The 144,179-nt window shown below is 42.2% G+C and overlaps 2 protein-coding genes and 2 long non-coding RNA genes across 5 annotated transcripts in view; 3 read left to right on the top strand and 1 right to left on the bottom strand.

Moving 5' to 3' along the window:
- Positions 1-44,566: 44,566 nt before the first annotated feature.
- Positions 44,567-65,288, top strand: tmem170b (transmembrane protein 170B). Its single transcript, XM_034160694.1, has 3 exons — positions 44,567-44,729; positions 62,318-62,488; positions 64,529-65,288. Exons 1-3 carry the CDS (start codon positions 44,567-44,569, stop codon positions 64,657-64,659), a joined length of 465 nt encoding a protein of 154 aa, XP_034016585.1. The 3' UTR covers positions 64,660-65,288.
- Positions 65,289-66,746: 1,458 nt separating this feature from the next.
- On the top strand, positions 66,747-90,068 carry LOC117501738. The gene is made up of 3 exons (XR_004558075.1): positions 66,747-69,921; positions 75,033-75,041; positions 90,055-90,068. It is a non-coding gene; the product is annotated as an uncharacterized LOC117501738 (long non-coding RNA).
- Positions 90,069-119,723: 29,655 nt separating this feature from the next.
- Positions 119,724-144,179, top strand: part of hivep1 (HIVEP zinc finger 1) — a 147,423-nt gene continuing 122,967 nt past the window's right edge. Inside the window, exons 1-2 of one of the 2 annotated variants that reach the window (XM_034161101.1) lie at positions 119,724-119,865; positions 124,158-124,292. In XM_034161101.1, the coding sequence (XP_034016992.1) occupies positions 124,253-124,292 (40 nt within the window). In that variant the 5' untranslated portion in view covers positions 119,724-119,865; positions 124,158-124,252. Of the gene's footprint in view, positions 119,866-120,824; positions 120,950-124,157; positions 124,293-144,179 lie in introns of those variants that run through there. The other variant, XM_034161102.1, reaches the window with a different exon arrangement.
- Positions 143,985-144,179, bottom strand: part of LOC117502092 — a 6,369-nt gene continuing 6,174 nt past the window's right edge. Inside the window, exon 4 of the long non-coding RNA XR_004558175.1 lies at positions 143,985-144,057. This is a non-coding gene — a long non-coding RNA (uncharacterized LOC117502092). The remainder of the gene's footprint in view (positions 144,058-144,179) is intronic.

The raw sequence follows: 144,179 nt of genomic DNA, 5'->3' as shown, positions 1-144,179 counted from the left end.
CACAAAACCCACCCAAACCCTCCCCAGGGGACCGTCCCATCCAACCCCGGGAAGAAAAGAAAAACTCCCAAATGCAATAACCCAACACAGCCCCAACAACACAATACAAACATAAATTCACAAAGAAAAATAACAAACAACCCCCCGCCAGAACGATATGCAGGAGAGAACAACCAAAACCGGAATCTTACAGAGGTCCCCAGGTTTACACGGAGGAACAGCGCCCCCCAGAGGACCGTACCATCAACCCCAGGAGGTACCCTCCCCACAACCCAGGAACCCGAGACCCGGCCACACTTGGTTAATCAGCCCCACAATCAATTCCCCCCCCCAGAGGACCGTTCCATCGACCCTGGAGGTGGAACCTGGAAAGAAACACAGCAACACAAAAATCCAACCCCCGGCAGACTTCATTAAAACACCCCGGGGGCAAATAAAACAACTGTCAAACCCTGTTACCCCCCCCCCCAGCACCCCGAAAGACCCCAGACCACTCCCAGAGCCTATCGTTAGCCCAATTTTGGCGAACGGCACAAAGCTACTAAGCTGGGGAAGGAAACAGGAAAAACTAACCCGGTCCCATCCCCGAAGCGCAGCGGAAAACCGGAAAGACGTCCGGTGCCCCAACCCGACCATACCACCAGCCTATCAGGAGGGGTGGAACTACCGAAATGGCGAACGGCAACAGATCGGCCCACCACTCCGAGTGAGGTATGTTCCCACTGCACCACAGCCCGGTAACACCAATGACAAACGGTCAAAGGCCCACCGGGGCTGGAGAGGAACCGGGCCCTAACCAAACCCAAAAAAACGCCCCTGACAACCCCCCTAGGTGCAGAGGTCTTCTGAGAAACGCTCAGCGTGACCAACCTGCACCACCCCACAACCCAAAAGACAAAACGGCCTCAGAGCAATGTAAGGTTGGGGTTAGGGAAGCAGGGAAATAAAAAACAACAAAACAAAACGACCCAATCCTCAAACAGAAAATACCTAAGTCCAAATAATGAAAACAACGATTACCTGACTCCAGCCGAGCTCCGAACCGCCAGTCGTTCACTCCTCCGGAACCACCTCTAAATCCCCAAACAATTTATAACCCCTTCCAAAAAAAAAAAAAAAAAAATAGCCCAAATAACTAAACAACCAAAGGGTTTTTTTTTGTTTTTTTTGTGTGTCCATTTTTATGCCTGTCCCAGAACACCTGGAGATACGTCATCACTATCTTTCTTGACGCTTATGTGACCGGGGCAATATGGCGGCTTCAGCTCGTCCGAGCTGCATGGGCTCATTCGCAAGAGGAGCCAGTGGTCCCGTCGGAGGAGTCTCAGTGGGGCGAAGAAGAGGCAGCCCAGATCTGTGTCGGGGAAAGCCCCGAGACGAAAAAACCCGCTCTGATGTCCGTCCTCTCTCGCGTCCACGCTCCTTTATCCGATCATCTAGACGAATAACCAAAGATATTAGTTCATCTAAATCTTTTGGTTCGTCACGGACTGCTAGCTTGTCTTTTAATGGATCATTCAAACCATCTACAAACACTCCTCTTAAAGCTGCGGCATTCCAACCGGACTGAGCAGAAAAAATTTGGAAATCCACAGAATAATCTGCCACACTCCGCCTCCCCTGCCTGAGATTCAGCAACCGTTGGGCAACGGTATTTGTTTTCACCGGATGGTCAAAAACCAAGCGGAACTCCCGGGAGAAATCCTTAAAGGATCCTAACAATGGAGAGTTATTACTCCACAACGCAGTGACCCAAGCTAAAGCGTCACCTCGGAGCAAATTTGTCACATCTGAGACACGACTACCATCAGAAGAGAAGGAAGCCGATCGCTGAGCAAAAACCAGAGAACATTGCATCAAAAACGGAGCACAGGCTTCAACGTTTCCCGCATAAGGCTCCGGATGACAAATGATTGGTTCGGAAGCCGAATCTCTGGGTGACGGAGTTATCTGCACCGGTATCGATGGTGCCGCAGCTGGAGCAGCAGGAAGCGGAACGGCTTACGCTGCAAGCTCCGTAACGCGGGCATCTGTTTGTTTAATTTGGTTTGCGAGATGCTGTAATTGCTCCCATATTTTCTCCAAGTGTTCTTGAACTCTTTCGGCAAACGGAACCGCTTCTGCCGCTGGGTCCATTTTGGAATGGCCGGGAACTACTGTTATGTGCAGACGCAGGTTGAGGAGCGGACCAACGTCTGACCGAACCCAGCGCTAAATAACCAGAAAGCGGTTCCACAAACAAAACGATTTTATTTCCCCCTCTAGTGCAATAATTAGTGTACAACATAAATATGTGGTTTGTCTGGTGGAGTGAAGGACGGCGCGCTCTCCAGCGCCCAAAAGGATCGAAGCCTCGGCGCTTCTGGACTCAGATTCACCGCCAAACACCCCCCCAGGTGGACACGACAAACTGACTCTGTGAAGGATGGAAAAGGTGAGGTAAGTCAACAGAGCTACAGCAAATATCCCTCAGAGGCACACACTATCAGCAACACATTCAGGTCTGAATGTAAGCTTTATGTAAATGAGCAGCTTCTCACAACAGGTGGAGGATCATCAGTCCGTACGCCACAGCAGTGAGAAGCAAACTGCACAATTCTCATCAATGTTCAAATATACTGTATAACAAAATACCAAATTACTATTAACGATCATTCAGACAATAATCACCTCTGATGTGTGCTGACAGCATGTGTCCCTCACCCGTCCTCCTTCACAGGCACGATGTGTCAAACCCTGGCGCAGTCCTCAGCATCTCACAAACGAACGTCGCAAGGTTGAGTTCCTGGCAATTCTGCTTGAACCACTCATGGCTTAAATGCAGAACACCATCTCATTATCTGCTTCAGCTAAAAGTCTTTAAGTTTACATGTGAGCATCATCCACAGGTACTGCGAGTCAGTAGGCCTGCACGTGAACATCCTCCACAGGTGCAGCTAATAACACTGATGAGGGTGAAGGACTCTTCTGCCAGCACCGTCTCCACAGACAAAAACCAGTTTGCATACCACCTGGAGAGCAAAGAAAAGAAAAACACAAAAACATCCAGCCAAACCCCCCAACACACAACACCATTGTCCGTTCATTTACGCCCCCTGTTGTGGGTCCGTGTCCCTACACATTCACAACATTTAGAATGATTTAAGAGGTTTTTGTCTTGTGATAGTTAATAATCCCATTAATCCATTTGATCGCTTTGGGTGAAGAGACTCTGTCTTACATGAGCGGCTCATCTCCAAAATAATGCATAATGTGCAAAATAATGCATAATGTGCAGTGGAGGCAGGGCAGACTGTTCGGTCTGCGACACAGTAAATCGCAGTATTAGAAGCTACAGTTTATCTCTATATTATATATTTGTAAACTGTTAACAGAGCTGCATTTACAAACACAAAACAAATGTGCAAAAAATAAATAAATAACAAATAAAATCGGAAGCGTAGTCATTGTCTTTATAAAAAGCTGTAAATTGCAATATTAATAGTTACAGTTTATATCTGTATTACATTTATAAACACAGGAATGGCTCACCCATGTTGCCTTCAACATGACTGGTAAAATCTACACCTCATCCGTCGCATTGAACGCAACACGGTGAGCCGTTCCTGTGTTTCTAAATATAATACAGAGATAAAGTGTGAAATCTAAACCTCGTCCGTCACATTGAGCTTCCCCACCGAAGAACACCCACGTAAGTTTTGTCTTTACATAAAAATACAGCAATAAGTGTCTTTTCACTTCAAAAAAGTAAAGATTTGCATGTACATGCTGTCTTTAAAGCAGTCACACGAACTGTCGATTTACGCTACGGGAGCTCATCTCGACAGAACAGACTGTTGCAGAAACACAACAGACAGGAACTAACTTGTATGATTTTAGGGTTTGCAAATGTTTTTGACTGTTAAACTTTACTCACTTTACCAGAAAAAAAAGTTAGCGGAACTAAATTTAGCTGAAGCTAATTGGTCCATTGATGATTTTCAAAGTTAGATGAAAAGCTAATCTGCTAATTAAAGTTAGCTTCATTAATTAGCAGTTAGCGGATTACCTGAACTGTGCCCACCACTGACTAAGAATAATCCCTTCATACTGTATCTACAAGGTTGTGGGCCCCCTCATGGAGGCGTCATATTGCGCTGCCATGTTGATATCAGCCCAGTCTGACGTTTTTTTTTGTGCTCCCGCCACAAAGTGAGTCAAATTTTCTTCATAGGTTTTTTAAACTCACTATTACTAACCGTAATCCTACCCCCAATCCTAACCATAAGCACCCCGACCCCCCGCTTCACTTTTAATTTTGTGCAGCCGTCATGGAATGAATTAGATGAATTTGTGCTGCCGTGACGAAAATGAGGCGCTTTTCATCACAATATCACAAACCAATAGATTAATGTATATTTCGTGCTGCTGAATCACGACTTGCCGTGAGACCAGGTTGGTAGCAGCCCAAAAGAGACACACTTTCTTACTTCACCTTTCACACTTTGCAGTTTGGCCAGAAGACTGAAGGAAAAAAGAGGAATAGAAACAGGTAATCCTAATTTTTGGGAAATGGAGGATTATACATTTCTTATTACAAAAGAAGGCAAAGCAGCATGAATTTCCATCACCAAACAAGCAAAGAATGTGAATTTCATGACCACTAATGGCATAATGCAATTTACAACCTCACCCCTAGATGACACTAAATCCTACACACTGTAGCTTTAGTGATGTCTGTGGAATCCATTCATCCATTTTCTAAACCCGCTTATTATACTTAAGGGTCACAGGGAAGCTGGAGCCTCTCCCCGCTGTCACCGGGTAAGAGGTGGGGTTCATCCTGGACAGACCGACAAATATAGACAACCACACTCACACCTACGGTCAGTTTTAGAGTTTCTATTTCACCAAATCTGCATGTCGTTGGAAGCTGGAACCTGCCCAAACATGGGGAGAAGATGCAAACTCTGCACACAAAGGACCACGTCTGAATCGAACCCAGGGCCTTCTCGCTGTGAGGCAACAGTGCTAACCACGAAGCCACTGTGCTGCCCGTTTGTGCAACGTACGTCACACAAATTTAAAATGAGGCTGAAATTTCACACCAAAGTGTTGAAATTTAAGTATGTTTAACACAAAACTCTCACAATATGTAAAAAATGATTTTGCATAATATGATCCCTTTAAAAACTGATAGACGCCACAAAATGCTTCACGACGTTTGCCCATCTTTTAGATGAATAAATGCTGAAACTGTAGATGCAGGTCCAAACCCTCCAATGATGTAAAACTTCACTGGGAGAGAAAACTGTCTGGGTTGGAAGCAGGAGAGGCTCTGAGGTCACGTCTCTGTTTGACCTCAGCGACTGTCTGTGGTTCCACCTGAAAAAGCAAAAACCAACCGCTAGTTTTGGACTGTCTGACCAGCCTGTGTAAACATGACCCGTCAGCTCCGGACCCATATCACACAAACTCAACAAAATGTTGTCTCTGCAAAAGCAGACATCGGAGTCAGACAGCAAAGACCTTACTCTTAGCCGAAAAATACAAAGGTGTATGTTTCTTATCATGTTTGTGCTGTCGAAGCATCAAAGTGTGAGCTGCTGAAAGGGTTCTGCCTGAAAAACATCGAGACAGATGCTCAGTGTGTTTGTGAGTGATGTGATCGGGATTCTGATGTTTTGGCTATAAGTCGTTAGGTCTGGGAGCAGAGTTGGTTTGTGGAATTTTAACTCCAATCTACTCTGAGTCACAGTAAGCAGAGGTTTATTTTAACAGGCGCAGGCTGATTACCAGTTAACAAGATTTAATCTGCCAGGGACAGACAAAGGAAAGAAAGTGTGAGATCTTTTGGTGATAAATAAAAATAATACCCCGTCCTATTTAGTCTGAATCACTCCGGGTTGGCAAAGCGAGCTGTATTGTTACGACTGCTAGTTTCTGCCAAGCTGTAATTATTTTGACAATTTGCATTTCAAATGAAATTGCCAATCATGGGAGGCAGATTACTTTTAATTCGGTCTTTCCTGTCACAGTGTAAATAAATCCACATTTTGCTTCACAGACGGCGGGATAATGACATGCAAATGAGTTCATCAGTGAGAGAAGGGGAAAAACATGATGGGGAACAGATAACAGAAATTTTCTTCTTGGCACTGCAGATAATGTGGAAGACTAATGAGTTCTTTTTACTGAGATGGTCTGATACAAAATAATTGTTTGAATACAGACCGTCATATATCCAGTTTGGAAATTAGTACATCATGACATTTGATGATTTCAGGTTTTTTTTTTTAATGAATAGATGAAAACACATACAAAACAATCGGAATCAGAGATTTCTGACATCTGCCAATCCGGATTCGGATCACCTCCAAAATTCAGTGGAGTCTTCTTCCATGCCTTAATATCTATCTGTGGTGAAGCAGCAGGACCTTCGTCCCGAAGTCACAGGTGCATGTTAGCATACTCTGTGATCCACATCCTGTTCGTGACGCCAGATTGAAGCAGCAGGACCTTCGTGGCCGGGACGACGGTGGGGGATCGAACCTACGCGGCTCGCACCAAAAGACCGTTCCTCTACCAGGTCAGCCAAAGGGGAACTCCCCGTTAGCCAAGCTAGCGGGAACGCCTTTTCAATTGGGACCTCAGACTTTCATCCTACAGTGGTGCAAATTTGATGAGAATCCGTGAAGTAGTTTTGACGTAATCCTTCAAAGCTTATATAAAGTGAAACTTGATGTTGGGAGAGTGTAGTGACACGGACCCACAACAGGGGGCGCAAATGAACGGTCAATAGATGAGCCAGAATATAACAATTTAATGTTGTGAATGTGCACAACGAACATACAGACAATCTCAGAATATCACAACAGTCAATACACAAAGGTGATGTGTGGGCAGGCTCGAGGATAGAAGACGTCTGTCCTGAGGAGAGCCGGAACCACACGATTTCCGCCGCCCCAGAACCTGGTGAATACTGGAGCCGCCAAGTCCCGAATTCCCAGGTGATCACCGTCCCCGACTGTCGGATCTGGTACTGCTGGCGAAGAACAAAGACAGTCAAGTGTGGGTGTGTGTACACCCAGTAACAATAACGGTGGGAATGCCACCTCCACCTCACACTCAGTGCGTTGCAGCGGTCTCAGCTTGCACAGCCTCCTCAAAAACGACCGGTTCTCCTGCAAACACTCACAATAAACAGATTTACAAAAGGCTGAGGATATTACCTCCAATGAAGTATGATATCTCGGCAACGAGGTGGAGATGACGTCTGGTCTTTATGGAGTGAGATGATGTTGAGTAGATGGGTGACAGCTGTCAAGAGGTAATGAGCGACAGCTGTCACCCCCGGCTGTGTCCATGGCGGCAGCGCCCTCTCCTGCCTGAAGCCCGCACTTCAGGCAGAGCGCCCACTGGTGGTGGGCCAGCAGTACCTCCTCTTCTGGCGGCCCACACACAACACTTGATCCAGAATCCGAATCGGGATCCAGATCACCTTCAAAATTTAATGGAGTCTTCCATGGCCAAGTATGTATCTGTGCTGAAATTTTCATCAAAATCCGTGCAATAGTTTTGATGTAATCCTGCTAACAGTAATCCTTCAAATCCTATATAAGTGAAGTTTGATCCAGAATCCAGATCCAGATGTGGATCACCTCCAAAATTTAATGGGTTCTTCCATGGCTTAATATCTATCTGGTGCAAATTTGATGAGAATCCGTGAAGTAGTTTTGACGTAATCCTTCAAAGCTTATATTTCAAATTCAATTACAATTTATTTTCCTTTATATAGTGCCTAATCACAACAGAGTTGCCTCAAGGCGCTTCACACAGGTAAGGTCTAACCTTACCAACCCCCAGAGCAACAGTGGTAAGGAAAAACTCCATCTGAGGAAGAAACCTCAAGCAGACCAGACTCAAAGGGGTGACCCTCTGCTTGGGCCATGCTACAAAACATAAATTACAGAACAATTCACAGAACAATTCACGGACAAATATACAAGAATTGCTGTTGGTGCACAGGACAGGAGGGTCTCCAACACAAACACAACTCCCATCTCTGGATGGAGCTGCACCTTAAACAGAGAAAAAACAGAATCAGGCATCAGAAACACAAAAAATACTGTATAATTTGCCAGCATTAAACAACAAGAAAAACAGAAGAAATACTAAGGTGATCGCCGGCCGCTAGCCCTAAGCGTCACTAAAAGACCCAGAATTTAGGTGAAGTTGAGGCTGTGGCCCGCTCCAATTACTAATAACATGAATTAAAAGAGTAAAAAGCATAAAACAAAACTGTACCAGTATGCTAGCCATATGAAAGGGAAAATAAGTGCATTTTAAGTCTGGACTTGAAAGTCTCCACAGAATCTGATTGTTTTATTGACGCAGGGAGATTATTCCACAGAACAGGGGCACAATAAGAGAAAGCTCCCATCATGGGAACCCCTCAGCAGTCTAAGTCTATAGCAGCATAACTAAGGGATGGTTCAGGGTCACCTGATCCAGCCCTAAGTATAAGCTTTATCAAAAAGGAAAGTTTTAAGCCTAATCTTAAAAGTAGAGAGGGTGTCTGTCTCCCTGATCCGAATTGGGAGCTGGTTCCACAGGAGAGGAGCCTGAAAGCTGAAGGCTCTGCCTCCCATTCTACTCTTACAAACCCTAGGAACTACAGGTAAGCCTGCAGTCTGAGAGCGAAGTGCTCCATAGGGGTGATATGGTACTATGAGGTCCCTAAGATAAGATGGGACCTGATTATTCAAAACCTTATAAGTAAGAAGAAGAATTTTAAATTCTATTGTAGAATTAACAGGAAGCCAATGAAGAGAGGCCAATATGGGTGAGATATGCTCTCTCCTTCTAGTCCCCGTCAGTACTCTAGCTGCAGCATTTTGAATTAACTGAAGGCTTTTCAGGGAACTTTTAGGACAACCTGATAATAATGAATTACAGTAGTCCAGCCTAGAGGAAATAAATGCATGAATTAGTTTTTCAGCATCACTCTGAGACAAGATGTCGGGTTTAGAATACTGTACCTTTGATAAGAGGAAGAGACAACCAGGCAATAAAACAAGTGAGAGATAGAATTCAATTTAAGCTCGCGAGGAGTGCAGTCAGGCTGTACACCAAAGCTACACTAAAGTCTGGCCTGCGCTCCCGCTCTTTTTATTTAGGACTTCCCTACATACATGGGCGGTACAGCTCCTGAGGGGAAGAGTGATAGCGCGTGAGCTGTTGCCGCAGAATACATTCAGGATGTTCAGAACCTTTTTAATCTTGGGCTCGGTTAAGATGTGTTTAAGACATCTAACGATTAATCACACTTCTTCTGACAAAAGGACTGATGTATCACAATCACACTGTGGTTGGAACATTCAATTCTCTATTCTTTATCTTACTGCTCAGCTTCGGCTGCGTCCTGCATGAGTCATCTTCACATGTCCTAAAAAGAGCTTAGCGTGCACACAGAGATACCACAACTTGCAGAAACACGTCATGTCACATATCTTAAGTAACCTTCACCCATCACATCAGTACAATACACTTTATCAGAGCAGAGAGAACTACATTCTACCAGAGCAGAGAACACAAAACATGCATGATAAAATAAAACAGTGTATCTACAGAATAACTCCAACACAAGACCTTTCTAATTTTAGAGATACTGCGCAAATGCAAAAAAGCAGTCCTACATATTTGCTTAATATGCGCATTGAAGGACATATCCTGATCAAAAATGACTCCAAGATTTCTCACAGTACTACTAGAGGTCAGGGTAATGCCATCCAGAGTAAGGATCTGGTTAGACACCATGTTTCTAAGATTTGTGGGGCCAAGTACAATAACTTCAGTTTTATCTGAATTTAAAAGCAGGAAATTAGAGGTCATACATGTCTTTATGTCTGTAAGACATTCCTGCAGTTTAACTAATTGGTGTGTGTCCTCTGGCTTCATGGATAGATAAAGCTGGGTATCATCTGCGTAACAATGAAAATTTAAGCAATGCTTTCTAATAATACTGCCTAAGGGAAGCATGTATAAAGTGAATAAAATTGGTCCTAGCACAGAACCTTGTGGAACTCCATAATTAACCTTAGTCTGTGAAGAAGACTCCCCATTTACATGAACAAATTGGAATCTATTAGATAAATATGATTCAAACCACCGCAGCGCAGTGCCTTTAATACCTATGGCATGCTCTAATCTCTGTAATATCATTTTATGGTCAACAGTATCAAAAGCAGCACTGAGGTCTAACAGAACAAGCACAGAGATGAGTCCACTGTCTGAGGCCATAAGAAGATCATTTGTAACCTTCACTATTGCTGTTTCTGTACTATGATGAATTCTAAAACCTGACTGAAACTCTTCAAATAGACCATTCCTCTGCAGATGATCAGTTAGCTGTTTTACAACTACCCTTTCAAGAATTTTTGAGAGAAAAGGAAGGTTGGAGATTGGCCTATAATTAGCTAAGATAGCTGGGTCAAGTGATGGCTTTTTAAGTAATGGTTTAATTACTGCCACCTTAAAAGCCTGTGGTACATGGAGCCCGCACTCCAGGCAGGGTGCCCTCTGGTGGTGGTGGGCCAGCAGTACCTCCTCTTCAGCGGCCCACACAACAGTAAAGGCAGCTTCATGTTTCCATTTTGTTAACGTTCACTCGGGTTAAAATCCTCTCTCTGCTCCGCGCTCGCTGCGCACTGAACGTGTCGCGCCTGCATTCAGGAATCTCCCTCACCCACCCCCCCTCCCTCGCAGTCTGCAGCCTGTTAACTCCGCGCGCGCGCACACAGGCACAGACACACACACCGACAGCTCTGCATTTTAGACGGCTTTTGAAGGAGACGGCACTGTTTTAATCGGCCGTCAGCCTCCTTGTTATTGTCCCGCCTTAAGACGAGAGTGAGGCTGCAGCACGTTTGACATCAGATTCTGAGTCGTTTTATGCTTTATGGATAAAATAAATAATTCACGGTAATCACGAATATGAAAAATAATCGCGAATATGAAAAATAATCGCGAATATGAAAAATACCCACGGCACCCCTGACGATCGATCACGGCACCCTAGGGTGCCGCGGCACCCCGGTTGAGAATCACTGGTCTAACCAAATACCAGCATTACTGAAAGCATCCAAAGATAACGATATGTCTTTGGGATGGTTATGAGTAATTTTTTCTCTAATAGTTAAAATTTTATTAGCAAAGAAAGTCATGAAGTCATTACTAGTTAAAGTTAAAGGCTCAATAGAGTCACAAATTCATCCACAAAAATTATAGTCCACGGAGACTCCTGTTTGATCCAGGCCTGTCTATCATGATGCCATCCCAGCTCCACCTCTAACCTGCATGTCATTCCTACTGTTACATGGGTCCATAAGCAGATGGACAGTGACACAGTTTTGTAATTTTGGTTCTGTACAGCACCACATTTCAGCTGAAATAAAACAATAAAGATGTCACTGCAGTATAGACCTTTAGCTTTGATTCAAAAATAATTTTTTAATACAATTCACCACTTTGACAGCCAATTTTATATATATATATATATATATATATATATATATATATATATATATAGAGAGAGAGAGAGAGAGAGAGAGAGAGAGAGAGAGAGAGAGAGAGAGAGATAAGACTATATCTATCTTACAGTCCAGGAAAACTGCAGTCCACCTTAAAGGGTCTAGCTATGCCTATGATGTGTTCCTCACTGCTCATTGATTATCTGACAAGCACAGTTGGCCACGGGAACTAATAATGCTAACGATTAGCTTTAATTAGAAGTGAGTGCTCAGGTTAGAGGGTGAATCATGTGCAAGCACGAGACCCGCACAGGTCACCTGCTCGTTGGAGACTGAAATAGCTCCGGCAGATGAAGCGGGTCGGATGATTAGACCTGTTTTTAATAAACAGTTCTGACGATGTCACTGCTGCCAGACCTGCTGCACATGGGCAAGTGTGCTTTCCCATTTTCTGTAAGATTTCAAGCTTTGTAGGCCCACCAGCACTTCAGGAACAGTATGTGCCCTGCAAAACCAATCCCCACCCCACCCTCGTCACATAACCACTAGGCATTGACTGAACCCGCTTGCGGATTTCCTGAATGTTTATCCAGTCGTCTTCCGTGGCCACGACCACAGTGCTGGGCTTCCACACAGTGTCCAGTTAGATTTTTCCATTGGGCCTCTCTGGTGAAAGCTCTGTGGCTTGGTGTTCACAAGTGTCATGGAGTTAAGAGCCTCGAGGGCGATTCTTTCTCTGAATGGAAGGGAAGGATTTATGATTGGTGCCCTGTTATTATGAGCATCTGGCTACATAGTTACAGTCCTGATGCTATATTAAACATGTTGCTCTGTAACACCAGGGTTCTGGATTTTGTGGAGGTTATTCCTTGTTGTTTCTAATGGTGCAAAGCTCCAGGTTGTTTTATTGTCTGAAATGAACTTTGTTTCATGACTTTCATATTTGTGTCCAAAGCAATGCTGGTCTCTGTATAGAGCTGTACTTTCACCCAGTCCTGAGCCAGGAAACAACCGGACTTAACTGAACTTAAGACTTAACTGAAGAGAGCAGGAAGAGATGGACTGTGTGGAGTTCTGGGGACCAAGGTGGAGAACAAGGTCAGTTCTCAGGCTAGGTTGACATTTGGTGACTACAAAGGTTGTGAACTGTTCAGTAGCCCCTTGTGTCAGTGGTCATTGGTGGATGGGGGTCATTGTTACCTCCGCCAAGGAGGTTATGTTTTTGGTCGCATCCGTTTGTTTGCTGGTTGGTTGGTTGTTTTTTTAGCAGGATTACTCAAAAAAATCCGCAATGGATTTCAATGAAATTTTTACCAGGGGTGTATCTTGGCCTAACTTAGAAGTCATTAAATTTTGGTAATGATCCGGAACACGATCCGGATTCAGTAATTTTTTTAAAGGATTCTTTATCATTGCAGGATAGGGCCAATTTCAACATTTTTGCCAATTTTCCAGTAGATCAGGGCAGTGCCTAATCAGCAAAAGCCCTCCTGCCATAAAAACAAATGAGAATAAATCCTCAACGTGTTCCACGGAGAGTGGTGCCAAACACGCTACGTGCCATTTCTCCCAGGCGTCGAGAACATAACCCGCAGGATAGGTTCCATCTGGGCATGCAGGGTCCCCCAGCCCTGATTTCCTTGTTGAAAAGATGGTGTCAATAGCGTTGAGAGATCAGCTAATCAATTCCACGGTTATTCCAAATATAGTTCAAAGAATTCACAGTCTGATGAAGTTGGGACTTTTGAAGGTTGGTGCAGAGATAGAAAAACACAGAAAGAGAGGAGAGAGGGAGGAGATGCGACCGCCCTAGTGCAACCAAGTATTCAGGATCATAAGGCACAACATTAGGCTGTGCTAAAGTTATGCTACATTGTCTATGGTAGTTTTTGTACATGTACACATCGCACGGTACATGCCCAATGCTCAATGGGCAATCGTAAGCTACACATCGGATTCTCAAGGCTATCTAAACTGTACGAGGTCTGTCCAAAAAGTATCGTACCTTTTTATTTTTTTCAAAAACTATATGGATTTGAATCACGTGTGATTACATCAGCCAAGCTTGAACCTTCGTGCGCATGCGTGAGTTTTTCCACGCCTGTTGGTTGCATCATTCGCCTGTGGGCAGGCTTTGAGTGAGCACTGGTTCACCCCCCTCGTCGGATTTCTTTTGTCTGAGAACTCGCTGAGAGACTGCCGCTTTGCTCCATGAAATTTTTTTCAGAAACTGTTAGAGACAGGCAGCTGGAAACCATTTGATAGATTCAGTTGGATATCGGTGAAGATTCTGTCGGCGTCACGCGGATTATGGACTGTTAAAACCTTTTTAAAGACGGCCCACAGCGGCGGAGGGCGCGCGGCGCACCGAGCGGCCATCAACAGGCTGGATCGACCAGATCATTTCTAAACTGAATGCTGTGTTGATCCAGGACATCATATGACTACCACAGAAATGGCAACAGAGCTGGACATAGCACTTTTGCGGCACATTCCACTGTTACAGGAGATTTTGTAATGAAAGACGTGCGGAGGATTTCGCGCGTCAGCACGAAGCAGCTCAGGACGCGCAGCAAAAAAACACCTCCGTCTTGGAAGTCTCACAGGACATGTTGGGGCATGTCCAGCTGTTACACAATTTCTCGGATACTCACTCGACTGAAAGCCATCGAAAGCCGTCTGAATCTTCTGAATGGTTTCCAACACGGAGGTGTTTTTTTCTTTGCTGCACGTCCTGAGCTGCTTCGTGCCGACGCGCGAAATCCTCCGCATGTCTTTCATTACAAAATCTCCTGTAACGGTGGAATGTGCTGTAAAAGTGCTATGTCCAGCTCTGTTGCCATTTCTGTGGTAGTCACATGATGTCCCGGATCAACATAGCGTTCAGTTTAGAAATGATCTGGTCGATCCAGCCTGTCGAATGGCCGCTAGGCGCGCCGTGCGCCCTCCGCCGCCGTGGGCCGTCTTTAGAAAGGTTTTAACAGTCCATAATCTGCGTGACACCGACAGAATCTTCACCGATATCCAACTGAATCTATCAAATGGTTTCCAACTGCCTGTCTCTAACAGTTTCTGAAAAAATTTCATGGAGCAAAGCGGCAATCTCTCAGCGAGTTCTCAGACAAAAGAAATCCGATGGGAGGGGTGGACCAGTGCTCACTCAAAGCCTGCCCACAGGTGAATGACGCAACCGACAGCCGTGGAAAAACTCACGCATGCGCACGAAGGTTCAAGCTTGGCTGATGCAATCACACGTGATTCAAATCCATATAGTTTTTGAAAAAAATAAAAAGGTCTGATACTTTTTGGACAGACCATGTATCTGTATATACATTAATGTGAGAACAGTTTTAGTCATTATATGTGATACCCTGGTGGTCCACTCGATTCCTGATAACAACTTCACTCTGCAGCAGAGTTCACTTGTGAGCTCACTGTTCACACCGGCTTCTAAGACTGTTGATCCAGATTGGGGTAACAGTTTGCATTCTGTGGATTATGAGATGGGGCAAATCTGCTACTCCTATAAGATGGTGTACAGGATGTTTCATACCTTGGAATGTCTGGACTCTCTCCCTCAGACACACACACAAAAAATATTTTCCAATCTAGTTCTAACCCCTGGTGTGCTGTCTCTGTCCAAATGGGCCCAGTGTGCCGGATCAGAAGGCTTGTGGTTAGATTTTGAAAGCAAAGCAGTCCTTTGTGCTTGGATTTAATCTCATTATGTTTTGAAGTTCTAGCCGATGGGTCTGTGGGCATTTTAAGGCCAGTTTTCATTGCGGCGCTGCTGCACATCAGTGTCGCTTTTGATTGACACAGAGAAAGAATTACGGGTAATCAAACAGTGCAGAGGTTTGTTTTTTTTTTTTTTTTTGTTTTTTTGATGCATTGGCATGTAGTCCTCCCAACTCAGAATTGTGCATTGGGAGCCAGGATTGAACTGCAACAAAATAACTGAGAAAATAAACAATTTTTATGATTACATCAAATGCAGATGGATCTCAGGTCAGATCAATAAGATGCTATGCTATGCTAATTGACGGAAAATTTTGGACTTCTCCACTGTATGTATTTTCTGGTACGATAACTGTCTGGTGTTAAAGTCCACACATAGAAGATTTTTGCCCACAATAACACCATGACTGTCAAATCATGGGGGGAGTCCTGGTGGTGTCTTGACAACTCTACAACACTCTTGATAAATCCTGATGGTAGAAGATGCGCCACATGTTTTAAACTATTCAAAACTTGTTTGGAACTTTTATAAATTGTCACCCTAGACTTTTGCTTTGTCTCAAAGCCACTTCTCGGCATTTTTGGATGTTTGTGTCAAGTCTTGCAGCAAGACAACACAGGACTGTGTTGGGAGGTGATGGTCTAGTGGTTAAGCATTTGGCTTGAGACCGGAGGATCCTCGGTTCAAATCCCAGTCTGACCAGAAAATCATTAAGGGCCCTTGGGCAAGGTGTGTAGTGGCTACCTTGTATGGCAGCACCCTGACATCGGGGTGAATGTGAGGCATTACTGTAAAGCACTTTGAGCGTCTGATGCAGATGGAAAAGCGCTATAAAAATGCAGTCCATTTACCATTAGTAAAGTCTTGATGGTATCGTGTTCAGTTATGGTGGGTGTTGGTTCAATCATGATGAATCATCTTCTGCATCATAAGGTCATGGTGTTGCCTTGGGTGATGCTGGCAGGACATGGTCAAGATTCACCACAAAGAATTCATGTAGGTGGGAACCAACCTTTGGACAGCAGCCACAATTCCTGGGTCCCGGAGCTGCAGGTAATGTAGATGGAAGAGGCAGCCACGCTTACCACGTCTCCTTTCGTCTTCATTTCAAGCTCTACCACTGAACTGTGACCCATCAAGTTGTCCAGCCACGATGCATAATAACCCAGCCTCGGCTACCGCCACACACATACAAATAGAGGGTAAGTGAGAAGGGGATACCTGCTGTGTATCTGATCCCTCATGAAATATTTAAAACAAAACAAAACAAACAAAAATCCCCTTTTTCTTCTTGTTGAAGTAAGTTTAACTGACAGCAAATATGTGATTGTCTGCCGTTGGTACTTTAAAATGGAGCCTATGAGACAGTGCAACCCAAATAAGTCTGTTTTAAAAGCAAATGATACTTTCATGATACAGTATATGCATGTTGCTTAGATTCTAATGTTCAAACCACCGCAGCGCAGTGCCTTTAATACCTATGGCATGCTCTAATCTCTGTAATAACATTTTATGGTAAACAGTATCAAAACCAGCACTGAGGTCTAACAGAACAAGCACAGAGATGAGTCCACTGTCTGAGGCCATAAGAAGATCATTTGTAACCTTGACTAATGCGTGACCGTTCATGCTGTCATCACGAAAATAGTGAGCAGATGATCACTTTCGAGCTGGCAGTGAAATTTGTCTAAGTGCCCCCACGAGTGTGGCATTACTAAAGTTTAATGTGAGCTGAATTAGCGCTGAAAAATACTAGCTAATTCTATCACATAATCCAGTCCTACACTACCATTAGCGTTCAACAAACAGACTGATATTTGTGGCCACTTGTAACCTAATGCTGGATATAACAAAAACATTTTATACAAAGAAACATGTTCTGGGGAATGATGTAAAAATTAACACGCTACCTAACTAGCTAGTTCATAATGCAATCACAATGGTTCGAGCTAACTAGCTGTGCTAGTTAATTACTATGCCTTGCCGCTGTCTTAAAAATTAGTTTGTTGAGCTAATGTGTAAACCAGTAATGTATTAAGCTAGTAATACATTACTGGCTTAGCTTTGGGTGCTGTGTAATTGCTGAATTTGCGAAAAACAATTAGCTTCATAGTTGTGATGGTGTACATGTTAGCATTGAATGATTAGCAATAAACAAGCTTATAAAAGTTCATTAAAATTGTGTGACACTAATTTTTTTTAAAAAACAGCAATATATCATAATTGGGATAGTTATCACAGAGTGATTTGACTCTATCATAGTAAATACAGTCTCATCCTGTGAAAGAAATTCAGAAAAATTCCAGAGGCAGCACACACTGAACGTTTCTTGTGTTTTGTTGTGTCTCCTTCCAGTGTATCCATGCTAGTAAAATGTACTTTAGGTTGTCCTGTAATTTTCAGCCGTGCTGTTCAGACTGGCACGATGACATCAGCTCTCTGAGCACGAACGCCAAAGAACCATGTTTACCCAGCAGCACCGCAAAGACGGGCTATTAGACATTCAAAATGGTCATCGTCGGCGGGTAAAATACAACATACGCTCATACAGCTGTTTTTTTTCTTGCTTCTGTTTGTGAAGACTCTTGAGTGAGCTCTGTTATATAATGAGGCTTATATATAGAAACCTTATATGGAGTTAAATAAGCACGTTTGTGTAGTAAGTGCCTTAAAAGGTAATAAAGCCAGATTTTAACTTCATATTATCTCAAAATATACACCCCATTCTCATAAAATGTACGGTGTACCTTAAGATCAGAAACATGTATTTGTGTAAATGTTACATTCTCATTCTGTGTTCCAGGAAAAAAAAAAAAAACTTGATCGGAAATACTGAGGGATACTGTATCAGTTGGGAAAGCATATTCTGCCACATTGCACCAACCTGGGTTTGACCATTGATATAGTCAAGGTCACTCAAGGTCACATGTGATGGTATATTTTAAAAGCCTACATATGGCCTCCTAGGCATGTCTAATAGCATTCATGAGTGTATTTGGCACTGTTCAGCCACTATAAATGATCAAAGCTTGAGTGTCCTTGAATATGATCTTCAAGGTCACATGTGATCATATATTTTAAAAGCCCACATATGACTTCCTTGTTTAATAGTAACTATGAGCTTATATAGCACCATTTAGCTGCTATAAACGATCACAGCAAAATCAGCTGTGATCTTCAAGGTCATCCAAAGTCAAATGCAGAAAAGAGAGGTCAAAATCTGACTTTTGACCTCTGATTATTATTTAATAGTCACTATGTGTCTATTACCTCTGATTCATGATTTATAAGCCTCAGCAAATTTCCCCCATCTATTTGCATTTGGAAAAAAAATTAGATCAGGCATTGTGACCTTGACCTATAACCCCGGAATCCGAAACAGTAAAGAGTTCATCCTTGCGTGACACTTAACTAACGTACAAAATTTGGTTAAAATTCCTCTGTTTTTGAGATATTTAATGGGCACACACACACACACACGCACGCACACACAAAGGCCATCCAAATCCGCCTGTCAGTGGACATAATTAAACTATTAAACTTGTATTTCATAAATTGCAGAATTCCTCTCTCTGTCTCAATTTTCTTTTTTCTCCACAACAAAAGTCAGACTCTGGTTGCTTTTTGTCCTTTTTAATGCAATTCTCAGATAAAAGTCGGCGCAGAAACTCCAATAAAGGCAGCACGACTTCATCTTTATTCTTTAATGCTTTGCAGTCGTGTTTTGACATATTTGAATTAATTCCCCACATGCACGCCTCCTGCTCCTACCTGCTATCTTTAATCATTTTTAATAATTAATTCACTTTCTTCTTTCTTTCCTGCTTGAGAAAATTGCAGCCGGAATGAAACCGCGCAGCCGCCTCCAGCTTTCGGTTTGATTAAACCGTCCAAGCATGAAACAAAACCTGATCAGAGATCTGTAATGGGTGCAGGAAATTAAACCATTGAGTGGGATATTTCCATTTTAATGTGACTCTCACAGTAAAGCTGGTGAATTCTGTGGAAAAGCAGTAATGCGGATTGTGTAACAGGGGCGTGCTTGAGCCGGTGTCAGAGGGATGAGATGTTTTGATGACTGTAGCCTGTGGTGAATTTTTAAAGAAGAATAGAATAGAGCGCATTCTGGGAATAAAGACAGAAATAACCCCAGAGGGTTTAGTAATACTGCACCAGTGACATCAGCACTCGGAACAGTGGAATATTTGTTTAGTCTCCCCACTGGTGATGAATCGCCCCCATCTTATGTGCTAATGAATTCAGAGGAAAACGCACCGTGTCGTATAAATATTTGCATGTGGTTATAGACATTAATGGACCTGCTGGCTGGATCTACTCTGCCTCACAGACTTCTTCTCTGAAAATGCAGACCTGGTGATGTCTGATCGAGTTCCTCTGTGTCTGCCTCATCAGTCACATTCCTTCAAATTCTCCCGTTTTCACTTGGGATCACAGCAGATCTGAGATGATCTGCATGTTGATTTGGCACACGTTTTACACCGGATGCTCTTCCTGACACGACTCCACCTTACACGGAGAACAGGCAGGGGTGGCCTTGAACAGGGATCATTCCGCACTTGATAGATGCAAACTAACCGGCTGGCTGTCAGTCAAGAGGTCACACCAAAATTGTGAAAGTCTACACCAAGCTGTTTCTGGTTTCATTTTTTTTTATATTCTGCGTGAACAGACAATATTTTGATTTTGAGGATAATTAAGATGAAATTCCAAATTGTACTAACATTTGAGCAACTGTTTGTCCCCTAGTTCCTCCCAAGTCTTTTGATGCACTTTCACCAAATTTGACATACGGATCATGGTCAACCCCAGAAATGCCCCAAAGGGGTTTGTTTTGGCAAAGATCAAGCTCAAAAATTTTAATTATTTACTCTTTTTTTGCACTAAATGTGGCATATGGAAGTGAGTTGTGGAATTGCCCAGCAGTGTCAAATTTGCCAAAGGTCAATCATTAAGGTCAAGGTCATTTGAGCTAAAGTTCAAAATGTAAGTTCTTCACTCTGATTTGCATCAAACTTGCCATACATATGGAGGTGAGTCTGGAGTTGCCCATTGAGGTCAAATTTACCAAAGGTCAATCACTTGCATCAAAGCCATTTGGGTCAACGGTCAATGTTTAGTTTTTCAATCCAGTTGCATCACACTTGGCACATATATGGCGGGGGGTTCTGGAATTGCCCAGCAATGTCAAATCTTCCAAAGGTAAATCATTGGGCTCAAAGATCAAAACTTGCCCTTGTCACTCCAATTTCCACCAAACTCATATAGTGGTGTGTTTTGGAATTTTTATGCAAGGTTAAACTTGTCAAAAGTCATTGGGGATAAGGTCATCCCTGCCTGTTTGTTAGTCTACTCCTCCCAGGTCCTTTTGCTTTTTTTTTAACCAAACGTGGTATGCAGATTAATGTTGACCCCAAAATTACCCTGAAAGAATTCCTTTGGGCAAAGACCTAGTTCAAGGAATTTGATTTCCATCTCAGTTTTGACCAAACGTGGCACACAGGTGGATTCCAGGCATTCCAAAGTCAACAAGAGGCCAATCATTTGGATGACAGTCAAATGTCCGATTGACATCGTCCTTACTGCCTTCAGACCTATGAGTATGATTACCTAGTATATTTAACTTGTTCACAGAGGCCTGGAGTGCTTTTATAGTGTAGTTATAGGTAACTTCAAAAGTTGTATGTTGAGAGAATGAAGAAGTGCCTGCTTTGGCTACATTGATACTGAATCCTTTCAGCAGGGTTGTGTGGATTTCAGCTGTCTTTAAACAGTCAGCAAATAACTATTATCTGATTTTGTAAATATCTGTGCAGAAATGGTCTCTGTGTTATTCCAACATGAATCCAAGGTTAGTTTATAAATGACTGGTGAAGCATCATTCATATAATTCCTGTTTTTAATCCCTGTGGTCTGATAAGACTCTGACACATTCTCAGAGAGATACAGGTTCAGACATCTTGATCTTCTGTCCTGCTTGTCTGAAGGGCTGTTATCTCAGTGGGTGTTTCCCCCCCCCCAGAAACATTCAATACTTCTTTGTTTTGTACAAAAAGATTATTTGGAATCACTGACCATAACACAGCTGTGTCACTGATGTTAAAGAGAAACAGCACATTTCAAGGTTTACCTGTATTTAGAAAAGAACTGAGGTGCAGATAGCAGGTTCAGGTGGGTCAGTGTGTCCCCAGATCCCAGACACTGATAGATCTTCTGGGAGTGGATGATTTGGGCTATTTGTGAGAATACTGACTCAATAACGTCTGGAAAATTTAAGCTTGTCTGCTCGCTCTACATGCCGCTGGCGTGTATTCACTCCTTTTTTTCCTCACGCTGCAGACAAGTTATAGAGAGCCTGCACGGATACAGTTCTCCAGAGGAAAGTACGGTCACATCTGTGAAGGGTCAGATTTGAACTGCTTTGCTCGAACAAACCAAACATGCTATTTCTAATGTCCAGTTTTAAATAAGAATGCTGCTAATTACATCAATTCTAATTACTGTCCCAATGTTTGTGATGTGCAATAAAAGTTTTATTGTTTTGCACCTGCCATGTCAGCTGTGTTTTTGCTCCGTTTATTAGTGGGATTATTCCAGGATGGATTCATGGGGTGGCACAGTGGTACGCACGCTTGCCTCCCAGGAAGAATAACGAAATCATGATTTTCACTAAACCATGTGACGCCATTGATTTTTAAGAGCATGTAGCTCAGTGAGTAAGGAGTTTATCTACCAATTTGTAGATGTTGGTTTAATTCTCAATCTGTGTCCTTTGACAAGACACTTCATCTGCATTGTCCAAGTCCAACCAGCAAAAAAATGGAAACCAGCCTTGGGTGGGCAAGTAACCTCTGAAGGACTGGCGTCCCACCCAAGGGCAGTCATAGACTCTCATTCGCTTCATGCTACGGAATCTACGATAATGGTCCAGCACCAGTGAGCCTCAGAGTCTATATAGGGTTTACTTCTTCCAGATTAAAAGGATGCATTTTATTACAACCCCAATTCCAATGAAGTTGGGACATTGTGTAAAATGTAAATAAAAACAGAATACAGTGATTTGCAAATCCTCTTCAACCTATATTCAACTGAATACACCACAAAGACAAGATATCTAATGTTCAACCTGATAAACTTTATTGTTTTTGTGCAAATATTTGCTCATTTTGAAATGGATGCCTGCAACACGTTTACCACTGTTACATCACCTTTCATTCTAACACTCAATAAGCGTTTGGGAACTGAGGAAACTAACTGTTGAAGCTTTGTAGATGGAATTCTTTCCCATTCTTGCTTGATGTACGACTTCAGTTGTTCAACAGTCCGGGGTCTCCGTTGTCGTATTTTGCGCTTCATAATGCGCCACACATTTTCAATGGGCGACAGGCAGGTCAGTCTAGTACCTGCACTCTTTTACTACGAAGCCACGCTGTTGTAACACGTGCAGAATGTGGCTTGGCATTGTCTTGCTGAAATAAGCAGGGACGTCCCTGAAAAAGCCGGTGCTTGGATGGCAGCATGTGTTGCTCCAAAACCTGGATGTACCTTTCAGCATTGATGGTGTCATCACAGATGTGTAAGTTGCCCATGCCATGGGCACTAACACACCCCCATACCATCACAGATGCTGGCTTTTGAACTTTACGCTGGTAACAATCTGGATGGTCTTTTCCCTCTTTTGTCCGGAGGACACGACATCCATGATTATAAATAGTCATTATAATTATTCATAGAAAATGTGTGGGGGGTTTTTCAGAATAGAAGCTGCACCAGACTCACAGCCAAAAGTAGTAAAACAACAACAAAAAAAGCATAACATATTACATAAAATACTGTAAGTTGGGAAATTAGTGCATTGTTATAGTGTCATTCTTACTATGGGTTGGTGCAAACTTTACACCGAGCGCCCTCTGGTTGCCATTTTTTGGCCAATGAAAACATCGCCGAGCTCAATACAAATACATTTAATTTGGTCACTTCAAAGGGGTCAGACTCGTCAATAAAGTCAATTTAATGTACAATAGTTCATTTCAGGTCAGCTTGGTGTATAAATCTCATCGTTCCAGGCAGTGTGAGCTGTCAGCTGGCTGTTAGAAGCAAGTTAGAGACAAAACAAAACCAGATGATTTCAGTAGACGATCAATGCAGCCCGAGCTTGTTTTCATCGGACGGCCTGTCAGGGAGGTGAGAATTCTCGCCTTTGATTGGCCACTTCGCCGGAAGTGACATGGCTCCGCGGCAACCCATTATATGGTTGCAATGCTACACTGATTGGCTGATTATACCGGTCGGATATTTTCCCATATCCGGACCAGTTGACAATCGGTCAAAACATGTATTTTCTTTCAGTTCAAATGCTATTTTCTTTACAAACCAAGAAGCTAAAAAAGCGATAAGAAAAACCAATTCGGACATGAACATACTCCATAAATATCTAAACAACATCAGAAAAAACACACAGATTGAAAGCTTTCCAGCTTGACCTTGACCATCTTTTAGGAAGTTCCTGCTCTGCTCTGGTGTTCTGTCGGGATAGCCCGACAACCGGTCCTGAATTGGGCCAGATACTGGCCTATCTTCCCTAGCTTGTGATTAGTTGGCGGCCGAGACGCTGATGTCAGCCTCATATTAATGGGGCGCGAGCACTGCTGTCCTATTGGTCGTTTAGAGGTCAGAAATCTCACTCCAACATGGAGACCAGTATCCAGCTGAATTCATAGCCGGGCGGCTTGTCGGGCTACTGTCGGTACACTGGCCTTCAGCTCAGAGGTGAGTTGAGGTGAGCCGCTGCTCTCAGCTCGTCTTCAGAGCTCTGAAGTGAGCAGAGGATGTGTTCGTTTTTGTTTTTTTTGTGGAGGTGAGCTTAACCTCTGCTGCTCATGGCTCAGAGGTGAAACGAACAGCTTCACTTCAGCTCTGACTATGAGCTCTGTCTACAAGCCATATGAAGCTTTCATATCAGTGATGAAAGTTCTCCAGAAATTCTACCAAAAATCCAGGTTTTTACTTATTGTACATGGTGAACGTTTCTGGGTTATTTTTGACAACATACGCCAGAATCCATCCATTCAGTTCATTTCAGTTCCACGCCCAGACAGTTGGTGGCAGTAATGCACCGTGTTGGTTTGCTAGCCACCAATGATTTCCAAACAAGAAGAAGGGTTATTTTGCTTTGGTTTTGAAAGTATATTAAATCATATTTTGTGCGTGTGGAGTGCGCGTGGTTGTCCTCATGGTTTACTTTGTTGTGGACATTAAAGTTATGAGCTGCCTTTTTCCTCCAGTAATCATACATTAAGTGGACAATAATGACAATGACAATAGTTTATTCTCTGAAAGTCACCCCTGGTGGGGTATGAGAGAACTACAGTAATACACATTATTATCACTTTACCGAGGCATTGCTAGGCCGGTATCGTAGATTTACGTCTACGCTACCTGGCTATACCCGCCCGCTGTGCGTAAACAAATGACGTCATAGCGCGCAGCCCAAGAACTGTCCTCGTCTAACTCGGGCGAATATCTGTCATTTTGGGCGACTGGGCGTGAATGTTGGGCCTCTGAAAATGCATACTGCCTTCCAAAAGCATGTTATTGCATTATTATTATTATTATAACACAAAATATAAAAAGAGATGACAAACAGTTACAGGCAGGTGCAGGCGGTGAAAAAAAAAAAGCTAACGGGTGATGCTTCCAGCTGCTAAAAATGCTAATGCCGTTAGCATACAAACGTGAGTTTAACTCTGTCTGTGAGTCAAAACCACAAAATTAATGAGTTTGAGCAACGGACAAAAATTTGAGGTGAGTGAGTGAAAATAATATGTAATGTTATTAGTGCTGTGCTAAAGTTTATCAGCTGAATTAGCTTTTTAGCTTGCAGCTGATGTTGAATCAACCATTGCTGAGCTGAGTGTTCGAGCTATTTTTATTTTTTACAAAATAAAGCTACACAGTTTAATTGTTACTGCCGTAACTATAAGAAAAGTCTCAAGTTTAAATAACTTAGATTTTTTTTATTTAAAAATTTTTAACTATCAAGTAATCAAAGAAAATACCATAGTGCTGTTTCATATTTCTTTATATTTTAAGAAATATATTTCTGTCCCACATCAAAAATTTAAACATTTGCTGAATGAATGAATGAATGAATCTACCATTAGTACATGTAAGCATTACTTTTCATGCTATTTCATTTGTCTAAAAATGAAGTTTCCTAATGTAAGAAGAGTTTTTTTAACTTCAAAATGTACAGTAATCAGAAATGAATCTTGAAGTAAAAAACACATTTGTAAGGATTTTAAGGTGGCCAAGAATTTGAAAACAGGGATTATCAATAACTCCAAAGCTCCTGCCAAAACTAGGAAAACTCATAAGTGAGTGAAGTTTGAAGAAGTTTGTACCATAAATACCCCTATTGTTCCATTTGAATGGATACTAAGAATCATTATTATTTTTTGAATTCTTTGAATAGTCATTTTTTTTACAGTGTAGTTTTCTGAACCATAATGTGTGTTTTGGATTAAAGCTCAGTAGCACAATACAAGTTGTGTGAAAAGACTGAAAATTGACCTGACCCAACAAAAAAAATTCAATTTTTTTTAGATGTTATTGGTGGGTAAATAGACCAGAAAATGCACCAGAATGCATCTGACATCTCAAATTTTTCTGGGGGAGAACCCCCAGACACCCCCACCAGCCCCCCGCTGGGGCTTTGGGCCTTTTGCCCTTGCCATCTATCTATCTATCTAAAACCTCACTTACTCCGTCTGTACGGGACTATCAGACCTCTGTGTTTTTCACATGGACATTGCTGGCGCTCAGTCCGTACATACACCTCGGCCTGATATTTCCCCGTACAGACCTCGCAGTTAGTTAATAATCCTTTATTATTTTCCATAATATACGTAAGTAAAGATTTTTCAAAGGTTTGATAGATCCTGCGACTTAGACTCTTGTACCAATAAATAAATAAATAAATAAAATAAATAATAAAAAAAAATCATTTTTAGTAACAGTAATTCTCATAATTATTTATATTGAACTTTCCCAGGAATCAATCATTTTAATCTTCAACAATGTAAGAATAAAAAGTACATCACAAGAATGGACAAATACCCCAAATTGAAGAGCTGATAATACAATAAAAGGTAAGACTTTCACTCTGGTACAGTTTATATTGCAAAAAATATGATAAGTGATTAAATTTTAGGGCAAAATGGGGAGGGATCACAAAATACTAGCTTTGAATTTGGGTTGGTTTAGGCATTTTTATTTTGGCAAACGTGTACTTTAAGAAGTACTTTTCTAGTTTCATTGCAGTGTTCTACTTAGAAATTGTACTAAAGAAAACACAAACTATGGTTCTTCCACTATGATGAAGTCACTGTTTTGACAGTGACCAAGAGATAAAATTTGTGCCTTGAAGCAACATTTCCTCACTGACAGAGCAGATCCACCCATGTGCACAAGCATGAAGCAGCCTGCCTTCTTTTTTATGAGCAGCTAATGTTTGCAGCCCTTTCATTGGAATTACGTTTCCCGAAGCAATACGAGTCTTTGGGCCGGGTTTCGGCTGTGTGATCACTCAACACGTTAACCCTTCAAAGAGGAGTGATTCTTCTCATTACAAACCCTGAGTTCTACCAGTGACTAATGACGTTCCATGACCTTATCCAGCATGTAGAGGTTCGACATTTGTGTCATAGTCAAAACAAGGAGCCAAGATCAACCTTCAAACAAGAAAGGGAATATTGGGAGTTCTCACTGAAGGTCTTATGAAAGGTTTGGGGTTTGATAAAAGAAGACAAATTGCAAACATAATGAAAACAGGTGTATTCTGGGAACAGAGGTGCAGCTGGTCAAACACTGCTTTCTCAGGTGCAGCTATTTTCAAGCAAAACCAAAAAAAAAAAAAAAGGATCAAACCCTTGGTCTAACTCGTCCCACTTCAAACAGAGTCTGTGTTTAAACTGTGAGTGTGAACACCTGCCTGAAGAGAGCCATCAAAGGTGAGATACCTAGAAGTGCACTTATGATCCTCTGGGAGTTCTTTGTTCCCACTACAAAAGGAAGCCAAGCGTCTGGCCTGCTAAACTTTGGTTGACTTGTTTAGTGTTCCGGCGTCATACAGAACAATAGAATTTAAGTTTATTTTACCAGTTGTACACTTTTTTTCTTCACCTGAGGCCATCAGGTACTGCAAAGGCTTTATGTTCATCCGTCTGTCTGTCCATCTGTCTGTACTCAGCATAAGTCCAGTCCTAGACTCTTCAAATTCACAGGGAACAATCTTGGGACACTGTCCTTGGACAAGTTCAAAGATGGCTAACCTTGACCTATTTTAAGAGGTATTTTTAAAAGTTAAAATGTTACATTCTGTTTCAATCTGTTCGGATTTGTCTTTGAGTGGCGGGGGTGCCAGCTAATCAGAGTAGAGCTGCACGGTGATGTCAGTGGCTGTTCTCTCTAAAACCGCTTCATTTTGTGTGTTTATATGCATGTTTTCATGTATCATGTAAAAGCTACCATGAAACAAACACTTCTAAAACTGATTCCTCACTTTGTCAGTGTGATGTATGACACATGAACCTTGGCTAAGCATTAACTGGTCAAATTGATACCAATGTCTCACTGGACCAAGAACCATCATTTCAGTCTTAGAGTTCAAAAGTAGGAAGTTGCTACACATCCAGCTTCTCACTGATGCAAGACAGTCTTGTAAGGATTTTATGTGGATGATATTGCCAGCAGTTATAGGCATGTATAACTGAGTATCATCAGCATAGCAGTGAAAGGTAATCCCAAAATGCCGCAATATGTGCCAAAGGGGTGCGACATAAAGGGAGAAAAGCAGGTTAGAGGTAGTGTTATTGTACGAAACGCAGTGAGAACGACTGGTCAAGTATGATGTCAACCATGAAAGGCCATTCCCAGTAATCCCTGAAATGATTCTCCAGCCTATCGAGTAGAATATGATGTTCCACGGTATCAAACACAGCACTGAGATCTAACAGCATCAGAACCGTAGTGGTGTCTGAATCCATTGCAAGTAGAAGATCATTCACCACTTTAGTGAGAGCCGTCTCTGTGGAATGATATTTTCTAAAAGCAGACTGCAGTGGCTCAAAGAGATTATTCTCAGCCAGGTAGTCCATGAGCTGCCGTGAAACCACTTTTTTCAGAATTTTAAAGCAAAATGATAGATTTGATATCGGCCTATAGTTCTTCAATACACGAGCATCAAGATTAGATTTCTTAAGTAATGGTTTAATCACTGCAGATTTGAAACATTTAGGAACAGATCCAGAAATTAATGAGAGATTAATTATTTCCAGCACAGTTGGCTCAAGAGTGGGCCACAGGTCCTTAAACAGTTTTGTGAGTATAGGATCAAATAAGCAGGTTGTGCTGTTTGTAGATGTTACAAGTTTCGTCAGCACGCCTAGTGAGATACTATCAAATTCTGTAAATCTAGGTAATACCTCAGTAATGGCACCCACCTCAATAGCACGGTGCAATGGCTGGGTTAAGGCATGCTGGGATATGTTTGACTTAATGTCTTCTATTTTCTTCTTGAAGTAATCCAGGAAATCTTGTGCTGTAAAAGGAGAGAGAACTACAGGTGTTTGTCTATGTATAAGTGTTGCCACCGTGTCGAAAAAGAACTTTGAGTTATGCTTGTTTTTGTTGATCAAATCAGAGTAATAGGTCCGTTTTGTAGCCAATAATGCATGCTTATAGTCTAAGATAGCATCATGCCACGCAAGATGGAATACTTCTCATTTTGAACTACGCCATTTCCGTTCTAGACCTCTAGCCTTATGCTTGAGGTCACGCAAGTTATCATTGAACTAAGGTGACTGTGTTTTTTGGGGGGCATGGTTTTAACAAAGGTGGCGCAATCATGTCGAGTGCAGTTTTGAGCAGAGCACTGAGTTTAAACTATTCACAAGACTGTCTACTGATTGGGCATTTGCCAAATGTGAAGCTAAGATATCAGGCAGTTTAGCTTCGAGTTCAGTCTTAGTTGAGGAGTTGATGCATCGCCGCAGTGATAAATAAGGTTGTTGTTCCACTAAACACAGCAGCGAAACTATAAACCTAATAAGTGAATGATCAGAGACCACCGATACAAGAGGTTTGATATCAATATTCATGACAGCAATACCACGTGCAAGAACAAATCCAGGGTATTTCCACTAATGTGCGTTGAGTCCTGAATGCATTGCTGAAATCCTAATGCATCCACATTTTCCATAAATGATTTGCAGAGGGGATCAGAAGGCTTATTTATATGAATGTTAAAGTCACCAATAATCAGAATGTTATCTGCACTTGTTGACAAGTTAGAGATGAACACACCAAATTCATCTAAGAATTCAGAGTATGGGCCAGGGGGCCTATAAACAGTGACAAAATAATAGGCTGATTTTTATTCTTTTGACCATGGCAATGCGTAGCATCATGGGCAGAGCAGAGAATCAGATGCTAAAACAAGTTATATTTGTCACCCCCTACAGCTAATAAGCTAAACCTAGATTTATAAATAAGAGTAACACCCCCGCTTTGCTTCGCATCACGAGGGATGTGACTAAATGTATATGCTGGTCAGCAGGCCTCATTTAAGGGGAGGACACCTGTAGGTTTAAGCCAGGTTTCACATAACCCAGTCATATCTAAGTGATGATCCATGATTAGATCATTAATCAACAATGATTTTGAGGATAGTGATCTTATGTTAATGAGACCCATACTAAGGATCTCATTGGGGTTGACAGTTGGACTGTTGGGATTTAGGGGTAGTTCCAGAGTAACAGATACAACCCCTGGCAAAAATTATGGAATCACCGGCCTCGGAGGATGTTCATTCAGTTGTTTAATTTTGTAGAAAAAAAGCAGATCACAGATATGACACAAAACTAAAGTCATTTCAAATGGCAACTTTCTGGCTTTAAGAAACACTATAAGAAATCAGGAAAAAAAATTGTGGCACTCAGTAACGGTTACTTTTTTAGACCAAGCAGAGGGAAAAAAAATATGGAATCACTCAATTCTGAGGAAAAAATTATGGAATCATGAAAAACAAAAGAACACTCCAACACATCACTAGTATTTTGTTGCACCACCTCTGGCTTTTACAACAGCTTGCAGTCTCTGAGGCATGGACTTAATGAGTGACAAACAGTACTCTTCATCAATCTGGCTCCAACTTTCTCTGATTGCTGTTGCCAGATCAGCTTTGCAGGTTGGAGCCTTGTCATGGACCATTTCTTTCAACTTCCACCAAGATTTTCAATTGGATTAAGATCCGGACTATTTGCAGGCCATGACATTGACCCTATGATGTCTTTTGCAAGGAATGATTTCACAGTTTTTGCTCTATGGCAAGATGCATTATCATCTTGAAAAATGATTTCATCATCCCCAAACATCCTTTCAATTGATGGGATAAGAAAAGTCTCCAAAATATCAACGTAAACTTGTGCATTTATTGATGATGTAATGACAGCCATCTCCCCAGTGCCTTTACCTGACATGCAGCCCCATATCATCAATGACTGTGGAAATTTACATGTTCTCTTCAGGCAGTCATCTTTATAAATCTTATTGGAACGGCACCAAACAAAAGTTCCAGCAGCATCACTTTGCCCAATGCAGATTCGAGATTCATCACTGAATATGACTTTCATCCAGTCATTCACAGTCCATGATTGCTTTTCCTTAGCCCACTGTAACCTTGTTTTTTTCTGTTTAGGTGTTAATGATGGCTTTCGTTTAGCTTTTCTGTATGTAAATCCCATTTCCTTTAGGCGGTTTCTTACAGTTCGGTCACAGACGTTGACTCCAATTTCCTCCCATTCGTTCCTCATTTGTTTGTTGTGCATTTTCAATTTTTGAGACATATTGCTTTAAGTTTTCTGTCTTGACGCTTTGATGTCTTCCTTGGTCTACCAGTATGTTTGCCTTTAACAACCTTCCCATGTTGTTTGTATTTGGTCCAGAGTTTAGACACAGCTGACTGTGAACAACCAACATCTTTTGCAACATTGCGTGATGATTTACCCTCTTTTAAGAGTTTCATAATCCTCTCCTTTGTTTCAATTGACATCTCTCGTGTTGGAGCCATGATTCATGTCAGTCTACTTGGTGCAACAGCTCTCCAAGATGTGATCACTCCTTTTTAGATGCAGACTAACGAGCAGATCTGATTTGATGCAGGGGTTAGTTTTGGGGATGAAAATTTACAGAGTGATTCCATAATTTATTCCTCAGAATTGAGTGAGTCCATATTTTTTTCCCCTCTGCTTGGTCTAAAAAAGTAACCGTTACTGACTGCCAAAATTATTTTTCCTGATTTCTTATAGTGTTTCTTAAAGCCAGAAAGTTGCCATTTGAAATGACTTTAGCTTTGTGTCATGTCTGTGATCTGCTTTTTTTCTACAAAATTAAACAACTGAATGAACATCCTCCAAGGCCGGTGATTCCATAATTATTGCCAGGGGTTGTATAAGATGCCTGGAAGTAGGTTTAGGTTTGAAACATTCCACATGAGTTGTAGGTAGCAGACACAAAATCTGATATTGCTGGAACAGCCAATGGCCCATCCTCAATTTCAACATCATCCAGTGTATTAATGGGTATTACGTTTGCAAAGCATATCCCTCTATGATTTTTATGGACACGTCTACAAAAGCAGGCCAAAGTCTCAACTTGTTGAATTTCCCTCCCTGGCAGATAAACTGCACTATCTCCATAGTGGATTTTCTGCACTAATTTCCCCGCTAAGCTAATGGATTCCACATCCACATTTGTCATATGCCTTGCAGGGTCTCTAATCACCTGCTCTGTGGTCTGCTGTAAAATCCTAATGTTACCCTCCCTGTAGAGCTCTATCTATGTTCGCAGACAAGATGGCGGTGCCTTTCCCAGTAGGGTGAAGCCTCATGGTAAAGCACACTGAGCACTGAGCTATAACAATGCCATTTGTTTCTGTTGTTACAGAAGTAAAGAAGATATTTAGGTGTGTTTTGAGGGGGTGGGGGCCAAGTGGTTAGTGTGCTTGGTTTCAGTGCAGATGGTTCCCGGTTCAAATCCCACCCCTGCCACATTTCTCCATGTGAAGTGGAGGAAGGGCATCCGGCGTAAAACCTGTGCCAATTCAACATGCAGATCCACCTTGGATTTGATGTGGCGACCCCGAGTGCAAACAAGGGAGCAGCCGAAGGGACTTACTTACTTTGGCAAATACTAATTCAACTTCTTCTTTCCACACGTTCTCTTGGGCCTTGTCTTGGCGAGTAGACTAAATTTCTTTAGTGCCTTTCCATCTGAAATATATGCTTAAAGTGCTTTACAGTGATATCTCACATTCACCCGTTCACACACACCACACTCACACATATTAGTGCATGACCATGCAAGGTGCTCAACTGCATACAGGGAGCAAGTGGGACATTAAGGACACTGTCCAAGGGACCTTAGTGATTTTCCTAGTTGACAGGGAGTTAAACCGAGGATCCACTTCTTCACCTTCTAACCCCGGTCAAGTCAGTGGTGTGATGTGTGGTGGCACATGCTTGTTCTGGGAAATGAAAAGCACCCCTTTTTAATGGAGATTTTTTCTGAAATATACCCCCGTTTTTCACCAAATCAAGAAGATTTTGGCACCTGTATCACTCTCCTTTTTTGCAAAAACAAAATTTTTATGGCAAATTGGTAAAACTGTTATTTACATTTGTACTTTTAATTTTAATTGCACAAAATTTCACAATATTAGGACTCAAAAACCTAAATCATACAGCATCCGGACCACTCAACAGCCATCTGTCCTGGAATATTGGGTTTAAATTGTGGAGGCAGTTGTAGAAAACATCCCTTTATTCTGTTTTTACAGACAAAATCCTGACAAAACCCAGCCCTTTCTTTGTGAAAATCAGAACACAGATACATAGCCACAATGTTGGGTACTGACAGGACCGGGCTTCCAGACCATCGGCTCCTTAACATTTGTGAACCTTCACACAGATGCACCCACTTCTGGCAGGGTGATCTTGACCTGTCCAAGTGTCCTGATTGTGATGGATTCTTAGTGTTTGTGGTCTGGGCAGTGTGACATCAATAACCTGCGGCCTATATATTTCTGGATCTGACTATTTCTGCAATGCTCCTCTTCTGGAAAAAGATTCAACTACAGATGGAAGAACAGAGAAGATAAAAGCATCCGGAAGAAGGACTGCTTGTATTGAGTAATCACACAGCCGGTTGATTCCAGTTAATGTCCTCTCACTATGACAGGGATGTTTTCCACATGAGACAGCCTTGTTAATGACTCACCTGAGTCGAGGCCCATCTGCGTGGGGGTGGGTAGCTGCAGAAAGAAGAAAAACATCAACACATTGAGAAGACAGCATGGCAGGAAGACCACAGCACCTGCAGGCCAAAACATTCACCTCGCAGACTCAGTTACATTGAGGAAAAGGACGACGGCTTAGTGTGTGAGAGATCAAAAAAGGACCAGAACACTGCAGGCCGACACAGAACCTCCTCAGGGTGACATTGCCAGCAAAAAATCCTTCCAGGATACAGTGACTTCTCCTGTTGCCTCAAAAATCCCCGTTTGACAACACATTTATCAAGGCCCCTGACAGAAAAGGAGAGTCACATGACCTTTGGAGGTCACCTTTCAAAAGCAGAGTGACTCTTCAAAAGGATGACGTGTCAGATGTGGCAGAGCCTTTTTGTGGTGACACATAGCGCTAGATGATGGCGCTCCACAGTAGTGTCAAGAGTCGCGCACCACAGTTTAATCATCAAGCACAGCTCCGTCATATTTTCATTTTAATAACACCTCATGCTTTGCACTTCTTCACACAGACACATCTCCAGACCCTAAAGCCTAACAGACAACTACAGCAGTTAGAAAGTGAGGCAAGGCCTCCACCTGCTGGTCGACGTAAGGGATGACTACACTGGAGCTGGATTCTTGTCAAATGGCATTTTCATCTGTTGCACTGGACCATTAATGATTTGTCTGAACTCATTCTTGTCTTGTCAACCAGTATCTCACTGCACGACACATCTGACGTGTTAATTACTTGGAAATGTCTTGAAGCGATTTTTTTAGGAATCGGGATGAATAAAATTAAACAATAGCATCAGGTCTAGCACCTTGTACACACTGAGTTAATTTCTGACAGAAACCAAAGAATGCAGCGTACCGTACTGACCTGAATATAAGACGGCCCTGATTATAAGGAGACTATATGTTTCAAATGTGCATATAGGCCAATACAGTAACACATATCTGTTATTTCTACCTGGTTCTTTTTATGTAAAATTCTGCCCCTTACCAAAAACCAAACCAGTATTCCTCATTTTGAGTTTATTCAAGGTCACGTTAGAAACCAGGCCTGGGACCCTCACAGACAGTGTCCATCTTGTGAAAGGCCCTAGTACAACACTTTTTATACCTTGTGGGTGTTAACATGGGTGTGGTTTAGTCTCATATTTCTAATGTTACTGGCTCTCACCAACAGGGGAGCTCTCCCTGTATCTGAAACTTGGACAGATGATAGAGTAAAACTTAACATATTTCTCAGAACTTCCAAACAAATAACACAAATACTTAATAGCTAACATAAAACAAAGAATTAGCACAGCTATTATCTAACATATCAATAAGTTAAAGAGCCGAGCTCAATTAAAATAAGCATCAAACTGTGTGATCCAAATGATGCTTTCATCCCATTGCTACCCACTTGGATTTTTGACATGAACAAAATACAATAGAAAGTTTTTTTTTTCACATTTGGAAAAAGTTAAAGCAAAGAAAGTCCAAAGGGGAGTCAGAATTTTCTAGTTTTTTTTTTTTCTTGATTTACTAAAAACACCAGTCACCAACTGTATCTTAAAAATTAATGCAGTTGTCTCGTGAACTTTAAATGAATACATTTTTACCCAATGGCCATCAAACATGGTCATCGAGTATTGGTGAATCCGTCCATCCATCTGTCTTTTGCTCAGTCCAGTCCTATTACTGTCAAAGTCTTCAAATTCACAGGGAACATTCTTAGGCCAAGTTCAAAGATGGCTAATCTTGATGTATTTTAAGAAGATAAAACGTCACATTCTGTTTCTATATTTATGGCATGATTTTGTAGACAGTGTGGTGACGTCACTTCCTTGTGTTGCTAGCTGCTAACTTTGCTTAATTTTTGGCTAAATATAACGCCGTTATCATATATTTTGTAAAAGCTAGCGAGAATTAAACACTTCTAATACTGAAAACTGTTTATTAAAAACCTAATAACACTTCTGATGTGATTCAGAAGACATTTCGCTGATGTCAGTGTGCATGCAAACCTCTGCTAACTCAAAGCTAACTTCTGCTCCTGTCAAAAGCTCATGAAAATTCAGTAGGTATATCTTATATATTATATTCCAATTCTAAGGTGAAACTATGCTAGTATACTAAGGTATAGTAGTACACTAGTATAGTAGTATACTAGTACACATACATGTACGCCCCAATGCAAATGCCGTTAAAATGCAAATACTATTTATGATTGATTGATTGATTGATAGAGTGGCTTTACTGAACATGTACAAATTGTACTTAAGACAACAGGATCTTAATTAAACAACTGCAAATTATAAAGAAGACAATGTTCATAAGACCGAGGGTATTTTAGCATTGCATTATATTTGTATTTATTCCCAAAATCCTGACAATACAACATACAGGTGTCACATTCATCCAGCTGTATATTTTTACATCAGGGCGAAAGATTAACTTAAACATTGTATATAATTACACCATGTTTTATATGTTTCACAATCCTCTGCTGAAGGATGCATGTGTCTTTGTAAATGAACTAATTTCCTGTAACACTGAACTCATCAAATTGGAATGAATTAATTTAATTAATTAATTAAATTTAATTAGCTTATAATGCGCCAAATCACAGCAAAAGCCATCTCAAGGCACCTTACACGGAACAATTCAACATAAAATTTAAATAAATAATTAAAAATGGATTTAAAAAAATTCACATATGTTGTGTGGGCCGCCAGAAGAGGAGGTACTGCTGTCCCACCACCAGAGGGCGCCCTGCCCAAAGTGCAGGCTTTGGGCACGAGAGGGCGCTGCCGCCACACAGGAGCCACCGGAGTGACAGCTGTCACTCATCACCCTTACCAGCTGTCACTCATTACCACTCATCATCATCAACCATCCCATAAAAGCCAGACAACATCTCCACCTCACTGCTGAGATATCGTCTACCTCTAAGGTAATACCTCAGCCGTGATTGTGCCGTGCGCACGTTATTTTCTCTATTCTGTGATCTTGTTTCAGGAGTCTACTCACTGTTGTTGTTCTGTCGGAGTACGGAGTGGTGACGAAGTGAAGGGCATTCATTTGTCACACCGAACTACAGAGAACCGGAGTTGAACTGTGTTGGAGGTGGAGGTGTTGTTCCCACCTGGAAAGAAAAAACTTGCTCTCCTGTCCTCGAGCCTGCCCACACGTCATCTTCGTGTAATTGTCTGTAATCCAAATTCTGGTTCTGTCTGTATTCCGTTGTGCACATTTACAACAGTAAATTGTTATTTATTGGCTCATCCATTGTCTGGTTCCTTTGCGCCCCCTGTTGTGGGTCCATGTCCCTACACTTTCCCAACAGGATATCTCGGCCAACGTCATGGATTCTGAGGGGCGTCAACCGTCTGTTGAACAACCAATGGCAGAGCAGGGTGCACAGGCGCCAGCAGGAGGCGCGTTAGGTGAGTTGCAGCGCATCTTAACCGCCTTTACTGCTCGGATGGACTTAGTGACAGAGCAGAGCAATATACTCAATCGCAGGATGGAGGCTCTCACCGCGGAGGTGGAAGCACACGCACAGGGTGCGGCTGCAGCTCCTCCTCCTGCTGTCCTGGTGCTGAATATAGACATTCCACTGGTCGTTCAACGAACCCCCCCACCATCCCCTGAAGCATACATAAGTCCCCCGGAACCGTACAGAGGTTGTGTAGAGACGTGCGCAGACTTCTTAATGCAGTGTTCGCTCGTCTTTGCACAGCGTCCCGTGATGTACGCGTCAGACTCCAGTCGGGTGGCTTATGTAATTAATCTGCTTCGAGGTGAGGCACGCGCCTGGGCTACGGCGCTTTGGGAGCAGAATGCACGGCTCCTAACAGTATATACTGAGTTTGTGAGGGAGTTAAGACTGGGGTTCGATCACCCACATAGAGGTGAGACCGCTTCAACGGTGCTGCTGTCTATGAGACAGGGGCGTCGGAGTGCAGCTGAGTATGCAGTCGACTTCCGCATCAAGGCTGCAAGGTCCGGCTGGAATGCTGCTGCACTCCGCGCCGCCTTTGTAAACGGACTGTCTCTGGTCCTCAAGGAGCATCTGGTGGCCAAGGACGAGCCGCAGGATTTGGACGGGCTTATTGATCTGGTCATACGAATAGACAATCGGTTAGAACAACGCCATCGGGAGCGAGACGAAGGACGTGGCCGGGCACGCGCCGTCCCTCTCCCTTCCGGGTCCGAAAAGGTTCCGCCCTCCCCACGCTCCACAGCCTCAGCGCTCCGTGTGGCAACAGCTCCCCCTGCTGGCATTGTTAGGGAGACGAGCAGGGCCAAAAGGAGATCAGATGACAGAACGAGGAGGCTGGCCCGCGGGGAGTGTTTTCTCTGCAGCTCAAAAGAGCATATACAGAAAAACTGCCCCAAACGGCCAAAACGACAACACTCACCTTTAGAGACTGGGCTAAGGGTGGGTCATAACATTCACGTGGGACATACACGCATATCTGCACGTCTCCCAGTTAAGATCCTGAGTGGGGATCTAACCCTTCAGGCCCCAGCACTGGTGGACACGGGGTCAGAAGGGAATCTGCTGGACAGCAGATGGGCAAGGGAAGTTGGGCTCCCTCTGGTGGCGCTCCCTTCACCATTGAAGGTGCGGGCACTAGATGGCACCCTTCTCCCTTTAATCACACACAAGACACTGCCAGTAACTCTGGTAGTGTCTGGGAATCATCGGGAGGAGATTGAGTTTTATGTGACTCCTTCTACCTCCCGCGTGATTTTGGGCTTCCCATGGATCTCACCCATATTGGCCTCTCTTCATTGGCTTCCTGTTAATTCTAGAATAGAATTTAAAATTCTTCTTCTTACTTATAAGGTTTTGAATAATCAGGTCCCATCTTATCTTAGGGACCTCATAGTACCATATCACCCAAATAGAGCGCTTCGCTCTCAGACTGCAGGCTTACTTGTAGTTCCTAGGGTTTGTAAGAGTAGAATGGGAGGCAGAGCCTTCAGCTTTCAGGCTCCTCTCCTGTGGAACCAGCTCCCAATTCAGATCAGGGAGACAGACACCCTCTCTACTTTTAAGATTAGGCTTAAAACTTTCCTTTTTCTAAAGCTTATAGTTAGGGCTGGATCAGGTGACCCTGAACCATCCCTTAGTTATGCTGCTATAGACTTAGACTGCTGGGGGGTTCCCATGATGCACTGAGTGTTTCTTTCTCTTTTTGCTCTGTATGCACCACTCTGCATTTAATCATTAGTGATTGATCTCTGCTCCCCTCCACAGCATGTCTTTTTCCTGGTTCTCTCCCTCAGCCCCAACCAGTCCCAGCAGAAGACTGCCCCTCCCTGAGCCTGGTTCTGCTGGAGGTTTCTTCCTGTTAAAAGGGAGTTTTTCCTTCCCACTGTTGCCAAGTGCTTGCTCACAGGGGGTCGTATTGACCGTTGGGGTTTTTCCGTAATTATTGTATGGCCTTGCCTTACAATATAAAGCGCCTTGGGGCAACTGTTTGTTGTGATTTGGCGCTATATAAATAAAATTGATTTGATTTGATTTGATTTGATGGATGATTAAACACAATCCCCGGATTGATTGGCCGTTTGGGGTTGTGGCTCAGTGGAGCGAAACCTGCCACCGGGAGTGTTTAGGATCCTCGGTTCCCCCCTGTTTGGCTGCTAATGAGGAGGTTAAAGTTCCCCCCAATCTTACGGCGGTGCCTGAGGAGTACCACGATCTTGCTGACGTCTTCAGCAAAGATCTGGCACTCACTGTTCCCCCGCACCGTCCGTATGATTGCGCCATAGATTTGATCCCGGGCGTTGAGTACCCATCCAGTCGACTGTACAACCTCTCGCGTCCTGAGCGCAAATCTATGGAGACCTACATCCGGTACTAATTAGCTGCCGGGCTGATTCGAAACTCCACCTCCCCGATGGGTGCTGGTTTCTTTTTTGTGGGCAAGAAAGACGGCGGACTCCGTCCATGGATTGACTATAGGGGGCTGAACGAAATTATGGTTCGCAATCGATACCCGTTGCCCCTGTTAGATTCAGTGTTCACGCCCCTGCATGGAGCCAAAATCTTCACTAAATTGGATCTTAGGAATGCGTACCACCTGGTTTGGATCCGGAAGGGAGACGAATGGAAGACAGCATTTAACACCCCATTAGGTCACTTCGAGTACCTGGTCATGCCGTTCGGCCTTACTAACGCCCCCGCGACGTTCCAGGCATTGGTAAATGACGTCTTCCGGGACTTCCTGCACCGATTCGTCTTCGTATACCTGGACGATATCCTCATCTTTTCCCCGGATCCTGAGACTCATGTTAAGCACGTACATCAGGTCCTGCAGCGGTTGTTGGAGAACCGGCTGTTTGTGAAGGGTGAGAAGTGCGAGTTCCACTGCACTTCTTTGTCCTTCCTGGGGTTTGTAATCTCCTCCAACTCCGTCGCCCCTGATCCGGCCAAGGTTGCAGCGGTGAGGGATGGGCCCCAACCTGCAAGCCATAGGAAATTGCAACAGTTCCTCGGCTTTGCAAATTTCTACAGGAGGTTCATTAAGGGCTATAGTCAGGTAGTTAGCCCCCTGACAACCCTGACCTCCTCCAAAGTCCCCTTCACTTGGTCGGATCGGTGCGAAGCCGCGTTTAGGGAGTTGAAACGCGGGAACTCCTCGCGGTGAAAGAGGCTCTTGAGGAGTGGAGACATCTGTTGGAGGGAGCTGCGGCACCATTTACGGTTTTCACGGACCATCGGAACCTGGAGTACATCAGGACAGCCAAGTGGCTGAACCCCAGGCAAGCCTGCTGGTCACTATTCTTTGGGCGTTTTGACTTCTGGATCACCTATCGCCCCGGGACCAAGAACCAACGATCTGACGCCCTGTCCCGGGTTCACGAAGAGGAGGTCAAGACCGAGCTGCCGGATCCACCGGAGCCCATTATTTCCGAGTCCACTATCGTGGCCACCCTCACCTGGGACGTAGAGAAGACCATCCGGGAGGCCCTGGCATGGAGCCCGGACCCGGGAAACGGCCCAAAGAACCGTCTCTACATCCCACCAGAAGCCAGACCGGCTGTCCTGGACTTCTGTCACGGTTCCAAGCTCTCCTGTCATCCAGGGGTGCAAAGAACCGTGGCAGTGGTCCGGGAGCGCTTCTGGTGGGTGTCCATGGAGGCCGACGTCCGGGAATATATCCAGGCCTGTACCACCTGCACCAGGGGCAAGGCGGACCATTCTAAGACTCAAGGACTTCTGCAACCACTCCCGGTGCCTCATCTCCCCTGGTCTCACATCGGCCTGGATTTTGTCACAGGCCTCCCGCCGTCCCAGGGCATGACAACCATCTTTACGATAGTGGACCGATTCGTGGCCCTCCCAAAGCTCCCAACGGCCCAGGAGACAGCAGACCTCCTGGTCCACCACGTCGTACGTCTGCATAGGATACCAACAGACATTGTCTCAGATCGTGGTCCCCAGTTCTCCTCTCAAGTCTGGAGGAGTTTCTGTAGAGAACTGGGGGCCTCCATGAGCCTCTCATCTGGGTTTCTCCCACAGACGAACGGACAGGCAGAACGGGCCAACCAGGAGTTGGAGCAGGCCCTACGATGTGTGACATCCGCGCACCCGACGGTCTGGAGTGAACATCTGGCCTGGATCGAGTACGCACATAATAGTCAGGTGTCCTCCGCCACCGGCCTCTCCCGGAGGTGTGTTTGGGGTACCAGCCCCCATTGTTCCCTGTGGTGGAGGGAGAGGTTGGTGTGCCCTCGGTCCAGGCCCACCTGCGACGTTGCCGTCGGGTGTGGCGCACCGCCCGTTCTGCCTTGCTGAAGGCCCGGACAAGGGCTAAAGCCCATGCAGACCACCGGCGTTCCCCGGCCCCTGCATATCAGCCCAGGCAGGAGGTGTGGTTGTCAACAAAGGACATCCCCTTACAAGTGGACTCCCCCAAGTTGAAGGAACGGTTCATCGGTCCCTTCAAAATCATCAAGGTCCTCAGTCCGGCCGCGGTGAAGCTCCAACTCCCAGCTTCACTGCGGATCCACCCGGTGTTTCACGTGTCCAGGATCAAACCTCGCCATACCTCACCCCTCTGTGCTCCCAGACCAGCGCCGCCTCCTGCCCGGATCATCAACGGGGAGCCGGCTTGGACCGTGCGCCTGCTCCTGGACGTCCGTCGGAAGGGCCGGGAGTTCCAGTACTTGGTGGACTGGGAGGGGTATGGCCCTGAGGAACGCTCCTGGGTGAAGAGGAGCTTCATCCTGGACCCGGCCCTCCTGGCTGATTTCTACGCTCGACACCCCGACAGGCCGGGTCGGGCGCCAGGAGGCACCCGTTGAGGGGGGGGTCCTGTTGTGTGGGCCACCAGAAGAGGAGGTACTGCTGGCCCACCACCAGAGGGCGCCCTGCCCGAAGTGCGGGCTTCGGGCACGAGAGGGCGCTGCCGCCACACAGGAGCCACCGGAGTGACAGCTGTCACTCATCACCCTTACCAGCTGTCACTCATCACCACTCATCATCATCAACCATCCCATAAAAGCCAGACAACATCTCCACCTCACTGCCGAGATATCGTCTACCTCTAAGGTAATACCTCAGCCGTGATCGTGCCGTGCGCACGTTATTTTCTCTATTCTGTGATCTTGTTTCAGGAGTCTACTCACTGTTGTTGTTCTGTCGGAGTACGGAATGGTGACGAAGTGAAGGGCGTTGACTTGTCACACTGAACTACAGAGACAACCGGAGTTGAACTGTGTTGGAGGTGGAGGTGTTGTTCCCACCTGGAAAGAAAAAACTTGCTGTTTACTGGGTGTGTTTTCACACACTCATTACATCTGTTCTTCTGCTTCCTGCCAGCAGTACCAGATCCGGCAGCTGAAGACGGTGGCCACCTGGGGACTCAGGACTCGGCGTCTCCAGTGTGTTTCCAGATCCGGTGGCAGTGGAAATCGTGTGGGGTCCGGCTCTTCTCTGGACGGTGCTCTCCTATCCTTGAGCCTGCCCACACGTCATCTTCGTGTAATTGTCTGTAATCCAAATTCTGGTTCTGTCTGTATTCCATTGTGCACATTTACAACAGTAAATTGTTATTTATTGGCTCATCCATTGTCCAGTTCCTTTGCGCCCCCTGTTGTGGGTCCGTGTCCCTACACTTTCCCAACAAAATACATGAATAAAAACAGAAGTAAAAGAATAAAACAGATAAAAAATAAAAACTTCATAAGAAAGAGAATAAAAATAGGTTTTCAGTCTTGACTTAAAAATGACCACGGACTCTGACTGCCTCACAGTCGCAGGAAGACTGTTCCACAGAGTGGGTGCACGATGAGAAAAGGCTCTTTGACCTGCTGACTTCTTCTTCACCCTGGGAACAGAGAGAAGTCCCGCATCCTGCAACCGTAAAGCCTGGGCCAGCAGGTAAAGTTGGAACAATCCTGTCACAGCCCAGTTTATATTTTAGCAGGTCAATTAAGAGGAGAAATGGGCGGGGCTTGCTAAATGGCTCATTCTGCTTTCAATGAGGACAGAAAATAAGCATATTGATGCCCTTTTCAGCGGTTTAATGAGCAACTATGTGAAAAAGCTACACAATATATTATTTGTTAAAATGTATTTATATCTATTAAAGCAGCAGCGACATATAGTGCAGCAGATAAGAGAATATTTAGAGCGGAATCCTGCAAATGGTGATAAAAGCATAATTTCGGCAGAAATAGTCCTCAAACAATCCTCTTTTGAAAAAAACGATTGGCCACTTGAATTTTCAGTTGGCGTTCAGGTAGGGGTCAATTGAAGAATTACACAGAAGTCAAAATTAAAAGATGCTCCAATCATATTGAAACCTATGCCACATTACTTGCCTGATCATAAAGATTCCAAAAAGGTATAGTTTGGACTATCTGTGACTGAATTCTATGGAGTTATGGGATAAAAATAGCAAGAATGGTGACAAAGGTCAGTTTCATTTCGTACAGGGGTCAAAAGTTAAAGTTGCTCCAATTTTGGTAAAAAGTAATGCAAATTACTAGTTGAGAAAACACAATTTTAAAAAGGAATAGTTTGGACCATGTATCATCCCACTTATCACCGGGTAACATATGTCACATGTCGTAGAATCCAATAGACGTAGACCTTGTTTGACCTTTACTTTGGAGACCAAGCATTCAACACTGTCAAAACTATTCCATTTATTAATTCTATTAGCTCAACCAATAATTTGCATCACTTTTAACCGAAATTGGAGAAACTTTAACTTTTGACCCCTGTGCAAAATGAAACTGAGTTTTGTCACCAGTCTTGCTGTTTTTAACACTCCATAGAATTCAGTCACAGATTGTCCAAACTATACCTTTTTGGAATCTTTATGATCAGGAAAATAATGTGGAATATTTTTCAATATGATTGGAGCACCTTTTAATTTTGACCCCTGTGTAATTCTTCAATTGACCCCTACCTGACCACCGATTGAAAAGTCAAGTGGCTAATCTGTTTTTTCAAAAGAGTGTCTAAGGAGTATTTCTGCCGAATTTGATGCTTTTATCACCATTTGCATGATTGTTTCACTTATCTGCTGCACTAATATGTTTAAATTAAAGAAGTACAACACTCCTCAAAAACCTATGCAAACAGGAAACAATTACGCACATTTTACGCACAAACTCTTCAGTCCTCTTTGTTCTCGCTCTCAAACCGGTTTGAGCATGCACACAGTGTGAACCCTCCTGCACACAAAAAAGGAGCTACTGTCCCTTTAAGGGTTATGTAGCGAGGCTCCGATGTAGGACGAGCCGACCGTGCGTGTGTCCGCTGCACATCCCCGTCATGGCCTCCGCACAGCCGCCGACAGCAGCGAGGATGAAGCGCGCAGCCAGCGGCCCTTCTCTTCCGCCAGCAGCGGGGACGGACATCAGGCCGAAGCAGAGGCACCGGTAGAGGCGAGCCGCGCCGGGGAGGGCCGCCTCACCGGCTCCTCCATGCCTCCGTCCAAAGCCACCAACAGCCATTCGATACAGAGGGCTGCGAGCCCGGGCGGCGGCGGCGCAAACATGACAACGAACAGGGATTATTCCGTTAATCTGTCGGTGCAGCAAGTGCTGAGCCTCTGGGTGCAAGGCGCGACGCTGCAGCACTTCAAAGGTACGAGTCAAGACTGCTGCACGCTCCAAAACATGCTCTCAACATCACTTTGTGTGACATTTTAGGGTGAAAACTGAAATCTTTTAGGTGCAACAAAAGTTACTGTTGACTACTCAAGTCAGGTTGATACGTGTGTGTGCGCTGAGATCAGCGGTCAGGTCCGGGAGCATGAGCATGTGCTGGTCTCCACATCCACCACACTACGACCCACCTTGGGTCCATCCCCGTCATCCAAGAGTAACCTGTGCTCTGTGCTGCAGGCTGGTGAAATGTGGGCGTGTCTGGTGCCTTCTCCAGGTGCTGAGGTCCTCAGAGGCACCTATGTGCTGGGGTCAGGCTTGGAGAAGTGCGCCACATGACCAGAATATCATATTTGATGCTCCCTTACAATCCAAGTGATCCTCCTTTGTTTGTGGTGTGCTTGTAGCACTCGCTGCCAAGTCACCACTATCTACCATAAACATGCCACACAACACCATGTGGTTGTCAGGACTCGCCAGCTTCAGTTTCACTCACCATGTAGTCATGCCTTACACACTATGCACACACGTTCTGTGTCAGAGCCACTTAACTAAACGCCCTGACACAAAGTCATTCAAGTAGTACCAAAGAATTCTCCTAAATGACCTGGTAGCAAAGACATCCAGTCGTCACCTTTGGTCCTGGTTAACATTCAAGTCTCGCAACCAAACAGTAACCACGGGAAGGACCCTAAAGACTTGGATGTTCATCCTCATTCAAAGGTACCACCATTGCCAAACACCTTTGCCCAGCGACCTTATAACTCCGTGACCTCTTTGCAGGCATCTTTGTATCTCGAAGGCTGAGGACCAGGAGACACGAATGTCACTGCAGAGATAAGTTTGATAATTTCACCACATACAAATCAAGAAGCAATTAGACACTCTTCAAGTTTGCCTTGTGTGGTCTGTAGACCTGCAGACCCCCGATACAGTGTGCACGGTTTCATCTTGCAACCAGTCAGGAGACAACAAGACTTCCGGATGATTGCAGCGTCGCTCCACTGTCATCAATAAAAATGTATCAATTTAGTTTGATATTAATACTAAGATGCCCTGCGCCAGACTGGCATCTTGTCCAGGGTGTACCACGTCTCACGCCCTGTGACTGCTGGGATAGGCTCCAGCCCCCCTTGACCCTTAATTGGACTAAACATGTATATAAAGTGGATGTATTAATACTAAGATGAGAGCAGACATCTCTGCAGAAAACCACATTTCCGTATCTCATCTCTTTCCTGAAGTAAGGTCATTAATGTATGTTACACAGTGACCTCTGATTTAACCTTGACATGACCTATGTTGCAAGAGGATGCTCTAGTGACTTTATCTGCCAAGTTTGATTGAAATTACTCTTTGTGTTTAGAAAATTTGACCTTGACCTGTGAAAATTTGACCTTGACCTTTGATAAATGACCTTGGCATGACGTGTTGTGAGAGGACACTCTTGGTAACGATAGTCAAATTTGATTGAAATTGTTCTTTGCTTTTTGAATATATCAACTCATGTTTAGACAGACCTTTGTTTTGACCTTGACCTTTGACCGTTGCCTTTTATATGACCTGTGTTGCGAGAGGACGATGGACTGGGTTTATATACAAAGTCTGATTGAAATTTTTTCATTGTGTTTTGAAGATACGAGTTTTGATTTGACCTAGATCTTTGGCCTATGACCTATACACGACCTGGGGATGATCCACTGATGTTGATTGAACTTGCTCTTTCTTTCTTGAAGATAAGAGTGGATGTGATGCATCATTGTACAACACTTTGAGTGTGTATCAGATGGAAAAGCACAGCAGAAATACAGTCTGTTGATTAAATCAAGACCTTTCTCTAAAATCAGAAAGGTCTTGTCTCAGAGTGATGCTGAAAAACTAATTCATGCATTTATTTCCTCTAGGCTGGACTATTGTAATTCATTATTATCAGGTTGTCCTAAAAGTTCCCTAAAAAGCCTTCAGTTAATTCAAAATGCTGCAGCTAGAGTACTGACGGGGACTAGAAGGAGAGAGCATATCTCACCCATATTGGCCTCTCTTCATTGGCTTCCTGTTAATTCTAGAATAGAATTTAAAATTCTTCTTCTTACTTATAAGGTTTTGAATAATCAGGTCCCATCTTATCTTGGGGACCTCGTGGTGCCATATCGCCCCAATAGAGCGCTTCGCTCTCAGACTGCAGGCTTACTTGTAGTTCCTAGGGTTTGTAAGAGTAGAATGGGAGGCAGAGCCTTCAGCTTTCAGGCTCCTCTCCTGTGGAACCAGCTCCCAATTCAGATCAGGGAGACAGACACCCTCTCTACTTTTAAGATTAGGCTTAAAACTTTCCTTTTTGCTAAAGCTTATAGTTAGGGCTGGACCATCCCTTAGTTATGCTGCTATAGACGTAGACTGCTGGGGGGTTCCCATGATGCACTGTTTCTTTCTCTTTTTGCTCTGTATGCACCACTCTGCATTTAATCATTAGTGATCGATCTCTGCTCCCCTCCACAGCATGTCTTTTTCTTGGTTCTCTCCCTCAGCCCCAACCAGTCCCAGCAGAAGACTGCCCCTCCCTGAGCCTGGTTCTGCTGGAGGTTTCTTCCTGTTAAAAGGGAGTTTTTCCTTCCCACTGTAGCCAAGTGCTTGCTCACAGGGGGTCGTTTTGACCGTTGGGGTTTTACATAATTATTGTATGGCCTTGCCTTACAATATAAAGCGCCTTGGGGCAACTGTTTGTTGTGATTTGGCGCTATATAAAAAAATTGATTGATTGGTTGATATGCAAGAGGTTTGGTTGCTTTTGATTAAACCTCTGTTTATCTCTTCACTGCATGACTGATCATTGTTATTGACACATTTAGGAGACAAGTTGTGAAGGAAGGAAAAGCTGCTTTTCGGGGCTTTTAACTAAAATTTGTCCTTGACCAAACAATGCAACACCTGGAACAAAAGAAAAGTCACTTATTTATTTTTTGCAGTAGAGAGTTATTGCATGTTTTTAATACTTTCAAGATGTGTGATTTTTGCATGTTTTGAGATGCAGTGGTGCAAGGTTGAAAACACACACACACACACACACACACACACACACACACACACACACACACACACACACACACACACACACCACCACACACACACACACACACACACACACCAAACTCAAAAGATTACACAAACCTTCCTCAGTGGCCTTCATCTTCTACACTGTGTTGTAAATATGCACTGCAGTGTTGTGGGTCCCCTGGAACCAGATTTAAAATTGCTGGTCTAGAATCCGGAAATGGTGAGATGGAAGTACGTACGTAAATCCACACCTTTACTGTGGCACATTTGCTCAAAAAATGTTGTAGCCCTGGTTCAAGGGCAGTGAGATGCTCATCTGCTTCTTTGCTTGCTTACTTTTGATTTCTGTCTTAGGTGATTTTGTAATGGTGATCAGTCTGCAGAACATAATCCAGATCCAATAATTCATCTGTATCTGGGATGTCCTGTTGTTAAGCTCTGATGTAACGCTGTTACAAATCTGATGATAAATCTGTTTCCGGGTCCAAACAAAACAATGTCGACAGTTGTAGTGGAAGCTCAACATAGGAGTTTTTGAAATACTAGCCGTCGCTTGGTCCATATTTTTGTTTGGAAACTTGCTAAAACAAATATTCCAAATGATCCGTGTCTGCTATGGAATTTAATAAATGCAAACCGAATTTCAGACATCTTATATATATATATATATTACTCTGGAACAAAGAGGACAAACAGTGTTGTAAAGGACAATAAACAGGAAGTTAAAGTGCAAACTTCACTTTCCCCCACGAACGACATGATCAGGAAGTGATCGCAGCTCACAGCAACTCCCATCGAAAATAATGGAAAAACGACCTGAGCTTCTCGCATGTTTACATAAAACAAAGACGTCATCTAAAAACCCAGATAATATATCCAGGAGAGTTTTAGGCACAATATACAAAGAGTTTTATGTTGCGATGTTAATGCTGTTGTCCGTGTGCAACGGTTTAAGTGCAGCCTGATCAGAGCGTCTCAGTGTAGTTCTCAATGTTAATGACAGTGCCCCTTTTTTTGTTTGGACCTGGAAGTTGAAAATCACATGATGCGTTACGTCACACTTAACAACCAGGTAGAAATACATTTCCATGGGTGTTGTATGAATTAAGATATTTTGTGTTCCAAATTGGTGTAAGATGTAGCATTTGGTAAGAGGTCAGCGGAATCCAGGGAACACAGTTTCAAGGTACATCTGGGAATGAACTGTTAATATATGGTTCCACATCTGGATGGCAGAGCAGATAGAAGAGCAGGATAAGAGTTGGAGTCCCAGCATGTAGACCTGGGTTTGATTCCCATTCGTCTACCTGCCTGTGTCCTTGGACAACACACTTTGTCTGCGTTGCCCAGTCCAACCAGCTGTAAATGGATACTGGCCTTGGTTAGACACATAAATGTATAAACCCAGTTCTCTCCCTTGTCTCTACAACCTCGCCATATTGGAATTAGACCTACAGTGTGACGGACTGGTGTCCCGTCCAGTTGCAGTCGTAGACTCTTATCCACTTCATGCTACAGAGTCTGGGGATAAGCAGTGGTATTGTTAGCTTTGATAACCACTAATCCACAAACTGAAGAATTAACGGTGGTAATGCTAAACTGAAATTGACACCTAAAATGTTTAACTGAAGCTACAGCTAATGCTAACTTTTATTCCATGAATTTAACTTTGGCTTGTTCTGTAAACCCCTGAAAAACAGTGCTGAATAGCTGAAATTTTAATATGTTGAAGCGTAAACATGCAGGTTCCCAAAAAAGGTTTAGCATACTGAGATCAGACGGCAATGATGATGTACCTAAACAATTAAATGAACAAATGAAATTAAGCAGTAGTTTCTATTCAACATCTGGTTTTTCACAGTACAGACAGTATTAAATAATAAGAAATATTATGAAATTAAAATATACATGGAAAGTAATTTTAATCTTAATTTCCTCTGTCTTGACCTCCTGCTCCTCCATCTCCTTGAGGTGATTGTTCCCTTTGTGTGATTTCACTGTTTAGTGTATAAACTCAAACAAACGTATGATTTTAGGGTTTACAAACGTTTTGACTTTAATCTTTATTCAAAAAAGTTATCTGAAATAACTTTAGTGGAAGCTAATTGGTCCACTCAGGGTTTTCAAAGTTATCTTAAAGCTAATCCTTAAATGAAAACTGTAGCTTTGCTAATTAGCTGTTAGTTGATTAGCTGGACTGTGTTCATGGCTACTAAAGCCCCTTTCACACTGGGCCAGTGTAGATTTGAATTGTGCTGTGTATCTAGTATACAGGAGTTGCGTGCAGGGGGAAAGAAAAGAAAAAAAATTGTGTGCAGGGGGAGCTAGTTTTGCAGGAATGTGCAGGGGGAGCTAGCTTGGCTCCATGACACTGTTTTTACAGACTGCCTGGACATACAGATGTATATGATACATTGGAAAAAGTCAGAATACATTATTTCCAGGAGTAATGGACTTTATTTAACATGCCATAATCGTGAGAGAACTTGATCCCTCCATGAGGACTTATAGTGGACGTGGACATGTCCTCTCACTGGCCATCAGTCCTTGAGGAGTTATATGGAAGCTTGTCCCACCTCTTCTTTCTTGGTTTTGAAGCTTCACTGCTAGCAAAGTTCAGGAGGATGAATAAAATCTCAAAATGCAGGTATGTACTGAAAAAAAAACTAAAAGGATTTTTTTTTTTTTTTTGCCCTGGCGTAGGGTTGTGTACAATTGCAGAGGCTTAGTGTACAGTAGCGCAGTGTTGAGTGGAGTGTTGTGGAGACTTGCGTGGCGCACTACGTCCGGTGCTCTACGCCGAAAGTTCGCAAAAAAATTAATCGTTTATTTTTTTGCATCCATTTCTCAGGCCCCTTTGCATCCCTTTGCGTCCCTCAGCGTATTGCCACGTAGGGCTGCATAAACTCGGCGTAGTTGGTACGCCGCATTACACAACTCTATGTTGGCCCAGTGTGGAAGCATAAGGGCTGATTGCTGAAATGTCATTTGCCACTATAGAGGACAAAATGTTTTCTCGGCAATGCGGTGATATGTAATGATTAGTGGCAATTTGTTGTTATTTTGTGGAAGATCCCAGTGTTAGCAGGGGGGAAAAATAGTAGCATGTGAAGGAACAACAGAATTAGAAAACCTCTTTGAGAGGCCGGCGTGGTTGTCGCCAATTCTGCATCGAGTCAGCTTGTGACATTTTGTTGACATCCCCTGTTGAGAAACGCATCAAGCCAAAAAACAACAACAACAACAAAAAAAAAAACAGCGGGGGTGGTGGGGGGGGGGGGGTGGTAGTAGTTAATGATGCAGCCTCAGCAGGAAGCCGAGGCAACTGGAGAAGTTTGCGGAAGCCAAGCTGCAGAAGCGAACAGAAAGCGGTGACGAGCTGTCGTCTGAACCTTGGCGAGCAGCGTGTATGTAACTGTCATCTGATTCCCCTCAACCGCATAGTTCTTCAGCCAGGTGAAAGGCAACCTCCTGAGATATTAGATGGGGTCAGGGCAGGGTGTTGGATCTATGAATAACTCCAGCAGCAGACTCCCAAAACTCTTGTAGATTTTTAAGATATGTCAGCCCTTTCCCCCTGTTTTTTTTTTTTTTTTTTTAGGCTCCAGGGTACAGCCTAAAAATAACCTAGATTTCCTGTTTTTGACCTCTACCCCAGCAGCATTTTTACATCAGCAAAGCATGGAGAGAAACATGTTTGTGTGCTTGTATTTCTCTTTGTCATGAAACAAAACTTACTGGTATGTGCACTTTTTTTTTTTGTAGTATTATGTGGACTGCGGGAGTGCACTTTGTCGAGAGTTTGTCCAGGATTTTTCTGCCTCAGCAGTTACTACCTTTGCCAAGGTGGTAATGTTTTCAGTGTTTCAGTATTGACAACTGATACAATTCTCAAGGTCAAAGGTCAAACTCAGTAAAACTCTTGGAAAATGAGAAAAGTCCCTGTCCTTTAACATTGAATGAATATTCAGAATTTCATAACTCTGTCAAAAAAGATTGAATTTCTTTCATATTTGAGAGCATTATGTAGGATCATATCCTTTATTGACTGACAAAGGTTGATCTGGATCTGATCCAGATTACAGATTTTGTGGCAATTTAAATTTAACATTGAAAACCCCTTTTAATGTATGTTTTACATTATATCTTAATCAAACGGGCCCCAATCACTCTCATATGTGAAAGTGAGGTGCAGACTGGCATTCACTGTCGCTTGACAAAGTTTGATCCGGATCTGATCCAGATTACAGATTTTGTGGCCATTTAAATTTAACATTGAAAACCCCATTTAATATATGCTTTACATTATATCTTAATCTAACGGGCCCCAATCACTCTCATATTTGAAAGTGAGGTGCAGACTGGAACTCACTATCACTTGACAAAGTTTGATCCAGATCTGATCCAGATTACAGATTTTGTGGCCATTTAAATTTAACATTGAAAACCCCATTTAATGTATGTTTTACATTATATCTTAATCAAACGGGCCCCAGTCACTCTCATATTTGAAAGTGAGGTGCAGACTGGCACTCACTATCGCCTGACAAAGTTTGATCTGGAATTGATACAGAACCAGACAGCAAATGGATCCGGGCCGGATGTAGTCCAACATCTGGTACCAATCCTGAAAACAGATCTGGTCCAGACAATTTTTGCACCCTGGCCCAGATTCGGCACAGCTCCACTTTACAGTTCTGGAACAGATCCAGATCAGATCTGAACCAGATCCGCAAAAGACTATCCCTTTACAGCCCATATCTGGGACGGATCTGGGACAGATGTGGTCCGCATCATAGCACCGTGGCAGGAACATGGGGTTAGCATAATGATGAGCAATATTATCTGCACTTGGCAGAAACTATCCATTAGCGGTTATAAACTCAGGGCTGTGAAAACTCTGCGAATCATGGGGGGGGGGGGACATACATTTTGATTTGACCAACTGCTCTAGTTTCAGTTTAGCAGAGTGCTAATTCCTGGCAGTTTTTTTTTTTTTTTTTTTTGTGGTCTCCAATGCAATATGTTGGTAAATGGTTGGCTATTTTGGTTCAGTGATAAAATAAGTCAGCCTATTCTTGATAAAGATCCTCACTTAAGTTTTGCTTTGAGTACCAGAAGGTTGTTTGTTCAGCACATTTTCAGTGCAAAGTACAAGAATAATGCTGAAGAAGCAATCAGTGAGATTAATGAGGAACTCTGGGATTTTACAACTTAGGCTCTAGTTTTAGATGTTTGGGGTCATCTTTTCACTCAGGAGAAAATAAAATGGACTGTTACATGAAAAAAAAATCATATGTCCAAATAATGGGAATAAACATTGGTTGAATCCCTCTCTCTCTCTCTCTCTCTCTCTCTCAGTCAAACTCAGTTACAGATCTTATCCTGTTGTTTGTCTTCCTGCAGTCGGTTAAATTGGCTCACATTACACTATAAAACAAGATGTGTATCAGAAATGTTTGTAATGATTCCAAATGTTAGCCGGTAGAGCTGAAGCAACATATCTGACTGGGAGTTAGTGCTCGGTTGGGTGTTGATGATGACAAAAATGACAAAACCTGCCCCTTAGTGGTTCTGCTGTGGGTGCAGAGCCAGTTATGATGGATACAAGAACACAGGTGGAGCTTCTTGGTACCTGTGCCCCGATGTGTTTAAATCTGTGCAAACCAGACCCTGGACACCTAACGTTGCATGCTGGGATCTTGTTGCCTGTGTTCACATCCCATCTGTGGGAGTTTGAATCTACCCCGTGATCTCCGAGTGCTGTGTCCCATCACTGTGCTGTCACATGTCTCTCTGCTTGGCTTGACAGCTGATTGTCAGATCAACGGCTGGATGCAGGCAGTCATCAGGCGATGGAACAGTGAGGTTAAATGGATATGTTAACACACTGTGTCTAGGCTGGAGGAAGCCCAACCAATGTGGAATTACTCCAGAAGTGTTAGAATCAGTTTCCCCTCAACAAACAAAATTCCAGGCAGAGCAGGTCTGCACTGATTAGAGAATTTTACCTTGACGACTTGGTTATTAATTGGCATGATGAATTTTGGGTGTTTAAATTTGGGAGTTAAGGTGAGTTCCCATCGTTTATGTCTTTGTGTTGTGAAGCACCAAAATGAAGGAGTCACAGAGTAACGTTGAAAAGAGAGAAGGCTTGGAGAAGGGGTTCGGGAGACATGATTAAAGAGTAATAGGATGAAGACAGAATATTTTTAATGTCAGGATTCATAAATTAGTGTGTACACAGTCATTAAAAAGAGCAAAAAAGTTTAAATACATAGGATCATATTTTAGGGGAGGATACAGATATTAGGGAATAAAAGATTTACTATACCAGTGTATCTGCTATCAGTACACTGTAAAATCACCAGTGTTAAATTAACACTAAAAGTGTACATATGGTCCCACTCTGACCAGAGTAGGACCATATGTACACTGGCGGTGTTAATTTAACACTGTCAGTGTTAGTTTTACACTGGTGATTTTACTGTATAAAAGAAAGAAATGTAACTGAAGATTGACATTTTACAGTTTAAGCATGAACTTTACTAAATATAACCAACAACTAACCAACATACATCATGCTGCCGTCACCTTGCCTTCACTCATATAGACAGAGTTTCTATCTATTTTAGCTCCGCCTAGCTGGTGACAAAGTAAACACTTGTTTGTTGTTGCTGTAAAAATGCTACTATGTTTGAAAAGTAATAGCAGCTGGTCACTTTTTCTCTGTTTATTGCAGCCAATGTGACCAAGGGGTGATGGGGTCCCAGCTATGCTTGACACAATGCCATCAGACTGCCATCTGCAGGATAGACTGTATAATAACACCATTGCCAACGGCCAAAGAGTTTTTCTGCATTTATTCAATAAAATAAAGGTTTTCATATCAGCAAAAACTATGCCAACAGTGATGTGTTCATGAAAGGCTCACATTGGCCGATATTATTGGCCAACCGATATATCGGTCGGGCTCTAGAAATAACCACAGAACTATTGAAGCATCACTTTCTGACTTAAGTAGCAAGGCAAAGATTAAAGTTCAAGCTTATAATACACCGGTAAAACCACACATGGGCAGAGAAGGGAGTGCAGGGGAAGAAATGAAGATGCTGAATTGGATGCATGGAGTTATAGAACCAGACAGAATAAGAATTAGAACCAAATGAAATACAGTTTGGCAAAAAAGTATTTAGTCAGTTCATGATTGTGCAAGTTCTCTCACTTAGAAAGATGAGAGAGGTCTGTAATTTTCAACATATGTACTCTTCAATTATGAGAGACGAAATGAGAAAAAAAAAAATCCAGGAATTCACATTGTAGGATTTTTATGAATTCATTTGTAAATTATGGTGGAAAATAAGTAGTTGGTCAATAACAAAAATTCAACTCAGTACTTTGTAACATAACCTTTGCTGACAATGACAGAGGTCAAACGTTTCCTGTAAGTCTTCACCAGGTTTGCACACACTGTAGCTGGTATTTTGGCCCATTCCTCCATGCGGATCTCCTCTAGAGCAGTGATGTTTTGGGGCTGTCGCTGGGCAACACGGACTTTCAACTCCCTCTACAAATTTCCTATGGGGTTGAGGTCTGCAGACTGGCTTGAAATGCTTTTTATGGAGCCACTCCTTCATTGCCCGAGCAGTGCGTTTTGGATCATTGTCATGCTGGAAGACCCAGCCACGTTGCATCTTCAATGCTCTCACTGAAGGAAGGAGGTTTTGGCTTAAAATGTCATGATACATGGCCACGTTCATTCTTCCCTTAACATGGATCAGTCATCCTGTCCCCTTTGCAGAAAAACAGCCCCAACGCATGATGTTTCCACCCCCATGCTTCACAGTAGATATGGGGTTCTTGGAATGCAATTCAGCATTTTTCTTCCTCCAAACACGATGAGTTGAGTTTTTACTAAAAAGTTCTATTTTGGTTTGATCTGACCACATGATATTCTCCCAGTCCTCTTCTGGATCATCCATATGCTCTCTGGCAAACTTCAGATGGGCCTGGACATGTACTGGCTTAAGCAGGGGGACACGCCTGGCACTGCAGGATTTGAGTCCCTCTCTGCATAGTGTGTAGCCTTTGTTACTTTGGTCCCAGCTCTCTGTAGGTCATTCATCAGGTCCCTCAATGTAGTTCTGGGATTTTTGTTCACAGTTCTCATAATCATTTTGACCCCACGGGATGACATCTTGTGTGGAGTCCCAGATCGAGGGAGATTATCAGTGGTCTTGTATGTCTTCCATTTTCTTACAATTGCTCCCACAGTTGATTTATTCACACCAACCTGCTTGACTATTGTAAATTCATTCTTCCCAGCCTGGTGCACATCTACAATTGTCTTCCTGGTGTCCTTCAACAGCTCTTTGGTCTTGGTCATGGTTGAGTTTGGAGTCTGACTGTTTGAGGCTGTGGACAGGTGTCTTTTATACAGATAACGAGTTCCAGCAGATGCCATTAATACAGGTAACAGGTGGAGGACAGAAGAGCTTCTTAAAGAAGAAGTTACAGGTCTGTGAGAGCCAGAAATCTTGCTTGTTTGTGGGTGACCAAATACTTATTTTCCACCATAATTTACAAATAAATTCTTTAAAAATCCTACAATGTGATTTTCTGTTTTTTTTTTTCTCTCATTTTGTCTCATAATTGAACTGTACCTATGATGAAAATTACAGACCTCTCTCATCTTTCTAAGTAGGAGAACTTGCACAATCAGGGGCTGACTAAATACTTTTTGGCCCTACTGTAGTAGAAATGTCAGAGAAAGTGCAGCAAAGTAGGTTGAGGTTTTTCAGATGTGATTAGAAAAGACAGCTGTGTTCAAATGGAAGTAGAGGGGAAGTCCGATGTGGATGTGCTGGTGACGGTTCAGACACATCGACCCCACAAAGAAAAAGAAGATCCATTCTTATCCATGAATGGCGTTTTTTTTTTTTATTTTAATGGAAACCTTTTCTTTTTGAATAATCTCTTGACCTGCTGACTTTTCCCTCAGTCCCACTGTGCCAGTCGTTCCAAGTAACAAAGCTTCTCTGTGAGAGATGGAGACAGTGAGCGAACAGGAACGGGAAGACGTGGATGGTAGATTTTAAATTAGAATAACTGGGTAAAAGGTTTACTTTCATTTCCCACAGAAGCAGTGCAGTCTGGATCCTGTAGGGGTGTAGGATGTTTCCTCACAGATTGTTCATTGGTTGTACTTGTGTAATTAGGTTCTTGCTTGCAGTGTTGAGATTTGGAAGAAATTTGGCGTTGGTAGCTTTGAAACGAAATGCGATTTTTCATGCGGCTAAATCTGTTGTGTGGACCGCCGAAGAGGAGGTACTGCTGGCCCACCACCACAAGATGGCGCCCTGCTTGAAGTGCGGGCTTCAAGCACGAGAGGGCGTCGGAGCGACCAGGAGTGACAGCTGTCACTCATCATCCATACCAGCTGTCACTCATCATCCATACCAGCTGTCACTCATCCACTACTCATCACCACCACCATAAAGGCCGGACTGCAACTCCACCTCCCCGCCGAGAAATCAGCTACCATTCAGGTAATTTTCTCTGCTGACTCAAAACATTGAGTATTAATCTGAACTTCTTTGCAGCCGTTTTCCTGTGGTGTGTCCTTATCTGTGGGATTGGCGTTTGGTGTGATCAGCGACGGCTTCGCCTCACACCCCAAACCAGATAAGTGGTGAAACAGGAGCTGCACGAGTGTGTGATTGGAGGTGGAGGTGCTCCCTCCTAACTAAACACTGACTGTGGGATTACTGAGTGTGCGAACTCACACTCATCAGGACTGTCTCTGTTTTCTGCCAGCAGTACCGGGTCTGACTGCTGAAGACAGCGACCACCTGGGGCGCAGGGCTTGGCGGCTCCGGTGTTCTTCAGCTCCGTTGGTGGTGGAAGCTGTGTGGGGATCCGGCTCTTCTCTCGCCAGGCGTCTTCTATCGTCGAGCCTGCCCACACGTCACCTGGTGTATGATTGACAGTCCACCATATTGTTATTGTCTGTACGTCGTTGTGTGATTCACAACATTAAATTGTTACTTTTGGCTTATCCATTGTCCGTTCATTAACGCCCCCTGTTGTGGGTCCGTGTCACGACACTTTCACAACAAAATCGTTTAGATACAGTACGGCTGTGGTCTCCTGAAGGCCTTAAATGCTCATAAAATCCTCCTGTAAGCTATTTTTCCAAACAGTAGTTTCCATTTACAACTCATAATGTCTCGCCGCTCAAAATTTTAGCGATGTGATAGACTTTAGGTCCATTATCATGCTCGACTACCTTCTCGATGAGGCTTGGCTGCTGTAGGCTGAAATCCTCCACCGCCTCAAAGAGACGTGAAACTGTAAGGACCATGGACGGTAATTTGTACATCTGTAAAATACATCAGCAAATGTGCCGACAACACGGCACTGTGTTTTGTTTTGAAGCAGTAAGAATGCTTGTACAATATTGATGTTTGGTCCCAGGGGTGCATAAAAGGGTCATTATTGACAGGGGCCCAGAGAGGCCCCTAATATAATTATAATACTGTCAAAATAATATGAGGGCTGGCCCAGTAATATTTCTTTTCATGGAGCCCAAAATCCCTGGCGGTGCCCCTATTTGGTCCTTACAGAACATAATGTTGGCAAATAAAATATTCAGTTTAGATATTGCTCTCCAACAGTGTAATATAAGCATCAAAGCTGCAACAATTAATCAGCTAATTGATTAGGAATTGATGATTAAATTCACTGATGGGTTTTTTTCCCCCAAAATCTCAGATTTTTTATTTATTTATTTGTGGTTTGCTCAATATTTTCTGTCTGTCTATGTGATAATAAATGGAATATCTTTAGGTTGTGAACAAAACATGACATTTAAGGACATCATCTTGGGTTTGGGAAACTGCTTACTGACATTTTTCACGATTTTATGCCCAAACAACTAATTGAATAATAGAGGAAATAATCAATAGATTAATCAGTTTTGAAAATAATTGCTCGTTGCAGCCCTAGTTAGCAGTAACATCTGCAAAGCACGAGAACCAAATCTCAGTAAGTCAAAGAAACCATTAAGTCAATAAATGTGACTCGTGGTACAGCTCTCGGCTCATAGTGGTGCTATGTCGAGTTAGAGGTGCACAGTAGAAGAAGTAGTAAGTCCTATGGAGTGATGGTCATGTGAGGCTTTATGAAGCATTTGGTGTTCTTTCTGAGCCCACTAGATGGCAGTGCCTGTTCAAAAATTTGTGCAAAACACATTGCACTTTAGTTTCCTTGGAACCCCTTTGTTTGACTAGACACTGCCATCTAGTGGTGCTTGGAAAAATATGGCAAATGCTTCACGAGACCTCATTTAACCATCACTAGCCAGTCCATTTAAGATTAGTACTTCCCTAATCAAGGCTGGTACCAATTTACAACTGTGCAGACAGAGTCAATGCAGAGTAAGTGTTTTGTGCAAGGAAACAGACAGGAAGCAAGACTTGGACTCAAACCATGGTCTACATCTTGATAGCCCAACATTTTTTATGCCACTGAGCTATGTGCTCTGAGGTGGGCAGTGCATGGTGGGAAAAGGCCAATGGCAGAGTGCTCATAAGTATTGGAAACCTGAAGAAAATCTTTTGGTGCAAGAAGAGATCTTTTCTCTGGTAAGTTCAAGACCTCCTGCAAGAGTGGTTTTGAACTTGGTGCATGAGGGGTTATCCTGTGTGATTGCATCATGACAACATCATGAGATGTTTAGTGCATGATGTCCAGAGTACAATGGTCAAGCAGACATTGAAGAGAGTGTGAAAAAAGCAAGAAATCCACCAAATGTGGATTAATCACTACTGAGGCCTCAACAACAAAAGGTATCACATTCAATGGAGGGCGTGTCCAGCATGACTTGACAAAGTGGTTGTTATTCTACACGGTGCATCTGGAAAGTATTCACAGCGCTTCACTTTTTCCACATTTTGTTATGTTACAGCCTTATTACAAATCAGATTAAATTAATTTTCCCCTCAAAATTCTACCCACAACACCCCATAACTAGAGCCCCACGCTTGTATAGCACAAACCTCCGCCAACACTTTCCAATTCCTGCTTAACTTGGAAAAACTTTTCAAGCTCAAAGTCTTGTTAGAACTGGCTTTTCATTAGCTAAAGTATAATGCAAAATATAGATCAAATGGGCTCGCAACCCGATCCCAGATAAGCAGTTGAAGATGAGTGAGTGACATCAAAAGGGCTTTTCAATGTTAAAATCAAATATCCGCTGAATCTGCAATGCGGATCAAACTTAGTCTGTTCACTGAGAGTGACAGTTTGCACCTCAATGGCACCAATGAGAGTGACTGAGACACTTTGATTGTAATATAATGCAAAATGTACATCAAATGGGCTTTTCGATATTAAATTCAAATGTCTACAAAATCCACAATCAAGATCAGATCCGGATCAAACTTTGTCAGACGACAGTGAGTGTCAGTCTGCACCTCACATTCAAATATGAGAGTGCTTGGGACACATTTGATTAAGATTAATGTAAAATATAAATTTAATGTTAAATTTAAATGGCCACAAATTCTGTAATCTGGATCAGATCCGGATCAAACTGTCAGTCAATAAAGGATACCATCCTACATAATGCTCTCAAATATGAAAGAAATTCAATGTTTTTTTTTGACAGTTATGAATTTTTGAAAATTTGTTCAATGTTAAAAGATAGGGATTTTTCCTAACTTTGACATTTCACCTGTGACCTTGAAAATCGAATCAGTTCTTGCCTATCAGGATATGAATCCACTGTAGCAAATATATATATATATATATATATATATATATATATATATATATATATATATATATATATATATATATATATATATATATATATATATATATATAAATGGAATTTTTTTTTATTTATTAAAAATTAAAAAATAAGAAATCACATACATCTCCGTATTCACACCCTTTGCTCAGTACTTTGTTGATGCACGTTTGGCAGCAATTACAGCCTCAAGTCTTCTTGAATATGATGCCACAAGCTTGGTGCACCTATCTGTGGACAGTTTTGTCCATTCCTCTTTGCAGCACCTCTCAAGCTCCATCAGGTTTGATGGGGAGCATCAGTGCACAGCCATTTTCAGATCTTTCCAGAGATGTTCAATCGGATTCAGGTCTGGACTCTGGCTGAGCCACTCAAGGACATTCACAGAGTTGTCCTGACGCCACTACTTTGATATCTTGGCTGTGTGCTTAGGGTCATTGTCCTGCTGAAAGATGAACTGTCGCCCCAGTCTGAGGTCAAGAGCACTCTGGAGCAAGTTTTCATCCAGGATGTCTCTGTACATTGCTGCATTCATCTTTCCCTCAATCCGGACTAGTCTTTCAGTTCCTACTGCTGAAAAACATCCCCACAGCATGATGCTGCCACCACCATACTTCACTATAGTGATGGTGTCTGGTTTCGTTCAAACATGACGCCTGGCATTCACACCAAAGGGTTCCATCTTTGTCTCATCAGACCAGTGAATTTTGTTTCTCATGGTCTGAGAGTCCTTCAGGTGACTTTTACTAAGGAGTGGCTTCCGTCTGGACACTCTATCATACAGGTCTGATTGGTGGATTGCTGCAGTGATTGTTGTCCTTCTGGAAGGTTCTCTTCTCTCCACAGAGGAATGTTGGAGCTCTGACAGAGTGACCATCGGGTTCTTGGTCACCTCCCTGACTAAGGCCCTTCTCCCCCGATTGCTCAGTTTAGACGGGTGGCCAACTGTAGGAAGAGTCCTGGTGGATCTGAACTTCTTCCATTTATAGATGATGGAGGCCACTGTGCTCATTGGGACCTTCAAAGCAGCAGAAATGTTTCTTTGCCCTTCCCCAGATTTGTGCCTCAAGACAATCCTGTCTCAGAGGTCTACAGACAATTCCTTTGATTTCATGTTTGGTTTGTGCTCTTACATGCACTGTCAACTGTGGGACTTTATACATATGTAGACAGGTGTATGACTTTCCAAATCATGTCCAATCGACTGAAGTTATCCCAGGTGGACTCCAATTAAGCTGTAGAAACATCCAACACAAAGACTATTTGCTATGAAGCTCATGTACAAATACTTATGTACATGTGATTTCTTATTTTTTTCTTATTTTTGATTTGATTATTTAAATTTGCAAAAATCTAAAAAAAAAAAGGTTTTTCACATTGTCATTATGGGGTACTGTGTGTAGAATATTGAGGAAAAATGGATTTCATCCATTTTGTAATAAGGCTGTAACATAATGTAGAAAACGTTAAGTGCTGTGAATACTTTCCAGATGCGCAGTATATTATACTATACAATAGTACAGTATACTATAGTACTGTACAGTATAATATAGTATACCATACTATACTATTACTACAACTTGTTTCAGTTGGACGTTTATGGACAACACTGACGTTTTTGTCTCTTTCTCACTGTACTTGCATATTGTGGATTGGCCGGGTCTCATCCGTCCTGTCTGTGCTGTGTTTGCTCTCCCCGTCAGAGATGTGGTATTGGGTGTTCCTGTGGTGTCTCTTCTCCTCCCTCTTTGTCCACGGGGTGGTGGGGCTGCTCATGTTAATCATGCTGCAGCGCCACAAGAGGGGTCGCCTCATCACCCTCGTGCTGGTCAGCGTGGGCTTCCTCTCCTCGCTGTGCGGAGGCGTCATCACCAGTAAGTCCAGTTACTCACATTTTTTGTGTACGTGTGTCAATCTTCTTTAGAGTGACCTCAACAACTTTCAGCATCCAGTGGAGCAGAAGAAGATGAGAGGTGACATGGAGGGAATGACAGCAGGATGTACGGACCGCTCCCTTTAGCTCCTGTCATGACAATTAAAGGAGTTGACAGGAGCTGAGTGGCTGACAGAGACAAAGAGTTTATTCTTCACACTCATTTGTTCTTCTGCATCTTCAGCTATAATGTCAAAGTCAGAAATTGCTTTGCAATCATTTAATAACACAATTTTAAAAACTGAGAATTTCTGTATAGTCAAAGTGAAAGAACACAAAATAGAATGTAACTGATCTTAAGGGCCCTATCTTGACAATCTATAGCAACTGACTAAAGCAGCTATTCCCAAACTTAAAGCTACACTGTGTAGAATTTAGGGTTGTTTATTCATAACCATCTGTTCATCAGGGCATAATTACCTGCATCAATGAATCAATCATGAGCTTAGAATGATCCCTTCACATTTACATGGGAGCGGGCCCCCTCATGGAGGCCACCATATTGCAGGGACGTGTTGATACAGCTTTCCAAAAGGGACACATACTTACTCCACCTTTTCACATTTTGCAGCACAGCCAGAATATGCAGGCTAACAAGTTTGAAAACCCTAATTTTGTGAACTGAAGGATTATACATATTGATTATTGTGAGAAGGTAAGGGAGCATGAATTTCACTTATCAAAGAAGCAAGAACATGAAGGAAAACAAAACTGTGACTGGCGACTGCATAATGCAATCTAAAAATTCACCACTAGATGGCAGTATATCATGCACACTGTGGCTTTAAGAGTGCATGACCATTTTTGAAATCTTAAAAATTTCTAAGGCCCAGTCATACCTTTAACCACAATTTTTGTCGACGCATGAGAAGTATTGCATGTGCGCTTACACACACACACACACACACACAATTTGTGTATGTATATATGAGTGTGTGTGTGGGGGCGGGGCTAATCTAAAAAATTAAATGCATTACTCTAGTTATGGGGCGGTACAATGGCTTATTGGATAGCACTGATTCCTCACAGCAAGAACATCGTGGGATCGCTTCCTGCCCTTTCTGTGTGGAATCTTTATGTTCTCCCCGTGTTTGCGTGGACTCCCTCCAGGTGCTGCGCTTTCCTCCCACATCCAAAGACATGTTTTTGTTGTCTGTATGTGGCCGTGTGACAGAGTGGCATCCTGTCCACGCTGTACCCCGCCTCACGCCCTATGACTGATGGGATAGGTTCCAGCCCTCCTGTGACCCTTAATTGGAGTAAGCGCATATAAAAAATGGATGGATAGAATCTAGTTATGTCAAATTGTTAGAATTAATTGCACATTGTTTTCTCCTACTTAAACAGCCAAATTTTGTTAGACCAGTTGACATAATTGGATTACATAAATACAGCATTTCATTGTTAGATTGCAGTCTCTTAATTCATGGGTGTGTTTTTAGTGCAACATGAATTAATCTGTCATTGCCTTTATGAACGGGGTGCACTTAAATCGAGTGCACTGCAATTTAGCTGGCAGACTCAGAATTAAGAGGTTTTCTGGTGAGGATCTGCCTATAAAGCAACAAAGTTCGCCACCAAAGCTCCCTGGGGTGAAGCATTTTAGTGTCTCATTCCTGTAACTCCTCTTTCATGTCTGTCCACCTGATCTCTTCTATTCAGTCACGTGCCAGAATTAAAGGCAATATTGTAGCTGGCAGAAAGATATATGTGACCTTTAAAAACTGCTAAATGTCTTTTCTGTCTGGAATAAAAAAAACCTCATAAGAAACACATCCTCAAAGAAGCAAAGGAAAAAGTTTTCAGTCTTAAGTTGGCTCCACATTTTGCTGCAGATGTTAAAAACTAATAGGATATAAATTAGAGTCTGTCTGCATGATGAGGTGAGCGGCAGAGAAACAGAAGGTTGCGTCCGTGTCACGGTAATGGTGATTGACTGTGACAGTCAGGGTGTGTGTTGATGTTTGTTCTTCTTCCCCAGGCGCGGCTGTAGCCGGGGTGTACCGTGTGGCCGGGAAGGACATGGCCCCGCTGGAGGCTCTGGTGTTTGGCGTGGGCCAGACTACCTTGTCCGTCATCATATCCTTCTCACGCATCCTGGCCACCATGTGAGCCACTGGCCCTCAAGCGGCCCGACCAGGTGAAGGACAAACACAGAGAGGTGTGAGGCGAGCCAACGATTGGTGACTACAAAGGTGAGAAGTAATCTGGACCTCATGGGGCCAAATGCAGGAGTGTGCCCCCTAGTGTCTCTGTTCCACTACTGCCACAATTACAAGAGCAACTTCACTGCGATTCTGAAGGAACAAGATGCTGACCGCTCGTCTTAAAGTTGGAGCTGCACCAGGTGGATTGGGCGACGAAGACGCCGTTATAAGCTTCTGGACTGAAAGCCATTTCTTGGTGTTTCCAGAGTTCCTTGTGCCATTGACCTTCTCTGGGACATCGGGATGCCTTTGTGGCATTTTCAGTGACTCCTGAAGGGAAAAAAAACCTCCTTGCAAATATAGCAGCGTTAAAATCAGCAGTGACAGACTCTAAAGATGACGTTTTCACTTTGTGATGGGTGATTTGGTGTCCACACTGTGTGACAACCCAGCAGTCTTCTTTTTCTTCTGCAGTATTAAAACAAGCCTCACCTTCTAAGATCTTCACAACATTTACGCACAGATCATTCCGATCATTCCTCCTCTCGAAATGGCTTAAAACCTGCAGAGCTGTTCCACGATCCCACTCACCGGCCGCAAGTGCCGCTTTGAATTTTGCACTTTTTTTTTTACTGTTGGAACTTTCTTTGCTGAAGAGTTGCGAGCGATTTTAAATTAGTGGATATGAAAAAGATAAACAGCATCTGTGCTGCATTCAAGTTGCACGTCCACTGTGTGCCAATGAGCAGTGAGTTCTCCAATCCTGGAGTTGAAGAAGAAACAGGAAGACAAACTCAACATGGTTCAAAATGCCTTCAGAATGTTTCATTCTGGTCAGATTAGTGTAGGACCAGGATCAGTCTCTCTACTTAATCTCCACATAATATTCTGGGTTTATTTGCTGCTCTTAGTCAGGTTCACTAAGTAATATTGTTGGAATTTTGCGGAGATTAGAAAAGTAATACATTTTTTGAAAATGTAATGTAATAACCAATCAGAAAATGCTTGATGCCATTTTTCCAGAAGACACCATTGAGGCTTTTCAGGTTTCAAATCCCGCAAAACCTCGGAGAGGTCGCTGCACTGCTAGATCTCAGTAACATTGAGAACGGCATTGAGACGCTCTGATCGGGCTTCACTTTAACCGCTCCACACGGACAACAGCATTAACATCGCAACATAAAACTATTTTTATATTGTGCCTAAAACTCTTGTGAATATATTCTCTGGGTTTATAGACGTTGTTATTGCATTTATTTTATGTAAACGTGAGAATCACAGGCTGTCTCTCCATTATTCTCAATGGAAGCTGCTGTGAGCTACAATCGCTTCCTGATCATGTCGTTCTGGGGGAAAGTGAAGTTTGCTCTTTAACGTCTTGATTATTGTTCTTTACAACACTGTTTGTCCTCTTTGTTCCAGACTAATATATATAATATGTCTGAAATTTGGTTTGCATTTATTAAATTCCACACAGATTAAACGTAGCAGACACGGATTATTTGTTATAATTGTTTTAGCAAGTTTTCAGGGTATCATGCAGAAGTCTCTTATTAACGTGACGAAAAGCATAAAAAATACATTTTTGTAGTATAATATTCATTTACAATTGTCATCGTGGATTCTCTATGTTGTTTTGACTGCAGCAACTCTCTGGCGCACAGGGGATTATGGGATACGTGAAAACCCCGAATGGCGGCAATCTTGGATTTGTAATACTGGTGGCTTAAAGTGGGTTTTCTGTATCTTAGCTTCTAGATAATCTAGGATCTTGGTTTCAGTGATTAAATGCACTTTTTCAGGGCCAAGGAATCCAGTGGAAAAAATGTATATGTAGGCATTTATGGGGAGCTATGTTGAATTTATATATGTGGCTTTGCCCACATACACATTTTTGTAATTGGCACCATTTGATTCCTTGGCTCTGAAAATGTGTATTTAGCTACTAAAGTGATATATATATATATATATATATATATATATATATATATATATATATATATATATATATATATATATATATATATATATATATATATATATATATATAAATCCAAGATGGCTGCCATGGTGGTTTTCAGGTAAATGGAATTACCTATTTTCTGAATGGCTATTGCAATGCACTTTCAAAAACAACAACAACAAAGTGTAGTTTTGCAATAGGCAATTATATGCTGATAGAATTACAATGACAGCAAAATCTGGCAATGTGTTAGCTCACCATTAAAAATGAGCTGTAATAAAAGTCCCGTTACCCAAATCTCCATGAAATTTCCAATGAAAGCACACAGTGAACCTGACTTTTTGAGGTAATCATCCAAGTTCTGTGTGAGGAGATTTTAACATAATAACATCTGGAATTAATCATTGATAAATCGATTAATAAGGCTAACTGATCAAACAGATTAAAAGCATTTTACACACTTGGCCTTGGCCAGAGTATACACCCAGTTATACGCCTAGTTATTTATTTATATAATTTTAAATCCATCTCTAGTCACATCTGACAAGTTTGTAGCTTTGCTTGTCAGCATGGTTTCTATGAAACGATGGGAGTGTACATTTGCAGACCGGCGGATCATAAAACATATATTTGAATTCTTTTAATTAAATTAAATTGTTAAATTGGTGTATCACATGCATGAAAAGAACCTCAAACATATCGGTATTATATCTCAGCCATCTACCGTTCCTCTTCTCCAGAAATTGGCATTGGCACCAGCCAATGAAAAATACCCCGTATTGGTCACCCTTGAAAATCTGTTGCTCTTTGCTCTTCTGTTGTGATACTGTCCGTCCTCGAAGAAGGTCAAAGAGATTCTGCTGCTCACGTTGACATTTTATATGATTTTTTTTCTTTGTTACTTTTCATGAACCCGTGTTCCTTAAGTTTCGATTTGCATATTGCACTGAAATTGACCTGCCTTCTTTTAGCACAGCGTGCACTTATGTGAAGTCACACATTACCCACTAGTAGATTTTTTTTTTGTTACATTTTTTTATTTAATTTTTTTTTTTTTTTCTTGTATTTGAAACTACTGCACGTTGGGAATCTGCTAGTTTGAGATCTTGACTGACAGCAATGAAGCTGTCATTTTGGAAACTATCTCACGGATAAACTTTTCCCTGCGTCACACACAACTGTGATGCGTCACGAGACGTTTGTGATTCAGACGCTTTCAGCCAATGAAACGACGGGAGACGACTCTGATACTGCTGAATATAAAACAGGTAGAAAATGTGCAGAACTGTGAAGCCTCAGAATGACTTGACTGAAGAAGACGCACTGATTTACTTGACGGCTTAACTTACAGTTAGGTCCATAAATATTTGGACAAGCAATTGTCATTTTTGGCTGTTTATCATAACATAGTTACTTCGAAAGCAGGTGTTACTGTATAAATAGTTCAGTGTAAGTAAGTTTGCCTCATTCAGTTTTAATTTGACACCCCAGGGATGGTGTTTTTTTTATTTTAACCAGTTTTGGAAGCATGCACCGGTGCCATGCATCGTTGCATCCACTGCACTACAAAGCCCTCCCAGGCCATGGATGGCAACCATCCAGGGAGACAACCTGTCCATCCCTGCCTCCCACAAGTAATTGTGGGACATATTCAGCTAATACCTGGGGGCCCCTTGGTGTTTCCACTCATCCTGGGGTCTACAGCAGTGAGGCACCTGTACACAGAATCATACACAGAGAAATTCCCCATATGGTCATAAAGTTGTAGCAGATGTTCCTTCACAGCGCAATCAGTCAGCCTCACCTCAGTCCCCTTAAGTAAGTAAATTTGTTTGACACAGTCATACCCAAGGATTCCCAAATCACCAATTTCCCAGGCATCTCTTCAGTCTCACAGGCTGAGGATGTGAATGTCACTGCTGAAATAAGTGACAGTCTTTGGTTTTTCAACCAAAAGATATTTGGTTTTTCTGGCAAAAAATATGTTTGACTTGACAGTATTGAATTCCAACAACAACTGCTGAAATCAACTCTGGACCTTTTATCACTTCACTAATAACGTGAAACTACAATTAAATTCATTATTCGATACATTCTTCTAAGTAACTGGTGCACTTGGTTACTTCCGGAGACTAAGATGAGGTGTCACTTACACGATGAGGGAATATCATGTATGTTACGGCCATGTGGCATGTTTCTCTGTGTTCGATCCAGTACGCAGGTGACTTAGTGTTAAGGACCCCAGCGGCTGAAGAAGGTCAAAGAGACGTCCATATTTCACCTGTGGCAAATGGATGGTTATTGTTAAAAGGTGGGCATGGACTAGACTAGTTGTCTGCCTGGGTGGTTGTCATCCAGGACCCAGGACGGTTCTGCCAAGTAGGGAATATAGGGATGTGGCACCAGCGCATGCATCCATTCCTGACCTGTGGTTCCAGAAATCTTTGAAGACCAAACACAAGGTGGTTGTGTGACGGGTGACAGAAGAATTATTTCTCTTTGAAACACTTGGCCAGATCAAGAACACCCTCCAAAACGGTAGATTAAAATACAAAATAACCAGAAATTAAACCTGAAAGTCTGCACTTTAACTTCATCATTGTTATTTGCATTCAACTCTAATATGATGTAAAAAAACAACTTTGTAATTGTATAAATATTTCAAATAGAGTGTTTAAATCTCACTGATTGACCCACAAGTCCTTCAAATGGTCACAGAGGCTTCCTTACTATGAAGTCAATCCAATTATTAGGTTTTTTTTTTTGTCGGTTTTTTGTTTTTCTATTTGAGCATTAGTGTAAATGATACTCATTAAGCTGTTCCTACTGTTGGGAGTTTGGGAATATGGAGCGTAAATATTGTAAAACTGCAGGCGATGTCGATGTTACATAAAGCAGCAAATATGAAGTAATTTTTGAACACAGCCTGAATCTAACCACAATAAAACCCATTCAGTGCACCAGTTTTAATGCCAAAGTATCTCTCACTTTCTAGCTTTATCATTTTCATCAGCTTGGTATTTTCTTCAGGATTTATTTGCGCGTTTTGTTGCGTTTTCTAAACTTTTGCACATTAGACTTTGGTATGAAGCGACTCCTTTAGGCTCGTTCTTAAAAATTTGTGCGTGATGTTTTGCAGCTCGAAAGGAAAATGTTGTGTATTAACTCTCCTTCAGTACCAGCTTCGCACACCAGAGGGCGAAATTGCACAGGAATGAAATGGCTGCAGCAGCCTGAATGCAGATGCGATTATGAGTTTAGGAAGTGTTTTGATGTGAGTGTTTGACCAAATGTTTTCTATCCGGCCAAGTTAACAAGTTAAAGAAAACCCTGGAGTCGTCTGAAATCCTGGTTTTTCTTTCAGATAATGGTCTGCATATTGTCCGTACTACCTGTTTGAATGTTTTAGCTCAATTTCAGGGACCAAATGTGAGTTACTGCTGGTGACTCGCCTTTTTGGCTGTTTGTGCATGTGTGTATGGTGACATGTGAGTGTAGTTTTTGCAGTATTTGGCCGTGCATGTGAGTAGAATATTAGGTAATGTCGGGGTGGTGAACCCCCAAAGTGCTTTTTCAGTTTAAAAAGAAAAGGTGGGGGGGGACCTATTGTAGGTGTCACTATGTTTGGAGCAGCTGGCTGGATGATGTCTTGCCTGCTGTCTTTTTTTTTTTTTTCCATCTTCTTTTTTAATGACATGTTCAGATCAGCTCTGCCGACAAAAGTGCAACCAGAGATTTGAAGGTCTTCACCTTGGCGAGCGCTTGACACAATTGCATGTAGACTCAGGTCCATAAGTATTTGGTCAGTGACGTCGGTTCTGTGCACCACAGTGAGGTTGAAGTTGAACAATGAAGATGTGCTTGAAGCGTCAATTCATGGGGTTTATCAAAAATATCACATTAACCATTCAGGAATTTGAGCTGTTTTTATACACCGTCCTTATATTTTCAAGGCTCATAAGTAATTGGACTAACAATTATTAATGCTAATTATCACTTTTGCATCCAGTTTGCATTTGGCAAATCAGGAAGTCAATACGTGAACATTCCCGACAAACCTATTGTGTCTTGGAGCAAAAGTTAACGCATGCAAACAGTATGATACTGTGTGGTAAATCTGCCTGGAGTAGCCAATTCTCCAAAAACGGAGTGACAGTGTGTAACGAAGGAGACTTGTGAGGGAAGCCACCAAGACACCTGTGACAACTCTCACTGGAGGAAATGTGCATTGTGTAACTTTAGTCTGCTGCATCACCATTCATAAAGGAATGGCACAGAGAAGGATTTTCATGCAAGAAAACTGATCAAATCTACGCTTGAGTCTCCCATGTGCCTTCTGGCAAAGTGTAGCTGAAATTTCATCTCCTTTTAAGAAAATCTGACAGTACAGTAGGAAACTTGTGGAGATAAGGAGTTAGGCTACCAATATATAGACCTGGGTTTGATTCCCAGTCATGCTTCATCTGCACCAACCTTGGCTGGGGAACTAACTTGTGTTGGACTGGTGTCCCGTACGTGGGGGGACATTGACTCTCCTCCCCTTCCGGCTACAGAATCCAGGAATAAGCACTGGCAGCACTGGGCCTCAGGGCCTGTACAGGTCTTACGTCTCTGTTCCACAGTTTCTCCCATCACAGCTGCAGAAGCCTATAAGTCCTTCAGAGTTGGCACGGGTGTCTTGGTGGCCTCCCTCACTAGTCTCAGTCAGTTTTTGAGAGCTGCCTACTCCAGACAGATTTAGCAGATTTAATTTAACCCTTTGAATTCAAGCTCAAAGATTTTGTTTCATTTCAACTCCAATGTGGCAGGTTACAGATACAAAATAATAAAAAAAAGTCCAAAATACTTAAGGGCCTGTCTGTTAGAGCCGGTGAACAAACTAAACCTCGCGTAGTATTTTGACATTAACACAAGTTCCGTCAGAGTGTTGTGATTGGTTTTGAAGTAGTTTTGAATTTCCAGCTTCAGGCTGTGTGACTGAGTGGTTGGACGACACTGTGTGTGCGCGTCCTGCGGTATCGACAGAGACGACACCCAGCAACTAATAATCCCCCTGTAGACTTTAAAATGCCATGGCACTGCAGCGAGATGCCCGGTTCAATCATCCTGTCTCTTTCCCAGGCTTGTGACTGAAGCAGCGTGCCGTTGTACAAATGCCACATATTCCCTGTGGATACTGACTGTGTACCTGCTGCCACTACAGGGACGTGCAATGTGTCAACGGACAATACGGACAATCCAAAAGACAATGTTGTACAAGACTCAAAGTGGCACCTGTACATACTGTATAATATCTTCTTTTTTAAATTTTATACCAGCCAAACAGCTGATATTTATAACTATGGCCTATTTATGTACAAGTTGTCCTCCTGTACATACTCAACAGTCAGTTGAAATAAAAAAATCTTTTGCAGTATAAATACTCGAGTGTGCTCTTTGCATGTCATGCAGTGGTCTTTGGCAATAACACGGAAGGCCTTTGGTCTTTGTCTTTCTGTTGTCTGTCTCCTGTGGCCTTTGTGGTTTGTCATCAGTGATGCTGAGAGGGCTGTAGCACCCCCTCCTGGTGAGGAGCTGTAGCTACAAGGCAGAAAAGTTCAAGTGTAAAAAGTTGACAAATGGGGGAGTAAAGGCATTGTCATGCAAAAACATAAATTTTGCACAGCACTTAACAGCATCATAAGATACTCTAGTCTCCATATTCTATCAACACCACCAATTCTGAGCATCTTCTAGAATTCTTGCAGTCTATCCTCTGTTTCTTCACAGTGCTTCCATCATTACTTAAACGATGACAAAATCATGCAAGTGTTCCATTAGTCAAGGAAAAAAAAGTTTTAAATTTTCATTCGAGTCAGAATATATTCCACAAGTGAGCTTTATATTTTTTTTACATTTTATATATTATTTCTCAAAGGAAGCATGTCCCATATTATTCTGATTATAATACAGCCACCCCCCCAAGCCAGGTTTACCTATCAGCTCTTTTGCAACAGTAGGTGGCGCCAAATACCCATGAAATGCATGTATCCCGCTGGATGGAGTCTAATTGTTGCTGGGGAGTGTTTTCTTTCTTTATCACATAAACACTGTGTGGCCTCTGTCCAAAAATGCATCACAGAGAAAGGGGAAATAAATTACATAAGTTGCTGTAAACAGTCGCATTTATTTTTGAAACATGGTACTGCATTGTGCAACAAGAAGCAAAATTAATTTCATTGTTGTGTAATTAATTATTATTTATTTAATTCAGCTACATGGGGTGTGCAGCCAGTACATTCTGAGTGCTGGTGTCACAGACTGAACGGTCCCCCCCTAAAAATCAGTCCACCCCGCCTTCACTGCGCATGCGTCATTCGCCGCAGTTCACCGATTATCACTTAAAACTGCACTCCAGTCATCATCTGTCTCAGCAACAGATATCTGAAGCTTTTGTACTACAATCATTTCCACATAAATTCAGCATTATTTCATCATAAAAGATGGAGGAAGCGATCAGAGCGCCGTAGCTACACGATCTGCTTAGCTGATGCATTTACTGCGCGTCGGTCATTTCATAGCATCACTGAGTATCGCCTCGTTTCGTCTTAAAATAGCCTCGTTTCTGATTAAAACTGACTTTAGAATGATTTTAGAGGTGTTAACTTGTCATCTGATGGTTAATAATCCCATTAATTCATTTGATCGCTTTGGGTGAAGAGACTGTCTCAGACGAGAGGGGGCGGGCCAATTATTAGGGGCAGACAGTTTGGTCGGCGACACTAGATAAATGAGTAGGGTTGTGTCAGTAAGGGAATCCAGCATAAAACAAGCCAACACAACCATGCAGAGTATAAATCAAATTCCCATAATGGATCAGTCAAGGCCCAGGTAACAATGACCGCCACCGGCGCCGTTCCCCAAGAGAGTACCGGCAGAAACTGGGCTACTGCTGGGTGAAGAAGAGAGTGCAAGCAGGGTGGAGAAAGGTGTCAGGAGTGAATTGTGACAGAAGAATTCAGTACGGTGACACTAACAAAAAGACAAGGCAGAGCTGAAGATGTTGCGATTCTCTTTGGGAGTGACGAGGATGGACAAGATTAGGAATGAACATATCAGAGGGACAGCTCAGGTGGGACAGTTTGGAGACAAAGTCAAAAAGGTGAGATTGAGATGTTTTGGACATGTGCAGAGGAGGGACGCAGGGTATATAGGGAGAAGGATGCTGAGGATGGAGCCACCAGGCAGGAGTTGAAGAGGGAGGCCAAAGAGAAGGTTTATGGTGAGGGAGGACATGCAGGTGGTTGGTGTGACAGAGGACGATGCAGAGGACAGGGTGAGATGGAAATGATTGATGTGCTGTGGTGGCCCCTAACAGGAGCAACCAAAAAAAAATTATTTATTATTTATTTATAATGCAGACACCATGTTACCAAGCAGAGGCTAACAAGCCAAAATATTGTCATTGTACAAGACACAAAACGAGTGAACTGCTTTTGTGGTAAACGTGCAATGTAATTAAGCAATTGAAAGCTCTTTTGTAAAACATTGTAAAGGATGATAGGCTTAAGTTAGATTTGGCTTGCTGACCTGCTGTTGTTGTTCTTATTGTCTCACACAGTCCAAGCAAGTTGAGTGCTAAGTAGTATGAAAGTTATATCGTCTTTTTATTCCAGTGTGTGGTCTTTCAGTTTGAGAGCATGATTTTAGAAATTTACTCCTCTAAGATGAGGATGTTTTTCTTCTTGTTTTGTGGTGGCTGGCATCCATCTTAATGGTGTATTACCTCCACATTTGGCTCCAGGCTGTCAATCGCAGTACCTTATTTGCTGTACAGGAGCAGCTTGTCATGCAAGTAGGCTGTGCCGTCTTGTAGCCATAGATGATAATGCAGGGTTTTTTTTTCATATATAAACTGCTTCAAGAATATAAGTCGCAGATCTTCCCAAACTAGTAAAATGGAAAAAAAATGACAGTCTAGAAAATACTATATATTTTATTAAAATAACATTCTAAATCTAAAATAAAATTTAAAAACTAGAGACATTCATCATAAAATGTCCAGCGCACAGTATTATTTTCCATGCAAAGTGCAGTAATATGTACTTGTATGGGGTGGGTATTTGGTTGAAGCCTTATGTGTTTGATGTAAACTGGGATATACAATGAAAAAATTTGAGATTGGCATAATATTTATTTAGAGGATGTGACAAACATTGACCATAAAAAGTCGGTCACGGTTGCCAGCATTCAAAACAATTGCAACCACTGGTGACCTTGAAATGGAGGTCAAGGTCACTGGCCTTCGAACCCATGCGAAGTACTCCTCCAAGGCCTGTACCCACCAAGTATGAAGTTTCTACGAGCAAAAGGTGCCGAGCTATGTTGTGGCAAAGGATTTGACAGTTGTGACCATTGTTGACCTTGAAAAGTAGGTCAAGGTCACTGGCCTTCGAACCCATGTAAAGTACTCCTCCAAGGCATGTACCCACCAAATATGAAGTTTCTGCGAGCAATAGGTGCCGAGCTACGTTGTGGTGAAAGATTTGACAGTTGTGACCACTGGTGACCTTGAAAAGCAGGTCAAGGTCACCGGCCTTCGAACACATGCGAAGTACTCCTTCAAAGCATGTACCCACCAAATATGAAGTTTTTGCGAGCAATAGGTGCCGAGCTACGTTGCGGCGAATTGCGGCCGGACGGATGGACGGACGGACAACCCAGATGCTATATGCACCGCGAGGCGCGGGGCATAATAATAAAAATGTGACTTTGAATAATGCTAACAGATTAATCTGCAAAGAGCTTGTTATTGCCAACCCAAAACAAAGGGATTGTGGCCAAATGTGGCCCACGGACCGCGCATTGGGCAGCCCTGCTTTAAAATTTGGTGCTGATGTGTATCAGAATGTGGATTATTGATCTTGTTTGAAAACTAATACAGTGATTTCGATTAACCCTGTCACTCATAAAATGATAAAGATCTAGAATACTGAAAAGAATCAAACCAGCAGAATTAATTTTGTGCAGAAGCAGTGTCAGTTTGACACGTAGAGCACGCTTTGTGAAAGCGTTATTATTATTATTATTATTATTGTGATGATGTCATTTTCATTCATGGATCCCCTCGTGGTCTCGCTGCCACTGGTTTGATGCTGACAGGACGTGAACGCCAAGCGGATCAGAGAGGCCGCACACCTGCTGGCACAGCTGCCAGCCATTCAGGCGGTTTGGGGAACGGCTGCTGCTCACCGTTCTACGTGCACTCCTGCAGCAAGCATTCTTTCTTGTAAGAGACAGATGTAGAATGTGTGTTTTCTCTACCCCAGCCTGGAGGAAACTGTCTGTTTTCATTTAGTGGTTCGATACCCAAAATAAGCTTCTAGTACGTGATGCTTCATCACTGGCTAGACTGACTGATTCCATAACAGAAGAACAAAAACATAACTTAGATCCAGACACGATGGCTGATGACACGTCTGATTTAACATTTTGTTGTCGCCCCAGTGGTGTGATGCGTTTTTCTCCTTCAGGAGAAAGGATTTGGACCACGAAAGCTCCAGGATGCATCCATGCTTCAACTTAGATCTCTGATGGAAATGAATCAACAGAACTGTGTTATTTTAAATGACATCGCCTTCTATAATTTTTTTTTTTTTAGTGATGGAGAAATGAGGCTGTCACGCTGCTTCTGGTTTGCACACATCAGCAGCTATGCAGATGGTGGTTTCCCAACCAATAACAGAAACATTCTGAGCTGATAAGAGGTGAAACACAACTCAGCAATGAGGGCAGGAAGTATTTCATAACAGGATTTCATCAACTGGGAAATTTGTAAAACAGTCGTAAGACAAAGTTAAATTATGCTCAATCTTTGCAGTGAGGGAATCCTTTATTTCTCCATTTGTGAGTTTTGAGGAGAATGTGTGTGTCATTTTACAAAAATAATAAACCAGTTCAGAAGACCTCTTTAATTCTCACCTGCTCCTGCAAATGTCAGTTATTGATCTTTTTGTAAACAAGAAAACCACATTTTCAAAAGTGCAAACACAACTAACGCAAAATCAAACGTGCTGCAACTCGAACATCCAATCCTAACACACACAGGCCCCATGAAACAACAAGAACAATAACAATAATATTAAAACACACAACAACACACCCATGACAATCAGCTTAATCAGGTCCAAACGTTTTCAATGATCCAAGATATTCAATACAAGGTTTTCACAGTTTTTTCAAGTTTAAAGAAAAAGATGTCTTTCAACCATAAAGAAATAGATGGGGACACTGAGCTTTCCAGGATAATAATATTCTGCATCGTTCTAGCAATGAGGTAAAGACAACTACATCCGCCTGTTAGTTAGTAAGGGACACAGTGGGGACGCCAAGAACTCCAAAAATAGCGATTAGCGGACAAGGCTCCAGCCTGACACCAAGAACATGAAAGATAACATCAAAATACGAAATCCAGTATGGGTGACGTTTGGGGCAAAGAAAAAACATACAACTTAAATCACAGGGAGAGGAGTTACATCTATCACAGAGATCAGAGACATTGGAATAAATTTTACACAATTTGGACTTTGACAAATGCAGCCTGTGTACTACTTTAAATTGAATTAGGGAAAGTCTTGAACAAGATGATGATGTACAAATTCTGTCAACTGCTTTATCCCAGAAACCTTCCCAGAATTCCAAACCCAGCTCTTGTTCCCAATTACAGATCATTTCATTGACTGGATGACTGTCCAATGAGAAAACAAGATTATATATCCACTATATAATAGCTTTCTTATGAGGCATAAGTTCAAATAGGTCCTCCCAAGGATGTGTAGCGGACTGAAAGGGGAACAGCAGAAAATGCACAATGTCTAATTTGAAACACAAAACAATTATCCTTAAAAAGGTCATGTAAACTTTTAATACTCTTCTTACCCCATAGATGAAATGCAGTGTCTAAGAAGGAGGGAGGAAATATCTGATTATTACATAAAGGGCCAAGAGCAGACGCAGAAACACATTTGAAGTAAAGTCGAAACTGATACCATATTTTAAGAGTACAACAGGATTATCTGTGTACCAAGACAGGGACACAGGGAGGCAGGTAGAGAAGCACGACTGAGCTTCTAAATGACCCCAAATTGTATGAGGATCTTTTAGCCAGTCAGTGTATTTTTGAATGTTAGCTGACCAGTAATAAAACATCAAATTAGGTAAAGACAGACCTCCAATGAGCCAACATTTTTGTAAATGATTAACGTAGTCTTGGAGTTTTGCATCCCCATATACATGAGGAAATCATTTGATCAATAGATTTAAAAAAGGTTTTTGGTAAGAACAAAGGAATACACTGAAATAGGTATTAAAAAACCTGGGTAAAATGTTCATTTTCACTATATTAATCCTACCTAAAAAGTCTGCGGCTCACAAAGCTTGATATGATATGAGAGTTACATTCACTCCCAAATTCTTAAAACCAGAATGAGTCAGATGGAAAAGAGTATCAGTTTGTCTGAATCGCTGTGCAGCTATATGTATAGGCAAGCATTCACTTTTTTGTATTTGAAGCCTATATCCAGAAAAAGAGCCAAACCTTTGGAGTACCACCATAATTGATCTTACAGTAAATGGCTAGTTGGATTTGTGACATATAAAAGTAAATTATCTGTGTACAGAGCAACCCTATGTTATGTACCCCCATGAGTCATGCCATGGAACAAGGAAGAGGTTCTGAGACATGTTGATAGTGGCTCTATTGCTAAAACAAAAAGTAATAACCCCGTCACAGCCAGAATCACGCAGAATGGCGTCAGAATGACAAATCAGCGCATATCCTAAAATTGTCGGATTTCAGTTCAAAAACGTTCTGACAGCCCTCTGCGGAAGTCCACCGAGTGTGATGCATATGTTCAAACCCCTCCGGGCGCTGTCAAAATGGGACACCTATCTGACAGCGGTCCATGTGCAGTCTGAGGACCATCTGACCACAATTTACATATTCTGATGGCGGCAGAACAGGATCCGAAACAATTTCAGCGCATACAAGGGAACCTCGAGATGGAAATGGCACGGCAAAGCCTGCCGGTATGACCTGCATGTGCCATGTATAATAATGTCCACCCACCCTGGAGCGCAAAGGAACTGCTGAAAGGCATGCTTCATCATGATAATAATTCATAATTATTATCATGTACAGTGAATGTGAACAGCGGCTATCAAACCGAAAGCATTGTGCGCTACTGTGTGCATGCAGCCACAAATCTGAACAGGCCGTTATATCCACAATAGACCTTAGGGAGGCATGTCTGAACGTTGTGGGGAGAGAACCCTGTTCAAATGATTCCTCAAGAACTGACCAAAGTAATGGGGCGAATTTCATATAAAACTTCTTATAAAAATCAGAAGGGAATCCATCAGGGCCAGCGGATTTGCCTGACTAATGATTTAATCGAGGATGAATTCTCTTCCAGATTAAGGGGAGCATCAACTTCTACTGCTTTTAAAGTATCAACTGCAGCAACTGGGTTGGTGGGCCAATAAGTGAGTGGGTTTATCACCATATTCATAATAGTTACGAGACTGTAGTAACAACTGTTCAGCTTCCCTCATAAAAATCAAGTCAAACTCAAGTTGCAAATTAAAACGTTGCTTATAAACCTCCGGGGAAGATTTCTGGGCATACAGATGGTCAAGTTTAAAAGTTTCTGTAGTAAGGTCTTGTTGTCTATCTCTCCTTGGCCTGGACGGGTGACACAAATAAGAAATAATCTGGCCTCTAAGATAAGCCTTTAGAGTTTCCAATAATAAAGCATTCGAGATGGCATCAGATTTATTAGTAATTACAAAAGTTATCAATAGAAGATGAAACATACTCACAGAAGGCAGAGTCAGCGAGTAGCAAGGGTTAACCTCCAAGGTCGTCAAGATGCATGGTGAGGAGACAAGGCAATATCAAGAGCTAAAGGAGCGATCGATACAAGAATATGTGTGATGAACATGTGAGAAAAAACAATATTCTCTGGTTTATGGATTATGAAATCTCCAAGGATCAGTGTATCAGTTTTGGGTCATAAAGTCAGAAAAAGATTTGGACATAGCAGAGGGGGGTTTATGCTGGAGGCAGATCCATCAAGTACAGGATCAGTCATGCATTTTAGATCACCACCAAAAATCAGAATGTGTGTATTTAAATCAGGGATCATCTCCAAAAGGTTATCAGCAAACTGGACATTACCAAAATCTAGAGCATAGACACTCACCAGAACAGCAGGATTGTGCAGGATAGTCCCGACAATAATTTAATATCATCTGTTTGTGTCTGTTATCATTTTAGAAAGTGAGAAATGTATTGTTACCAATTAAAATTGCGACCCCAGTTATTGAACTTTAAGAGAGGAGTTAGAAGATGCCAGAATGGCCTCATAAAGGTCTCAGATCCATGATTCCAGCTCTAAAATTCACTGCATGAGAAACAAGTGAACATATTGTGTAAGTGGACAATTAAACAAAATATAAACTTGGGGATTCTGCATTAGTTTAAGACACAAATCTGAGATATAGCTGCAGTGTGGGAGCTGGAGAAATGTCCTCCGGTGCCTTTGCACCACTATTACTCACAGCTCCAAGATATTTCCAATACAAGTTCATCTCCTAACCCTCTTTTCTGAGCTCATAGGGTTGTTCGTGTGTACATTCATGGCCTTCACTGCTTGATTATCAAACACTAAATCATCACAGACTGAAAACATTTGGGATATACATAAGCTCATCTCTTAAGCCTCGGTGCAGCAGAGTGATCCTCACACAATGTGAGTTGAGACCCAATCAGAATATGTAACCGTAAAGACCCCTGGCTCAGAATGTGGCCTTCGTATCGACCACGGAGCCACTCGCAGCTATTGTCTTATTGTTTCCTCCACAGGAAATACTCAAGAGTTGAGTGTGAGTGCAGACAAGGAGGTTGGCTGCTTGCTTTGAAAAAACAAAATCACTCCTTCAACAATGTCTGGAGTCAGACCAAGGCTTTTGACCCGACAGATCATTTGGCACCATGGACTTTGCCTTTGTGCTGCTCTGTGGCTGCACATAATGTACAGTATATAAAGAGCAGACAACAGACAAACAGGCCATAATATCAGGCTCCAAAGTCTGTCCCGCTGTCCGGGTAGTGCCTGTCCTCTGAATGCTGAGTCTGGGTTTAATTTCAAAGAAGTGCTCCTGATCCTGCACTGGACATGGCTCATGTTCTCCCAGACGGTGCACATGAGCAAACTTATTCCAGAGTCTATCCTAATATTTGGCATGATGATGATCCAAACAACAACTATGTAGTTTTTGTGAGTTTTTTTTTTTTTTTTAATCAGCTGTTTTAATGATACAGTTTTGTACAGTTCAGCCAAATCACAATCATTTCTTACTTATGTAAGCAGATAATGTTGAGCTGGATATTCAGAATTGGTACTTTAAAACAACAACAAAAAAAATTACACACACACACACACACACACACACACACACACACATATATATATATATATATATATATATATATATATATATATATATATATATATATATATATATACACACAGTGCACTCCAAAAGTATTGGAATACTTGGTACTTCACAGATTTTTTTTAATTTGCTTATGTCATTTCAAATACAAAAAATAAAAATTTCTAAAATTATCTTTCTTAAACTAAAACTAAAAGCAAATCTCTACAACTTGATATAAATTAATTAAAAAATAGAAAAGCCAAGATGATGGGTTGCATAAGTTGCTTTGGTAAAATACCTGTAAATAATCAATTTTATTGCCATTTTTCTTCAGACAGACAACTCAGGGGATGGATACATGAACATTTCCAAGTCACTGAATATGTCTTGGACTTTATTTACATCAGCTATGAAGAAATATAAACAGTATGGCAGTCTATGGTAAATCTGTGTGGAGTAGACAGTTCTCAAAGCCTGACTGACATTTACAAGAAGGAGAAGAGTGAGAAAAGCCACCAAGACACCCAGACAACCCAAAAGAAGTTATATGCTTCTCTGGCTGTGATTGGAGAAATTGTGCATAGTGCATGTTTTGCATTTTGAATCCCCAGTTATACATCTTCATGATGAGGATTTTCTTAAAAAGAAGACCTGAAAGTTCAGCTACAAATTTCCAGAAGGTATAGCTGAGATCCAAGCCTAGATTTGATCTGTTTTGGTGAAAGAAATTCCTTCTCTGCTGAATGTTGTTTGGTCATTCATTCATTCATTCATTCATTCATTTTCTATACCTGCTTACTCCATTTAAGGGGGCTGGATCCCGTCCAGGCAATCATAGGGCAAGAGTTAGGGTCCACCCTGGACAGGACGCCAGTCTGTCGCAGGGCCACATATAGACAAACAAACACACTCACACACACAGTCAATTTAATGTTTCCAATTCACCTAACCTGCATGTGTTTGCATGTGGAAGGAAACCTGAACACTCGGAGGAAACCCATGCAGACACGCGGACAACATGCAAACTCCACACAAAAAGGCCCAGACGGGACGTGATCCCATTACCTTCTTGCTGTGAGGCAACAGTGCCATGTTGGTAGGACAAATACAATTTTTTTTTAGTTATTGGAAAATAATTACGAAGTAATATGAAGCTAAAACAATTTTCATGTTGAATATACAACCCCTGGCAAAAATTATGGAATCACCGGCCTCGGAGGATGTTCATTCAGTTGTTTAATTTTGTAGAAAAAAAGCAGATCACAGACATGACACAAAACTAAAGTCATTTCAAATGTCAACTTTCTGGCTTTAAGAAACACTATAAGAAATCAGGAAAAAAAATTGTGGCAGTCAGTAACGGTTACTTTTTTAGACCAAGCAGAGGGAAAAAATATGGACTCACTCAATTCTGAGGAATAAATTATGGAATCACCCTGTAAATTTTCATCCCCAAAACTAACACCTGCATCAAATCAGATCTGCTCGTTAGTCTGCATCTAAAAAGGAGTGATCACACCTTGGAGAGCTGTTGCACCAAGTGGACTGACATGAATCATGGCTCCAACACGAGAGATGTCAGTTGAAACAAAGGAGAGGATTATCAAACTCTTAAAAGAGGGTAAATCATCATGCAATGTTGCAAAAGATGTTGGTTGTTCACAGTCAGCTGTGTCTAAACTCTGGACCAAATACAAACAACATGGGAAGGTTGTTAAAGGCAAACATACTGGTAGACCAAGGAAGACATCAAAGCGTCAAGACAGAAAACTTAAAGCAATATGTCTCAAAAATCGAAAATGCACAACAAAACAAATGAGGAACGAATGGGAGGAAACTGGAGTCAACATCTGTGACCGAACTGTAAGAAACCACCTAAAGGAAATGGGATTTACGTACAGAAAAGCTAAACGAAAGCCATCATTAACACCTAAACAGAAAAAACAAGGTTACAATGGGCTAAGGAAAAGCAATCGTGGACTGTGGATGACTGGATGAAAGTCATATTCAGTGATGAATCTCGAATCTGCATTGGGCAAGGTGATGATGCTGGGACTTATGTTTGGTGCCGTTCCAATGAGATTTATAAAGATGACTGCCTGAAGAGAACATGTAAATTTCCACAGTCATTGATGATATGGGGCTGCATGTCAGGTAAAGGCACTGGGGAGATGGCTGTCATTACATCATCAATAAATACACAAGTTTACGTTGATATTTTGGACACTTTTCTTATCCCATCAATTGAAAGGATGTTTGGGGATGATGAAATAATTTTTCAAGATGATAATGCATCTTGCCATAGAGCAAAAACTGTGAAAACATTCCTTGCAAAAAGACACATAGAGTCAATGTCATGGCCTGCAAATAGTCCGGATCTTAATCCAATTGAAAATCTTTGGTGGAAGTTGAAGAAAATGGTCCATGACAAGGCTCCAACCTGCAAAGCTGATCTGGCAACAGCAATCAGAGAAAGTTGGAGCCAGATTGATGAAGAGTACTGTTTGTCACTCATTAAGTCCATGCCTCAGAGACTGCAAGCTGTTATAAAAGCCAGAGGTGGTGCAACAACATACTAGTGATGTGTTGGAGCGTTCTTTTGTTTTTCATGATTCCATAATTTTTTCCTCAGAATTGAGTGATTCCATATTTTTTTCCCTCTGTAACCGTTACTGACTGCCACAATTTTTTTTTCCTGATTTCTTATAGTGTTTCTTAAAGCCAGAAAGTTGCCATTTGAAATGACGTTAGTTTTGTGTCATGTCTGTTATCTGCTTTTTTTCTTTTTTTTTTTTTTTAATTAAACAACTGAACGAACATCCTCCGAGGCCGGTGATTCCATAATTTTTGCCAGGGGTTGTATATGTAAATATGCTCTTTTGACCAACCTGTCAGTGATTACAATTCATAAAAAGTCCAAATGTCTGTTTTCTTCTCTTATGAAGTCCACATTTTCACTAAATTTCATTAAAATCCATTTTTGAGTTGTTCTGTGAAATAAAACAAGTGGACAACTAATTTATTCCATAACTGTCTCTCATCGTTGGGTTTTACTGATTGTGTGTAAAGCCATCTAAAAGTCGATTAAATGATGGCAGGAGGTTTATTCAGCTTGTCCCTTGCCGTTGGAGTCAATGTGCCGCTGTACAGTTGTTTTAGTAATGATAATACTATCCGTTTTTATGGGGACACTGCCGCACTGTCCGTCCTCTCTCCCTTTGATATTAATTCATGATGAGGAGGAGAAATGGCCTCCATTGTTCTGCGGAGCGTCTGCTCGACACTCCCCTGCTTCTGCTCCTTAAGGACAATAATATACGATCCCGGTCCATGTGGCGTCGAAGAATAGTTTGTGATGAGGACTATTGTCTGGACTAATAGTTGTCGCGTGCGAGGACAATGTGACAAACACCAAGATACACCCGATTCTGGCTTGGAGTCTCACAGCAGGCAGGAAGGACTGTAACCTTTGATGATGACGGCTCACAAATGAACCACAATCTGCTCTTTGACCATTACTTAACAGCTAATTTAGTTTTGTTTTTGTTTTTTTCTGAAGTATAGAGCCCAAATAAAAGTGGCAGTGTGAGAGCAAAGGTCATTAAATCTGAAGATGCACATTCATACTGCCAGTTATATGGTTCAATAATTGGGCCGTGTCTAATAAAACTGCAATAAAATCTAACAAATCAGTTTTAATGTTCAACAACGGAGAGTGGAGGAATTTTATTACCAGTTTTCCTCAATTATAAATTAAATTCCTCGCCTACAGTCGAGCTAAGGTTGTTCGTCATAAATGCCACCAGAGGGCAGCATCGCATTCTTCACTCTCTGGCGCTGGCAGTTTCGTTGAGTGACGTCATCCACCGGGATCTCCACACTGATTAACCATCACTCATTTAGCCAGTAAATATCCATATTTTAAAGCATTAGCTTCACAATCACATGTGACACAAGAAAGTAAAAAAAAATCAGCTTTTTCTGGGTTTATTAACTGCATGTTTACAAAAGGTTTCACATGCTACAGATTAATATAAGAATATAAGCTAATTCAAAAAGCTAACTGAATAGGAAAGAATATAAAGGCACTGAACATAAAGCTACAAATTTAAATATAACTGACCATAAAGCTTTATAAACCTAGCTGGAAAAAAAAACATACTTAAATGTGAACAGATACAAAGCTAACACAGTAAAACCTATCTGAACGTAACACTTTGTGAATATAATGGCAACTTCATTTAAAAGTAACTGAATATGTCTCTGATGGATAATCTAAATTTAAAACTAACTGAAATTACTGCAGCAGCACGGTGGATTAGTGGTTAGCACTGTTGCCTCACAGCGAGAAGGTCATGGGTTTGATTCCCACCTGTGGCCTTTCTGTGTGCAGTTTGCGTGTTCACCCTGTGTTTGCATGGGTTCTCTCTGCAACCGCCTAATTGGACTAAGCGGTTGAAGTGAGTGAAACTACTGCTAACCAAATACAATAAAAAATAAGGGAACTAATATAACTAAGGGAACTAACTAATATAACGTTAACCCAACATAAAGCTAACTGAACAGTTACCTGAATGTACAGGTAACTGTGTATAAATCTAAATGTATAACAATGTATAAAGATAACTAACTGAATATAAAGTTACCTGAACGTAGAGATAACAAGCCAAAGGAACATAAAGCAAAAGAAACATAAAACCAACTGAACATAAAGCTAACAGACTATAAAACTAATTGAATATAAATTTACATGAACATACAGCTAATATAAAACCAAAGGAACATAAAGCTAAAGAACCATAAAACCAACAGTATGTAAAGCTAATTGAATATCAAGATACCTGAATGTACAGTTCTGCATATAAATCTTCTACCATTCTGTCAATCCTCAGATGATGATGGCATTGACACGAGATGTTTCCACGTCGTCCTGTCGAAGTTAGTTCTACAGCTTTTTCTATGCTTATGCCATGTATCTTAAGGTCCTCCTGTATATTATTCATCAATGTCTTTACCTGGCATCCTCTGCTTCTCCATCCAGGGATATAGCAGTGCAGGACTCTTGTTGGTAGTCTTTCCTACTTCATTCTTTTAACATGACCAAACCCCTTTAGCCTCTTCTTACGTATAACGTCAACCACTATTTCGGATGTGCCTACTTGTCTCACAACTTCATTTCTAATTCTATTTCTTCTGATTACCTTTAAAATTCTTAGGAAGCAGTTGATTTCCATCGGTTGTAGCCTTCTTTCATCTTCTTTCTTCAGTTCCCAGCATTCAGAACCATATATCAGTACCGGCAATACCAGTGTTTTATAAACCATATATTTAGTTAGTTCCCACTGACCTTCCAGATTTTGTGTAGCTTTCCAATTGCTGCTGAAGCAAGCCCAATCCATTTCTTTATGTCTCCTGTACATCTGCCATCTTCTGATACCACACTTCCGAGGTATGTGGATTCCTTTACTTGCTCCAAACTTCCATTATTCACTGTGATGCTTATGTTGGTTCGCTGTTCATCACCTTGGTCTTCTGTTCATTTATTTTCAAACCAAATTTTCTGCAGCAGTCGTTCACGCTATCTGTTATTTTCTTGTGCATCTGCTGAAGTGTCTGCAATCAGCAGAGGTGGGTGATACCGGGAATTTTGGTATTGACCCGATACCAAGTAAATACAGGCGCAGTATTGCCAATATCGATACTGATACCAATACTTTTCATATTTAACCCTCTGGGGCCAACGCCGTCATATACGACGGCTAAGACCAAGCTTTACTAAGTTATAAATAATTTTTGAATGATATGAGATAGAAACTTACTTTTTTTGCTGAAAAGTTAACTCCATGGACCTTCGAGCCAGCCATCAGCCATCTTTGTACTCCTCATAGAAGTTGTGTGATGATGTGCACAATATGAGTGTCCAGTCGGAATTGGTTCACTGTCACATGGTTTTCTAAAATCCAATTGTAGGGCAGATTTACCTCACGTGAAAAGCCAAAGATCATTTTCAGGAGTGATATGTTACTAGTTGGCCCATTTGAATAGCCCCCTGGGTGCTCCAATGAGTACATACTATTAGTACATACTCAGTGTGCCCTGTGCCATTACGCACAGCGATCAGTGAAAGCAGGAGCAGACGGAGAGCCTCTGATGACAATCTCACGTGCTCAAACAAAGAGTGTGTAACTATCAGGATTGCTCCACTAGTTTGCATGTGAATGTTAATGGATAACTCTGTTGCTTTCTCTGCATAAAGCACTGTTTACCATATCAATTGACAACAAAACACATAGACCATTTTGTATTGTTCAAAATGTGCATTTGTGTTTATTGTTTGAACCTTTTTGTTGTACAGACTTTCACACAAGACCTCAAATTACCTTTATAAAGTGTCAAAACAGTTTTTATTATGTTTGCTGTGTGTTTTGAATAAATGTGTGTGGAAAATTATTTTTCGCTTTATTTTTTCCTTGCCTATTTTTGATTATAAACCTTTATTACACTTATAAAACACAACAAAAACATATATATTCTGAAAGCACAGGTTATCCTGAAAAAAAAGACATAAAACTTGACTGTGGGATGCAGGGAGAACTGTTAACAGCAATAATAAAACATTTATGACAGGCAAGTGAACTGTCCAAAAAATGCCCTCAGACCCCAGAGGGTTAAGCATCATAGAGCCAAAGGATCCAAAAGACCTAGGATAGAATTTCGCCAAACATTGTATGTGACAACAAAATACTTTATTATCACAATCAACATTTTTGTTTAAAAAAATATCACTCAACACAACTTAAAGCAAAATCTCCTGAGGTAGAGGGCTGACAAACCACAATACAAGGGTGCGCTGCTCCGTGTTGTGTGACACAGTGCAGCGCTGCTCTTACAGAGTGTACACTTTGATGAATCTGCGTGCGCAGCAGTCAGTGCGTGCGGGAGAGAAAAAAAGCTTGAGTATCGATCTTTTTACACGAGGATCGTTCAATATCAATACCAGCATTGGTATCGATATTATCGATATTAGGATCGATCCACCCACCTCTAGCAATCAGGTCAATGTCATCAGCAAAATTAAGATTGTTGATTAGTTATCCATCTGCACTCACGCCAACAGTACAGTCAGCTCATGCTCTTTGCATCATAGCTTTGAGCAGTAACAGGAAAAGGTATGGTGACAGACTACAACCTTGACAAACTCTAGTGGTTACTGCAACCCAATCTGTCAAGTCTCCATCAACTCTAACTGCATTCACACACTTACTATTGTTATTTCTACCTGGTCCTTTTTAAATAAAATTCTGCCCCTTACCAAAAACCAAACCACTGTATTCCTCTTTCTGAGTTTATTCAAGGTCATGTTAGAAACCAGGCCTGGGACCCTCACAGACAGTGTCCATCTTGTGAAAGGCCCTTAAAATGAGTCATACAACACTTTTTATACCTTGTGGGTGTTAACATGGGTGTGGTTTAGTCTCATATTTCTAATGTTACTGGCTCTCACCAACAGGGGAGCTCTCCCTGTGTCTGAAACTTGGACAGTTGATAGAGTAAAACTTAACATATTTCTCAGAACTTCTAAACAAATAACACAAATACTTAACAGCTAACATAAAACAAAGAATTAGCACAGCTATTATCTAACACTATATAAGTCTAAAAAGAGTACAACCAGTCACTTTGGAATTCCTGTATATAAATCTAAATGAATATAATGCCACTGTGTTAATCCAATTTTCCAAAATCCTGCCTTTTAAAACACTTTTTGCACAAGCATATCAATATACTTTGCCAATAGTAAGCCAAAACGAGATAGCACAAAGTTAATAGTTAATTGCTAATCCTGATGGGGAGTGAGCCCGCCACTAAGTTAGCTTGGCTATAGCTAGCATGTCCAGTACCTAACTTGAAAATGTACCATGTTTTTTCAAATATAACTGTTGGGCTATTACTTAGTTACCAAAAAAATAAACAAAAAAAAACAAAACAAACAAAAAAAAAAACTCTGAACTTGTTGCATTAGATATTTATGATGTATAGGATTACACTGGAAAAAAGAACGTACAGTTAGCATTTTGCTGTGCTCATAACACAGCCTCAGCTCAAACATGCAGAAATATTTAGCTTTTCCACTTAATTCGTAGTGTTCCTGGCCAATCAGAATAAGAGTATTGAAGTTTTACACTGTTGAATTATCTTGCCTTTCTTTTTGTCTCACTGAATTTGGTTTCACTTCTCTTTTCGGATGGGAAAACACCATTTGGCAGCGATCCCTATCAGATTGGCTCAAAAGCACACTTTACATGGTGCGATAAGTCTCTCAGGGCTGAGATAACATCAGCGAGGGCCATGTGTGACTGACACTTCAGCCTCTCTGGCGCTCATTTACGTCACATGTTTGCATCAGTTGTGACAGCAAAGTGTGCTTCATCCTCATCAATAATGGATTCATAACTGTGAAACTATTTGTCACAACTGCTTTTTGGGATCCAACCCACAGCCCTTATGTAACAACACAGTCTGAGGAGTGAAATGCCACAGATGGGCAAGTTGGCGTTCTTCAGGATGGTGGGGACAATGGGGGACCCCTATCAGGCTGCTTCCAGACCTCCCTGCCCAGACTTCAGCCTTCCTGCCAGACGTGGGCCCCTGACATTTTGACTGAGTGCGCCGGATAACGAGCCACCGCTGAGATGTCGCTGCTGATTGGGGCAAAACTTGCCATCCTGTGGCATTCAGGGCCACTTTTATCCCCAGCCATTACTTTCAGTCTACTGGCTGGGACGCTGACCTTTCTGCCAGTGTTTGCTGCAAAGTAAAAGCTGATTAGCGCGGTTGTGCCGGTCTGGAATGTGACAGTGATGGCTGGAAGGTGTGAGCTGAGGCTGCAGGCTGCTGTGCACCAAATGAGAGATTCAGGCAGGTGCAGCGTTATGTAATAAAACATAATGTTGGATTTGTGTTGACTGCAGCCCCTTTAAAATGGTGACGATGCACTGAGTCAACTGTAACCACGCGAGGAGGAGACGGGGTTTGCAGTGTGGATTTATACACACTGTTTTCCCCCCGGCCATACATTAATTATACAGTCACAGTGAATTTCATAAAAACTCTGATGCAGGATCTCTCATGTACAGTAGTGTTCAGAATAATAGTAGTGCTATGTGACTAAAAAGATTAATCCAGGTTTTGAGTATATTTCTTATTGTTACATGGGAAACAAGGTACCAGTAGATTCAGCAGATTCTCACAAATCCAACAAGACCAAGCATTCATGATATGCACACTCTTAAGGCTATGAAATTGGGCTATTAGTAAAAAAAAAAAAAGTAGAAAAGGGAGTGTTCACAATAATAGTAGCATCTGCTGTTGACGCTACAAACTCAAAACTGTTATGTTCAAACTGCTTTTTTAGCAATCCTGTGAATCACTAAACTTGTATAACCACAGTTTTTCATGATTTCTTCACATCTGTGAGGCATTAATTTTGTTGGTTTAGAACCAAGATTTTGCTCGTTTACTAGTGTGCTTGGGGTCATTGTCTTGTTGAAACACCCATTTCAAGGGCATGTCCTCTTCAGCATAAGGCAACATGACCTCTTCAAGTATTTTGACATATCCAAACTGATCCATGATACCTGGTATGCGATATATAGGCCCAACACCATAGTAGGAGAAACATGCCCATATCATGATGCTTGCACCACCATGCTTCACTGTCTTCACTGTGAACTGTGGCTTGAATTCAGAGTTTGGGGGTCGTCTCACAAACTGTCTGTGGCCCTTGGACCCAAAAAGAATAATTTTACTCTCATCAGTCCACAAAATATTCCTCCATTTCTCTTTAGGCCAGTTGATGTGTTCTTTGGCAAATTGTAACCTCTTCTGCACGTCTTTTATTTAACAGAGGGACTTTGCGGGGGATTCTTGCAAATACATTAGCTTCACACAGGCGTCTTCTAACTGTCACAGCACTTACAGGTAACTCCAGACTGTCTTTGATCATCCTGGAGCTGATCAATGGGTGAGCCTTTGCCATTCTGGTTATTCTTCTATCCATTTTGATGGTTGTTTTCCATTTTCTTCCATGCGTCTCTTTTTTTTTTTGTCCATTTTAAAGCATTGGAGATCATTGTAGATGAACAGCCTATAATTTTTTGAACCTGCGTATAGGTTTTCCCCTCTCCAATCAACTTTTTAATGAAACTACGCTGTTCTTCTGAACAATGTCTTGAACGTCCCTTTTTCCTCAGGCTTTCAAAGAGAAAAGCATGTTCAACAGGTGTTGGCTTCATCTTTAAATAGGGGACACCTGGTTCACACCTGTTTGTTCCACAAAACTGACGAACTCACTGACTGAATGCCACACTACTATTATTGTAAACACCCCCTTTTCTACTTTTTTAGTAATAGCCCAATTTCATAGCCTTAAGAGTGTGCATATCATGAATGCTTGGTCTTGTTGGATTTGTGAGAATCTACTGAATCTACTGGTACCTTATTTCCCATGTACCAATAAGAAATATACTCAAAACCTGGATTAATCTTTTTTGTCACATAGCACTACTATTATTCTGAACACTACTGTATTCATAATCTAAAATATAACGCAATGCAAAACACCCTCTGCCATATGAGCATGTAATCAATGAAAGAGTGTGTAGAAAGAATGTGACCTTTTGACCCCTTAGAATAGGTCAAGGTTAGTCATATTTGAACGTATCCAAGGTCTGTGTCCCAAGAATGTTCCCTGTGAATTTGAAGACTCTGGCAGGAATAGGACTGGAGTTATGCTGAACACAGAGAGACGGATGGACGCAAAGTCTTCATAATACCAATGGCCATATTTTGGCCTTGCGTAAAAATGTGAATGACAGTTTAAAAAACAAAACAAAACCCAAAGTTGTAGATTAATGCATTTGTATTGTAGTTATACTGAACAGTAGTGGGTGCAGTTTAGCTAATCTGCTCAACCCAGTCTCAATCTGCTGACAGCTAATTAGTGACTAGTTTATCCACTCTTTGAAAAGCATTTGCAGATCAGTTAGCTTCCACTAAATTAGTTTCACTTTAAGTCAGCTAACATAAAAATAAAAAGTTCAACAGTCAAAAACGTAAATCCTAAAATCACGTTTGTTCCCAATGAAGCTCATATGCTAATTCAACAAGCGAAACTGGCACACCGCGAGAAGGCAACAAGCACAACCTCAAGGAAATAGAGGAGCAGGAGGTCAAGCCAGACTAAATATTTTAATTAGTTTCTTAAAAATTACTTGTATGTGTATTGCTATTTCTTAATATTTCTTTAATTTAATACTTGCTGTACTGTGAGTAAACTGTATGTTGAATGGAAATTACTGATTAATTTCCTTTATTCATTGAGTTATTTATGTACTGTTGTGGGCTGGGGTGTTTGGCTGGCTTTGTTTTTGTTTTCTGTTTCTCCCACCAGGTGGTATGCGTTCAGGACTGAGTGGCTGATGTGTGGCTGAGTATTAGGACCTCACCCTGAACACCTGAGGCTTGTTATCACGTGCAGGTCATCAGGACTCACAGCTGTGGTGTATCTCTCTTGATCAGAGATTGCTGCACTTAAACCTTGAATGCACAGTGTGTGATTGCCAGAGACTCGACCTTGTGAGCAGACGTGTGAGATCGACGTCAGGAGAACAATCTCACCATTACTTACGCAGAGACCGCTCCAGGTTTGACGCCACAGTCTGTGAAGGAGGATTGGGTGAGGTCTCACGCTCTTCAGCACACTTCCTGAGGTAATTTGGTTTTGGTGACTTTGATGAAGTAATGACAGTGGATTTGGTGTCCCTCACACCTTGTTATATTGAGCTGTTACGCTATGCTAATCGCCTAATCAGCTTCTGCTGCAGTGGAGATTTGAACTGAGTTGTTCCGTGCCTGCAGGGTGAGAAGCTGAGTTATATTAAAGCCAGGAAGTGTTTGCTGATTGTGTGCACCTTTGAGCTGTGTGGAGAGTGTTGGACTCACCTCATGATTTCTTCCTTTGCAGACTCGGTTTGTCGCGGCCGCCTGGGGGGTGTCAGCAGGGTCCCTGGGTCCGAACTGCTGTGGCTCCGGACCGTTTGCGCTGCTGAGAGCGCGCCGTGTTTCCACCTCACCAGACCGTGGACTTTTTGGGTTGTTTATCACTCCACTCACTATTATGTTTATTAAATTCTGTTACCTTTTGAACTGTGCTCTGCTTATTTTATGCTGGGTCCTGTCAAACGCTGGGTCGGTGCTCCGACCGCGTCCGACACGTAACAGTAGTCTCTGGCCATTTAACAATGGACCAGCGGAAGCAGAGACGGTATTTTTGCCGGGAAGGCTGCAGCAGATGTTGGAGTTGATCGGGATCAGTTGCGGGTGCTCTCCGCCCGGGTTGTGCGCGTTGGTGCGCGCATGGCGGAGTTCACAGCTTGGGTCGCGTCGCACCCCGCTGTTACGGCTGTAGCCACGTCTCCTACCGTGCGGCTGGCTCTGACGCCTGTTGTAGCAGCCCCGGTGGTATTTAGTTTGCACTTTAAGCTGTTTGTTATAACCTGCTGTCATTTACAGCAGTGTGTATTGGTTTTTACTCTGTTACCACAGGGACTTTCTTATTTGGCACTTTGGCTCCCTTTGTTGGTGACAGAGTCACATTAGCGTCCAGGTTCAAAGGATGGAAAACACAATGTTTTTCCATTCTTTGCACTTGACGAGTTAGACCAATGGTTAGGTTTTTATTGGTCTATTATGTTTTTTTTTTAGTATGTGGTGTTTTTATCAGGGGTTAGTTTGTTGTTTTTGTGGGTTTTAAGCACTGTCAGTGGTCTGGTGGCGTGAAAATACAGGCTGTCTGGAGCATAGTTGGACCCAGGTGACTCTATGTTTGTCTGTTAGTCTTTCTTTTTTATTTCTTTTGGTTTCACCTCCCAGGGTTTGATGGGACGGTCCTCTGGGGGGGGGGTAATTGGGTTGTTTTTTCTTTTTCTCTTTTTTTTTTTGTTTTTGTTGTTCCCTCTCTTCTCCTCCGGCTCCAGCCGTTTGAGCCGTACGTTGTCGGCTTTGCTGGAGTGGTGCAGTTTGGTTGTGCTGGGCGTTTCCCAGATGACCTCTGCACCCAGGGGGGGGGGGTTTAGGGGTGTTTTTTATTTTTTGTTAATTCCCTGTTCCACTTCCGGCTTCAGCGCGCCTTTGAGCCGTATGCCATCGGCGTAGCTGAGGTTTGGGGCAGTGGAATATACCCGCAGCTGGTGGCTGGTTTAAAAGTCGGAGGGGTGGCACCGTTTTGTGCCATACGCCATTACCGCTGTTCCACTCCTCCCGGTTGTTTGAACTGAGTTGTTCCGTGCCCTGCAGGATGAGAAGCTGAGTTATATTAAAGCCAGGAAGTGTTTGCTGATTGTGTGCACCTTTGAGCTGTGTCTCTCTGTGTGGAGAGTGTTGGACTCACCTCATGATTTCTTCCTTCGCAGACTCGGTTTGTCGCGGCCGCCTGGGGGGTGTCGGCGGGGTCCCTGGGTCCGAACTGCTGTGGCTCCGGACCGTTTGCGCTGCTGAGAGCGCGCCGTGTTTCCACCTCACCAGACCGCGGACTTTTTGGGTTGTTTATCACTCCACTCACTATTATCAATCAATCAATCAATCAACTTTTTTTTTATATAGCGCCAAATCACAACAAACAGTTGCCCCAAGGCGTTTTATATTGTAAGGCAAGGCCATACAATAATTATGAAAAACCCCAACGGTCAAAACGACCCCCTGTGAGCAAGCACTTGGCAACAGTGGGAAGGAAAAAATCCCTCTTAACAGGAAGAAACCTCCAGCAGAACCAGGCTCAGGGAGGGGCAGTCTTCTGCTGAGACTGGTTGGGGCTGAGGGAAAGAACCAGGAAAAAGACATGCTGTGGAGGGGGGCAGAGATCGATCACTAATGATTAAATGCGGAGTGATGCATACAGAGCAAAAAGAGAAAGAAACAGTGCATCATGGGAACCCCCCCACAGTCTACGTCTAAAGCAGCATAACCCAGGGATAGTCCAGGGTCACCCGATCCAGCCCTAACTATAAGCCTTAGCGAAAAGGAAAGTTTTAAGCCTAATCTTAAAAGTAGAGAGGGTATCTGTCTCCCTGATCTGAATTGGGAGCTGGTTCCACAGGAGAGGAGCCTGAAAGCTGAAGGCTCTGCCTCCCATTCTACTCTTACAAACCCTAGGAACTACAAGTAAGCCTGCAGTCTGAGAGCGAAGCGCTCTATTAGGGTGATATGGTACTACGAGGTCCCTAAGATAAGATGGGACCTGATTATTCAAAACCTTATAAGTAAGAAGAAGAATTTAAATTCTATTCTAGAATTAACAGGAAGCCAATGAAGAGAGGCCAACACGGGTGAGATATGCTCTCTCCTGCTAGTCCCCGTCAGTACTCTAGCTGCAGCATTTTGAATTAACTGAAGGCTTTTTAGGGAACTTTTAGGACAACCTGATAATAAAGAATTACAATAGTCCAGCCTAGAGGAAATAATGCATGAATTAGTTTTTCAGCATCACTCTGAGACAAGACCTTTCTGATTTTAGAGATATTGCGTAAATGCAAAAAGGCAGTCCTACATATTTGTTTAATATGCGCTTTGAATGACATATCCTGATCAAAAATGACTCCAAGATTTCTCACAGTATTACTAGAGGTCAGGGAAATGCCATCCAGAGTAAAGATCTGGTTAGACACCATGCTTCTAAGATTTGTGGGGCCAAGTACAATAACTTCAGTTTTATCTGAGTTTAAAAGCAGGAAATTAGAGGTCATCCATGTCTTTATGTCTGTAAGACAATCCTGCAGTTTAGCTAATTGGTGGTGTGTCCTCTGGCTTCATGGATAGATAAAGCTGGGTATCATCTGCGTAACAATGAAAATTTAAGCAATACCGTCTAATAATACTGCCTAAGGAAGCATGTATAAAGTGAATAAAATTGGTCCTAGCACAGAACCTTGTGGAACTCCATAATTAACTTTAGTCTGTGAAGAAGATTCCCCATTTACATGAACAAACTGTAATCTATTAGACAAATATGATTCAAACCACCGCAGCGCAGTGCCTTTAATACCTATGACATGCTCTAATCTCTGTAATAAAATTTTATGGTCAACAGTATCAAAAGCAGCACTGAGGTCCAACAGAACAAGCACAGAGATAAGTCCACTGTCCGAAGCCATAAGAAGATCATTTGTAACCTTCACTAATGCTGTTTCTGTACTATGATGAATTCTAAAACCTGACTGAACCTCTTCAAATAGACCATTCCTCTGCAGGTGATCAGTTAGCTGTTTTTACAACTACCCTCTCAAGAATCTTTGAGAGAAAAGGAAGGTTGGAGATTGGCCTATAATTAGCTAAAATAGCTGGGTCAAGTGATGGCTTTTTAAGTAATGGTTTAATTACTGCCACCTTAAAAGCCTGTGGTACATAGCCAACTAACAAAGATAAGTTGATCATATTTAAGATTGAAGCATTAAATAATGGTAGGACTTCCTTAAGCAGCCTGGCAGGAATGGGGTCTAATAAACATGTTGATGGTTGGATGAAGTAACTAATGAAAATAACTCAGACAGAACAATCGGAGAGAAAGAGTCTAACCAAATACCGGCATCACTGAAAGCAGCCAAAGATAACGATACATCTTTGGGATGGTTATGAGTAATTTTTTCTCTAATAGTCAAATTTTGTTAGCAAAGAAAGTCATGAAGTCATTACTAGTTAAAGTTAATGGAATACTCAGCTCAATAGAGCTCTGACTCTTTGTCAGCCTGGCTACAGTGCTGAAAAGAAACCTGAGGTTGTTCTTATTTCTTCAATTAGTGATGAGTAGAAAGATGTCCTAGCTTTACGGAGGGCTTTTTTATAGAGCAACAAACTCTTTTTCCAGGCTAAGTGAAGATCTTCTAAATTAGTGAGACGCCATTTCCTCTCCAACTTACGGGTTATCTGCTTAAGCTACGAGTTTGTGAGTTATACCACGGAGTCAGACACTTCTGATTTAAAGCTCTCTTTTTCAGAGGAGCTACAGCATCCAAAGTTGTCTTCAATGAGGATGTAAAACTATTGACGAGATACTCTAACTCTCTTACAGAGTTTAGGTAGCTACTCTGCTCTGTGTTGGTATATGACAATAGAGAACATAAAGAAGGAATCATATCCTTAAACCTAGTTACAGCGCTTTCTGAAAGACTCTAGTGTAATGAAACTTATTCCCCACTGCAGGGTAGTCCATCAGAGTAAATGTAATGTTATTAAGAAATGATCAGACAGAAGGGAGTTTTCAGGGAATACTGTTAAGTCTTCTATTTCCATACCATAAGTCAAAACAAGATCTAAGATATGATTAAAGTGGTGGGTGGACTCATTTACTTTTTGAGCAAAGCCAATAGAGTCTAATAATAGATTAATGCAGTGTTGAGGCTGTCATTCTCAGCATCTGTGTGGATGTTAAAATCGCCCACTATAAGTATCTTATCTGAGCTAAGCACTAAGTCAGACAGAAGGCCTGAAAATTCACAGAGAAACTCACAGTACCGACCAGGTGGACGATAGATAATAACAAATAAAACTGGTTTTTGGGACTTCCAATTTGGATGGAAAAGACTAAGAGACAAGCTTTCAAATGAATTAAAGCTCTGTCTAGGTTTTTGATTAATTAATAAGCTGGAATGGAAGATTGCTGCTAATCCTCCGCCTCGGCCCGTACTACGAGCATTCTGACAGTTAGTGTGACTCGGGGGTGTTGACTCATTAAACTAACATATTCATCCTGCTGTAACCAGGTTTCTGTTAGGCAGAATAAATCAATACGTTGATCAATTATTATATCATTTACCAACAGGGACTTAGAAGAGAGAGACCTAATGTTTAATAGACCACATGTTTATTAAATTCTGTTACCTTTTGAACCGTGCTCTGCTTATTTTATGCTGGGTCCTGTCAAACGCTGGGTCGGTGCTCCGACCGTGTCCGACACATAACGTACAGTTTAATCATCATCTGACATTTCACCATGCTAATTTTTTCTTTTTTTTTCTTTTTGGGTGAACCTACATGTTTAGGCTTCACCATATTAAAATTTCCAATTTTTAGGTTTATTTTTTTCAGGGATTCATAATTTATTTTTTTTAAACGTGCAAAAGCTACATTTCTGTGATTAAAACCTAGCATTTAGCAGTTATCAGTAGCTTCAGCGCAATATTTTAGTGTTTTATCAATTTAGCATGACCACACTTTTCAGTTAACAGATTAGCGGTTATTGAAGCTAACTTTCAGATTAGCTGTGGCCACTGTTGATATTGAAGTTTGTATTTTGTTATTGTAGAGTTTACTAGAAATGGTTTGTGGATTGGGGAAGACTCAGGGACAGCTACATTCTTACAAAGCTGTGTTTACATGATATTAGCAGTTAGCAGTTGAGTAACTGCTAAGTTCAGTTTATTTCAACGGAAAAATAAACGTCTGACCATTCAGCAGTTGAATTTGCTGAACGTTTTCCAATGCACTGTGGATGGTGTTTAGTTCCACTCTGTTTTGTATCAGGAAAACTATTTCTGAGTACAAAAATAAACAGAAGAGGTCTGGAAGGAAGTTGGCACCCAGCAGCTCTCACACCTGCTTTAGCTTGGCACTGTTTGGTACATTACAGGCTGAGTTACAGCTCTGCCACCTCAGCTGATTTCCCCGGGCCATGTGCAGCGTGAGTCTGTTTGAAGAAAAGTCACCTAACCTGCATGTCTTTGGAAGTGGGAGGAAGCTTGAGCACCCTAAGGGAACCCACAAAAAGCATAGGGAGAACATGCGAACTCCACACAAACAGGACCAGGAGGGACGAGAACCAATGACCTTCTTGCTGCGAGGCAGTAGTGATCACCACTAAGTTTATGACACTTGGTCGCCATGACAACTATAGCTACAACAGGGGCAGATCCAGAATTTTGTAAAGGGGGGGGAGGGGTGGATTTGCAAACGAGTAAGGTGTGATGGGGGGGTGTCTCACAGACATTTTTTTATTTTTTGGTGCCATTTCCTGCATATTTTACATCAAAATACACCACAGAGAAAAGAAACTGTATAACCTGTGTTTTTATTCATTTGAACTTGTACTGTACAATCAATTACATTCAATTCAATTTGTTTCATTTATATAGCGCCATATCACAACAAAGTTGCCTCAAGGCCCTTCACACAAGTAATGTGATACTATGACGTTATGACGACAAGTAGCATAGAATATTTAAAATGTCTGCAGCTAAAAAGTAAACACCTTTGCTATACCTTGTTGAATCATGGTCTAGTATTGAGCCGTATGTCTGGTATTTATATTGTGTATTTGTATTTATATTTGCAAGCTGTTTTTCCATTTTTTCCTTTCACTTTTCATACTTTGTGTGCTTCTTACCCTGTGTGCTGCTATACAACGCTCCTGGAACCTCACTTTCCCTGAGGGAGTCTTCCCAAGGGATCAATAAAGTTCTAGCTAATCTAATCTTAGCTAATCTATCTAGTCGAGTCACTTGTTGATAAATAGAGGATTCAGAAACAGCATTCGGCAGGCATTTTTTATTTATTTTTTTGGTCCATAAGGGGGGGGGATCCACCCCCACCCGGATCTGCCTCTGAGCTACAACATACGTGGTATAAATGCAGGAGTCACAGATTCAGATGTTAAAATAGGATGCTATGGAGGTTAAACTTGTTTCTTCATCTTCTTTATGTTTGGATTTTGTGTGAAACCAGGAACTGTAACCAAACATGATGGTTCAGTCACACACACACACACAAAAATACTCATTGTTAGAATCCACCTGCAGGAGACAGATGCTTATCTTGAACCAGAGCTTCTTCGATGGCTATTTCAGAGGGGTGGGGGAACTTCCTGAAACCAGAACTGGGACATTTTGTGAATTGATGTACTTTTGTTTTCCTCTATGCGGGAACAGTTGACATTCTGAGAGAGTTCTGTTGAATGGAACCCAGGGCCAGACTCAAGATCACAAGCATTTTCTGCAAAAGATACAAATATTTCATGTCCAGTATGTGGAAATGTTACACAGCAATACCTTTTCAGAAGAAATGCAGAATTTTTACTCTCTGCACCACTGCGCAAGCAGGGTAGTGCAATCAGTCCTATGTGATGCATGTGTGAACAAAATAACTGAAACTCAGCTGGATAGATTTTCAACAAATTTGGTGGGATTATTGCTTGGGTTAGTGTCTCCAGTTGATTAACTTTTGGAACGGATGTGTGAAAGGTCAAGCAAAACATAGTCCAAAAAATGGTTTTACCATACTATCTCCACTACCATTGTGCTTGGAAATTTGAGCACAAGCTCATATTGATCAGTAAAATATATGTGATTAATTGGTATACAGATGAACTAAAACTTATTGATCAGCAAATAATTTGCCATCATTTGATCTGCCAATGATTATGTGCAGTCTCTTGAAGCCCACTGCATGTATTACTTCATATTTCCTAATATAAACATGTATCTCAGTGTGCATTGGGCATGCACCCCCCCCCCCCCCCCCCCCACCCCAATGCCTTTCATTTCTTTGGGGACTTTTGATCTCAAAGTATGCCAGTTGTTTTTTTTTTTTATTAGACTTGGAAAGAATGTCTTCAGTCTGATTTCAATGAAGTTGCAGTGGCATTATAACTAACAACACTTCACACTTAAGAAATGTCAAAAAAATTTTTGTAAGACATAGGCTGTGGGTGGGTGGGCAGATTGTGTGATAAAAATAAAGAGCAAAGAGAATGAGTCACCGTTCCTTCAATCACAGACTGGATATAAATACATATTACATGCATTTGCTTCTCCACGCATGGTTGGTGTTACATAAGACACAGCGTGGGAGGTGTGATACCAGGCACGTATAATTCATCAATGTGGGCCTCAACCCAGGGGTAGCACTTATTTCCAAGCAAACCCCGAACGCATCGCTGAGACGAGGCCTCGGTTTAATGTTTGATTCCACTCTGGTGTGCCTGAAAATCAGACCTCAGACTTAAATCAGTCAAATCCATCAGTGAGTGTGAAGTGACAGACGGTCCAGAGAGCTGATCGAAGCACCGAAATGTTATTAAAGGTGACAGATAGTAAGGTGAAAGATCAGACTGTCACGACAGTGAGAAGAATGTCTCCAAGAAAGAAAAGGCTGTTTCTGTTCACATCTAACAGAGTCGGTGAAACTTTATATTTATCAAAATCAAAAATCAAACATCAGGTTCTACATTATATATGTAAGACTAAAGCTGTTTCATCACGGAGGGCAACCATGTGGGACACGGTAGAACGCCAACAATTTGCAGGTTTTCCTTGCAAACAAACGCTCTGCCAACTCATTTCAGCTTCATTCATTTCTCACCATTGGCCGTAGCTCCACATCACCTAAAAGTCAAGCTAGTGCATAAAATAGGAAGAATTTATGCAATGCCTCAATAAAACCAATTTATGTGATTCATCTCTCTTTCTCTCTCTCTCTCTCTCTCTCTCTCACACACACACACACAAACATGTAGGTGAACAATGGTGTGACGCACGCATGTTGTTTAGTAAAACAGAAGAATTTTTGTGAATCTTTAGCTTAGACTCTTTAGCAAGATTTAAGTTATTCCTACATTAAACCCTACACACTGTAGCTGTAATTTACAGTATATTTGTATTTATTTTTTCTGTCATCTTAAAGGACACAATTTTAGAAATTTTAAAATAGAGAAGCTTAATTTGTTAAACATAAAATGTAATTTAAAAAAAAATATATAATGTGTAAAATCTAAAGAGTGCCCAAGCTTTTGCCTACCTTTTGTGGATGTGATTTACAGGGAATTTGGGGGTTACAGCCCCTAGTCAGGGGCACCGCCAGGTATTTTGGGCCCCATGAAAAGAAATCTTCCTGGGCCATGCCCCCCCATATTATTTTGTTAAGTTGTTTAGTTAAGTTGAAATAACTTTAAAAAAAATCTACCAAAGGACCCATGTTTCCTGAAAGCAACATCATGTGAGGACTGATTGCTCTGCTGTCACTCACAATTCCACACCCCTCTCAATCGAAGCCACGCCCTCCCACACCAGAACAGGGCCAAAGGTCTGAAACTGAAAAAATAAGATCTGAAAGAGAAAAAAAAAGAAATATGAATGAAAATAAATTTTTTGATCAAAATAATTACAATCAAAAATTTAAACTGAAAAATATATATCTTACACTTATTTTTATTTTGATAACACTTTTTAAATGATTATAAAATTCAAGAAAAAACATTGAATTTTCATTTTCAAAATTTATTTTTTTCAATCTTTTTTATTTTCAGATTACAAAACTTTTGGCCTTGATTTAGCTCCAGCACCACGGACAGCTCTCTCTCTCTCTCTCTCTCTCTCTATATATATATATACAGCATGCGTGTCACGTGCTACTTTGGGAAGCGTGTGTGTTTTGGTGTAAAATGTGTGTTTTCCAGCTGTCTGCGCTGACAGACTGCGGTGTGACAGTCAGCTGAATAAATAAACCAAGAGGCCGCTTTAATTTGTTTACCGAACAACAACAACGCCGCGGTGAGCCATCATCACCGAGATCCAGTCATCTCCAAGGAGCAACAATTCTGAGAGCTCGTTAATAAAAAAAGAAAAGAAAAGAAATCAGCCTGTGCACGCGGCTGCAGCATGTCCCGTTGCTCGCGCTGCGTGCGTGCGCGCGCCGAGGGTGGAGTCCAAGTTATGTAACGTCATATGGCACCGTGTAAACACACACACACGCGCGCGCGCGCTCTCTCTCTGCACTAGTGATACAAACTACACATAATAGAGGACATTATGTCCTCGCATCTCACGGCATTTTGTGATTCAACATCACAAAATGTTATACAAATAATCAATGTTGATGAGTTCCATTGAACAAATATTGTTAAAAAAATCTATTTGTTTCATATAACGGTTATATATCCTTGTCATTTGATATTTTATTTAGTTATAAACAAGAGGAAAAGGGACTTACATTTTAGTGTTCCACTGCTGCTAAAGTCCGACACGAACTTTAAATACGTTGGCGAGAACTTTGTACTTCCGCGTCTGGCCTCCCGATGAAAACAAGCTCGGGCTGCATTGATTGTTTGTTGGAATCAGCTGGTTTTGTTTCCTTCTAACAGCTGACAACTCTCATTGCCTGAAACGATGATATTTATGCGTCAAGCTGAGCTGAAATTAATCATTGTACATTAAATTGACTTTATTGACGAGTCTAACCCCTTTGAAAAGTGACCAAATTACATGTATTTGTATCGCGTTCAGCGATGTTTTCATCTGACAAAAACAGCCACCATTGAGGCTTTTCAGGTTTCAAATCCCGCAAAATTTCAGAGAGGTCGCCGCGCTGCGAGATCTCTGCATTGAGACGCTCTGATCACGCTGCACTTTAACCGCTGCACACGGACAACACTGTTAACATCGCAACATAAAACTATTTTTATATTGTGCCTAAAACTCTTGTGAATATATTCTCTCGGTTTATAGATGTTATTTCGTTTCTTTTATGTAAACATGTGAGAATCACAGGCTGTCTCTCCGTTATTCTCAATGGAAGCTGCTGTGAGCTACAGTCGCTTCCTGATCATGTCGTTCTGGGGGAAAGTGAAGTTTGCTCTTTAACGTCTTGATTATTGTTCTTTACAACACTGTTTGTCCTCTTTGTTCCAGACTAATATATATAATATGTCTGAAATTCGGTTTGTGTTTATTAAATTCCACGCAGATTAAACGTAGCAGACACAGATTATTTGTTATAATTGTTTTCGCAAGTTTTCAGGGTATCATGCAGCAGTCTCTTATTAACGTGATGAAAAGCATAAAAAATGACATTTTTGTCGTATAATATTCATTTACAATTGTCATTGTGTGGATTCTCTGTGTTGTTTTGACTGCAGCGACTCTCTGGCACGCAAGGGATTATGGGATACGTGAAAACCCCGAATAGGGCGCTCGGTGTAAAGTCCACGGCAACCCATAGTGACAACGTAGTCCTGTGCACTGACCTCATACTTCCAGAAAAAAAAAAAAAAAGACTTTGTGTAGTTCCTCAGTGCAGCAAAAAATCACACGAGCTTTTTATTCCCAACAGCTCTTCATCTCTCCAGACTGCTGACAGTGCAGTGGATTTGTTTTGTGTGTGTGTGTGTTAGAAGAATTAGCACCGCCAATTTGTCCCTTCAAATCATCATCCATCAGCAAAACAAACTCTGTATGTTTAGCTAAATGCCACCCCCACGAGTGGACAGGGTTCACAGTGTGCAATGGTACAAAACGTATGGAACCAGATTGCACACTAAATGGAAGGCAACACAAATGGGACAAATAATCCATGTCATGTGACATACAAAGCACCAATCAAATTACAAGGATCCTACACGGCCGTTATATAAACATTAATCTACTGGTTTGTGATATTGGCACAAAAAGTGTCACATTTTCGTAACAGGAGCACTTAAAACACTTAGATTCTCCTCTGGTGATCAAGGACTCTGTCTGAAGTTGGGATGGGACAACTAGTCGTAATAGTCGAATAGGACTAGTTAACATCTAACTAGTATACTATTTCTTATTAATTGACAAGTTGAAAGCCATTTTTAAAGTTCATTTAACCCTTAAAAGAACAGACCTGCCGGAGCTGCCACCGCTCCAGTCAATCAGTGAAGAAAGTGTGAGAACCTTGGCAGGTGAATTAGTCAAACGGGTCGTCTATGCCTAGTAAATGAATGTAGATATTGTCTTCGTGCTAATGCTGTGTTTTTTTTTTGTGATTTTGTGCTTATATTTATTTAAAAAATGTCACATTTGAGTTTCACCATGAAGATTCAAAATTGGCTTAATTCATTCAATGTCAAATGTAGTCATCGACTAGTCAAGTAGTCAATGACTAATGGTGATGGTCTAGTGGTTAAAGCATTGGGCTTGAGACCAGAGGATCCTCAGTTCAAATCCCAGCCTGACCGGAAAATCACTAAGGGCCCTTGGGCAAAGTCCTTAATCCCCTAGGTGCTCCCGGTGTGTAGTGGGCGCCTTGTATGGCAGCAGCCTGACATCGGCGTGAATGTGAGGCATTGATGTGTAAAGCGCTTTGAGTGTGTGATGCAGATGGAAAAGCGATATATAAATGCAGTCCATTTACCATTTATATAAATACATTTATTATTAATAAGAATATTAAATATAAGGATTAAATCATTTTTGCAGCCTGGTTTCTACAGACATGTCAGGGTAATGATACGTGAGTCACTGAATGTGTTTTTTTTTTTACTTTATGTCATTCATAAAGGTGTTCAAACACTATGGAACCGTACAGTAAAACTGAATAATCAATCTGCAGGAAGCAAGTCTAAAAAAGTGAGTGAAGATGCAAAAATGAGATTAGTGAGGGAAGCCACCAAGACCAGTGTGATAGCTCTGAATGAAATGATCACAACAACAAAAAATTACTTCAAAAAAAAATTTTTTTTTTTCAAAAAATGATTGAAACAATGTCTTCAGATAATGATTCACTGTTTTGAAACATGAAACCAATTGCATCAGAAAATAATTCACTATTTTGATATGATCAAAACACTAAATTAATATGTAATTTACCACTTGAAAATGTTTGAAACACAAATCAACCAGTTGCTTCAGATAACGATCCACTGTTTCAGAATACTTGAAACATTAATGACCAAACTGCTTTAAATAATTCATAATTGATGCAATGTTCATTTGGCATAGTTCCGGTCTCAGTGGGAGCTGCTTTATGGTGTTAACTGGCCTTAACATCAACATTAAAATTGCTTAAACATAAAATTTAAGTGTCACAAGACCAGTACTTGATAAAAACATAATAAAAAAAAAATCACTAGCAGGTTTTTGGATGTCAGCAAAATTTATGAATTAACTATGGATTTACAGTGCATCTGGAAAGTATTCACAGTGTTTCACTTTTTCCACATTTTGTTATGTTACAGACTTACTCCAAAATGGATGAAATTCATTTTTTTCCCCTCAAAATTCTCCAGAAAATACCCCATAATGACAATGTGAGAATTTTTTTTTTAGATTCTAGATTTTTTTTAGATTTTTACACACACACACACACACACACACACACACACACACACACACACACACACACACACACACACACACACACACACACACACACACATATAACAAAGAAAACACATGTACATAAGACATAAGTATTCACAGCCTTTGCCATGAAGATCAAAATTGAGCTCAGGTGAATCCTGTTTCTACTGATCATCCGTGAGATGTTTCTACAGCTTAACTGGAGTCCACCTGGGGTAAATTCAGTTGACTGAATATGAAAGGCACACACCTGTCTACATATAAGGTCCCACAGCTGACAGTGTCTAGGCATAAATCTGGGGAAGGGTACAGAAACATTTCTGCTGCTTTCAAGTTCCCAGTGACCACAGTGGCCTCCATCATCCGTACATGGAAGAAGTTTGTGTCGGTGGATCCGAACTTCTTCCATTTACGGATGATGGTTGCCTGTCTAAACTGAGTGATCGGGGGAGAAGGGCCTTAGTCAAGGAGATGACCAAGAAGATGGTCACTTGGTCAGAGCTCCAGCATTCCTCTGTGGAGAGACAAGAACCTTCCAGAAGGACAACCATCCCTACAGTAATCCACCAATCAGGCCTGTATGGTAGAGTGTCGAGATGGAAGCCACTCCTTAGTAGGGATGGGTATTGATAAGATTTTATCGATATCGATGCCATTATTGATTCCGCTTATCGACCCCTTGTGAATTTTCTGTGTACTAAAAGTAGGCTTTACAGGTTTTCTATGTCAACAACATTTTAAATTGGTCACTGGATCCTTGATCTCTGGACATAAATAAAAATGAATAAAATCTGTAGTTTTTGTCAAAAGTATTTCCTTTCAGACATTTTGGCATGAATGTCTCTCCACACCTCTGAGCTGAGCTCAGCTGGCTGCTGCACGTCAGCGCAGGATATCTCATTTTGGTTGGAAAAAACATTTTGATTGATTGCAGTTTGTTTGTATTACAATGTTTGGAAAGAGGTGTCAATTGATTTAAACGGCGTTTCGCTTTAAATTTATTAAATCTGACTGGACTCTATCATTCCAACTTGACTCGGCAGAGAGCCGTACAGCATTTGGAGCTGTGTGAACAGAACGGAGGAGTGACTCACAATTGACATATTCAGGGATGAAAGTGGTGAAAAACAAAAAAAGCTGAAACCCAAAATTACCCCCCCAACACCACCTGCACAAAAATGTTTCAGTTCTAGAACCTCTGAAATGCAATCTGGGACTGTTCCAGACAATAAATGGCAGTGAGTGCAGCATCCATTTAGGTGAGAAAAAACCCAACTTTCCTTATTCAAATTCATTCCAGTAGTATTCTGCTCTTACTAGGATGCAGCAGTTTTCTAGTTTGGCAGATAGTCCATCCATCCATTTTCTTCTTGAAAATATGGTTTGACTGAAACAAATTGTCATTAAACTTAAATAAAACAGGGATGAAGTGGAGGTGTAAGAGTCACTAGGTGTTCACAGGAAACAGTTATTTATTTCTTTATGTATTTATTTATTTTCATTGTTAGATGGTTTTATATTTTCTGTTGTGTGTGTTTCATTAGGTTCTTTTTGTCTCTTTCTCTAAAATTGTATTGTAATATTATTAGTCTATTATGTAGACTATTATTGTTGTTGCTATTATTATTAATATATGAATAAAAATAAATTTAAAAAATTACAATTTGACTCTTTTATGACAACAAACGCTGAGCCATTAATTATACAGAAAACAAATCAACACAAACGTGTTGAAATGTGAACAGCTTAATTCTAACTTTAACATTGAAAACGCCGTAGATGCTAACACGTTAGCATCGGTCCCGTTTTTAAGTTATAAAATACATCTTACAACTGTTTCAGAAGACCATAACAGGTCGGTTTAACATTAAATATCATATTCTCTTCAGGGTTTTAGCGGGGGAAAATTAGGATAAAGCGAAATAAAGCAATGAATCCATGAATCAGTAGATCGAAGCACTGCTTCGATTGGTTCAAGGTTCAAGCAAAGCCGCGTTGCAAGAAAAGTTGATTACAGACCCGCTGCAGGTCTGTAATCAATGTAGAGAAATTATCATTTTCCTGACAAACCCCCCCCCCCCCCCCCCCCAAAAAAAACAACGGCCACTCTGAAGGACAGATAAGGGAATCGTTAAGAAAAAAGGTTATTGATGTCAGTGGAACAAATCATTTCTTAACGATACCTGAAAGGAACCGGTTCTCAATACCCAAACCTACTCCTTAGTAAGAGGCACATGGCAGCCCACCTGGAATTTGCCAAAAGGCACCTGAAGGACTAGACCACAAGAAACAAAATTCTCTGGTCTGATGAGACAAAGACTGTACTCTTTGGTGTGAATACCAGGCATCATATTTGGAGGAAACCAGGCACCATCCCTACAGTGAAGCATGGTGGTGGCAGCATCATGCTGTGGGGATGTTTTTCAGCAGCAGGAACTGGGAGACTACAACCCCTGGCAAAAATTATGGAATCACCGGCCTCGGAGGATGTTCATTCAGTTGTTTAATTTTGTAGAAAAAAGCAGATCACAGACATGACACAAAACTAAAGTTATTTCAAACGGCAACTTTCTGGCTTTAAGAAACACTATAAGAAATCAGGAAAAAAAAATTGTGGCAGTCAGTAACAGTTACTTTTTTAGACCAAACAGAGGGAAAAAAATATGGAATCACTCAATTCTGAGGAATAAATTATGGAATCATGAAAAACAAAAGAACGCTCCAACACATCACTAGTATTTTGTTGCACCACCTCTGGCTTTTATAACAGCTTGCAGTCTCTGAGGCATGGACTTAATGAGTGACAAACAGTACTCTTCATCAATCTGGCTCCAACTTTCTCTGATTGCTGTTGCCAGATCAGCTTTGCAGGTTGAAGCCTTGTCATGGACCATTTTCTTCAACTTCCACCAAAGATTTTCAATTGGATTAAGATCCGGACTATTTGCAGGCCATGACATTGACCCTATGTGTCTTTTTGCAAGGAATGTTTTCACAGTTTTTGCTCTATGGCAAGACGCATTATCATGTTGAAAAATGATTTCATCATCCCCAAACATCCTTTCAATTGATGGGATAAGAAAAGTGTCCAAAATATCAATGTAAACTTTGCATTTATTGATGATGTAATGACAGCCATCTCCCCAGTGCCTTTACCTGACATGCAGCCCCATATCATCAATGACTGTGGAAATTTACATGTTCTCTTCAGGCAGTCATCTTTATAAATCTCATTGGAACAGCACCAAACAAAAGTTCCAGCATCATCACCTTGCCCAATGCAGATTCGAGATTCATCACTGAATATGACTTTCATCCAGTCATCCACAGTCCACGATTGCTTTTCCTTAGCCCATTGTAACCTTGTTTTTTTCTGTTTAGGTGTTAATGATGGCTTTCGTTTAGCTTTTCTGTATGTAAATCCCATTTCCTTTAGGCGGTTTCTTACAGTTCGGTCACAGACGTTGACGCCAGTTTCCTCCCATTCGTTCCTCATTTGTTTGTTGTGCATTTTCGATTTTTGAGACATATTGCTTTAAGTTTTCTGTCTTGACACTTCGATGTCTTCCTTGGTCTACCAGTATGTTTGCCTTTAACAACCTTCCCATGTTGTTTGTATTTGGTCCAGAGTTTAGACACAGCTGACTGTGAACAACCAACATCTTTTGCAACATTGCGTGATGATTTACCCTCTTTTAAGAGTTTGATAATCCTCTCCTTTGTTTCAATTGACATCTCTTGTGTTGGAGCCATGATTCATGTCAGTCCACTTGGTGCAACAGCTCTCCAAGGTGTGATCACTCCTTTTTAGATGCAGACTAACGAGCAGATCTGATTTGATGCAGGTGTTAGTTTTGGGGATGAAAATTTACAGGGTGATTCCATAATTTTTTCCTCAGAATTGAGTGAGTCCATATTTTTTTTCCCTCTGCTTGGTCTAAAAAGTAACCGTTACTGACTGCCACAATTTTTTTTCCTGATTTCTTATAGTGTTTCTTAAAGCCAGAAAGTTGTCATTTGAAATGACTTTAGTTTTGTGTCATGTCTGTGATCTGCTTTTTTTCTACAAAATTAAACAACTGAATGAACATCCTCCGAGGCTGGTGATTCCATAATTATTGTCAGGGGTTGTAGTCAGGATTGAGGGAAAGATGAATGCAGCAATGTACAGAGACATCCTGGATGAAAACCTGCTCCAGAGCACTCTTGACCTCAGGCTGGGGCAGCGGTTCATCTTTCAGCAGGACAATGACCCTAAACACACATCCAAGATATCAAAGGAGTGGCTTCAGGACAACTCTGTGAATGTTCTTGAGTGGCCCAGCCGGAGTCCATTCCTGAATCTAATCGAACATCTTTGGAGAGATCTGAAAATGTCTGTGCACCGATGCTCCCCATCCAACCTTATCGAGCTTGAGAGGTGCTGCAAAGAGGAATGAACAGAACTGCCCAAAGACAGGTGCACCAAGCTTGTGGCATCATATTCAAGAAGACTTGAGGCTGTAATTATTCCCAAAGGTGCATCGACAAAGTGTTGAGCAAAGGGTGTGAATACCTATGTACACGTGATTTCTTAGGTTTTTTTTATTATTATTATTTTTAATAAATTTGTAAAAATTGACAAAATATCCTTTTTCATGTTGTCATTATGGGGTGTTGTGAGTAGAATTTTGAGGGAAGAAATGAATTTACTTTATTTTGGAATAAAGCTGTAACATAACAAAATGTGGAAAAGGTGAAGTGCTGTGAATAGTTTCTGGATGCACTGTAACTAAGACCAATTTAACTCCACACTCGTCTTTTCCACTCTAATAACTGCACAAACCAAAAATTCCCAGCATCGGTGTTGCTTCAGAAAGGTATAAGTTACCGATCTTCACACAGCTGTTCACAGCTAAGTGAATGCAGGATGGAATTATGCCATCCTCACAAGTAATTATGGGACTTTGAAATAGGGAACTGAAACATCAAAAAACCTATTGCTTCAGAACATGATTCCTGTTTTGAAACATTTGAATCACTACAAAACATCTTCACAAAAGACTGTTTTGACATGTTCAAAACACAAAACAAATTGTTTCAGATAATAATTCACTGCTTTAAAAATTATTGAAGGCTTAAATGAACCTATTGCTTCAGACAATGATTCTCTGGAACATATGAAACACCACTAAACCATCCAGTTGCTTCACAAAAGCCTATTCTGCAATGTTCAAACCACAAACTGAACCTGATTTCTTTAAACTGTTTTTTTAAATGACTGAAACACTAAATGAACTGATTATTTCAGAAAATAAAACATCAAAATGAGCCATTTCCTTCAGCTCATGATTCCTTGTTTTGAAATGCTTGAAACAAAAACAACAAATTGCTTCATGCGTATTCACAGATGGGACCTCAAAACAGTGAATGAAGCAATTGTGAGAGAAACTGGTTCAGTGTTCCAAAAATGTTGGAAACACTATACGGACAACATTCCACCAACCTGAAATGAATTCCTGGCTGCAGACCGTCAGAAAAAAGGAAATAAGGAGGGGGTGGGGGTCGGGGGGCATGCACACACTTTAAACACTTGAGTATCACCAGCCTTTATCAAACTGTTTGCCAAGGACACTTGTGCATTCCCTTATAAATCTTTTCTTTGAAAGTCATATTCAGAAAATATCAGATTTTGATACAAAAATGTCAGAAAGATGCCAGACTGCAGTTGTATAAGAGACTATTGTTCAGGGGCCGATTCTGCCGAGCAGCTGTGCTTGTTTTCTGAATCCACTCCAGGATATTAATAGCCAGTGCCGTCTTTCACAGCTGAGGAAGTCCCTTCTTCAATACGATAACTGGAATAATGTGGCTGTGCCGATAAAGGTCTGAGTTTGTTTTTTAAAGAAAACCCCTGCTGAGCTTCAGAGTGACACAAAGTGAGACATGACACAGAGCGAGAGGCATCACCTTTGACAACCTTTTCTGCAGAAACATCACATTTCAGCTGAATTTTTAAAAAGCCTAATAGATCTTATCCACCCCAAACCCCAAAAATGACTCGGATTTGATCGGCTCTTGCGTTGATTTTGGCTCACAGTGTGAATGCTGAGGGTTCAGTCTTGGCGTTGTGTTCACTCAAATCAAACAAGCTGTCTTCTCTGGAAAAATGTGGTTATGTAAAAAAGGTTTTTGCAGAGTCTCCCCCGTCCTACTTTTCATTCTGCACTAAAACAACCCAAAATGTCTCTATTTCTATGTGGGTGAGCAGACAGCAATGAATGCAAATAAAGTCAGAGAGAGAAAACTGAGAGGCCTCTTTTCCAGTCGTTGCCCTTTTCAATGATCCGGTTGTTAATCATCAAAAAGAGATCAGGTGACTCAGGTTTAATGCCCAAGATGTTCATCCATCCAAAATAAACCTGCCAATGTATGTGCACGTGAGCTCCGGCCTTCTAATGCATGCACGGCAAAAATGATCCATTATTCAAATGTGCCATTTAAAGTTGCTGCAGTTGAAACAGGTGAGTCATAAAGCTCTGCCTGAACCAGGAGTCCCACTCTGCAGTGTGCAGAAAGCGTGTGACACGCCAGTGGGCGGCTGTCACACGTTCAGTATTCATGTGCAGGTTTGCCTCGCTGCAGAAAACTTTCTTGCTGCAGCAAAATTTCAAACTGTCCAGGTTGTACTCCAGCATTAGTGTTGCATCTGTTCTCACAGTAAAAACGTCATCCAGTGCAGTGCTTCTCGGCCATTTGGATGCCGGTGTCGAAACATGATTCATTTTAGATTTATTTCTATCGACAAAGCTGAAAGCCATATGGTCTTTACTGTTCTGTGATGAGTCAGACACGGACCAAGTCGCACTCACAGTGGCCAGTGGATAAAAATAGCATCATTGATTTTAGATTTTTCTGGAGGAAGTTGTGAACTGATCATTTTTTCTCAAACGACTGCACATGAAACCTTAAGCACCCCAACAAACATTTGTATATCAAAGGTTACAAAGCATCTGTCAGACAGTTTAGCCCTCAAGAGACCAAGTAGGGTCATTTATGGTGCATATTTTTGTGTACGATTTTCAGGTCATCAAATATGGCCATCGAGTATTGTGAAGGCTTTGCATCCGTCCAACCCTCTGTCCATCTGTCCGTCTGTCTGTGCTCAGCATAAATCCAGTTCTATTACTGCCAGAGCCTTTAAATTCACAGGGAACATTTGTGGGACACAGACCTTGGACAAGTTCAAAGATGGCTAACCTTGACCTATTTTAAGAGGTATTTTAAGAGGTTAAAAAGTCACATTCTGTTTCAATCTTTTTGTTTTTTTTTTGAGTGGCAGGTCAACAGCCAATCAAAGTAGAGTTGCGCCGTGACATCAGTGGCAGGTCTTTCTAAAAATCACTTCATTTATGTGTTTATATGTGTTTAGAGTGGTGCCATTCATCCTTTCTATATATAAATGTGGACAAAACTAAAGAAATGCACATTGATTTCAAGAAAACACCACCTGTTCTGAATCAAATGTCCATTGATGGGAAGCACATAGATGTTGTTGAGAATTATAAGTACCTGGGCACTCAAATTGACAATAAATGATCCTTTAAATTGCAGGTTAATGCAGTGTGCAGTAAGGCTCATCAAAGAATGCACTTTCTGCGGAAAGTTAGGAATTACAACGTAGATGGTGTCTTCATGAAAATGTTCTACAGTTGCTTTGTGGAGTCTGTGTTAACCTTTTCCTTCCTGTGTTGGTTCAACTTATTGAACCTTAAGAATCGCAACCGTCTTTGTAATATTGTCAAGGAATGTGCACGGACATCGTGGACCTTTTTAAAACAAGGGCTGTGTCAAAAGCCAGGAAAATTATGGCAGATTCAGCACACCCTCTGCACTCACAATTTAAGTTTCTGCCCTCGGGCAGATGCCTGGTAATGCCCAGGTGCAGAACCAACAGACTAAAAAACTCTTTTATTCCCACAGCCATTGCTCTCCTAAATAACACCTAAGGACTCACTGTTGCACTTAAGTCTACACTGACTTGCACCTTATTTCTTGGTTTTTGTTTTGTATATTTATTCTGCTGTGTTTTTGTGAACTTGTATGATGTGTTTTTATGAATGCAATTTTTACAGCTGACTGCACCTGAATTGCCCCCACGGGGACTAAATAAATGATAACATCAAATCAAATCAAATCATATAACATGTTTCTCATTTATTAAGTAAAACCTAGTGAGAAATAAACACTTCTAAAACTGAAAATGCTGTTTATGGACTCTAATAACACCTCTGAAATGATTTAGAAGACATTTCGCAGACATTAATGTGATGATGTCACAGGCTGGTTTAGCTAACTGTAAAACTGCATTTAATTTGTGTGTTAATATTACCTCTTTGTCATCTATTATGTAAAAGCTAGCGAGACATAAACACTTCTAAAACTGAAAATGCTGTTTTTGGATCCTAATAACACCTCTGAAATGATTTAGAAGACATTTCGCAGACATTAATGTGATGATGTCACAGGCTGGTTTAGCTAACTGTAAAACTACATTTAATTTGTGTGTTAATATTACCTCTTTGTCATCTATTATGTAAAAGCTAGCAAGACATAAACACTTCTAAAACTGAAAATGCTGTTTTTGGATCCTAATAACACCTCTGAATTGATTTAGAAGACATTTCACCGACGTTAGCGTAACAACGTCACAGGCTGGTTTAGCTATCTGCAAAACTCTGTTTTGATTGTGTGTAAATATAACCTCTTTGTCATATATTATGTAAAAGCTAGCGAGAAATAAACACTTCTAAAACTAAAAACATTGTTTTTGGAACATAATAACATCCCTGGAGCAAAATTGCAGATGTTAGCGTGCATGCTATCTTTCGCTAACTCAAAGCTAACTTGCTATGGAGTTAAATTTGTATCATTAATACCAGCAAATGTACAGAAGGTGATCTACAAGTATTCGTTGATTTACACAACTTCCGCTCTTGTCAAAAGCTCATGTACACACACATGTAAAGCCTCATGCAGATGCCGTTAAACATAAATATTGTTTTTGATTGATTCATTGATAGAGAGGATTTATTGAACGTGTACAAATTATATGTAAGACAATAGGATTTTAATAATCAATTAAACAACTGGAAATTATAAAGAACACAATGCTCATATAGGCAAGGGTATTTTAGCATTGCATTATATTTCTAATTTTAATCAGAAAAAAGTTTTCTGCCATGAATTTGTTCATAGAATATTGCATGGATCAGCCGATCCATGTGGCAAGTATATTCCAAACTTGTGCTGGGTCACTTATGATCCTGCAGGAAGATCTGTGACATTTTTGACATTACAGCTTATGATGGTATTGTAATTTGCCAACTCTAATCATTATATTTTACTGTTTTGCAAGGAAGCATGGCCAACAGAGCTAGAACAGCAAGATTTACAGCTGCACAAGCTTTGAGACTGATTCTTCCTGAACAGAGTGAGGATAAAAAAGGATGATGGACAAATATATTAGAGAGTGAAATAAATATAAAGAACCCTAAAACAATCATTTAGATAGAAGTATTCCAATATAAAGTCAATGGGGTCATGAATACCCCCCTCTGTCATATTAATCGCAAAAATTGCTTAGTTGTTTTAGGGTTAAGAGCCATTTAGTTACATAATAGAAAGATTTATTTGAGGAGAAAGAATTGGTTCTAAAAGCAAATTGTTACAGAAAACATCACTGAAGAAAAAGTTCTATAAATGCAGTTTAGTCTACACCTAAAAAATCCAGACATAGCAGATGAGTGTAGACATAGGTTAACATACACTTTGGCTGAAAGCTTTCAAACTCAGTTTTTCCCAGCAACACATTTTTCAGGTTATTGAACAATATGTGCTTTAAAGCACTGAGAATATTTACTTTTTTCTATATAATGTTGTTTAAAAAAGTTATACTTACAAAATAGAGTGACATCATTGAGGATGGAGGCCAAAATTAAAACCCAGGAAGTTGCCAACTTTTCTCCTAAAGGCCAAAAAGAACTTCAGGATGACAGCTAAGTAACTAATAAAGGAGTTGGAGGCATCAGACAGAAATGTGATGTCCACCTTTAAGAGGAGAGCGCTCCACCATTCCGGCTTAAAAGGTTGTTTTTAATCTAAAATGGCTATTTAAATACATCTTAATGATCAAGTGTAAGATGTTGTCTGGTTTTGTGTGTGTGTGTGTGTGTGTACATATATATATATATATATATATATATATATATAGCTAATTTCTTACATTACCAACCCCCCTGAGCAAGCGCACAGGTGACAGTGGTAAGAAAATAACTCCCTCTGGCATTCATGAGGAAGCAACCTCAAGCAGAGCAGACTCAGAGGCGTGACCCAGTGCTTAGGGCATACAAACAGTTACCAAGTTACAGTTAAATTGCATGATAGTTTAAAGTACAAGCCAGATGCTGACAGGAGTGCAGTTTTAAGCAGAAACGAGGTGTTAATCAATGAACCGCAGCTGATGATGCATGTGCAGTGAAGGCAGAGTGGACCGAGTTTGAGGGTGGACTGTTCAGTCTGTGACATAGTTTAGAGTCAAAGTATGTGGTTTTACTCCAATAAGAGTTGATTTTACACTATGTTGAGTTGATTTAACCCTGGGGTAGAGTGTATTTTACTCTATTTAGACTTGGATCAAATGTTATCCCAGCAGAGTAAATTTTACTCAGTAATATCTCCTGTGTTACATAAAACAGGTGCATGATAAGAGAATGCTCTGTGGCCTCCTAACTTCTTCTTAACATCAGGGACACGTAGTAATCTTGTATCCTGAGAAGGAAGAGCTTGGGCTGATAGGTATGTAGACATTTGTCACGCCTGTTGGTTACGTCATTCGCCTGTGGGCAGGCTTTGAGTGAGGAGTGGTCCACCCCTCCCGTCAGAATCCCTTCGTCTGATTTCTTCCTGAGAGACTGGTGCTTTGCTTTATCAAAATTTTTTCAGAACCTGTGAGGCAGATCGAAGTGGACACCATTCGAGAAATTCAGCTCGTTTTCGGTGAAAATTTTAACGGCTGATGAGAGATTACGGAGTGTTGCTGTCGCTTTAAGGACTTCCCACGGAGCGGGACGTCGCGCCGCGCTCTGAGGCGCCGTCGTCAGCCTGTTTCAAGCTGAAAACCTCCAAATTTAAGCCTCTGTTGACCCAGGATGTCCTGAGAGAACAGAGAAGTTTCAGAAGAAGTCGGGATCAGCAGTTTATCCGGACATTCCACTGTTAAAGGAGATTTTGTAATGAAAGACGTGCGGACGGATTGGCGCATCGGCAGGCAGCCGGCGCAGCGCGCCGCCACAGGAAAAACACCTCCGTGTTGATAACCATTTGTAAAAACCAGGCGGCTTTTGATGGCTTTCATTAGAGTGAGTATCTGAGAAATTGTTTAACAGCTGGACATGTTCCAACTTGTCCTTAAGGCTTCCAATGGAGGTGTTTTTCCTGTGGCGGTGCACCGCGCCGGCTGCCTGCCGACACGCCAATCCGTCCGCACATCTTTCATTACAAAATCTCCTTTAACAGTGGAATGTCCGGATAAACTGCTGATCCCGAGCTCTTCTGAAACTTCTCTGTTCTCTCACGACGTCCTGGGTCAACAGAGGCTTAAATTTGGAGGTTTTCAGCTCAAAACAGGCTGAAGACGGCACCTCAGAGCGTGGCGCGATGTCCCGCTCTGTGGGAAGTCCTTAAAGCGACAGTAACACTCCATAATCTCTCATCAGCCGTTAAAATTTTCACCGAAAACCAGCTGAATTTCTCGAATGGTGTCCACTTCGATCTGCCTCACAGGTTCTGAAAAAAGTTTGATAAAGCAAAGCGCCAGTCTCTCAGGAAGAAGTCAGACAAAGGAATTCCGACGAGGGGGGTGGACCACTCCTCACTCAAAGCCTGCCCACAGGCGAATGACGTAACCCACAGGCGTGAAAAAACTCTTGCATGCCCACGAGGGTTCAAGCTTGTCTGATGTATTCAAATCCATATAGTTTTTGAAAAAAATAAAAAGGTCCGATACTTTTCTCACAGACCTCGTATTTTGCATCAAATTTTACAAAAACTTTCTTTATATAAATATATATATAAAATTTGTCTATTTATATATTAAATAAATACAAAAAAATTAATGAATATACATCATTTTCTATATCCACTAACTCCAATCGGTCACAGGGGGGCTGGAGCCTTTGCCAGCAGTCACAGGGTGTGAGGAGGGGTACACCCTGGACAGGGTGCCATTCTATCACAGGGCAAATGAATATACAGTTCATTTAATTAGATAAAAAATTCTAAGGTTATGCCCATTAAACTCACAGGGAAAATGAATCTCTATGAAATGGAAATATCAAACCTTAGTGATGAATTGCAACTGAGGAGGACTGCAACAATTCATCAATCAATCAATCAACTTTTTTTTTATATAGCGCCAAATCACAACAAACAGTTGCCCCAAGGCGCTCTATTATTATAATTATGAAAAACCCCAACGGTCAAAACGACCCCCTATGAGCAAGCACTTGGCTACAGTGGGAAGGAAAAACTCCCTTTTAACAGGAAGAAACCTCCAGCAGAACCAGGCTCAGGGAGGGGCAGTCTTCTGCTGAGACTGGTTGGGGCTGAGGGAAAAAATTAAGGTCTAGTATTTAAGTCTCCCATGTGCCTTCTGGCAAACAGTAGAAATTTCATGTCTTCTTTTTCATGAACCTTTTTTCTGTACTAGTCCACCATAAAGCTGCATAAATTCCAGCCACAGAGCTTTATAGCTGCTTCCGGGTTTTCATTGTTTTTGGTGGCTTCCCTCACTATAGTCTCCTTTGTCAAGGATTTTGAGAAACTACAGTTTGTATTTCAATGTTTTGAAGTCCAAAACATATCAGCTGGCTGTAAAAGTGATACTTAATTGTCTATGGGTGCACATAATTGCTACTGGCTTCAATATTTTTAATTCATGTCATGTTGTAATTGTTTACACTTTCAATTTAAAAGGCATGTTAAAGTAGCCAAACCCGAATCTTTTTTTTATGTCATAAAAATAGAAATTAGTAAAAGCTCAAGAGGAGCACAAACTTTTTTCGTACAATAAATCACATAAAAGTAAGAATGTTTGTGTGTAAATAACAGTCGCTGTGATGACGGACGGGTCGTGGAACTCGGACACGCGCTGTCTTGCCCCTGAACATGGGAAAACCCGGTCGGAAGCGGCGGAGAGACACAACGTGACCTGACGACAAGGAACCTCCGGGAAAACCGTCAGTCTTGAACTACGTGCCGGAGAGAGAGAGAGAGAGAGAGAGGCCGGGGCGCCGACAGGGCAGGGGGGGCCGCGACAGGCGGCTGCGGCGGCAGGACGCGGCTCCGCTCGGGGACTGCGCGGAGCGGCCGTCGGGAGCCCCCTGCTGCCCGCGGAGGAGACCCCGTGGCCGGGAGGCGGAGACGGGACCCCCGTGACGTCAGTGAGTCTGACTGTTTCCTGCAATAGAAAGTGAGAGACGGTGAAGACAGAAAACACCGAGCTGGTCCTCGCTCCTAACAAACAAACAAACAAACAAAACCAAAGGTAGGTTCAAACCGACCACGCGTGTGCGTACGAACACACGCGCCGCTGCTCTTCTCCGTCGCCGGAGCTGCTGCGGCGGCGGCGGAAGCAGACACGCTTCTGCTTGCTGTCCGTTTCGGCCTGTCCTTAAAGTTTGCGGCGCCTTTCTTGCGCCACTTTTAGGTTCTGGCGTGGTTTTGTTTGGGGACTTTTTTTTCCTGCAGTGAACCGCAGCTCTTTGTTTGCACGGTATAAAGAAGAACCCCTTTCGGTCACCTCACGTGCGCCTTTATTGTCGTTTGTTTTTGAATAATGCGCATTTTTTTTTGTTTGCAAACGAGCGCATGGAAGTGTCTCCGCGCACGGAGAGCTGCTGCAGGGACGGTGAGGGGTTTTCCCTGACTCCTCCCAGGGCGTTCATGTGTTGCAACGGGCGCGCGCACACACACACACAAACACGCCATTCCCACGTCTTTATTTTTGCTGACTTCACCCCGTGCATTTGTTTTTGCGCACACATGACGCGTCGCACAGGCGCCTCTGCAGCATTAAAAAACAAACGAACAAAAAAAAACAAACTCCCAGACCAGCACTCGCAGCGCGTGCACCTGCAGGTGCAATCCCGCCTGAGCGGGTTGGGACGTCACAGCGGAGCTTTGGCTCGGATTTGTTGTTTGTGGCAGTGTCTGGGTGTTTCCCTGCTGGCAAGACGCGCTGAGAAACACGCCGGAGAAAATGTGCACGCCACGTCTCCCCCGCCAGCTGCACTGAACACTGCGCACCGTTTGCGCAGGAGACAGGTGAGACTGCTGCATGTTTGTTGTCGTGTGATTTGCGAGACGACCTTAAAGGTGCACCGTCTGCCAGGAGATGATGTCATTGCCGTAGCGCCACATGCGCCAAGTGTTCCGGAGAAAGATCATCATAAGATCATCATCCAGTTGTAGTTATGTAATATCGTTGAAGGGGAAACAAAAGGCTGGAGCAACTGCTGCTCCCTGCACTGCGCCGGGGTGTTATTGGGGATATGGCGCAAGAATTGCACAAAAAAACGACTCAGTGACACATGATTTAACAGCGTTTCTTCTGATCTGCACGTGCAGAGGTGAGCTCTTGTTTTGTAGCTGGTTGTGCATGATGAGAATCTTGTTTTGATGGAAGGGGGGCAGTGACAGCATGAAGATGGTTTTGCCTGGAATGCCAAACCACAATGGGCACAGAAGCTTGCGGAATTTTATTCACACTGCAATGAAGAAAAAAATAAATCTTCCTTGCCATGTTTTAACTTGAAATCAGCTGTATCGTTAAAGGGGTCACAATCCACCTTTTCAGAGAGCTAATATGGTTCACCAGAATATAGTTCAACTTGCAAGTTTTCAAGAAACACTGTTTTCCATGCCTTTTGCTTTATATAAGAAGTTTCTGCCATGCCCACGTTCCAAGCACCTGAAAACGGAGCAATGTAACAGGTGATGATATAGATATTTACATTTTCAGTCAAAAATAATTCATAGCCACTGAGGTGATGCATCCTACAGATTAAAAAAACTTGTTTTATTCTGTCTTGGAATCAATGTTATACAGGGTGGTCCAAAAAAAACGCCCTATTTTCTTTTAGATCTCATTTTTTACCTGTAGTGAATGCAGTCTGAAGGCAGTGACTGCATAGGCACAAATCGTGTTAATACACTGATGTTGAATACGAACTACAATACTGTCCAATCTTCTTGTTTCTTTGGTGTTGATAGTTGGAATGCTTTGGGGTCAGAAGTGGGATATTTGAACTACAGGGTGGTCCAAAAAAGATGCCCTATTTTCTTTTAGATCTCATTTTTTACTCAGATGAGATATTTTGAAAATTATTTCACCAAACATTAGCAGAATGATGGGAGATTATGTCCTTCAAATCTGATAGAAATTGAAACATTTTTGGTGGTCTGTCCTTAATAGTGGATAATATGTTCTAGCCAGGCTCCTCTTTGTCGAATAACTGCAGCAACATGAACGTTGAAATTTTCGATGACTCGTCCAATCATGTCAACATAAGAAGCGAAATCAGGCACATACCAGCTGGCATGATTGGACGAGTCATCAAAAATTTCAACGTTCATGTTGCTGCAGTTATTCGTCAAAGAGGAGCCTGGATAGAACATATTATCAACTATTAAGGACAGACCACCAAAAATGTTTCAATTTCTATCAGATTTGAAGGACATAATCTCCCATCATTCTGCTAATGTTTGGTGAGAGAATTTACAAAATATCTCATCTGAGTAAAAAATGAGATCTAAAAGAATATAGGGCATCTTTCTTGTACCACCCTGTAGTTCAAATATCCCACTTCTGACCCCAAAGCTTTCCAACTGTCAACACCAAAGAAACAAGAAGATTGGACAGTATTGTAGTTCGTACTCAACATCAGTGTATTAACATGATTTGTGCCTATGCAGTCACTGCCTTCAGACTGCATTCACTACAGGTCAAGTCTGAGAACATGCTCTGGTGCCACACGTCACCACATCCACCACAAGACAGCACCACTTTATATCCTGGAATGCAACCACCCAGGCAGAAAACCGGTCCAACCGCAACTCTCGAAACTCACCATCTATGTGCTGGAGACGGGTGATGTGGGAGTAACTGCAGTTCCCTTTCATTGGAGGGTAGCATGCTATGATGGCGATGTATCGGGCTTCATCTCCGCAAATGAGGAAAGCGCAGGAGAACACCAAGGGTGTTGCCCTTCGAGAGTGATGACTTGTTCGGTGCCAAGATATTGACGGTTGTACAGCAAGCACTGTGTTCCAAACCAGAGGGCGGGAACCTGAACATAGTTTCCCCATGCAAGGGTAAATGATTAAATGTTGTTGTTGATCCAGTTTGCCTTCAGCCGTGTATACATATTTTTTTTCCCCAATCAAGTGGGGATTTTAGGGGTCAGCTGATCATCACACCCTATAAAAAGCATACTTGTCTATTACCTTGTTAGTCGTATCAGCTTACAGTGCAGTGCCCGGTGCAGCAATGAGTGCAACCTGTAGATTTTGGGGGTGTTCGATGGGTATGATGTACCAGTCAACTTCTAAAATAACATGGATGGTTACTGAAGTGCTGCAAACATGCCTTGATTCCTGATTGGTCAAAAGAAAGCAACAAGGTGCAATAATGAATATTTTATTTTCTCATTTGTAAGGCTTTGAGTGTGTGTCTGTGAGGTATCTACAGAAGGACAAAAATATGACCTTTTCAGTAACTGAAAAACAGTTTGTGCTTCTGATTCTGGGCATGTTCAGAATGTTGTGGTGTCTCTCATCAGTCCTGCCAACCTTCACCTTGTTCCATCATGGTAAACGCAACAGTCTGTGCTCACTGACATTGCCCAGGGCAAACATTGATAAGCTTACCGCTTTCTTTTTTATTGACGCCAAAATCAACAGGCTTCTTTTGGGCGCCGTGCTTAACACACATGCCACATTTGATGACAATCAGGCAATTTGGGAAGCAGTTATTGTGCTCACAAACGTTTTAGAAAGTATGCTCCAGTGACTTTGACCTTTGACCCTTGACCTAAAGTAATAGGCTTTTTGGGATCACAATGCGTAATGCATACCGGGTTTGGTGACAGTCGAGTCAGTACAACTGAAGTAATCTTGCTCACAAGCGAAATGTCGCATGACTGACTGGTTAACAGACTCTGGCACATAGTGAGCGCCAGCCCGCTAGCTGTGCTGTGGTAAAAAGCAAAGATCAGTTTCAGTACTATAAATTGGTGGATAAACTCAGTGGACCATTCTCTTGCAGCACAAGTCTTGTCAAGGTCTTAGGTCAATGTCAAATCGCAGGTATTATCTGAAATACGTGAGTGAACATGTCTCAGGAAGTAGTATTGAAACACGGTTTTCTGTATAAACATCTGCTGTCTGGGACCAAACACATCATCAAATGAAGTTGAAAAATTAACTAGTGACTGTGAGGTACTGCAGTTTTTTGTTTTTTTTTGGGTCACTGCAACCTCTGCTGCAGAGGTTTTAATGATACTGGGAGAACTTACTGGGCCAGTCGTAGACTGTACTTCCACACTGCACACAATTATGATGTTCTACAGACAGGAGAAGTTCCAGGCTGCTTTGACATGAAAAACCAGGCCACAGGGCACCTGTTTGAGGAATAAACTCAATCACTGGCACAGCCTTGGACTCACAGACAGCTGCCAAGTGAAAGTGGGAGAGACAAAATGCTGCAAGGCCAGATAGTGCCTTATTGATTGGCGGAGTCCGTGCTTAGCCAATTCTGACTCTGTATGTCTTTTCTAGATGTGCCCAAACTGTGGCTCAGGAGCCATTGCTTCTCCAGATCCAACATTAGAATCTACCTTCCCTGAAATGCACCTGTGAACTCTGGTGGAAAGATGCCGCGCACCAAACAGAACAACCCCAAGAATCTAAAAGGTGAGCGTGCACGCTGTCTTTGTCAGTGGTTGTTGGGTTTGTTGTGCTCAGATGTTTGTCCTGATGATCAAACGGTCAGATGGCCTCAGCACGTTGGGCTGAGATGTGTATTTAATGTGGTGTTGTCATTTCCTTCCTGCGTGTCCTGAAGCCTCGGAGGACGTAAAGTAAAGTGAGATGTGTTTGGATTAATTCCACTTTTCAGTTCCAGGTTTAGTATCAATTCTGCATCCTGTAACATGTTCGATTTGCAGTTGCGTATTCCCAGGGAATGTTCATTAAAATAAAAAATTCTGTTTCTAGCAGTAATCAAATTGCATTAAAAAAACTAGATTATCAAGAAGTTGCTTTTCTAATAATAATAATAATGATAGTAATACAGTCATCCATAATGACTGAGGCTTTATTTCAGATGACATCATTTATTTTTATTATTATTATTATTTTATTTTTGGGGGAAGTTTTCCCCAAACCTGTTGGGTTTAAGAGCAGTTTGCCTGTCTGGTGAAGTTGTAATTCTAATGGCATTATGGCAGCCTTTGTCCACATTATTACATCATCCTGGTGATGAGCACAGCGGAGACAAGCTGTGGCTTTAATGTTGGCCTCCATGTGTTTGTCCCACAACACGCCAGAATACATTGTGTGTGTGTGTGTGTATTAATAATTAAGAAAGCTTGAGAATACGAGGCCAGCCTTCACTGATCATCCTTGTGGTGACGTTTGTTCTCCGCAGCAGCAGTTCGCTTGGAAACGGTCGCAACAAATTGGAACAAATGTGCAGAATTGAAGATGATGGGGCATATTGAATGTAATGCATATCTTCTTGTGCTAATTCTGAACGCCGCCCATTGGCTGCTCAGAGTTGGTGTTGTGCTGAGATCTGACAGATTTACGCATTAACAGACGTTTGCAGTTCACAGATCCACAAATTTGCCGTGTTAGCATGCTGGGTGTGAAAATGTGCATCATTACCATTCGCAATGCAGCTCTGCTAATGTCTGTGAGCAGAGTCATAGTCCTGTTTATTTAGCATATAAACACTTACTGCATGTTTCTCTTTTTTTTTCCACTGGACTCTCAGCCAAATGTCATAAATAAATTTTATAAGTGTACATTTCATTACCCATCAGAGGACGGTTCAGACTCCAACCAAGTGATACTTGAGTGTGTCCTTGTGGTGCAGATGAGAGAGCTGCTGCTTCTCGCTTTTGTTTGTTACTAGAGGGCAATTCTATGGTAACGTATTGATGTAGAATTAGGTATGGGTCGGTATGAGATTTGGACGGTATGATAACCGTGGGCAAAAATACAGCAGTTTCACTGTATTATGTATAGCTTTAAAATATGCTTTAACAACATTATGGCTATTTGCATATGAAGCGCACATGATTCAGGCGCACTAATTGATGCAATGTCTACCGCTACGAGCACTATACCACTGAACTTTAGAGAAAATACCAAAATAATAGTAACTCTTAGACATGTAGCATCTGCCCTGTGGGAAACATGACTTACTTGCTTAGGGAGAAACATGGCTGGAATAAGGTCCGGAACTCCGGATGCTCAATATTGGCCCAGCTTCACCAACAAAGTGCTTGGAATAGATGTATTTGTCCTTCTTGACATATTTGTGGGAGAAATTTGGTCGACCACAAGCACGACTCGTGTCCACTGCTTGTACTTCTCAGTGGTTTCAAAGATGGGATAAAGTTTGCTCCTTCCATGTAATCCTTTGCGGGTACAGTGGTCCCTCGCTATAACGCGGTTCACCTTTCGCGGCCTCGCAGTTTCGCAGATTTTTTTTAGTCTAGTTTTGCATGCTTTGTTTTTTTACAGTGCATTGTGTTCTGTGTCCTCATCAAGCAGGCCGGTCGTGGCACCGCAAAGGCAGAGCACGCGCATTGTGTTCTGCGTGTCTGTTTATAAGAATCTTCTCGCCCAGAAGAAAAAAGAACGCCAACAACTACCCATAACTGTGTTCTTCACTCGTAAAAAGACACCTGCACCGAGGTGTCACTCAGTGGAAAAAGACGCGACAGCAGAACGGCACCAGGACGAAGAGGCGCAGTCAGAGGAACTGTGAAATACTGGTCAGTCACTATTAATAATTTATGTGTCCAACCTCATAGGTTGATCGTTAAAATTAAATTAGTTAGTTCTAAAAGCCATCATAATTATTTAGAGGAAAACGTTCTATTTTTATTTCTCAAACAAATGTTTGGGCCTGAAAACAGGTTGGTCTTATTTTTCTACTAAGGTTTGAACTTTGAGAGTGTTTATACACGAGAGAAAAGTGAGAAAATGTTAATGGCTGTTTGAGAAAGTGTATAAAGTGTGTAGTGAGGGGTTTTACAGCCTTAAAATGTCTATAATAATTGCAAAAAATAACGCTGACTACTTCGCGGATTTCGCTTATTGTGGGTTATTTTTAGAACGTAACTCCCGCGATAAACGAGGGACCACTGTATTTTGAATCGCTCCGCATCCTGCACAGGCCATAGCTACGGTGCTTTGTTGCCACCGTTTTTGGTTTGAAGGGCTATGCCACAGAAAATAAAACGATAAAGCTGACTTGGGCCTTTTAGACGGAGGGAAAAGTTCAGTGCAGGCTTCACCTCCTTCAGCCATGATGCAGAGCTAGCTAACGTTAGTTGACTGTTTGTAAACAGAGACAGATGTGCGCGCCAGGGGGAAGGGTGGCTGCAGCTGCCTCCGCTCTGCCTGTCAAGAATTCTCATGACCCGCTCATACCGTAGGGATGGTATAACGGAAAATTTTAGTGGTTTTGATACTGTGCTTTTTTTTCGTACTGCGGTATACCGTGAAACTGGTTAACGGCCCATGTCTATGTAGAATATCAGCAAAGTTTTAATGGTGTGGAAAAACATTTGCTGAATTTAGACGTCATTGTAATTGCGTTACCACAGAGTTGCCCCGGTGCTTGCGACTGCGTGATGTTTGGAAATCATAAAGGAAGGGATATGGTTGCACAGTTAGTTTACTGTACATGTTTGCAAGCTCACAGTGTACTTGTGGATCATTGACAGTGATGGGTTTCACAAACCAGCTTCCTTGTCAATGTCTGAGGTGGATATTGGGGTGTTGAGGTGTGGTTGTATTTGGAACTTGTCACTGTATCGGCTCCACAACCTTGAAATAATGGACATGTAGATATGTAGTCTTTGTGCATCCTGCTGCTGTGATGTTCCACCATGAAAATTGTCCTTTCACTGTCATGAGATGGTGCAAACTGGGATTTAATGTGCACCCTGACCTGGATATTTGCACAGTAAATATGGAATTCTTTTTTATATAATTGTATTGAGCTTTGTGCTGCATTTTCATGTTTATGGAAGAAAAACCATCAGACAGGTTGGTATAGCAGATTTTCCTTTGCTTGCAGCAGCAGACGCAGCATTTTTGTAGTGTTAAGCAGGTAAACCTTTGTCTCACTGGGAAATATTGCAGTGTTTTAGCTTTTTGCACAATACGGTTAGAACAGGAAGCTGCAGCTCTGTTGCCGAACAATTCAACTTCTTCTGATATTCCATCTTAATTTCATGCAGCTTATTATTCCTTATCTGATATAAAATTGTGTGGCTTTGCAATAAAATTGTAAAGCAGGTAGCTCAGTCTGGGATAAGGAGTTGAGCTACTAATATGTAGACCTGAGTTTGAGTCCTGGTTAGGCGACCTATCTCTGTCCTTGGACAACACATGTAGTCTGCACGGTCTGAGTCAAGCCAGCTGTAAATGAGCACTGGCCTTGGCTGGTGTGTATGAGACTGGTGTCCCGGTGTCGCTGACCGAACAGTCCCCCCTAAAAAATTGGTCTGCCCTGCCTCCACTGCGCATGCATCATTTCGGACCACAGCCGCTCTTCTGAGACAGAGTCTCTTCACCCAAAGCGATCAATGGCATGGCGAACTGATTTTTTTGGGGGGACCATTTGGTCGGCAACACCGGTTCTGTGCAGACTGCAAGCTGATAGTATACAAAACTTTTGCGGATGCATCTAAACTCTTCTCGGTGTGGATGGGACCCAAGACTCCTGCAGTTCGGTGTTGCAGACTGAACGGTCCCTCTAAAAACTGGTCGCCCCTGCCTTCACTGCACATGCGTCATCAGCCGCGGTTCACCGGTTATCACCTCGTTTCTGCTTCAAACTGCACTCCAGTCATCATCTATCTTAGCGACAGATATCTGAAGCTTTTGTACAACAATAATTTCCACATAAATTCTGCATTATTTCATAATAAAAGATGGGGAAGCGATCAGAGCGCCACAGCAGCACTTCTGAGTCTGACGCCTGTGTCATTTCAGAGCGTCATTAGTGATTCAGTGATTATCGCATCGTTTCTGCTTAAAACGGCCTAGTTTCTGCTTAAAACTGATTTTAGAATCATTTAAGAGGTTTTGTCATCTGATGGTTAATAATCATATTATTCCCTTTGATCGCTTTGGGTGTAGAGTCAGTCTCAGATGCATGCACAGTGAAGGCAGGGCGGACCAATTTTTAGAGGAGACCATTTGGTTGGTGACACCGGCATTTTTTGAGCCCCCAAAAAAAACACACTACTTTTCAAAACTGTGCAATGTTTGTGAAACTTTTTTTTTTGTCTTCTTGCTCTTCTTTGGCCTGCCATATACAGTACAACAGTTTCATGTATACGCAGATATTCATTAAAAATAAATCAGCATCAGGTTTTTACCTGAAGCCATCAAATATGGTCATCAGATATTGTGAAGGCTTTTTGTCTGTCCATCCATCTGTCTGTGCTCAGCGTAAGTCCAGTCCTATTACTGCCATGCTCTTGAAATTCACAGGGAACATTCTTGGGAAACAGACCTTGGACAAGTTCAACGATGGCTAACCTTGATGTGTTTATGAGGATAAAAAGTTGCATTCTTTTTCAATCTAATCCATTTTGTTTTTGAGTGATGCAGCTGACAGCCAGTCAGATTAGAGCTGCACCGTGACGTCAGTTGCTGGTCTCTTCAAAAGTGCTTTGTTTTGTGTGTTTATATGCATGTTTCTCATATATTATATAAAAGCTAGTGAGAAATAAACACTTCTAAAGATGAAAATGCCGTTTTTGGAACCCTGTAACACCTCTGAACTTATTTATGAGACATTTCGCCAAGGTTGGCATGGTGATGTCACTTCATGGTGTAGCTACATGCTAAGAGCGATGTCTCTGGTATATTATGTAAAAGCTAGCGAGAAATAAACATTTCTAAAACTGAAAATGTTGTTTTTGTAACCTGATAACACCTCTGGAGTCATTTAGAAGATATTTTGTGGGCGTTAGCTTGCATGCTAACTTTTGCTAACTCAAAGCTAACTTCCTATGGAGCTAAATTTGTCTCATACCTGCAAATGCACAGACGGTGATCTACAAATATTCCTTGAGTTGCACAACAGGAACAAATGATGATTTGATTTGAACATGTACAAACTGTACGTAATGCAATAGGATCTCATTAATTAATTAAACAACTGCAAATTATAAAGAACACAATGCTCATACGGCCGAGGGCATTTTAGCATTGTTATATTTAGTTCTTGCTTTTCATTGTATGTAATTTGAACAATGGCGGTAAGCAGTTGCTGATGTCACAGTGATGATGAAATTATCCATCATGTTCTCTTTGGAAACAATGAGTCATGCAGTTTACCATCTGTTAAAAAGCAGTTAGGTGGAAAAAATGAGTCTGTGTACTCTGTTAGGATACTAAACCTAACTTATTATCTCCAGTTTTAACTTCAGTTATTTTCCAGGCACATGCAGTGATCATGTGACCAGCGGCGTTTCAGTGTTTTGCCTTTTTGACCCAGTTTGTCACATGTTCCCACAGTCTACTCTTGAGGCGTTTCTATCATCAACACCGGAAATGCTAATTCCACAGCGCGCTGTCACATGCTTCAACTCGACTCTGGAGAATCCCGTCTTTCAGCTGTAGGGGGGTGCGGAATCATGGTAGAGCTGCAAAAAGCCTTATTGTGGATCATAGAAAGACCCCATCTTGACATATGCAGAAGAACTTGAGTAATTTATTTACGCTGCGGGATCTCAGTAACATTGAGAACTGCTTTGAGACGCTCTGAGCGGGCTGCACTTTAACAGCTGCACACGGACAACAGCATTAACATCGCAACATAAAACTATTATTATATTGTGCCTAAAACTCTCATGAATATATTCTCTGGGTTTATAGACGTTGTTATTGCGTTTGTTTTATGTAAACATGCGAGAATCACAGGCTGTCTCTCCGTTATTTTCAATGGGAGCTGCTGTGAGCTACAGTCGCTTCCTGATCATGTCGTTCTGGGAGAAAGTGAAGTTTGCTCTTTAACGTCTTGATTATTGTTCTTACAACACTGTTTGTCCTCTTTGTTCCAGACTAATATATATAATATGTCTGAAATTCGTTTTGCGCTTATTAAATTCCATGCAGATTAAACGTAGCAGACACGGATTATTTGTTATAATTGTTTTAGCAAGTTTTCAGGGTATCATGCAGCAGTCTCTTATTAACGTGACGAAAAGCATAAAAAAATTACATTTTGCAGTATAATATTCTTTTGCAATTATCATCATGTGGATTCTCTGTTGTTTTGACTGCAGCGACTCTTTGCGTGCAAGGGATTATGGGATACGTCAATAGGGCGAATGCCAGCTTTTCAAAATGTTCATCTTGTGTTTTGAAGACCAATCCTTGTGTACAGCAATGATGAAATAAACAAATAAGGTGAGTTAATTAGATGTATTTAATGTACCAATCATCAGTTTTTAACTTTGTTGCCACCTAGAATCAGAATCAGAATAGCCTTTATTTGTGAAGTATCCACAAGAATACAAGGAGTTTGACTTCAGGTTGAGCTGCACTCTCTCTGTACGGCATGTACAAATAGAATAATTCACAGTAACAAAATGTGGAAGTAAAATAAAATGTGCAATAAGAAAAAAAATATGTGAAACAGACAAACAGATTGAAGTTATATTGTACATGAGGTAGATGAATTAGTGAGGTTTTTTTGGCAGGTTAAGTTGTTCATCAGTGTGACAGCCTGTGGAAAGAAACTGTTCCTGTGTCTGGTGGTTTTGATGTACAGAGATCTGTAATGTTGACCAGAGGGGAGGAGTTTAAACCTTGTTTTTCCAGAGTGTGACGGGTCTGCAGAGATGTTACCAGCTCGCTTCCTGGTCCTGGACTGGTATAAGTCCTGGATGGAGGCTGGCTCAGATGATGTTTTTATCTGCAAACCTGACAGTTTGTTGAAGTCTGTGCCTGCCATGTTTGGAGGCAGAGGGAAACCAAACAGAGATGGAGATGCACCAGACAGACTGGATGATAGCTGTGTAAAAGATGATGAGCAGTTCCTGAGGCAGGTTGAACATCCTGAGCTGTCTGAGGAAGTACATCCTCTGCTGTGCCTTTTTCCTGATGAGTCTATGTGGGAGGTCCACTTCAGATCTTGGGAGATGGTGGATCCCAGGAACTGGAAAGTGTCCACAGTAGGCACAGTGTTGTTGAGAATGGAGATGGGTGATGGGGGTTTCTCCTGAGGTCTACTATCATCTCCACAGTCTTGAGTGGGTTCAGCTCCAGGCTGTTCTGACCACACCAGAGTACCAACTGTTCCACCTCCTGTCTGTATGCAGCATCATCACCATCCTGGATCAGTCCAGTGATGGTGGTGTTAACCATAAACTTCAGGAGTTTAACAGAGGGGTTCCCTGAGGTGCAGTAGCGGTAGAAGAGCAGTGAGGAGTAGAGGATGACATTTTTCGGGAATTCCCATGGGTCGGGAATAAAAATGAACGGGAGCGGGAATGCCAAAAATAGATGCTGATTTTCATCTATTTAAAACAACCAAAACGCGTTCACACCGGGCGGGATCAGGCGCTACAATTTCGCGGGGGTCGCGTGGCGACGGATGCGCCTCCTTCGCCCGGTGTGTCGCTCTGCTTTTTGCTGCGAAAATTCACCCTGGTGTGTCATCAAATAGGAGGAGCTTCCATTCCGCTCGCAGGCTCCGGTTGTCAGTCAAGTTAACATGACGGACCTTGATCACACGGAGCGAGTTGTTGTGAAAAGCTCCCAATACACAGAGTATCATCATTTGCTGCAGGAGCTGAGTCTGGATGACGGCTGCTTTCAGCGGTCCTTCCGCCTCTGCAGGACCCAACTTGAGGACCAACTGTCCCGTTCACGCGCGCACATGTAAACAATTAAAAAAAACAAAACAAAAGAAACTCCGCTGCTTGCTGCTGCTCGCTCTTCCACCAAAAAACTCTGTCATAATTGTGTTTAGAAACCAGTCACCATTTGTTTTATTATACATCTGTGTAGTTAATTAGTAAAATATTCTTCACAGACGATTCGCTCGCACACGCACGTGAAATAAAAATAAAAAGAAACTCCGCTCCCCCTGCTGTGGTGCTGCTGCTCGCTCCAAAAACTCTGTCATAATTGTGAAATAAAGGACAAAAGAGACATAAGTCTTGCTCACAGGCTGCTACCAGATACAGGACATGTTCACATCTTCAGTCAAACTCCAGACATCTCCACGTCACTACATATTCAGTCCCTGATTGATCATCACGGCGTGAGACATACGGGAGTGGGATGGGAGTGGGACTGATTTTGAGTGGGAGCGGGATGGGATTTATTTTTTTACTCCAGTCCAGGATTGGGACAGGATGGGATTTTTTTTCTGGGAGCAGGATGGGACGGGAGTGAAAATCCACTCCCGTGTCATGCTCTGGGGAGAGCACACACCCTTGAGGGGCTTCAGTGGTGATTGTCTGTGTGCTGGATATGATGCTCCTCAGCCTCACCTGCTGTGTCCTGTCTGTCAGGAAGTTGGAGATCTACTGACAGGTGGGAGCTGGCACAGAGAGGTTGGAGAGTTTATGGTGTTGAACGCTGATCTGAAGTCCACAAACAGGATCTTCACGTACGTGCGTTTGCAGGCACCATCGCTACTCGCAGAACTTCCTGCACCGGGGTTAAACGCTGGTTTTATTCAATGGAGGGCTGCTGGTTTTACAGCAGAGTGACCACTCCGTCGTCTAACTCGGGCTATTATCTGTCATTTTGGGTGACAGGGCATGGACGTTGGGCCTCTTAAAATGCATACCGCCCTCCAAGAGCATGTTATTGTATTAATAGTTTCCAGCTTTAAGCACCATCCTGTATTATTTCCTGATCCTTTAATTTTTTTTCTTTGAGATGAAAGAGAAGAAAAATAGGCTTTAAGTAAAATCACACCCACAGGGTACAGAACTTTAAAATTTCTATTTCATTTGGAAATGCTTACAAAATAAAGGTGAACAAAGTGTATTTGAACATGTTTGTTTTTCTTTTCCCTCATACATCAAAGTTTCGATCCCAGTTTTAATAGTGGCGTCCGGATGATGACAGTATTTGACCTTCCAGAGGACTTTGTTCTTTGTGTGTATGTGTGTGTGTACATGTGTGTGCAGCAGCAGCAGCAGTGACGCAGTTTGTGGCTAACAATGCAGGAAGTTAGGAACTCCCGCCGCCCGCTCTCATGTTTACTTTTCTCAAACAGCTGGTCTCCAGGCAGCTCTGGCGGAACACTGAGTCGTTTCCTCTACTTCAGTCTCGGTGGACATTTGAATGTATACAAAAGCTGCTTACTTTCTGCCGGGCGACATGTTTAAATCGTGAAACTGTTGGATGTGTGCACGCGACTGAATGCGTCCATTTGTTTAAACTGTCCGGTACAATTGAACAAAATTGAGTGTAAATATGTTTCCTTTAAATCCAAACCACACAAAGCTGTACTTAATGTACCTAAAAATGTTATAATTACAGTTCTTAATATGCAATCTGTGCATTTAGAACAGTGGTGGGCGCAGTTCCGCTAATCTGCGGACTAGCATTTATGCTAACCTTGCTGCGGGATCCCTTTTTTTTTGTCTTTCACCTTCTTCTCTTCCTTTTTCCATACAAAATCCAACTCTTTAGCTGCAAGAAACCTATGTGTCCTCGCTGCGTGTCAGTCGGTAACACTGTTGAGTCGTAACATGGCAGCATCACCACCCAAAATGGAGGCGGCTTCCCTACATGCAATGCGGTGCAAAAAACTCAACAGGCTTCATAGGACTGCAGCTAAATGATTCTTACAATTTGTTAGTTATTGAAAATGGCTATTGATTATTTGCTATATAGTGTAATCATAAGTTACAAACAAATGCTTGTGGGTATATTGGACTGAAACTGTCCATCCATCTGCCCATAAGACTTATAATTGTCACTCTCTCTGACAGAGTTGGGGCCGATAATTGGACTCTTATGTGTCATTAATGCATCACATGATACTGAACTTTTAAGCATAACTGTCAATAAACGGTTTATGGATTTACTCAAAATTCATACAGTGGTAGCACAACCACATGGAGACATGTATGAAGGAAAATGTTTGCGGTCAGACATCTTCGGAGGAAATAATTAGGCTGAATGCATAATTTTTCAGTGACATGTACAAACAGACCTGTTGGGCTCTTCAGTACAGATCTTGACCAGTTTATTGCAGTTTGTTTTGTCACAAAGATTTCCAACAGTACATGCAAGCAACTAGTTTGGCTGGGTGGGTAGCATTGTTCTGTGAGCTTGCTCTCTAGTTTTCATTGCATTCAATTTAAGTTGATTTGTACAGCCCAAATCACAACATAAGCCATCTCAAGGTGCTACACCCGAGCAAGGTATCAATCAGACCCCCTTGAACAAGCACATTTGTAAAGGAAAAAATCCCAGTTGGCACACTGGACTGCAAAGACTAACATGGAAGAAAAAAACAAACAAGGGAAATCTGCTTGCCATCAGCACTGCAAAAAACCCATATCTAAGAAAGTAAAAAAAAGACTTGCTTAAAGAAAATTTGACTTAATTTTTTATCTAAATAGAAAAAATAATCTTGTCAAGCATTTTTTTCACAAGAAAACCGTCTTAGGGCAGCACGGTGGTTTAGTGGTTAGCACTGTTGCTTTGCAGTGAGAAGGTCATGGGTTCAATTCCCGCCTGTGGCCTTTCTGTGTGGAGTTTGCATGTTCTCCCCTTGTTTGCGTGGGTTGCCTCCGTAGTGCAGCAGATAAGTGAATATTTAGTGAGGGATCCTTCAAATGGTGATGCAAGCACCAAATTTGGCACACATACTCCTTAGACATTACTCTTTTAAAAAATGCCGGGTACCCACGTGAACTTTTAATAGGCGGCCAAGTAGGGGTCAATTGAAGTATTACACAGGGGTCAAAATTTAAAAATGCTCCAATCATATTGAAAGGTATTCCATATTATTTGTCTGATCATAAAGATTCCAAAAAGGTATAGTTTGGACTATCTGTGAATGAATGTTGTTATGAGGTAAAAACAGCAAGAACAGTGACAAAGGTCAATTTCAATTTGTACAGGGGTCAAAAGTTAAAGTTGCTCCAATTTTGGTAAAAAGCGATGCAAATTATTAGTTGGGTGAATATGGTTTTAAAAAGGAATAGTTTGCATCATGTATCATACTTAGCTATCATGTTACAGGGTAGCATATGTCACATGTCATAGAATCCAATGGATGTGTTGTGTGGGCCGCCAGAAGAGGAGGTACTGCTGGCCCACCACCAGTGGGCGCCCTGCCTGAAGTGCGGGCTTCAGGCACGAGAGGGCGCTGCCGCCACGGACACAGCCGGGGGTGACAGTTGTCACTCATTATCTCTTGACAGCTGTCACCCATCTACTCTACATCATCTCACTCCATAAAGACCAGACGTCATCTCCACCTCGTTGCCGAGATATCGTACTTCAATGGAGGTAACATTCTCTGCCTTTATTGATTGATTCCAAGTGCTATTGTGTTGCAGCTGTCAACCAGAGGACCGGCGTGGGTCGCGACTGTTTCAATCAATCAATCAATCAACATTTATTTATAAAGCGCTTTACAGCACCGACTGGTGTCCAAAGTGCTTAACATTAAAAACACAAATTTACAAAATAAAACACATATAAAATAAAATTTTAAAACACATAAAAAAAAAGAACATAAAAATAACAGAACATGTCACCTCCCCACTAAGTGTTAAAAGCCAGTTTAAATAAATAAGTCTTTAACTTAGATTTAAAAAGTGCTAGGTCAGGAATAGTACGTAACTCAAGAGGTAGCTCATTCCACAGTCTGGGGCCAGCTACCGCGAAAGCATGATCACCCCAGTGTTTATATCTTGACCTTGGAACATCTAAGTAAAGCTGGCCAGACGCCCTTAACGTCCTACTGTAGGTGCGCAAAGTTACACAGGAGCTGCACGAGTGTGTGATTGGAGGTGGAGGTGCTCCCTCCTTACACAACATTGACTGTTATCATATTCTGTGATTGTCTGTGTATTCGTTGTGCACCTTCACAACATTAAATTGTTACTTTTTGGCTCATCTATTGACCGTTCATTTGCGCCTCCTGTTGTGGGTCCGTGTCACTACACTTTCACAACAGGATATCTCGGCCAGCGTCATGGATCCCGAGGGGCGTCATCCATCTGTTGGACAGCCAATGGAAGAGTAGGGTGCACAGGCATCTGCAGGAGGCGTGCTCGGTGAGTTGCAGCAAATCCTCACCGCCTTTACCGCTCGGCTGGATTTGATGTCCGAGCAAAACGTCATCCTTAATCGCAGGATGGAGGCTCTCACCGCACAGGTGGAAGCGCGCGATCAGAGCGCTGCTGCGGCTCCTCCTCCTGCCGACCCGGTGCCAGGTATTAACATTCCACTGGTCGTTCAACAAACCCCCCCACCATCCCCTGAAGCATACATAAGTCCCCCTGAGCCGTACAGGGGTTGTGTGGAGACGTGCGCGGACTTTCTGATGCAGTGTTCGCTCGTCTTTGCACAACGACCCGTGATGTACGTGTCTGACGCCAGCAAGGTGGCTTATGTTGTTAATTTGCTTCGGGGTAAGGCACGCGCCTGGGCTACGGCGCTCTGGGAACAGAACTCAGTTGTTATCAGTATACACTGGGTTTGTGGGGGAGTTCAGAACATTGTTTGATCACCCTAACAGAGGAGAGACCGCTTCAACAATGCTGCTGTCAATGCGACAGGGGCACCGGTGCGCAGCCGAATATGCAGTCGACTTCTGCATCGTGGCTGCGAGGTCCGGCTGGAATAACGTTGCGCTCCGCGCTGCCTTCATAAACGGAGTGTCATTGGTCCTGAAGGAGCATCTGGTAGCTAAGGAGGAACCACGGGATTTAGATGGGCTTATCGATCTCTTTATACGGTTAGACAATCGGTTGGAGGAACGCCGTCGAGAGCGAGGCGAAGGACGTGGCCGGATACGCGCCGTCCCTCTCCCTTCCGGGTTTGAAAAGGGGCCGCCCTCCCCACGCTCCACAGCCGCAGCGCTCCGTGGGGCAACAGCTCCCCCTGCTGACATTGTTAGGGAAACGCGCAGGGCCAAAATGAGGAGGCTGGTCCGCGGGGAGTGTTTTCTCTGCAGCTCTAAGGAGCGCATACAGAAAAACTGCCCCAAACGGCCACAACAACAACCGCCCTCAGAGACTGGGCTAAGGGGGGGTCAAAACATTCACGTGGGACACACACAGATTGCCACACGACTCCCAGTTACAATCCTGAGCGGGGATTTAACCCTTCAAGCCCCAGCACTGGTGGACACGGGGTCAGAAGGTAATTTGCTAGACAGCAGATGGGCAAGGGAGGTAGGGCTCCCTCTGGTGGCGCTTCCTTCGCCATTGCAGGTGCGGGCACTAGATGGCACCTTCCTCCCTTTAATCACACACAAGACACAACCAGTAACTCTGGTGGTGTCTGGAAACCATCGGGAGGAGATTGAGTTTTTTGTAACTCCTTCTACCTCCCGCGTGATTTTGGGCTTCCCATGGATGTTGAAGCACAATGCCCGGATTGATTGGCCGTCTGGGGTGGTGGTTCAGTGGAGCGAAACCTGCCATCGGGTGTGTTTAGGATCCTCGGTTCCTCCCGGTTTACAGGCTAAGGAGGAGGTCAAAGTCCCTCCCAATCTGACGGCAGTGCCGGTTGAGTACCACGATCTTGCTGACGTCTTCAGCAAGGATCTGGCACTCACCCTTCCCCCGCACCGTCCGTACGATTGTGCCATTGATTTGGTTCCAGGCGCTGAGTTCCCGTCCAGCAGGCTGTACAACCTCTCACGACCTGAGCGCGAATCAATGGAGACCTACATCCGGGACTCATTAGCTGCCGGGCTGATCCGGAACTCCACCTCCCCGATGGGGGCAGGTTTCTTTTTTGTGGGCAAGAAAGATGGCGGACTCCGTCCATGCATTGATTACAGGGGGCTGAATGAGATTACGGTTCGCAACCGATACCCGTTGCCATTGTTGGATTCCGTGTTCACCCCCCTGCATGGAGCTAAAATCTTTACTAAGCTGGATCTTAGAAATGCGTATCACCTGGTTCGGATCCGGAAGGGAGATGAATGGAAGACGGCATTTCTCGGCCTCACCAACGCCCCCGCGATGTTCCAAGCCTTGGTTAACGACGTCTTGCGGGACTTCCTGCACCGATTCGTCTTCGTATATCTGGACGATATTCTCATCTTTTCTCCGGATCCTGAGACCCATGTCCAGCATGTATGTCAGGTCCTGCAGCGGTTGTTAGAGAACCGACTGTTTGTGAAGGGCGAGTTTCACCGCACGTCTTTGTCCTTCCTGGGGTTTATCATCTCCTCTAACTCCGTTGCCCCTGATCCGGCCAAGGTTGCGGCGGTGAGAGATTGGCCCCAACCAATAAGCCGTAGGAAGCTGCAACAGTTCCTCGGCTTCGCTAATTTCTATAGGAGGTTCATTAAGGGCTACAGTCAGGTAGTTAGCCCCCTGACAGCCCTGACCTCTCCAAAAGTCTCCTTCACCTGGTCAGATCGGTGCGAAGCCGCGTTCAAGGAGTTGAAACGACGGTTCTCTACTGCGCCAAAACCCTAGCCCGACCCTAGCCGCCAGTTCGTGGTTGAAGTGGACGCCTCTGACTCAGGGATAGGAGTCGTGCTATCCCAGAGCGGAGAGACTGATAAGGTTCTTCACCCGTGTGCCTACTTTTCACGCAGGTTGACCCCGGCTGAACGGAACTATGACGTCGGCAATCGAGAACTCCTTGCGGTGAAAGAGGCTCTTGAGGAGTGGAGACACCTGTTGGAGGGAGCGTCTGTGCCGTTCACGGTTTTCACTGACCATCGGAACCTGGAGTATATCAGGACCGCCAAGCGGCTGAACCCCAGGCAAGCCCGCTGGTCACTGTTCTTCGGGCGTTTTGACTTCCGGATCACCTATCGCCCCGGGACCAAGAACCAGAGGTCAGATGCCTTGTCTCGGGTACACGAAGAGGAGGTCAAAACTGCACTGTCGGATCCACCGGAGCCTATCCTGCCTGAGTCCACTATCGTGGCCACCCTCACCTGGGACATGGAGAAGATCGTCCGGGAGGCCCTGGCACGGAGCTCGGACCCCGGAACTGGTCCGAAGAACCGTTTGTACGTCCCACCAGAGGCCAGAGCTGCAGTCTTGGACTTCTGTCACGGTTCTAAGCTCTCCTGTCATCCAGGGGTGCGAAGGACCGTGGCAGTTGTCCGGCAGCGCTTCTGGTGGGCGTCTATGGAGGCCGACGTCCGGGAGTACATCCAGGCCTGCACCACCTGTGCCAGGGGCAAGGCAGACCATAAAAGGTCGCAAGGACTTCTCCAGCCGCTACCTGTGCCTCATCGCCCTTGGTTCCACATCGGCCTGGATTTCGTCACGGGCCTCCCGCCGTCCCAGGGCAACACCACCATCTTCACGATAGTGGACCGATTCTCCAAGGCGGCCCACTTCGTGGCCCTCCCGAAGCTCCCAACAGCCCAGGAGACAGCAGACCTCCTGGTCCACCACGTCGTCCGTCTGCATGGGATACCCACCAACATCATCTCTGATCGTGGTCCCCAGTTCTCCTCACACGTCTGGAGGAGCTTCTGCCGGGAACTGGGGGCTACTGTGAGCCTCTCGTCCGGGTATCATCCGCAGACCAATGGACAGGCAGAACGGGCCAATCAGGAATTGGAGCAAACTCTGCGCTGTGTGACGTCCGCACACCCGACGGCCTGGAGTAAACATCTGGCCTGGATCGAGTATGCGCATAACAGCCAGGTGTCCTCTGCCACCGGCCTGTCCCCATTTGAGGTGTGTTTGGGGTATCAGCCCCCGTTGTTTCCCGTGGTGGAGTGAGAGGTCGGTGTGCCCTCGGTCCAGGTCCACCTGCGGAAGTGCCGTCGGGTGTGGCGCTCCGCCCGTTCTGCCTTGTTGAAGGCCCGGACGAGGGCGAAGACCCATGCAGACCGCCGGCGATCCCCGGCCCCTGCTTACCAGCCCGGGCAGGAGGTGTGGCTATCCACGAAGGACATCCCCCTCCAGGTGGACTCCCCGAAACTTAAGGACAGATATATTGGACCATTCAAGATCCTCAAAGTCCTCAGTCCTGCCGCAGTGAAGCTCCAACTCCCGGCTTCACTGCGGATCCACCCGGTTTTTCACGTTTCAAGGATCAAACCTCACCACACCTTACCCCTCTGTGCTCCTGGACCGGCGCCGCCTCCTGCTCGGATCATCGACGGGGAGCCGGCTTGGACGGTGCGCCGGCTCCTGGACGTCCGTCGGCTGGGCCGGGGGTTCCAGTACTTGGTGGACTGGGAGGGGTATGGACCCGAAGAACGCTCCTGGGTGAAGAGGAGCTTCATCCTGAATCCGGCCCTCCTGGCCAACTTCTACCACCGTCACCCGAACAAGCCTGGTCGGGCGCCAGGAGGTGCCCGTTGAGGGGGGGGCCTGTTGTGTGGGCCGCCAGAAGAGGAGGTACTGCTGGCCCACCACCAGTGGGCGCCCTGCCTGAAGTGCGGGCTTCAGGCACGAGAGGGCGCTGCCGCCACGGACACAGCCGGGGGTGACAGCTGTCACTCATTATCTCTTGACAGCTGTCACCCATCTACTCTACATCATCTCCCTCCATAAAGACCAGACGTCATCTCCACCTCGTTGCCGAGATATCGTACTTCAATGGAGGTAACATTCTCTGCCTTTATTGATTGATTCCAAGTGCTATTGTGTTGCAGCTGTCAACCAAAGGACCGGCGTGGGTCGCGACTGTTTCGTCCTACGTCAGATAAGTGGTTACACAGGAGCTGCACGAGTGTGTGATTGGAGGTGGAGGTGCTCCCTCCTTACACAACATTGACTGTTATCATATTCTGTGATTGTCTGTGTATTCGTTGTGCACCTTCACAACATTAAATTGTTACTTTTTGGCTCATCTATTGACCGTTCATTTGCGCCCCCTGTTGTGGGTCCGTGTCACTACACTTTCACAACAGGATGCTGATATTGTTTAACCTTTACTTTGCAAACCAAGCACGCAACACAGTCAAAACTTTTCCATTTATTAATCCTATTAGCTCAACCAGTAATTTGCACCACTTTTTACCAAAATTGGAGCAAGTTTAACTTTTGACCCCTGTACAAACTGAAATTGACCTTTCTCAGTGTTTTTGCTGTTTTTACCCCATAACTCCAGACCATTCATTCACAGATAGTCCAAACTATACCTTTTTGGAATCTTTATGATCAAACAAATAATATGGAATACCTTTCAATATGATTGGAGCATTTTTAAATTTTGACCCCTGTGTAATACTTCATTTGACCGCCTATTGAAAGTTCACGTGGGTACCCGGCATTTTTAAGAGTAATGTCTAAGGAGTATGTGTGCCAAATTTGGTGCTTGCATCACCATTTTAAGCATTTTTTTCAGTTATCCGCTGCACTACCGGGTGCTCCGGGTTCCTCCCACATTCAAAGACATGCGGGTTATGTGGATTGGAATCTTTAAATTGTCCGTAGGTGTGCGGGTGGGTGTGAATGTGTTTGTTTGTCAGTCTTTGGCCCTGTGACAGACTGGCGTCCTGTCCTGGGTGTACCCCGCCTCACGCTCTATGACTGCTGGGATAGGCTCCAGCCCCCCGCGACCCTTAATTGAACTAAGCGGTTGAAGATGAGTGTGACTGTGTGTGAAAAACTGTGTCATTTTGGGGAAAACGTATCTCATTTTTTCTTAAGTTTTTCCAGCTAATATCAAGCTGTATTTAACCAGTAACAAGGAAAGGCAATGGATTTCAAATCATCCAAGCAAAGAAACAAGATTGTTTTCCTTATTTTAAGACAGAAGCTAAACTTAAAATAGGAATTCTGTTCTGTCTAGTTTTAAGGCACATTTTGATTATTCATTGCCTAGAGATTTTGCAACTTTTGAGAATTCTAACCAAGTAAATTTTTCTTACACCATTGTCAGATTTTTTTTTTTTTTTTTTTTGCTTATTACAAGACAATTTGGCTAGATTTTTGGAGTATTTTGCTTATTTTGAGAGGGAGAGTTTTTGCAGTGAGCTTATTATCACTCAGAAGAAGATACAACAAGGGAATTATTTTTGAAATTTTTGATTTATTTATTGTAATCATTACTTACAGACTTCTTCCAAATAAGGTTGTGGTATCTGCTAATAGTACTTGCAAGCATAAATGGGGAATAAAACCTAATTTTTAAATTTTTATTTATTTATTTTTTCTCGATTGGAATTTCATCCAATGAAACCTAATACATCTTTGAAGTGGAATGAGTGTGGTGACTGTTCTGGGCTAATTAGCCTGTCAGGAAAAGAATAAGTCTGAATAAATGTATTCATAACAGTGGAATAAAAAAAAAGTGTTTTAAGTGTATCAGTGGTTAAATTTTCACATTGTACATTATAATAAAACTATATTTTGACATGGAAATAGTGCAGATTTAATTACCGTAACATGTGCATAAAGATTTGGCTGCCAAAAGACTTAATTATTTTCTTCTGGATCCTTTGCGCGGCTGATGGAACAGAGAAACCACATGGACGAGTTTCCGTGAGAACACTCGTCTGCAATTCCAGAATTCTGGATCATCCATGACACTGGATCACAACCTCGTAACAGTCAACGGGAAACTGCGCTGGTGAAATCAGTTTTTCCTGTGTCATATTTGTACATCTTCCTGGTGCAGACGCATCGCTACAGACGAGTGTCACCCGATGGGAATGTTTCCCCGAGTTTTCATGAAGGTATGTAGGATGGGTTTTAAGCCGCCTTAATACCGGCTTGATTCCACCAGGACCAGGCATTTCCTAAAAATTATTTACTTGTGAAGGTTCGCACTGGCACCAACAGGCCTCAGGGGCCATATAGTACTACTTCTTCTTTTGTGGTAATGTAAAACTTTGTAAGTTTTTGATTTATTGGCAGGCCGAGACATGCTGTGAAAAGATGAGATGTTACCGGGTCTGTGTTTAAAAACTAAAGGCCTTTAAATTTCTTAAATGTGCGTTATTTTTGGTCCATGTATAGTAAAGTGACATTGGATTCCGTTGCTGCTGCAGCCATTATTTTCCCCTACGTTTTATAGCTATATTATGTATGGTTTAGTGTCATCTAGTAGTGAGGTTGCAGATTGCATTATGCCATCGCTGGTCATGATTTTGTTTCTTTTCACATTTGTGCTTGTTTGTCAAAGGGGATTCATGCTCCCTTGTGAAAAGCAACATATCTGATCCTCCATTTTGCAAAAGAAAGGGATTTCAAACTTGTTAGGCTGCATGAGCAACCAGGAGACAATGTTTAGGGGCGCAACCACTGATTATTCTTTTTTCTTTACTCTTCCAGATGCACTGTGAAATGCAAAAGGTGGAGTAAGGCTGTTCCTTTTGTGCTACATGGTGGTGCAACATGGCAGACTCCATGAGGGGTCCAGCTCCCATGCAGATATTAATGACTAATT

Source organism: Thalassophryne amazonica, chromosome 20, assembly GCF_902500255.1.
Source record: "Thalassophryne amazonica chromosome 20, fThaAma1.1, whole genome shotgun sequence".
Classification (NCBI taxonomy): Eukaryota; Metazoa; Chordata; class Actinopteri; order Batrachoidiformes; family Batrachoididae; genus Thalassophryne; species Thalassophryne amazonica.
The sequence above is the reverse complement of the archived record's forward strand: the minus strand, read 5'-3'. Positions and strand labels throughout refer to the sequence as shown.

Excerpts from the sequence above, each read along its gene's own strand:
- tmem170b (XM_034160694.1), top strand. The coding sequence starts at position 44,567 with ATGCCTCCGTCCAAAGCCACCAACAGCCATTCGATACAGAGGGCTGCG. Across the intron at positions 44,730-62,317 it reads GACGCTGCAGCACTTCAAAG|AGATGTGGTATTGGGTGTTC; the intron begins GTACGAGTCAAG and ends TCTCCCCGTCAG. Across the intron at positions 62,489-64,528 it reads GTGCGGAGGCGTCATCACCA|GCGCGGCTGTAGCCGGGGTG; the intron begins GTAAGTCCAGTT and ends CTTCTTCCCCAG.